General features: G+C 43.7%; 2 protein-coding genes and 1 long non-coding RNA gene across 4 annotated transcripts; 2 read left to right on the forward strand and 1 right to left on the reverse strand.

Moving 5' to 3' along the window:
- The first annotated feature begins 570 nt into the window (after nt 1–570).
- On the forward strand, nt 571–61,981 carry IYD (iodotyrosine deiodinase). 2 transcript variants are annotated; one of them, XM_061428301.1, is made up of 5 exons: nt 571–836; nt 18,135–18,326; nt 21,434–21,593; nt 27,302–27,458; nt 61,525–61,981. In XM_061428301.1, the coding sequence occupies exons 1-5, from the start codon at nt 665–667 to the stop codon at nt 61,858–61,860; spliced, it is 1,017 nt and encodes a 338-aa protein (XP_061284285.1). In that variant the 5' UTR covers nt 571–664; the 3' UTR covers nt 61,861–61,981. The 2 variants fall into 2 exon arrangements, with proteins under 2 accessions (XP_061284285.1, XP_061284286.1); XM_061428302.1 differs by lacking the exon at nt 61,525–61,981 and adding an exon at nt 29,970–30,425 and having other exon boundaries at nt 581–836.
- Nucleotides 40,640–57,396, reverse strand: LOC133254179 (uncharacterized). Its single transcript, XR_009738589.1, has 2 exons — nt 57,309–57,396; nt 40,640–41,383 (listed from the first exon to the last, which is right to left on the reverse strand). It is a non-coding gene; the product is annotated as an uncharacterized LOC133254179 (long non-coding RNA).
- Nucleotides 56,272–59,066, forward strand: LOC133254178 (retinoic acid early transcript 1E-like). The gene is made up of 4 exons (XM_061428303.1): nt 56,272–56,548; nt 57,328–57,591; nt 57,832–58,113; nt 58,957–59,066. Exons 1-4 carry the CDS (start codon nt 56,476–56,478, stop codon nt 59,064–59,066), a joined length of 729 nt encoding a protein of 242 aa, XP_061284287.1. The 5' UTR covers nt 56,272–56,475.
- Nucleotides 61,982–144,179: the final 82,198 nt, after the last annotated feature.

Raw genomic sequence — 144,179 nt, forward strand, 5'->3', positions numbered from 1 at the left:
TTAATGTCATTGAACTGGAGCCTTAAAAAGAGCTAGGATAGTAAATTTTATATTATTATATCTTATCACACAAAAAAAGTAGAAATAGTAAAAACTAGTACATGCTGGTTGAAAAGAATTGAAATAATATAGATATATATAAGGCAAAATGTGCACGAGAGGCCTGAGATAGCCAATCCTTTGCCCAGTCTCTAAAACTGCAGGAAAACATCCCAGATTTGGGAACCGCTCAAAACAGGCATGGAGGTTGGTTCGAAGGGGCCAACACTAAGTGACTCCTAGCATCAGGCCAGTCGAGGACACACTGCTCTCAGAGAAAATCTACAGGAGAAAGATGAAATACCACCATGGCTGGCAAGATCTAGTGCTTTAAAGTATATCCTCAAATCCTGGCAATGACTGTCTAAGAATATATTGATTGAGCACACAGTTTAAGAAAGTGCACTCACCCATGCATTGCCAGACCCGAAACACACCCTGACGCACACAGCTGCGATCTTTGCTCCTTGGCAAAGTCCTCGTGGAGTCAGCAGGTTCACTGTCCCTTCCCCGAGCAAACCCCTCCCTCTCTTCACTCATCTCCCAGCATTCCCCACACCTGTCCCTGTTTGTTTAAACCCCAGCCTGGGAAGTATGGACACCCTTCAGGATCAGTCTCACCACCATGTTTCTTCTGACTCCAGTCTTGGTAGCTGTCATCTGCATTTTGATGTTGTGGATCTTTAAAAATGCTGATGGAAGCACTGAGAGAAGGAAGGGGGAGCCTGGGGCTGAGGCTCGTCCCTGGGTGGATGAAGACTTGAAAGACAGCACCGATGTCCACCAGGAGGAAGCAGGTAAAGACACTGGCTCTGCTGCTCGGTTCCCACCTTCTGTATTTTTACGATGAGGGCAAGTGGCTGGGGGGACTCATGGAGAGAAATAAGTGCAGGCAGGTCAGTTTCATCATCAACTTCTATCATGCAAACAAATTAGTGTGTGACAGAGACATCATTTATCTTGGGTGTCAGCTTGTCATTTACTGTGACCAAGTAAAAAGCTGGATCATCAGTAAAAAACTGTTGAAGGGCTGGCTTTCCCCAGCTCCTGTCCTGACTGGCTGCTAAAATCTTTCTGCAGGGGGCACATCACAGGCTGGTGCGGCCATGAATTAAGTAGTCAGGTTTTGATCAAAATTTTGAAATAAAAAAGGGCAGCTGTGTAGGAGCTCACTACTACTCATTATAGCAGCCCTGTGGGTTACAGACAGGAGTGGCTGTGGCCCTCAAAGCCGAGTGTCTGATTCAATAGACAAGGCAATGAATGGACAACTGAAAGACAGTAAAAAAAGAGACAGGCGGAACTGATTATAAGGTGTTTTGAGAAGGCTCAGGATCTTGGCAAGGCAGTTACAGAAGGCTGAACCAGGCCTGGTGGATTACTAGGATATGAATAGTAAGGGTGAGGAGGTTAAGAGGAACAGAAGGAGCCTGAATACAGAACCGCTAGGAAAGATGCTAAGAAGATGGAAGGACTATTGCTGACCAGGGAAGGGGCAAAGATGAAGTTGAGGATGGGCGGGGGCATGGTTGACCTGAGAAAGACAAGGTGATGAAGGAGGCAGGCAGGCAGGGAGAGGTTTTTGGGAGCTCTGAGTGATCTGTGTTTGGGGTGGGTCTGAGGAGGTTCTGTGGGCTGGATTTGACTTGGAAGAGGCTCAGTGACTCTCAGCTGGGGTACTAATGGCCCCAGTTCAGTTCAGTCGCTCAGTCGTGTCTGACTCTTTGTGACCCCATGGACTGCAGCAGGCCAGGCCTCCCTGTCCATCACCTACTCCCAGAGTTTACTCAAACTCATGTCCCTTGAGTCGGTGATGCCATCCAACCATCTCATCCTCTGTTGTCCCCTTCTCCTCCTGCCTTCAATCTTTCCCAGCATCTGAGTCTTTTCAAATGAGTCAGTTCTTCGCATCAGGTGGCCAAAGTATTGGCATTTCAGCTTCAACATCAATCCTTCCAATGAATATTCAGGACTGATTTCCTTTAGGATGGACTGGTTGGATCTCCTTGCTGTCCAAGGGACTCTCAAGAGTCTTCTCTAACACCACAGTTCAAAAGCATCAATTCTTCAGCGCTCAGCTTTCTTTATAGTCCAACTCTCACATCCATACATGACTACTGGAAAAACCAAAGCTTTGACTAGATGGACCTTTGTTGGCAAAGTAAAGTCTCTGCTTTTTAATATGCTGTCTAGGTTGGTCATAACTTTTCTTCCAAGGAGCAAGTATCTTTTCATTTCCTGGCTGCAGTTACCATCTGCAGTGATTTTGGAGGCCCCCCCCCCCCGCAAAAATAAAGCTCCACCTTCCCTCCAAAAGAGGCCACCTGGAAGTATATGTGTGCATGTGTGTGGAAGGGTGTGTGTATGTTCTGAGTTGTCCTAACCTTAGGATTTGGGAGTGGGGTACACAGCTGGCACTCCATGCTGGAAGCCATGTATCACTGGCTATGCCATGTACACTGAATATACCACACAGGGTCCAAGCCCAGGCAGCCTCCTAGCCGGGCTGTCTCTTACTCTCCTCCCTGGATGCCAACTATGCCAGCTGAGAAGCACTTCCATGAATGAGGGGAGATCCACTCTGAAGCTGGGTAAGGATCTGCTCCGGTAACAATGGGCGGGGCAGTGGGGATAGCACAATGCAAGAGAAGAGGTGGATCCAAGGGACAGACAAGGAAGAACAATGGGCTCTGGCAATAAGTTAGATGTTGGGAGAGGAAGAAGAGGGCAACAATTTGCAGACTGGAAGAATCAGAACAACACTGTCATACGAAGGTGAGGGGAGGGGACCCGGTTTAAAAGGGATGCTGTTGAGTGTAGTGCAGGGCGTCTACGGCTTGAATGAACAGTGGCACATTGAAGCAGAAAGATAGGGAGCTTTCTAGGTGAGAGATCCAGGCCACAGACACTGACTGGAGAGTCACCAGCTTAAGGTGATGCTTGGAACTTGGGAAACAAATGAACTCACTAGGGGTATTGCTAAAGAGAAGGCTGAGGAGAGAACCTGGTGGGGAGCACATTCAGATGAGAGGAACTGCCTGGGAGGAATGGACTTGGAAGAACAGGTATAGGGAAGAAGGGCAGGTTAGTAACAAGCCCTTCCAGGTATTTTCTATATCCAAGGTCATTTTTACGTAGGGTGAATCATAACAATACAGGGAGCAGGCACTATTACCATCCCTATATTACAGATAAGGAAGCTGAGCTCAGATCATCTAAATCATCTGTCCAAGCAGCTAGTGGTGGAGCCAGGACCCAGCGGGGGCTGGTTCCTGAGTTCCAGGTCTACAAAGAAGGCTTTTCCAGGCTTTTCCAAAGAATGACCCATAACAGAGAGGGCAGGAGATGGCCCACAGAGTTAAACATTTCCTGAGAGATCAGAAGTAGTGTGTGCATTGAGAAAAGCCCACTGGCTTTGAAGACCCAAGGGTTGAAAGGATACAGAGGGATCAATGTGGCTGGTGGGGAACCAGGGACCTGGGATCAGGGACCTGTGCCTGATGGTTGGGACCAGATACGAGAGCTATGTGGCCCCGTTCTGCTTCTCTGCCTGTTGATTCACTTCTCATTCTCTATTCTTTACAAGGAGGAATAAAGTGAACATGTAGCCCCCCCTTCCCAGCAACCATGAGCAAATTTTCCCCGAGTGTAGAGTTCACAGTCTCTTGTTGGGATTTTCCTTGTCTACATAAGAGATACTTGCTGAGGTCACACGGGCATACAGGTGGTAGGTAGGGCTAATGTTTAAACTCTGGCACCCAAGTCCCTGCTCTTAACCACTGGGTGGGTGGACACAGTCTAAGAGAGGATACACTGCCAGTACTGCGGCTCCGATGGAGGTATAATTGGAGAGGAGAAAGCGACCATTGCCAAGCAAACACGAGATGGCTTTGATAACAGCCAATAGAGACCAGGGGCAAGCCATTTTGAAAATTAACAGAGACAAAACAGTAAAATAAGTATTGTAGGCCATTCTAGTGTGAGTTGAGGGAAATATGAGCACCGATCCAACCTCTGCCAGCTCTGACTCACAAGATTCCTGTTCCACATTCACAGGTCGGGGAATCAGCCTGTGTGGGATGGAGGGCGAGGGGAGGAGAGGTGGGGGCAGGACATAGACAGGACATGCTGACTAGATGTCAGACACAGACTTTGTCTGGGGACCAGTCACACATGGTGTCTGATGAGGATTTCCTGTTCCCTCTTTATCTGTGGCAGAGGTCTAAGGAAGAGAAATGACCCATATTTAATCTCAAACAGGAAACTTCAGATTGTTTCCCCAAAATGAACTGAAAATACCGCACAAAAGTCCTCTAGTCAGTCCCAGATTCATGAAAGCTCATGGAACTGGAAATAGGAGAAAAAGACAGGAAACACATTAAGATGTGTCCATTTTAACATTAGTGGGGATTTTCTTTATTTGGCTTTGCCAGCCATCCAAAAGCTAGTATTCTAACTGAATTTTCATTGTCCCAGTCACTGCTAATACAAGCTTTGCCAAAATTTGTATCTAATGTGCTCAACACCTGAGAATAAAAATGTTCCTCAGACTTAGGAACAGATAGATTTTTATGTACCCATATGCAGCTGTTTCAAACCTGTTCATTGGATCAATGACAGCTCATTTCAGTAAAAGCTTAACAAGTCAGCCAATTAGAGATGGATTCATTCCAGTTCCAGCTCCTCTGCATGCCAACTAATCAACAACAGTCTCAACCAAGTAACACTGTTCCTACAGATGATATTAACCCTCTTACATGCCTGGAAGCCAACCAATGCCTCAACTCCATGTTTTCCAACCAAGTGGTGTGCAAGAACTAGCCTGAGGAGGTCTTAGAGGTTCTGAAATTTTATGGGCCATTTGTTCACTTGCTAGTAGCTTGAAGTCAGGCCATGATAGGAGTGCTGACTCTATATTATAGCACTGGAAATTGGCCAGGGCTATAATTCAGTGCTCTTTTTCTCCCTACTCTCAGAGGGCTGGTTTGCCAGCACACCACTGACAAAAACGCTATATAAGAGCAGCACTCAAGACCTGCCTAGCTTTCCTCTGCTATAAGAAGCAAGGAATTCAGCTTCATCTTTGCATTTCATCATCTTTTGACACCCATGCATACTTCTGCATGACTAATTTTAAAAGGCTGGTTTACCAGGACTCCTGTAAGACATTATGGTCCTAGGACAAAGGAGAGGTAAGTTTGAATTCAGATGAGAGAAGATTGGGGACAGGAAAGGATTTGATGGAGATGTCATCCTTGGGATCAAATCTGGGTGGGTACTGCTGGGGAGAGTAAAGGTCAGCACAGGACACTGGGGACCCCAGAAGAGGTGGAGGGGCTCAGAAAACAAGTTCTGTCCACTTCACCTGGGATAGCATTGCTCTATTCCAGATCTTTCCAGCTGAACACCCCCAGACTCCCCAACCCCCACCCACCCTTGTTGCTAGTGAGTCAGTTTACACTGCAACAAATGGCTGAGAGGCCCACACAGAAAGGAAAGCGATGGCTGAGGAAGTGGGAAGGAAAAGTTCTCTGTGCCAATGTTGAGCCCCAGAGTTGTTCCCATTGTCAACTGCAAGAGCTGTGTCACCCAGAGCCTAATTAACATGGTTGCTCAAGGCTCCTCCAAAATTGCAGGGAGGGAACAAGGATGATACGACACAAATTGGCCTTAGCGGTTTCATAGCCGGAAAACATTTGGCCCGTTTGCCAAGATTTGGAAGTGGAACTGCAAAAACACAAAAGCAGTTCACATAGAGATGCAGCCAGAAAAATGCCTCCAAGTTAAACATTAAAGGATAGACATGACCTAGAATTACTTGGCCATTAAACCTAATTAGGGAGCAATTTGGCTCCTTGGCATTCAAGCCACGATACAAGGCAAGTTGGTTTTGGTGTCAATAGCAAACTCCATGTGTGATAGCACAGGACTTCTGTTAAACGCAGACCACAGTGGTGTGCATTTATTTTTGAATATGTGGGCTCTACCACTTAAATGAATCTGCCAGAGTGGTTTGGCTGGTCTGGGCTGGTGGCAGAAAAGCCACAGAACAGAGGCTCTTCCCTCTCCTTTGGTAAGCCCACATTCCCTGGAGGGGATGGTTAGGAGTTCAAGAGGAAGGAGAGAGCCGTGCCTTTTGTGTCGGTTCACTGCCCTGCAGTCCCTCAGAGCTTCTCTCCATCTGGCTCAGCTGATCCCTTTCCCCAGGTCGAGTGTAGACTTTCTGTCCTGGGAGAGGCTCCAGGAACAGCAGCTCCCCCTGTGCTCTGCTCAGAAAGCCCTTCAGGACAATCCAACCCAGCGGTGGTTGGGGCCGAGTGTCTGCCCCACTCAGAGACAAGGCTGCCCTGATAAGGCTTGAGAGGCAGCCCCTTCATTCTGCCAGAGTAGGAATGCCTACCCTGGACTTCAGTGGCTGCAGAAACTGCTGAGTCATGCCCCTCTACTGCCTTTAGTTTCTGCAAATGGTGGACGGACCTAAAGTTAAGGAGGCCTTTCATGCATTCTCTCATTTACCACTGACTGACTAAACAGGTTGCTGGACTTTGTGACACATGAGTGGGGAGTAGCATGGTGTCGAAAGTCTTTGCTGATGCATTTGATAAAGTTGACCTGATGACATCTGGGTTTGGTTCAGGGTGGAATGCTGGAAAGCTGGTAGGTGTTAGTGGCCACTCCCCCATCACATCTAGTGCCTTTTGATTTAGTAACTGGGCCATCTCATTAAATGTGTACCATGTGGGCTCCCACTGCCCCTGGCTAGTGAAGTGTAAGAAGTTGCTCATTACTAGCAATGAGCTACCATGATCCCTACTAGTACTGTAGGTGAGTTCTCAGTCTCCCCCAAATCCCCTGTTCTCCCTCTTGCCTTCTTCTCCCAATCCTCACATATCCAGGAGTGAAATGTGTGGGTGCTCCCAGGGGCAGAGGACTCTCTCCTACCTGAATTCCACCTGGAATGCCCCAGATCCTCAGGGCCAGGCCCTGGATCTTCTTGCTCTCTTCCCTCTGTTTCGATTGTCATTCTTATCTTTATCTGAGGGCTCCCTAAGTGACATCTCACCTCCTGGACATTGACTGCAGTCCCCCCTAATCCTGAGGGGAAACCATCCAAGACCCCAAGTGGATACCTGAAACCACAGATAGTACTGAACCCTACATATCCTAAGCTTTTCCTATACATACATGCTTATGGTAAAGTTTAAATTAGACACAGTAAGAGAATATCTGAATTGCCAGCATCATTACTCATGTGCTTTGAGGTCATTATTAAGTAAAATCAGGGTTACCTGAGGACAAGCAATACCTCATCAGTTGACCTGATAACTGTGCTGTGCTTAGTCGCTCAGTAGTGTCCATCTCTTTGCAACTCCACGGACTGGGGTGCACCAGGCTCCTCTCTCAGGGGCCCACCAGGCTCCTCTTTCAGGGGTCCATCAGGCTCCTCTGTCCATGGGGATCCTCCAGGCAAAAATGCTGGAGTGGGTTTCCACACCTTCCTCCAGGGGATCTTCCCAACCTAGGGATCAAACTCAGGTCTCCCGCACTGCAGGTAGATTCTTTACCAATTGAGCCACCAAGCCCTAAAAGGCTACTAAGTGTCTAATTAGGTGGATACGTGGACAAAAGGATGATTCATGTAGGTAGGGGGACGGAGCAGAACAGGCATGAAATTTCATCATCTTGCTCAGAATGGTGCATAATTTAAAACTTCAGTTCAGTTCAGCCGCTCAGTCGTCTCCGACTCTTTGCGACCCCATGGACTACAGCATGCCAGGCTTCCCTGTCCAACACCAACTCCCAGAGATTACTCAAACTCATGTCCATTGAGTTGGTGATGCCATCCAACCATCTCATTCTCTGTCATCCCCTTCTCCTCCCGCCTTCAATCTTTCCCAGCATCAAGGTCTTTTCCAATGAGTCAATTCTTTGTATCAGGTGGCCAAAGTATTGGAGTTTCAGGGTCAGCATCAGTCCTTGCAGTGAATATTCAGGACTGATTTCCTTTAGGATGGACTGGGTGGATCTCCTTGCAGTCCAAAGGACTCTCAAGAGTCTTCTCCAACACCACAGTTCAAAAGCATAAATTCTTTGACATTCAGCCTTCTTTATAGTTAAACTCTCACATCCATACATGACTACTGGTATAAATTGCTTATTTCTTGAATTTTCCACTTAATATATTCAGAACACAGTTGACCCTGGGTAACTGAAACCTGCCTCAGAAAGCAAAACCTCTGTACTTGGGGGGCAGGAAGGGAGGAACACTGATTTAGGAGTTAAGAAACCTAAGCTATAGTTCTGGCTCCATGAAGGATTACTGCATGTTTAGGACAAATTAACTATATCCATTCATTCCATCTCCTACTTTTGCCCCACCTTCCCCAGATGGTTCATCTCTCATCCTTCTGTCTCACTTAAGAGACTGTGAAATGTCTTAACAGTTGTGTTCAGTTGATCTACCCTTGGGGTTTTTTTCACAATTCATTTCTATGGCTTTCTTATTAAAACAAAACACACACACAAATCCCTTAATTGTGAAACATAAGGTAGCGGTTGGTTTAGTCACTAAGTCATGTTGAACTCTTTGCAACCTCATGGACACAGGGTTCGAACCTGCATCTGCTGCATTGCAGGTGGATTCTTTATACTGAGCCACCAGAGAAGTCTGTGATATGTAATATGATGGCTGGGAAAGCGTATAAAACATAGATGAATGGCTTAACAAATAATTTGAAAGCAAAAATCCATATAATTATCACTTAGATCAAGAAGTATAAATTTCCAGTACTCCATAAATCCATATATTCCTAGTCACACCTCTTCATCCCACAGACATAACTACTATTTTTAATTTTATGGGAATTACTTCTGTGCTTTTCTTTATAGATGTATCACCTCAATATGCATTCCTAAACACTTTCATGCATTGGAGAAGGAAATGGCAACCCACTCCAGTGTTCTTGCTTGGAGAATCCCAGGGACAGAGGAGCCTAGTGGGCTGCCGTCTATGGGGTCACACGGAGTCGGACACAACTGAAGCGACTTAGCAGCAGCAGCAGCAGCAAACAGTAGAGTTCTATTGCATATATTCTTTTGACTTTGCTCTTTAGCTTAACATTTTATTTGTAAAATTCATTCAGGTTAGGCATGTGACTGCAGTTCATTCATTTTTGCTGCTGTATAGTATTCTGTTTCATGAGTATATCAATATTTATTTTACTGTTGATGAAGATCTGGGCTATTTCCAGTTCAGGACTATGATCAACTATGCCTCTAATAACATTTTAATACTTATTTCTAGGATACACATGCATGACTGTCTCTGAGGTATGCATGCGATTGCTGAGTTAGAGTGTGATGGGCATGGAAATGTATCATCTGGATCACCCTTCAAGGAAAGACTTGTTGCTCCTTCTGTTGGGAGTGTTGTAAACAAAGAGCCTTCAACTGTCTGCATATTCCAGGGTTTACCTTTGCTTTGCCCAAGATTCTGCCTTTCCCAGGGTGGTTTATATGCAATGACTGATTGGCTTAGGAGTATAAAGGCCCAGTCATTTGGGCCTAGTTGGGGACAACTCTGACGGGCTATTTTTCTTCCAAAGAAGCCCTATTGTTGGCTAAGCCATCATACAAGGCTTACACTGAAATATGATGTCTTTTGTCCAATCGTGTTTCTTCCCTCTCCTTTCCACAAGTTTTGTTCCCAAAGGTACTTCCTGTAAACATCCTACACACTAGTCTCAGTTTGAAGCTGCTTCATGATCTGATAACTCCAATATCTCAAATCTTTGTAGGTCTATTTCTGATGCCTGCAGTTTCTAGTTATTATTCATGACTTCTTATTTTCTTGAACACACTGTTATTTTTTATTGTACACTGGTTATTCTTTTGGAAAATTACTCATAATTTTTTTTGAGGCCTAAGATATGGTTAGGGCTTCCCAGGTGATATAGTTAGGCTTTCCTCAGTGGTAAAGAATCCACCTGCCAAGCAGGAGACAGTGGTTCTAATCCTGGATCAGGAAGATCCCTTAGAGAAAGAAATGGCAACCCACTTCATGGCCTGCAAAATCCCATGGACAGAGGAGCCTGATGGGCTACAGTTTATGGGGTCCCAAAAGAGTCAGACAAGACTTAGCAACTAGCCACCAACAACAAGATGTTACTTACTCCAGGGAATAGTCACATCTGCACCTACAAGTTGAGCAACTTTGTAACGCTGGGACAACTTTAATATGAGATCAAGTCCTATGGTTCCTTGGATTGCTCACAGGATATTATCCTAGGCTCTAAGACACCAGGGCTGGATTAATTACATTTTAGTCTTACTGTTGGAACATAAACCTTCAAGCCCTGGATGGCCCTGGGGTTTTGACTTTTGTCACCATCTCTTTGTCTGAACTCAGCCTCATGGCTGTTTCTTGGCAACTGGAAAATATTTTCTGGACATTTGATTGCTGGTCTACCTCTACTGGTACTAACCTTCACCTAGATTTTTAACTATGATGTCCTATAGTCACAGATTGGTGGTGGTGGTTTAGTCGCTTAGTGGTGTCCACCTTTTGCAACACCATGGACCATAGCCCGCCAGGCTTCTCTGTCCATGGGATTTCCCAGGCAAGAATACTGGAGTGGGTTGCCATTTCTTTCTCCAGGGGATCTTCCCAACCTAGGGATCGAACCCAAGTCTCCTGCATTGCAGGCGGAATCTTTACCACTGAGCCACCAGGGAAATTACAGATTAGCTCATTAATATGTAGAAGAAAATGTTCTAAATTATATTTTACTAAGCATTTTGCCTTTTTTTTACTTTAGAGAGTTGGTTTAAATTATGTAAATAACCATTACTGGAAATGAGAACCCTTTAGTAAATGTCACAACAACCACAATATAATCATAACTCCAACATCAGTTAATCCTTGGCATCAAAATGGATTTGTATCTACTCAAGGAAGAAAGTCACAACTGTTTTCTGTCACACAGCTGAAGGCAGGGGATATAATATGTCTTATCAGGTAAATATTCATTGGATTTTGTGTTGTGAATGAGGAAAATATATGATAACATTATATTCAGTTTTCTAAAGACACAGTTTAGGTAGTACAGTAATAATTCAGGTAAGCCATGCACACGCACACAGATAAATTTTATGGTTTAAAACAATCTAAATCTGTTACCTTAATGAAAGTAAGTGCTGAGCATTTTTGGGAATTTGATCATAGTGGATTCTGATTACCTGATGTTATCTAATTAGGAGTTGCCTTCTACTGGTTATGTGGCTTCTCTGTACCATCCCCATCAGGCTGAAAAATATCAGATCAAGTTTAGGAAAGACTTCAGCCTTTGTATAAAAGAACTATTTACTCATTAGATTCCACTGATATTTTCAGTGTCTATTTCTTTGGGAGCCTTCTTGGTGAAGCCTTGTCTATCTGATTTAAATTTCCCTGAAAAGTCCAACTCACATCAGTTTATTCTGATTTGATGTACTGAAGTCTACTTTCTGTACTCATCTCTTTTTGGCATCTTCTGCCTCCAAGATTCTAGCAGTTGGTGAGGCCCAACAATAACCAGAAGTCCAAGACTAATTCAAGTTAAGCATATGTATACATGTAGAATATATATATATTATATGGTAGAACATGATAGAAGCAGGCAGGTGTAAAGATAAATTTAGTGTAGGTAAGCAGAACAGATTTTTTCCTTACAGATAATCACGATGGTGTGATCACTCACACTCACCTAGAGCCAGACATCCTGGAATGTGAAGTCAAGTGGGCCTTAGGAAGCATCACTATGAACAAAGCTAGTAGAGGTGATGGAATTCCAGTTGAGCTATTTCAAATCCTAAAAGATGATGCTGTGAAAGTGCTGCACTCAACATGTCAGCAAATTTGGAAAACTCAGCAATGGCCACAGGACTGGAAAAGGTCAGTTTTCATTCCAATCCTTAATAAAGGCAATACCAAAGAATGCTCAAACTACCACACAATTGCACTCACCTCACACGCTGGTAAAGTAATGCTCAAAATTCTCCAAGCCAGGCTTCAGCAATACGTGAACCTCGAACTTCCAGATGTTCAAGCTGGTTTTAGAAAAGGCAGAGGAACCAGAGATCAAATTGCCAACATCCACTGCATCATTGAAAAAGCAAGAGAGTTCCAGAAAAAACATCTATTTCTGATTTATTGACTATGCCAAAGCCTTTGACTGTGTGGATCACAATAAACTGTGGAAAATTCTTCAAGAGATGGGAATACCAGACCACCTGACCTGCCTCTTGAGAAACCTGCATGCAGGTCAGGAAGCAACAGTTAGAACTGGACATGAAACAACAGACTGGTTCCAAATAGGAAAAGGAGTCTGTCAAGGCTATATATTACCTTGCTTATTTAAAATCACCCTGCTTATTTAACTTCTATGCAGAGTACATCATGAGAAATGCTGGTCTGGAAGAAGCACAAACTGGAATCAGGATTGCCGGGAGAAATATCAATAACCTCAGATATGCAGATGACACCACCCTTATGGCAGACAGTGAAGAGGAACTCAAAAGCCTCTTGATGAAAGTGAAAGAGGAGAGTGAAAAAGTTGGCCTAAAGCTCAACATTCAGAAAACGAAGATCATGGCATTTGGTCCCATCACTTCATGGCAAATAGATGGGGAAACAGTGGAAACAGTGGCTGACTATTTTTCTGGGCTCCAAAATCACTGTAGATGGTAATTGCATCCATGAAATTAAAAGACACTCCTTGGAAGGAAAGTTATGACCAACCTAGACAGCATATTAAAAAGCAGAGACATTACTTTGCCAACAAAAGTCCATCTAGTCAAATCTTTGGTTTTTACAGTAGTCATGTATGGATGTGAGAGTTGGACTGTGAAGAAAGCTGAGTGCCGAAGAATTGATGCTTTTGAACTGTGGTGTTGGAGAACACTCTTGAGAGTCCCTTGGACTGCAAGGAGATCCAACCAGTCCATCCTAAAGGAGATCAGTCCTGGGTGTTCTTTGGAAGGACTGATTCTAAAGCTGAAACTCCAATGCTTTGGCCACCTCATGCGAAGAGTTGACTCATTGGAAAAGACTCTGATGCTGGGAGGGATTGGGGGCAGGAGGAGAAGGGGACGACAGAGGATGAGATGGCTGGATGGCATCACTGACTCGATGGACGTGAGTCTGAGTGAAGTCCGGGAGTTGGTGATGGACAGGGAGGCCTGGCGTGCTGTGATTCATGGTGTCGCAAAGAGTCAGACATGACTGAGCGACTGAACTGAACTGAACTGAATATTTTTGTGTCTTATTTAAGAAATTCTTCTTGTCTACAAAGTCATTAAGATAGTCTCTTACATTCTTTTCTATAAAGCTTCAAAAATTAGTCTTTCATAATTAAAGCTCTGGTGAGAACAGGCAATATTCATTCAGTTTCAATATCTGATGAAAGAGTTTAAATGTTTCACCATTAACTATGTAGCTGGTTCTGGGGTGTTTTGATTTTGTTTGTTCCCAATAGTTAGACTTATCAGGTTAAGAAAGTTCCTTTCTACTCCCAATTTACTAAGAGATGAATGCCTAATTATGTATATATATAAATTATATGAATATATATATATATACACTCTACATTCAAAGCATTCCTATTTTTTATAATCTTTAATTTTTGAAGACTGTATCTTAGAATTTGTTTCAGTTGGCATCTTCGTAGTTCACATGTGAATCTTTGTAATTCAGACTGAAAATACTGTCTAGTTATGGTGAAAGGAATGAAGAAACACACATGTTCAGAGGTAGAACTGTGATATTTTGGATCTATAATGAACAATTTCAAGAATGTTGGAATGAAGCATCTGGGAATTCAGCAATAAGGTCTTCTGAACTCTTTTGTTTGAAAGCCTACCAGGAACTTCACAGTGTTATTGACTGGAAAACCTTCTAAAATGAGGTGGTTGGGTCTGCCCTTGGTGAGGCTTCTAGTTCACCAGATATATCTTCCTTTTTATCTTCTACCGTATCTGTGAGTTCGTTTTCTTCGTTTTACCATTTTCAGCTCCACCTATTGAATCCTCCATTGCATCTTCATCTTCTGTGGATTTTCACAGCTCTCTGAACAGGACGGAAGCAGAGGAAACCAGAAAAACATGATAGAAGCAGGCAGGTGTAAAGATAAATTTAGTGTAGGTAAGCAGAACAGATTTTTTCCTTATGATTAGTATTTTTGTCTCTTGTTTAAGAAATTCTTCTTCTCTACAAAGTCATGAAGATAGTCTCCTACATTCTTTCCTAAAAGCTTCAAAAATTAGTTTTTCATAATTAAAACTCTGGTGAGAATAGGCAATATTAATTCATTTTCAATATCTGATGGAGAGTTTAAATGTTTCACCATTAACTATGTAGTTGGTTCTGGGTGTTTTTCCCCATAGCTAGACTTTATCAGGATAAGAAAGTTCCTTTATACTTCCAATTTACTAAGAGATGAATGCCTAATTTTATCAAACACTTTTTCCGTATTACAATGATTACTAGCTTGTAAATGTAACAAACATGGTTTTGCTAACGTTGTTAACTTGCATTCCTGGGATAATTCCAACTTGAACAAAGTGCACTGTTTTTTACATATTGTTGAATTCTGTTTACTAATATTTTGGTCAGGACTCTTTGCATCTATATTTATGAGGAAGTTGAATCTGTAACCTTTCTTTCTTTTAACGTCCTAGTCAGACTTGGTAACAAGGTTGTGGGTGTCATAAAATGAGTTGGGGATGATGTTTCCTCTATTTCTATTCTTGGTAAGAGTTTGAGAAAATATAGCAATAATTGCTCTTTGTGATAAGGAACCTGCTTGCCAATGCAGGAAACTAAGAAATGAGGGTTCAGTCCCCTGGAGGGGGGCATGGTAACCCACTCCAGTATTACTCAGGCTTCCCAGCTGGTGCCAGTGGTAAAAAAATCCTGCCTGCCAATGCAGGAGACATAAGAGACAAGGGTTCGATCCCTGGGTTGGAAAGATCTCCTGGAGGACAGCATGGCAACCCACTCCAGTAGTCTTGTCTGCAGAATCCCATGGACAGAGGCGCCTGGAGAGTTGGACACGACTGAAGGGACTCAGTATGCATGCATGCATGCATGTTCTTTGAGTGTTTGATAGAACTAACTCCCTTATGAAGCCCTCTGGGCCTCTTCCTAAAGGAATCTTTTTTTTCCCTCTGGCTGATTTTGAGATTTTATACTTGATTATAAAAGATGTGGGCTTCTTTTCTCTTTTACTGCTGCTGCTGCTGCTAAGTCGCTTCAGTCATGTCCGGCTCTGTGAGATCCCATAGATGGCAGCCCACCAGGCTCCTCTGTCCCTCGGATTCTCCAGGCAAGAACACTGGAGTGGGTTGCCATTTCCTTCTCTTTTACTACCTGGGATTGACTGGGCCTCTCGAATCTGTAGATATGGCATTTTGCATCATTTTTTTTTTTTTTTTTTAATCAGATGCATGCATCTGTCCATGGGATTCTCCAGGCCAGAACACGAGTGGGTTGCCATGCCCTCCTCCAGAGGATCTTCCACACCCAAGGACTGAACCTGAGTCTCTTGTGTCTCCTGCACTGCAGGTGGCTTTTTTTCTGCTGAGCCACCCTGGAAGCCCTTTTAACAAATAGTCTCCTTCAAATAGGGCCTCTGCCACATCCTCTTTCCCATCTCCTGCTGTGACTATCATCAGACATATAATAGACATTCTCATTCTGCTTTATTTTTCTTGATCTTTTATGTTTTCCATCTTTTGGTCTTTCCTTGTTCTGTTCAAGATATTTCTTCTGAGTTATCTTCAGTTCATTAACTCTTTCTTTAGGTATGTCTAACCTGCTGTTAAACTCATCCACCAAGTTCTTAGTTCTATTGTTTTATTTTTCAGTTCTAATCTCTATCTTAGACTATTTTCCATGTAACTTTTCATTTTTTCCTGTACCCTACAGATTTATAAATGCTTGTCTTTCTTTTCCCCTCTAAACCTAGCCATCAAAGTTTTTCTATCTTTTGAGTCTGACGATTCCATATTTGGAGACTTCAGGTGTCTGATTCTATTTTTAAAAATCTGCTCTGCTATATTTTGCTCAAGGTGTTTTGGTTTTGTGTATGTCTGGTTGTCTTTGATGGGTTGCTGACTATTGCACTTAAAATTATCTGTATGTTGGCATTTGCTTCTGTTGGGTGATGGGGCTATTTTCAGGCAGGACCACATTGTTCCAAGTTCAGGTTTGAGGCATGACTCACAAAAATGCTGTAACCCCTTGGGGGCTGACTTATTTACATTTCTTACTTTTTCTAAGGATGTAGTCTTGGGGTCCATGCTTGTCAGACTTCCCATTGTATATGGGTCTGGGCTTTGATTTCTGTCTCTCTTGATCCCTGAAAACATAAAAATAAACATGTAAATATATAGGGATTGGCAGATACTAAGAGGGCAAATGTAGCTTTTGCACTTATTTACCTTCTCAGGTTCCTAATTTCCCTTAAGTTTTGGCCTGGGGATGTCTTACTATGCTGTTAGCAATTTAATGATTTTATGATAGGTTTTAAGGTAATACTTTTTTTTTTTTTCAAGATCTTAGTGATTTTAGATGATTCCTAGTGGCTCAGATGGTAAAGAAACTGCCTGCAATGCAGGAGACCCAGGTTTGATCCCTGGGCCAGGAAGATTCCCTGGAGAAGGAAATGGCTACCCACTCCAGTATTCATGCCTGGAGAACTCCATGAACAGATAGCCTGGTGGGCTACAGTTGATAAGGTCACAAAAGGGTTGGACACGGCTGAGGGCCTAACACTTTGGACTTCACTGGTGGCTCAGACGGTAAAGTGTCTGCCTACAATGTGGGAGACTCGGGTTCAATCCCGGGGTCGGGAAGATCTCTGGGAGAAGGAAATGGCAACCTACGCCAGTATTCTTGCCTGGAAAATCCCATGGACGGAGAAGCCTGGTAGGCTATAGTCCATGGGGTCGCAAAGAGTGGGACATGACTGAGCGACTTCACTTTCACTTTAGTGATTTTCAGCTGGTGGGAGATAGCTTCAATAAGCTAGTTCACTGTTAACAGGAATTTATATTTCTCATCTTTGGGGAAGCAAAAATTTTCTTTTCCTTGATTTGTAACCAGTCTGGGGTTTGAAGGACAGTCAAGATCAGATCAGAATTCTCAGACCCTTTTCATTTTTTTATGATGTTTTTGAGCTCATATCCTTTAGATATTTTTGAGAACTTGATTTCCCTTTCTCTAGTGGTCACCTTGTGACTCTAAAGAAGGAAAAAGAATTTTCCCTCTATTCTTCTAGGTTTTTGGCTGAGACATCTCTTCTTCGTAATATATACAGGTTAACAAGAGAAAAACAAACAGAAATTTAACAATATGTATATTTCTTGTGTACATGGGAGAGACCCAGGAAGACTGAGTAACCCCCTTGAAATGGCTCTAGAAAGACAGTGAAAGTCGCTCAGTCATGTCCAACTCTTTGTGACCCCATGGACTGTAGCCTGCCAGGCTCCTCTGTCTGTGGAATTCTCCAGGCAAGAATACTGAAGAGTCTTGCCCTTCCCTTCTCCAGGTAATCTTCCCGAGCCAGTAATCAAACACAGGTCTCCTACATTGCAGGCAGATTCTTTACCAGCTGAGCTGCCAGGGAAATGGCCCCAGCCACCACCTTAAATATCATTTCCAGATAAAGACAAAAGAAAGGTGTTGGGGGCTCAGCAGAGTCAGTTATGGGAGGTTATCAGAAAAAGCAGAGTAAACAAGGGTAAAGTTGTTACAGAGATTTACAGCCACACCTTCTCTATTGACAAGAGTTTATTGTGATTTAGAATCATCCCTCTCTTCCTGGTGCAGAGAGGAAGATACTTCCAAATGGAGAATTCCTTTATAAATGTAAACATCCGCTTACCAAAGGGTGACTTCTACTCTGGTTTTCAGAGTTTCTCCTGTGTCTGCTGTTTCCTAAAAATAGTCAATGCAAAAGAATTCTTATGCTAATGAGGCTTATGGGGCCGGGGAGGGGGCATTCCCTTTCAAAACCAAGAGATCATTTAATTTGCTGTCTTGTTCCTATTTGCAGAGGCTGATGAATGGCAAGAGTCAGAGGAAGAGGTGGAACACATCCCATTCTCCCACAGTCGCTACCCAGAGAAGGAAATGGTTAAGAGATCCCAGGAGTTTTATGAACTTCTCAATAAGAGACGGTCTGTTAGATTCATAAGTAACGAGCAAGTCCCAATGGAGGTCATTGACAACGTCATCAAAGCAGCAGGTCTGTATATGCGCAGTGGGTCTTTGGGAATGCCCACGGCAAGTGACAGTAGGAGAGCAATGTTGAAGTTCAAACACAGCAGATAAAGCCTGGAGTGATAGGTTTACCTGCCAAGTCTTGTTAGTGCAAGTTGCTATGCCCAATGCACAGTGAGGCCAAACACACCAACATGTAGGAGTTTGGAGCACAGAAGGGTTTATTGAAGAGCTTTGCAAGGAGAGGGGTGGTTCATTCCCTAAAAGCCCCCTGAGTTCAAAGCATTTTTAAACAGCAGGTGAGGGAGAGCAGTCGCAGGGTGTGTGATCCGCTCAGGTACAAGTCTCTGACTGGCTGATGGTGAGGTCACAGGGTGGTGTCATAGGAGTTAACTTCATCAGACATTAGGCTCCAGGAAGCCTGGGGCTATGAGCTCATGGGGTCAAATGGTTAACATCTTCCATTTGGTGGGGGGTTTCACATCAGAGAGTAACATGGAAACTTACATTACCATATGTAAAATACATAGCCAACGGGAATTTGCTCTATGCCTCAGGGAACCCAAACGGGGGCTCTGTTTCAACCTAGAGGGGTGCGATGGGGAGGGAGATGGAGGGAGGTTCAGGAGGGAGGGGACATATGTATATCTATGGCGGATTCACGCTGATGTTTTGACAGAAAACAACAAAAGTCTGTAAAGCAATTATCCTTCAATTAAAAAATAAACTTAAAAAAATTAAGTGATGTCGGGGGAAAAAAAACAACTCTGGAAATGTGCATCAGATACTGTTATCCAGGTACTTCAAGAGGAGCTAAAGCAGAGGATATGGGAAAAGCCCATCCTAGGGTCCTTCTCGGTCACAGTCTTACCCAGATGTTGACTGACTGCTGGGGACATAACGACTTCCATTTTCTACAAACTTTTAACTATTACAGACTTCTTGGGAGCAGATGTGACAACAGTTCAAAACGTCTACAATTATTCAACATTATAAACTTTTATGAAAAATGAAAATTTCTGAATATAGTATTACACCTTGGAAGAGAAAAAACATCCTCTTACTTTCCCCTCCCCTTAAAACACATGCATACGTGCATGAGTGCGCACACACACAGACACACACTCACACAGACACACACTCACACAGACACACACTCACACAGACACACACTCACACAGACACACACTCACACAGACACACACTCACACAGACACACACTCACACAGACACACACTCATACAGACACACACTCATACAGACACACACTCACATTTATATATTTCTCTTTTGGGGACTAAATTTCTTGTATTACACACCATGATGCTCTGTTCCAATGAACTAACAAACTTCATGTGAATTCGCAAAGTAAATCGAGGCAAGGTAAACCCATTTTTAATGTAAATCTCCTTAGAAGAAGAGAAGAGAATTACAGACAAGGGGAAGGAGATAGAAAGGCCCCTATTTGAGAGCCTCCTCTGATTGGGTTCTTATTCCTATACAAAATCACATTTAAGTTACTTTTCAGAAATTATTGCATGACTATTATAAATCCATTGCCCGAATTTAAAGGAAGAAAGAATAAAACATTTTATTTCAGTTAACACAAATGAACTAAATTGTTGAGTCCTTCATCTAACTAATAGAGGTTACTAAATATCTTCTGTGTGTAATCTGTATTTAAATATGTGTACACATGACATTCAGAGACGTTTGGCATAGCTGAAAACATTAGGGGGCAATTTATTTCTTGTGTTCAATGGCACCAATATTTAGTGAACAGACAACATGTACAAAGTGAACTGGAATCTCTCTGTTCAGAAATTTGGGCTTTATGTTTGATTTGACTTGCATTTTACAATTCAGTATGCCCTCTCTACCACAGGGACTGGTGGATGGTGAACTCATGAAGGCTGGCAAGCTTGAGACCCCTTCTATAGAGTTTATGCCATTGAATTACTTACTAGGAAGAAAAAAAAAATACTTCTGAAATATCCCACACTGTGGTCTGCTTCTAGAAACAGTGAGTGATTTCTAGGAGAGAGTGGTGACATCCAGACCAGAACCTGGCTCGCTCCTTAGCTGAAATCTTAAGGAGAACTGAAGCTCCTTGAGTCCACGATGCACTGTGAAGCTTTGTCAGGGATAGCGGGACTGATCCAAGTGTGGTCTGAGGTTTCCCAAAGCCTGTGAGAGCTGAAAGACACACTGTTGTGTGTCTGAGCGCCCTGGGCCAAGAAGTTCTCATGTATCCACACAGGACCACAACCCCACACTGCCATCCTCAGAACTGTGATATAGGCACTAAACGATTTATAGTTCAGTTGCCTTTCGGAGAGTGCTCTTTTAAAAATCTGTTAATTGATTTAGTGTCTGTGCTGGGTCTTCGTTGCTGTGTGTGCTTTTCTCTAGTTGCGATGCCCAGCGTTCTTGTTGAGGTGGCTTCTCTTGTGGTGCACAGGCTCCAGGCACAGGGGCTTCGGTACTTGTGGCACATGTGCTCAGTTGTTGCGGTTCCTGGGCTCTCGAGCACGGGCTCAATAGTTGTGGCACATGGGTTTAGTCGCTTCTTCATATGTGGGATCTTCCCGGATCAGGGATCAAACCCATGTCCTCTGCAATGCCAGGAGGATTCTTATCCACTGAGCCACCAGGGAAGCCCTGGAGAGTGCTTTTTACCATTTAAAAATTTTAAATGCTTTTTACCATTTACATTTTTCGAGTTCCAATAACCTTCATGACTTGACACTTTTTCAAGAATACCAAAACAAATATTTACCAAAACAAATAATGGATTTTGGGGGATTTTGACTGACAGAGCTTTCCCTCTGAGTTTCCTTACTGGTCACGGTGCAGTTTTCAAGGGATGTCTTCTCCCACATAATTAGAGAAGCAGTGATAAACTCTCATGGCCCAGGAACTACTGGCCTTGATCTCAATTGGTTCAAAGACCCTGACAGTGAGGTGGAACAAAACAGGATGTCAGCAAAACCCCAGAGGCTACCTCTGGGGACTTTGTGTACTAGGTGATCTAACATTATCTTGAGCAAATATGAGTTATAGGAATTCTTAGCTGACAGTCTCACATTTCCCTGCAGTTTTAATTTCTGATGTTAATTGAATGTGCGACAGGAACAGCCCCAAGTGGGGCCCACACAGAGCCCTGGACATTTGTGGTTGTGAAGGACCCAGACGTGAAGCATAAGATTCGGGAGATCATTGAGGAGGAAGAGGAAATAAACTACCTGAAGAGGATGGGACCTCGATGGGTCACAGACTTGAAGAAATTCAGGTACAAAAGTGGGGAGCATCAGGCATGTTTGGTTTGGCTTCTTAAAATGAGATAACTAAGATTCAATTTCCTGGTTTGTTTTAGGTGTTAAAAAGTTTCATTTTAACTGTGGGAGAAATAATGGAAGTGCAGTCAGGCCTCACGTCTGTGTTGCTTTGAGCACACATATTGGCTAGGTGTTAGAGATGCCAGCTGGGATCGCATCCCAGTTCATGTCTCAGCTCTGGTTTTTCCAAGTGCAAGACCTTGGGCATTTGCTTTCAGTCTCTAAATGCATGAGTCTGGGTTCTCCAGAGAAACAGAATCAATGGAGAGAGAGAAACAAAGACAGAGAGAAATAGAAACACAGAGAGAAAGAAATTTATTATATTAATATATATAATAGATAATATTACTATTATAGAGCTTCCCTGGTAGCTCAGCTGGTAAAGAATCCATCTGCAATGCAGGAGACCCTGGTTCCATTCCTGGGTCAGGAAGTTCCCTTGGAGAAAGGATGGGCTACCCACTCCAGTGTTCTTGGGTTTCCCTGGTGGCTCAGCTGGTAAAGAATCCATCTCCAATGCAGGAAACCTAGGTTTGATCCCTGGGTTGGGAAGATCCCCTGGAGGAGGGCATGGGAACCTACTCCAGTATTCTTGCCTAGAGAATCCCCATGGACAGAGGAGCCTGGCAGACTACAGTCCATGAGGTTACAAAGAGTTGGACACGACTGAGAGACTAAGCACATTTTAGCACATTGTTTATTATAATAGACAATTTATTTATTATTTATAATTGGCTCATAATTACTTGAGCCAACTTACTCTAACTGGCTTAAGTGATTATGAAGGCTGAGAAATACCAAGACCTGCACTCAGCAAGCGGGAGGCCCAGCAGAGCTGATGCTGCTGTTCTAGTTTGAGTCCAAAGGCCTGGGAATCAGGGGAACTGGTGATGTATGTTCCAGTCCGAGGCCAAGGACAGGAGAAGACTGATGTCCTCAAAGACAGGCAGAAGGAGAAAATTATCCCTTACTCCATCTGTGTTTTTTCTACTCAGGGCTTCAACAGATTAGACCAGGCCACCCACATTGGGAAGGTTAATTGGCTTTACTCAGTCTGCCAATTCACATGTTAACCTTATCCAGAAACATCCTTTTGACACACCCAGAATAATGCTTAACCAACTATCTGGGTTCCTTGTGTCCCAGTCAAGTTGGCACCTTAACTTAACCATCACATTAAGCTTCTATTTTTTTCACCCCAAATAATGTTTAAAAACTTGGTATCAGGATTAAATAAGATAGAGGCTAAGAGTAGGGCCTTAGAAGCCAGAGTGCTTGAGTTCAAATATGAGATCTACTATTTATTAACTTCTCAGTGCCTCAGTTTCCTCATCTGCAAAATGGGAATAAGTCTAGTATCTATTTCATTATGAAATTTGGATGTGTTTGTAAGCATGCAGAACGGCGATGACACATAGTAAGTCTGGTAAACAAACAGGCTCTGACCCAAATAATTATTGGCAAACAAAACTTTGAGGATGTACTTTTCTACTATCTGGAACATAAGACTGTGAAATCCTCAGGATCTTGAATGAAGTAAATGACATCTTGCTATAATGATCACATCTGAGCAGACTTTAGTTTTAATACATGCTCAATAAAAGTACAAATTTAGTGCAGGTTTAATATCCATTAGGCATTAGTAACTGCGGGCTTTCTTAACTCCAGGGTGGATTGGAATTCAGTGTAACTGGCTTTACCATGAGGCTTCAATGTACTAGAGTAGACACATGTGAAGTTTCATTTTTTTCTAAAACCTGCAACTAACTATGCCTTGTTGAGCCCATTTTCCCTGTTGAGGACCAGTCACCCTACATTATATCTAGGATGAATTCAGTAATTTCTCAGTCATTTTCATAGTTAAAAACACTCCATTTTTTTCAGACTAGGCCTTGTTATTTTATTTTTTAATTGAAAAAAAATTTTTAGTTTGTTTTTTATCTTTCCAGCTGCACTGGGTCTTTGTTGCAGCACATGAGCTTTCTCTGGTTGAGGCACATGGCTTTGCTTGTTGCAGAGAAAGTGAAAGTGAAAGTCGCTCAGTTGTGTCCGACTCTTTGTGATCCCATGGACTATACAATCCATGGAATTCTCCAGACCAGAATACTGGAGTGGGTAGCCTTTCCCTTCTCCAGGGGATCTTCCCAACCCAGGGATTGAACCCAGGTCTCCCACATTGCAGACATGTACTTTACCAGCTGAGCCACAGAGGAAGCCCCTCTCAGCCTTGTCATTTAGAACACCGGTCGCAGGGTCCCCTTTACAAACACTGCACTCCTCACAGGCAGTTCGTTTCCCCTCTGAACTCTTCTCAGGTTGAGCATGAGGAGGGGTGGGGTGCCAACTCTAGTCCTTGGCATGTAGAAGGTAGAGGTTCTTATGCCCCAGGCCGTCATCTGTGGGCCTTTTGTGGCCACTTCCGGCACCAGCCATCCAACACCCAGTGTGACAGAAGCCTGGGGAAAGGCACTGGGCTGGCCATCTTGCGGGGCAAAGCAGGTTTCTCCTCTGGTAGACAAGGCTGGGTGATGAGAAGGCGGGCCTCTCAGTCCTGCTCTTTTCATTTCTTTGGCCTCAGAGGACACTTTTTTTTCCCCTGAGATATTATTTAAACCCTATCAAAATGGATGTCTATTGGCATTGTAACTTACGGTTGTGTTCTGGAATAAGTGCAGGGTATTAATAATAAATACATAAATCTTATGGCACATTCATGAGAAAACATAGACAGGGAAAGTCCAGTTGAGCCCGTCCCTCGTAGAGAGACATTTTGCTCTGTGTGTGTAGTACCTACAACACACTGCCAGCCCCATCTCTCCCCAGTGAAGGCAGAATCGGCTGCTCTCTTGACTCTATGCGCAAAGGACTTAATACACACCTTCCATGCATCTGAAATAGCCATTACCACACAGGATTTTGGGCTTCCCTAGTAGCTCAGCTGGTAAAGAATCCGCCTGCAATGCAGGAAACCCTGGTTCGATTCTTGGGTTGGGAAGATCCCCTGGAGAAGGGATAGGCTACCCATTCCAGTATTCTTAGGCTTCCTTGGTGGCTCAGCTGGTAAAGAATCCACCTGCAATGCAGGGAGACCTGGGCTTGATCCCTGGATTGAGAAGATTCCCTGGAGGAGGGCATGGTAACCCACTTCAGCATTTTTGCCTGGAGAATCCTCATGGGCAGAGGAACCTGGTGGACTACAGTTCATGGGGTCACAGAGTTGGACGTGACTGAGTGTCTAAGCACAGCACACAGTACTTTAATTGCTGGCTTACTTTTCTTCTCATTTTCTAGTCCATATTTTAGAAACCTCTGTTGTACACCAAGATACTCATGATAATCCAATGAGCATTAGAGACTTTCTCTGCAGACAATATGTACACACAGATATGTTTAGAAAAACTCCAGGGCCCAGCCTTGTATCACTTAGCACAGTGCTAATGCATAGTAGGTAACTGAATAAATATTTGCTAAATTGCATTGCAAATGAACACTCACCTCACTCACCTCCTGATATCCAATTTAGGTCAGCTCTGAAACTCAGAGCTGTCATTAAAGCCTCTAATATACAATCTGGTCCAACTTATCTGTTAAGCTTTGTTCTCCTCTGGTGGCATGAGGCCCTCCACCCCAGGCAGAAGGTGTTACTTGTCCTTTCTTAACAGCCCTCAGCATGTCTCAATCTGTATTAGTTCTAATACAATGTCATAATACATTCCTGTAAAATTGAATAAATCAAAATACTAGCCAACAATGTATGCCCTGACAAATAAGTACAAAAATTGTAAAAAATTACTACCCTGCCTCCGAAACTAGTAAGTTACTTATTCTTCACCTTATATTTTAAAATTGTTTTGAATTATTCACTGTAAAATAAAATATAGTTGTGATAATAACACTAGCTAGCACATGCATGGCACCATGCCCTGGGTACTATTCTAAGCACCTGATCTATTTGGACTGATTTTACCATCACAAAACCTTTTGAGGTGAATACATTTTACACATGAGGAAGATGAGCTGTGAGAAAGAGAGAGGCTTACCTAACATGGCAAAGCTAGTTGACTCCAGAGTGTTCTGGTAAACTATTAACATTCTCCCTCCTTCTGAAGAGGAAAAGAACTGATCCTAGTCAAATGTGAGTAAGCTGGCTGAGGTATGGTGAAGTAGCTTTGAACAAGTAATCTACAGAAGTAAGTAGGGTAAAAGAAACCATAGAAAAATATACATGTGAGTTTAGTGTATTTTAAACAAGGAAATATTGTACTTCCTAGGTTAAAAATGAAATGAACAATTACTGTCTCTTGTTTATTGATGACATTATATACCCTAAGGGAAAATTCTAATACATAGCATTGTATGGGGTCTTTCCTTTGAATACCTGTGCTAGAATGAAGCATTTGTCAAAATGTGTGGGCAGGATACAGAGAAGGCGATGGCACCCCACTCCAGTACTCTTGCCTGGAAAATCCCATAGACGGAGGAGCCTGGTGCGCTGCAGTCCATGGGGTGGCTAAAAGTCGGACACGACTGAGCGACTTCACTTTCACTTTTCACTTTCATGCATTGGAGAAGGAAATGGCAACCCACTCCAGCGTTCTTGCCTGGAGAATCCCAGGGATGGCAGAGCCTGGTGGGCTGCCATCTATGGGGTGACACAGAGTTGGACACGACTGAAGCGACTTAGCAGCAGCAGTAGCATGGGCAGGATAATGAAAGACATGCTCTTAGCTGGAAAACAAAAATGGAAACTCAGCATTTATACCTCCCATGGGTTATGTCCCTCTCCCACAAAGGTTTCCTTCCTTTTCTCCATAACTAGGCTAAGAGCATCACCATCTGGAGACTTGCTTCAACCTCACTGTCACCTTTTCCTTCTCCCTTTGCACTCTTGTATCATATCTGTCAGCTCCAGCCTTCATAGTTCCCCAGATTCTCCTGGGCCATGGCCATCATCTCCTCTCTGGTCTCCCCGGAGAGCTGGTCTTCACCAACCTGGCTCTTTCTGAAGCAGATCTGATCACATTTTGCTTCTTCTCAGAAACATGGTAACTTTTTATGCCCCTTTGAACAAAGCCCTGTGCAAAATCTGTATGAAAACTGCCAGCCCTCCAACACATGCTCCACCACGCACAGCATCCCCCAGCCTATCAGACTTCTGAAATACCTGGCCGGCCAAGGATTTTCCATCTGACTCTGCCCTTCGCTCATCTCTTCACTAGGGTGCCCTCCCCAGTGCCCTTTCTCCACTTGGTCTTCAGCATCCCTCTTCAAGAGAAATTTTGCATACATTCTGACAACTTTCTTATTTAAAATTAGCATTTCATTTTTGAGCTCCTAAGGCATTTGGCTTATTTTTCTTTCATAAAATTTACCAAGTTTTTATTTTGCTAAATGTGACTTATTACCCTCTGGGTTATAAGATCCATATTTGTGTCTTTTCAGCATTTCACATGTCTTGCCATATGATTTTTATGAATATCTGTTTATTGACTTTGGCTAGAAAATGATGAATATGACAAAAGAATAATCCTGGTCTTTTTCAATTTAACCATAAAAGATGAGTAAATGTTTTTTATTTTTCATGTCAGTAAGGTGGTAAAAGGGGAACAAAAAAAACCATTAAGAGAAAATATTCTTCTAAATATCTTTTTCTCGCCTTTAGGACCAATTGGATTAAAGAGTACTTGGACACTGCCCCTGTTTTGATTCTCATTTTCAAGCAAGTCCACGGATTTTCTGCAAATGGCAAGAAAAAGATTCACTACTACAATGAGATCAGCGTCTCCATCTCTTGTGGCATTCTCCTGGCTGCCCTACAGGTCTGCCGCCCTCCTTCTCTGTCCAGGAGAGAGACGTGATCCATGGGGCCGACTGCGGTTTTATTTGCAAATTTCAGCTGAGTTTCTAGTTCAGGGACTAGTAGAGTTTTATCTAAAGTTGAATTCCTAAGGCAAGTTACTCTGATGTATAAACTACCTCTGGAAAGCTGGGCTGGTGAGGATGATGGTTCAAACAATCCGGAATCCTTCCTGGAAGTTTACTTATAATATCAGTTAAGGGTCAACAAAATGGTCATTGTGTTTGCCTTCTTCTGTAAGGACATGAAACTTTAAGGGTTATGGTGAACACACATGAGGAGCTTTGGAATCTGAAAGTTGCAGGGCCTGGCTTCTCAGCTGTGTTCACTGTTGTCTGAGCCAGTGGGATGATTAAAAAGCCATAAGGGGGACTCTATTACAGAGCTCCTACCCTGAGAAGTTATTTGCATATTGCATTAGAAACATGTCCATGACGAAAAAAAAAAAAAGAAATATGTTCATGTGCTTAAAAAAAAAATCCATCTATACAGTAGCTACAGTAACACAAAGCATGAAGTAGAGCAGGATTTCACAAGATTCAAGTCATTCATATACCAGATATTTTCTGAGCTCCTTTTATGTGGCAGATTCCAGGAGGCACCAGGAACAGTTGCATCCCTGTGTGAACTGTATACTCTAGTGGGGACTGTGGTCCTGGGAAGGGGTGGACAGCGATGGTCAACAAGCGAAATAAACAAAGCAAACAGTATTAGAAGAACGAATGAGCCAACCTTCAAGGGATCAAGGGACAGTCAATTGCAAAAACCTATGTTCTTCTTCATTATCTCAAAGGAAAACGTGCTTGCTGAAAACCTGCAAAATAGTCACTGTGGCATAAAAGAGGGAAAAAACATAAAAAATAAAACATTGAAAAAAAAACCCATAAAAAACACTTTAGATGACTTGAAAAATGGTTACAAAGTAGCTGGCGTCCGGTCTCCTTTCTGATTCTGAAACAGATAAGTAAAGGAGGTGCTGTACAAAGGCCACGAAGGTCAAACCGCAGGGCACCGCCGCTAAAGCGGTTTCGCCTTGCGCTGGCTTCAAGCGCGGCGTCTGCGCGTTTGACTAGGCAAACTTCTCCACTTTACCGTGGAGTTTGCTGCCCTCTAGCGTTCTTTAAAGGGCTTCCCTGGTGGCTCAGGTGGTACAGCGTCTGCCTGCAATGCAGGAGACCCGGGCTCTCCTTTAGCGTTCTTTAAAGAGTAATTGAGTGTAGGTTTTGTGTGGGTTTTGTGATTTGTAGACTTGTGCGAGAGGAAAGAATCTGCCAGGAGCCCCTGTCTGGACAGATTGCTCAGAGACTGTAGGTATGCTTGATTCCCAAATACAATTCCAGAACTTCCTTCTGGCCCAGGCTTACCGTTGACCGTCTATCAGGAAAATCAGGGGGAGGATAGAGAGAGCCAACTGGAAAAGTGTCTTGAAGCTACATGATTTTTATTGAATGTTTATTATTTAAGGGGACTGGGCAGAGATTGGTGGAATATTTCCTCGACCCCTTAATGTACTTCTTGGCCACTGGGTCCTCCATCACTGGACGTCAAGTATTCTCAGCTGGGGTGATGCTCTGCTTCCACTGGTTGGTTGTATAATCACAGGAAGTGCCTTCTGTTATTCCATTTCTTTGGTATGAGTCAGTTCAGTCACTGCTCAGTCATGTCCTACTCTTTGCGACCCCATGGACTGCAGCACGCCAGGCTTCCCTGTCCATCACCAACTTCCAGAGCTTACTCAAACTCATGTCCATCACGTCGGTGATGCCATCCAATCATCTCATCCTTTGTTGTCCGCTTTTCCTCCCACCTTTAATCTTTCCCAACATTAGGGTCTATTCAAATGAGTCAGCTCTTCGTATCAGGTGGCCAAAGTATTGAAATTTCAGCTTCAACATCAGTCCTTCCATTGAATATTTAGGACTGATTTCCTTTAGGATGGACTGATTGGATCTCCCTGCAGTCCAAGGGACTCTCAAGAGTCTTCTCCAACACCACAGTTCAAATCAGTTCTTCGGTGCTCGGCTTTCTTTATACTTCAACTCTCACATCCATATATGACTACTGGAAAAAAACAGAGCTTTGACTAGACAGATCTTTGTTGGCAAAGTAATGCCTCTGCTTTTTAATACGCTGTCTAGGTATGCTGACTTATAATATGCTGTCTTGGTATGATTAAATACTTCAAATTTCTTTCCATGAAACAACCATTCCCATTTTTTAAGCACCAGTGAAAAATAAGACTGGTACTTTCTTCTCTGAGAAGCTTCACACTGTTTGGTTCAGAGATGGGGTCTGGGGAGGTCGAGGAGGGTAGGAAAGATTCAAGACATCATTGCCCACGTTGGTAGCTTCTTTTCTGCCCAACTATGGGAGAAACAGTGTTACAGGGACTAGAACGTGCCCATGCTACAAGCAGAGCTGGGGTTTTGCCTGCTGACTTTAAAGTGTATTTTCTTTTTCTCTCCTGTTGTAGAATGCTGGACTGGTGACTGTCACCACCACGCCTCTCAACTGTGGCCCCCATCTGAGAGTGCTTCTGAACCGCCCCACCAATGAAAAGCTCCTGATGCTGCTCCCTGTGGGGTACCCCAGTGAAGACGCCACGGTGCCCAACCTCACACGGAAAACTCTGGATCAGATCATGGTGACTGTGTAGGAAGGACACAGGCAGGCAGATGCTGGAAGGTGATGCCCTGCTCCCCTCTCCGGTTCCTCTTTCCCTGGGTGTCCCATCTCCCTGGCAGTCCACTCTGCAGGGGTGGCCACTCTGTGTATCAAGAAACCTTTCCACTTTCTCCAGCACTTTGAGTCTGAGAAGGCCTGGTTCCACTAGTGAGATTAGCTGAACATACAGAATAAGGGACGAACAAGTATGTTCCTTTCCATTTCTTATCCACTTTGGAAATGCATTAAATATTTATTAAGAATATGCCCTGGTTTTTATGTTTTTCTAAATTGTTCCAGAAAAATCATGGGGGATTTTTTTTTAACTCTTTAAAAATTCATAGAGGAAAGAGTTATCAGAAAATTTAGTGTGCTGCTGCTGCTGCTGCTGCTGTTGCTAAGTCACTTCAGTTGTGTCTGACTCTGTGCGACCCCATAGACCGCAGCCCACCAGGCCCCGCCGTCCCTGGGATTCTCTAGGCAAGAACACTGGAGTGGGTTGCCATTTCCTCCTCCAATGCATGAAAGTGAAAAGTGAAAGTGAAGTCACTCAGTCGTGTCTGACTCTTAGCGACCCCAGCCCCAAGAATTCAGCTATGTGATGATTTCTGAATTTAAATTTAGACTGATCAAATGGCTTTCCACCCCATGCTTTCTGTAAAAAGGGACCAGAGAGCAATAAGGAAGGGACCTGCTGGTCCTTCAAGGGCCGAGAGCAGCAGGGAAGGGGCCTACTTCCCTTCAGCAGTAGTAAGAAGGGACTAGAGAGCAGTTCAGAAGGGACCTGCTGATCCTTCATGGCTGAGAACAGTAGGGAAATTACCTACTTCCCTTTAGCCCCAGTAAGAAGGGACCAAAGAGTCATAAGGAAGGACCTGCCACTCCTTCTTTTGCCAAGAACAGTATGTAAGGGGGCTACTTCCCTTCAGCAGTAGTAAGACGGGACCAGAGAGCAGTAGGGAAGGGACCTGCTGGTCCTTCAAGGGCCGAGAGCTGTAGGGAGGGACCTACTTCAGTTCATCAGTAGTACGAAGGGACCAGAAGGGGCTCTGTGGACAGATCATCAAGAACTGAGTTCAGTTGCTCAGTCCTGTCCGACTCTTTGTGACTCCACGAACCACAGCATGCCAGGCCTCCCTGTTCATCACCAACTCCCAGAGTCCACCCAAACCCTTGTCCATTGAGTCGGTAATGCCATCCAACCATCTCATCCTCTGTCGTCCCCTTCTCCTCCTGCCCTCAATCTTTCTCCGCATCAGGGTCTTCTCAAATGATTCAGCTCTTCACATCAGGTGGCCAAAATATTGGAGTTTCAGCTTCAACATCAGTCTTTCCAATGAACACCCAGGGCTGATCTCCTTTAGGATGGACTGGTTGGATCTCCTTGCAGTCCAAGGGACTCTCAAGAGTGTTCTCCAACACCACAGTTCAAAAGCATCAATTCTTCGGCACTCAGCTTTCTTTATAGTCCAACTCTCACATCCATACATGACCATAGGAAAAACCATAGCCTTGACTAGACGGACCTTTGTTGACAAAGTAATGTCTCTGCTTTTTAATATGTTGTCTCATTTGGTCATAACTTTTCTTCCAAGGAGTAAGTGTCTTTTAATTTCATAGCCGCAATCACCATCTGCAGTGATTTTGTAGCCCCCCAAAAATAAAGTCAGCCACTGTTCCCACTGTTTCCCCATCTATTTGCCATGAAGTGATGGGACCAAATGCCATGATCTTCATTTTCTGAATGTTGAGCTTTAAGCCAACTTTTTCACTCTCCTCTTTCACTTTCATCAAGAGGCTCTTTAGTTCTTCTTCACTGTCTGCCATAAGGGTGGTGTCATCTGCATATCTGAGGTTATTGATATTTCTCCCGGCCATCTTGATTCCAGCTTGTGCTTCTTCCAGCCCAGTATTTCTCATGATGTACTCTGCATAGAAGTTAAATAAGCAGGGTGACAATATACAGCCTTGACAGACTCCTTTTCCTATTTGGAACCAGTCTGTTGTTCCATGTCCAGTTCTAACTGTTGCTTCCTGACCTGCATACAGGTTTCTTAAGAGGCAGGTCAGGTGGTCTGGTATTTCCATCTCTTTCAGAATTTTCCACAGTTTATTGTGATCCACACAGTCAAAGGCTTTGGCATAGTCAATAAAGCAGAAATAGATGTTTTTCTGAAACTCTCTTGCTTTTAGGATGATGCAGCGGATGTTGGCAATTTGATCTCTGGTTCCTCTGCCTTTTCTAAAACCAGCTTGAACATCTGGAAGTTCAAGGTTCAGTATTGCTGGAGCCTGGCGCAGGAGAGCAGAGCAGAGGCTGCAACGGCGCAGAAGGGCAGATCATGGGCTTGTGGTTTTCAGGGCGGCTCTGGGTCCCTTCCCTGGGCTCCAGGACTCCCACTTCCCAGGGCCAGGCTGAGCCCTGGCGGGCCTCAACAGCATTTCCTGTACGGGCCTCAACAGCATTTCCTGTACATTCTGGCCCCGTTTTCTCCCAAAGTCCCCGCATTACTGCTTCACCAAGGCACCCCTGTTCTGGCCTGGAGAGCCCGCAAGTAGCCCGGGGGAGCCACCGAGGTGTAAAGGACCCAGGGGAGGGAAAAGAGGAGAGGGCGGTGGCGCCACCCCCCAAGAAGTTTCGCGAAGCCCCACGCACCCAACTTCCCAGCGCCGCGCCCCCCACACCCCCGCCCCTGCAAGTTCATCCCGGAACTCACCGCCGGGCGTCCCGCTGAACCAGACAATGAGAAGCAAGTCCAGGAAGCCAAGACGGGTCTCAGGGCCACCCATCTCTCCCTTTGCCACCTGGATCTCGATTTTGCAGGAGTGGCGGATGGCGGGTCAGAGGATCCGATCCTTTCTGGGGCGCTGCCAGCGTTGCTCCGCCCGGACGCCCCGCCCCAGGGCCAGGCCGGTGAAGTCATTAACCTTAGGCTTTCCCAGACTGCTAGCTCTGGAGCAGGGTGTTGCCACTTCCTGTCTTCCCACTTGTTGGAGGCCTTTCGTGGTCTGATAGCAAGCATATTCCTAGTTAGGTCATCTTGTCATTTTGGTCTCCCTAATTAGTAGAAATTGATCAGAGGTCGTCAGGGAAGAATTTCTGGCAAGAAGGTCATGGAGGGGAGAGCTCAGGGCTTCGTACTTCCCCATCTTGAGCTTGCCTTGGATGATCACTGACCTTTTCACTGTATTGAGTTTCCTTACGGTTTTCCATACCATCTTATAAAAACTTAAAGAAACTTTTCAGCCAACCCAGTTACTGTTTCCAGTGCCAGTTCAGGTGGCAAACTTAATTGATAAACGTCGTCTGTGTCCTGACCGTTCCACTGATCTGCCCTTCTCTTATCTCTCTCCCTCTCCTCCAGCTTCCTGAGTCCCATAGACACAACAGTATTGAAATTAGGCCAGTTCATCACTCTGCAAGTTTGCTTCGGTCCCATTTGTTTATTTTTTCCTTCAAAATTTCAGTGCCAATGCATTTTGAAGAGGATTCTGTGTAATTCTACAGGTTGTTTGCCCCCCTTTTTTTTTTTTTGTATAATTGTACAACTTTGGAAATTACTGAAGTTATAATGATCCAGTATTATTTGTCATTCAAAAAAAAAAAAAGCCAATTTTCTCTTCTTCCCAGCAACCATCCAAGGGGAATTAAAGTTCCTGAAAGAAGGCTGGTTCAAGATGGCTTCTACTCTGGTAGAAACAGAAAACAAAAAGATGAGGAAAAGCAATAAAGAAATGGGTCCTCATCAAACTTACATACTTTTGCACAGCAAAGGAAACCATAAAATAAAAAAGGCTAACTACAGACTGGGAGAAAAGATTTGCAAATGATGCAGCTGACAAGGGCTTAACTTCCAAAATATATGAAAAACTGTTACAACTCAGTAATAAAAACAGGGAACCCAATCAAAGAATGGGCAGAAGATCTAAATAGACATTTCTCCAAAGAAGGCATGTGGCATTTCATGCAAAGAAGGCCTATTGGCATTTCACATGGCCAATAGGCATGTGAAAAGATGCTCAATATCAATATTTATTATTTTTAATTAATTAATTAAAATTTTTATTTTCTATTGATTGGAGTATATAGTTGATTAAAAATGTGTGTTAGTTTCAGGTGTATAGCAAAGTGATTCAATTAAACATATACATGTATCAATTTTTTTACAAATTCTTTTCCCATTTGTGTTATAGAATATTGAGCAGAGTTCCCTATGCCACACAGTAAGTCCTTGTTGGTGATCTATTTTAAGTATAGTAGTGTGTATATATTAATCCTAAACTCCCAGTTTATCTCTCTCCATCACCTATCACCTCTGGATATATGCCTAGGAGTGGGATTGCTATATCATATGGTAGCTCTGAACCTGCCTGCAATGCAGGAGACCTGGGTTTAATCCCTGGGTCAGGTCCTGACCCTGACAGTAGGAGCCATTTGGCTTTTTAACAAGTAGGATAGGCGTTTTATAAGGAGAGTGAGTAGGGCACAAGAGACCCTGATGCAGTAGCTTAGAGATGTTGGGTTTTAATCCCTGTTGATGTATTTGGGAAATAGGATATTGAGGTTGATTGGGAAACTTTGTTGGATCTTTTAGACAAATATAAATGGGAGTATGGTGGGAGGCGATGGAAGGGTTATCAGTATCCCAGACTATAGGGTTTACAGACGAGGAGGGTAATGGAGGAGGTAAAGAAATAGTGGGTTCGAGAAGCAGTAGCCAGGCCAGGTCAGGAGAAAGATTTGGAACAGTGAGGAAAGCCTTGAATTTGGAGAGTAGATCCCTTCCAAGGATTGGAGTGGGGCATTTTGGGAGTACGAGGAAAGAATGAGAGAAAGGGGTATTTTGAAGTGTGCAAGGCAGAGGCTTGGTAATCTGTGGTGTAGGCGCTAAACCGTGAACCCCCATGACAGAGATCTGAAAGACTTTAGTTTTTCTGGAATAAGCAGGCGTGGCAGAACAGGTGGCCCCTGTGTTGATAAGAAAAGAGATGGGCTTCCTTGCCACTGTGAGATACCTGGACTCCATAAAGGTGATGAGAGTTGGGGCCTGGGCCTCTGGGCATCTTCAGTCTTCAGTGGCCAGTCCAAGGAGCCTGGGCAGAGCTGGGTCTGAGGACTCCTGCTCGGGACCGGGAGGAGATGTCCGGATCCCTAGAGAGGGATTAGGGCAGTCCACCTTCCAATGTCCCTTTATGCCACAATTAGGACATGGACCCGGAGGGGGCCTGGGCTTTGGGCATGAGAGTGCCTTTCTTTACCGCACTTGTAACAGGGCCTAGATGATTTCTTTTCTCTGTCAGAGGATTAAGGTTTGGAGCTGTGTAGAGCAGAGGTTAAGAGATGATATTTAGCCTGATCTCTTTGAGCATTTACTAGTTTTGCCTGTTCTTCCCCTTTATTGAAAAATTTTAAAGCCAAATTTAAAAGATCTCATTGAGAGGTTTGAGAGCCTTCCTCTCTGCCTTTTTTAACTTTTTTTTGAATGTCTGGGGACGATTGGGAAATAAAATGGGTATTCAGGACAATAGTACCTTCTTTTGAAGTTGGATCTAATTTTGTTTATTTTTGTAGGGACAGAATTCTAGCTAGGTTAACAGAACAATGCCTTCTGTTAAACTAGCTAGAATTTGTGCTGCATTTTCATCTGGTCTTTGAGTTATTTCTCTGAGTTTATCAAAGTTAACAGCCTTATGTCCTGCTTTTTGCAAGTCACCATGTGATTATGGGCTGTTTACCCCAGATGCCCTGCCTGGTAGGCCCAATTAGGGTTGTCTCTGGGAATGGCAGCTAGGTCTACAGGTTTAGTACCATCAGTTTGATGTATTTCATGGGCATGAGCCTGAGAAGCTTGACAGACTTGTTCTTCCTCTTCTAGGAGGAGGGTAGAAGACAGTCTAGTGTAAATATCATGCCAGGTCAAGTCATAAGACTGGATGAGGTATTTAAATTATTTTAAATAAAAGTGTCCCTTGAGAGTCCCTTGGACAGCAAGGAGATCTAACCGGTCCCTCCTAAAGGAAATCAATCCTGAACATTCATTGGAAGGACTGACGCTGAAGCTGAAACTCCAATACTTTGGCCACCTAAACAGAAGAACTGACTCATTGGAAAAGACCCTGATGCTGGGAAAGATTGAAGGCAGGAGGAGAAGGGGATGCCAGAGGATGAGATGGTTGGATAGCATCACTGACCCGATGGACATGCATCTGAGTAAGCTCCAGGAGTTGGTGATGAAGAGGGAAACCCAGCGTGCTGCAGTCCATGGGGTCTCAAAGAGTCAGACATGACTGAGCAACTAAACTGAACTGAAACAAGTGTCAGGGTCAGAGGAAAAAGAGCCAAGACGTTTCTTGATTTGAGATAAATCAGAGAGGGAGACTGAGATGTGTACCCGAACAATGCCTTCTGTACCAGCCACCTCTACTAAGGGAAGGAGGGGAGCAGGAGGGATTCAGGGTCCTGTTTCTTTAAGGCCCTTTGCAGCCAGGTGTGAGGAGGGGATTTAGGGAGGTCAGGATGGGACTTGAGACTCTGGTAGCAGGGATGGATCAAAGCCCCAGAGCCCCTTCCAAACAGGCCTGGAGGGAGGGTGAGAAGTGGTGGCAGCCTGCACCTGAGAGCAAGAGGAGAGGGGGAACCTAAGGTGGAGGTTGGGGAACCAGGTCTGCTATGGTGGGATTAGAGGCGATTGGAGGTGCACTGTGGTCAGAAGGGTCAAAAGAAGAGGAGGAAAAATCCGAACAGGGATCAGGAGATATAGCACTGGGGAGAAGTGGCCCAGGTTGGGCTAAAAGTATTTGAGAAGTAGAACAGGAAGTACAGAGAGAGGGCCAAGGGTGGAAAGCGAAGAAAGCCTGAACATAAGGGATCTCTGACCACTTGCCATTGCAGCGGCTGAAGTTATAGAGGTCCCATAAAGTACTGGAATGGAGAGTTCCATTTTCTGGCCATTGGAACCTAATGTCCAGTCGAGATTGTGGCCAGACAGTGTTGGAGTGATAAGTGAGTCGCGTTGGCCTTATCTCTTCTTGAAAACCCAAGGTTTTTAGGTTTTGGAGAAGGCAGCCTAAAGGGATAGATTTTGTAGGTTGGGACTGAGAATTTCCCATTATAGACAAATAGGGAGGGAGGGCAAACTAGGGCGAGAGAAAAACGAGGAGAAAGGTCTCAGAGAAAAGGCACACCCACTCTCATGGGTGCCGGGGTCCAGCCCCGGCTGATCCAGGGTATTCGAAGGAGAGACGGCGTAGGCGACATATTTATTTAAATATTTATCAAAGATACAAAGAGTAATAGAATGAGGATAGCTCAGTAGGAAAATTCAGTGGAGAAAAGAGGCTGAGTATCTTGGTTTATGCAGGAGACCAATAAAACTTCAAGACAAGAAGTTTGTACCACTTACGTGGGCCGTAGGCGTCCTTCCGTTCTCCCGAAGGAGAGGAGACACTGAGGCCTCCCCGGTCGGATCTTAGAGGCCCAGGCATAATTAGTAAGCATGGTGGGTTCTGCGCTCCAGATGGAGACTCAGCCAGAATTTGAGAGAGAGAGCGACATGGGGAGACCAAGTTTCGGTGAACAAGGCCCACACTTTATTTTCCAAAGTAGTTTTTATACCTTAAGTTGTGCGTAGAGGATAATGAGGGAAGGGGTGGAGTTATGCAAGGACAGCAGTTCCTGGTCCTAATTGAAGCCAGGCTTTCAAACTTATCATATGCAAAAGTTCAGGTGAATTACATCATCTTCTGGCCAGGAGGCCTGTTAACATTTTAAGAAACTTATTTTTCTCTAAAGGTGATTATTCTAAAGTCAGGCACCAGCCTCCAAAAAATCACTGGACAAAGCTGCATTCCTATAGGACAAAGGTGAGGTGGGCTCAATCAAGAAAAGAATTAACTCAAGGGTCCAAGGTTACAAACATTGAGGCTACTACTTACATTTCTATACACCCATTATATGAATCAATACACTGCCAAGGACACAGTAGGTAAGGGATATGGAGACTTAGCAGCAAACATTGGCCCAACAAGTGAAAAACCCTTCACCAATACAATTACTGATCAATCTTTTAACTACTCAAAGGAATCTGTGTTTAGACAGTTTAGAACATCTCCTGCCTCTCACATTTGGGAGGCTCTGAACAATCACATGTGGCCGGAAAAACCTATTCAGGCAGGCTAGAGGATTTCCAAAGGAGTTTGTAGGTTGAAACACTGTCACACCCAGGAATTATTAACTGGAGCTGTAAGCTAACTCTTTATTTCAGAGAGAGGTAGTGGGGGACAGCCCCCTGTAAAGTCAGAGGTATAGGTGAAAGCACAAAGCAGAAAGTAGGCAGACTCTGATTTTGGGGGTAGATGCTCGAGAATTTCCAGGGGGACTCCTGAGGCTGGATCCCGCCTTTGTGTATGCTGAGCCTCCTTCCTCGTGACCTTTGCCATGGGCGGAGTGCCTCACGCTGGCTCCCGGCAGTGATAGAATTCTAGTTGAGCTATTCCAGATCCTGAAAGATGATGCTGTGGAAAGTGCTGCACTCAATATGCAATATGCACTCAATATGCACTATGCCAGCTCCCAGCACATGGGCTTCTCAGACAGCCAGACAGCAGCAGGGTCTACCTGGAAATCAGTTCAGTTCAGTCACTCAGTGGTATCCAACTCTTTGCGACCCCATGGACTGCAGCACGCCAGGCTTCCCTGTCCATCGAATCCGTGATGCCATCCAACCACCTCCTCCTCTGTCATCCCCTTCTCCTCCTGCCTTTAATCTTTCCCAGCATCAGGGTATTTTCAAATGAGTCAGTTCTTCGCATCAGGTGGCCAAAGGATTGGAGTTTCAGCTTCAACATCAGTCCTTCCAATGAATATTCAGGACTTATTTCCCTTAGGATGGACTGGTTAGATCTCCTTGCTGTCCAAGGGACTCTTAAGAGTATTCTCCAACACCACACGACAGTTCAAAAGTACCAATTCTTCAGTGCTCAGAATTTTATTTTTTTGAAATGGGCATCCCCTATTTCAAAGTGAGACCAGGGCCCAAGGACCAAGGGGATCCTCTGCCTAGCTCTAGGGCATCAAAAACCAGACCAGAGAAAGAGGATCCCAGAGAGCAGGAATTCACTCACCCCTGTAGCTGATGAAATTAGAGCCTGCGTGTGGATGTCAATCCAGGAAGGCAAGTGGAGAGTCCCATCCTGGGGACTCCCTTCAGTTTCTTAGCAAGGTCCAAGGGAGGGAACCACCAAAGGTGGGCTCAGGAGAGGAGCCCACCTGGCCGCAGTGGGTCTTCCCTCCCATGTTTCAGCACCAGAAATGTAAGGCGAGCACGATGAAAAAGAGAGTGAGCCAGGCATTCAAACAGAGAAAGATTTATTATAGAAAGAAAGAAAGAGTGAATGGCTATAGAGAGAAACCAGTGCTCTTTTTATAGCCAACCCTTCTTATACCCTATCGATGGGAAATTGTGCCCTGGAGGAAGGGGGCCTCAGTTTATCTTTAGCCCGCAGCTGGGGTCTTATGGTCACTTAGTCGAAGGGGTCTCACAGTCGGGTGGTCACGTAGTCTTGAGAAACTGGCACCAGCAGGGAAAACAAGATATGGCCTTAAGGAAGGTACAGTCTGCTCCCAGGGCAATGTGGCCACTGTGACTTCATCCCTTGTTTGTCAGGGCACCATAATGGGCCATACTTTAACAATATGCTATGAGCCCCTTGCGAACTGTAGCATGTGCAATGTTCTTCTAAGTTGGATCCCATCACAAAGGCCTATACATACATGTTCACACTTATTATGGGGGGCCTCCCTTTTTGACCTCCAAGAAGCCTTCCTGCACATGTGCACACAGGGAAGTCTTCCTTAACCTCAGGAGTGGGCACCTTATCTCTGCTTCAGCAGAGCTCGACTTTTGCCACTAACTTTGTCCTTGGAGTGAGAACAAAGCTTGAATTTTATCCCACCTGACAAATACCAGGTGTCCAGCCCAGAGGCCCACTGTTGCCTACCTCACCAGAACCCGGGTCGGTACCACTTCTGGGGACCCACCCCTAACAGCAGCACAGGACCTGGAAAGGCAGGAGGGGCTGCAGCTTCAGGCCTGGCCTCCCATCCCTGTGGCCTTAGGTGAAGCTGAGGCTCCTGCCACTGCCTTGTCTGTGCAGCACGGCTGCACGATGCCTTTTCTCTCTCCTGGAACTGGTCATCGTTCTGCAGAGCTGGGTCCCCTCAGCCAAGGAGGAGGGAACTCTGCCTTGGTGGAGGAAGAAGATGAGTCTTTCTCATCCTTCCCTCAATCTTCTGAGCCAGGTGCTTGGGGCTTTGCCTGTTTCTTTCTTCAGATGTGTGTGTGTGTGTGTGTCTGTCTGATTTCCAGGTGTGTTTAGAGGGGCCTGTAGATTAGCCAGGAGGTACCAGGGAAGTTGTCCCCTCCCAGTGTTTGAGAGAGAGCATGGCTCTCTGTCAAAACAGAAATAACAAAAAAACAATTTATAATAAGAATAGAAAAGAGTTCTATTGGAGCCAAACGAACAGCTAGCCCAGTAGCCAGCTTTCAGATTACTCTGAGAACATGCTCCAGAGAAGCAGAGTTTTCTGCACAGTCTTATGTCTTGTCAGAACAAAGAACATTAAAGAAGTGAGGCTTATATTTCTCCAATGATTCAAAAAAGAACAGACCAGCATGTACACATCCAGTCAGTACAGCCTTGGCCCCTGGGAAGGGCGTCTTACCATCAAAGAAGGACCAGCATTGGAATCCCAGGAGGAAGGGCATTTAAGTCTTCATTTTTAGCATGGACATTCTTTACTTCTGGTCAGGGTGTCCTTTTCCTTAGTAATTAAAGTAGACGTACAAAGTATGTTTGATAGGCCACAACCAGGCTATCTTAACTAACAAAACTCAAGTGAACTCATGTATAAGCCAGAATGACTTCCCTATATCCCAATATGTGAAAATCTCTTTCATCTCTACTCTGGAATCTTGCCTCTTTGACCCCAAGGTAGATCCCTCCTTGCACTGCGCCTCTCTCTGGATCTTCTGGAAAGCAGACCCTTGGTTTATAACTCCTCCCTCTAGTCTTCCTCTTCACTCTGCCTGTTGCTGTGTCCTACCTTCTTCCCCAGTAGGCTTCTGGCCACCCTGTGCCCTGTGTTCACTTACCACGTTTTCCAGGATGTTCCGCCTCTTCACTATCCGCTGAACGTCCTGTGTGTCCAGACAGACTGTGAGCCTTTGGAGGATACGTGTGTTAGTAGCTCAGGCATGTCTGATTCTTTGCAACCCCACTGACTGTAGCCCACCAGGGATTTTCCAGGTAAGAATACTGGCATGGGTTGCCATTTCCTTCTCCAGGGGATCTTCCCAACACAGGGATCCAACTCGTGCCTCCTACATTGAAGGCAGATTCCTTATTGCTGAGCCACCTGGGAAGCCCTGGTGGAGGACAGACTCTGTCTTGTACTGTCATAATTTGTCCCATACCCTGCCTCACGCTCTGCGTATAGTAGCTGCTCCCCCAACGTCTGACCATGGGAATGCACCTGGAAACAGAGAACATGCTCTCAGTGATCTGCAGAACTTGCCATTTTTTCTGAACCTCAGAGAGTCAGAGGAGTTAGGGCTGAGGATTTGGGGGCTGAGACCGCTGGGACCCAGAATGGAGGCCCCTCCCACTGGTGGCCCAGCCCTTCAGAGGTTTCCTTGTGGTCCCAGGGTCACTGGGGACATAAAGCATCCTTTTCTCCCCACCCAGCGCTCACCTGAGTGTTCCTCTCTCAGCTCCTCACTCTCTGGACTAACTTTTCACTCTGTGTACTCGTTCTAAACCTGGACAATGCCGGGAGCCAGCGTGAGGAACTCCACCCATGGCAAAGGTCATGAGGAAGGAGGCTCGGCATACACAAAGGTGGGCTCGAGGCTCAGGAGTCCCCCTGGAAATTCTCAAGCATCTACCCCCAAAACCAGAGTCTGCCTACTTTACTGCTTTGTGCTCTCACCTACACCTCTGACTTTATGGGGGGTTGTCCCCCACGACCTCTCTCTGAAAAAGAGTTAAATTACAGCTCCAGTTAATACAGTTCCTGGGCGTGACAAGTGTGTTTTAGTTCACAACCGTGAGAGGCATGAGATGTTCTAAACTGTCTGAATACAGATTCCTTTGAGCAGTTAAAAGATTGATTAGAAATTGTATTGGTGAAGGGCTTTTCACTTATTGGGCCAATGTTTGCTGCTAAGTTTCCATATCCCTTACCTACTGTGTCCCTGGCAGTGTATTGATTCATATAATTGGTGTATAGGAATGTAAGTAGTAGCTTTAATGTTTGTAACCTTGGACCCTTGAGCTAATTCTTTTTCTTGTTATAGCCCACCACACCTTTGCCCTGTAGGAATGCAACTTTATCTAATGCTTTTGGAGAGTGGTGCCTGACTAATCACCTTTAGAGAAAAATAAGTTTTCTGAAGAAAGGGTCTTAAAATGTTAACAGGCCTCTGGGCCAGAAGATGATGTAAATCACCTAAACTTTTGCATATGAATAAAGCCTGGCTTCCTGCTGACTCTACCCCTTCCCCCATTATCCCCTATGCACAACTTAAGGTATAAAAACTACTTTGGAAAATAAAGTGGGGGCCTTGTTCACCAAAACTTGGTCTCCCCATGTTGTTCTTTCTCTTACCTTCTGGCTGAATTATTCAGCCTCTTTTCTCCACTGAATTTCCTCACTGAGCTATCCTTATTTAATCACTCTTTATATCCTTAATTAAGGTTTAATTAAGCAATTGTTTCCTGATCCTCGCAGATGCTGTCCCCGCTTCAAATTCCCTGGATCTACCGGGGCTGGACCCTGGCAGGACAGCCCTGCTTAATTTACGTGTTCCTCCTTCTCTTACTTTTCTCCTGATATTCAATAAATAAGATGCATTCAGTTCATAAATCCAGACGGTAGTCCAGGTTTGAGAAGAAAATTTCAAGATGGGATTAACCTACAGGGATTTCATTGAAGAAAACCCCTGTGAGAGAGAAGGAGGAAGTCTGAGGAGGCTGGAGAACCATTCAGATGGACGCAGTTCTGACCCAAAGTGAAGGAGAGAGGGGTGGGAGGCAGGGTGGTGGCATCCCACACTGCCATGTCATCTGGCGAAAGTCCCATTAGGCTCTCGAGGAATCCATGTCCCCCAGGAAGGGGCCTGCCTCAGCCCCCAAGACTATCAGGCTTACTTCTTGGCTGGGAGCAGACATGGGGAGAATGACCTTGACACAAACACAGTGATGACTTCAGAGCTCAGCTTGGGGCTTGCAGTCAAGGAAGCACACTGTAGTTCAAGACCTAAGGTACACCTTCTCAAGCCCAACAAGCAAAAGCCAGACAAAGCACTCAGCTTGAGAAAGAATGAGTTTTTTGTAAATACTGGGATGTTTCCCTGCTGGCTCAGTGGTAAAAATCTGCCTGTCAATGCAGCAGACAGGGGTTAGTTGCCTGATCCAGGAAGGTTCCAATGGCACAGAGCAACTAAGCCTTTGTGCCATGACTATTGCTCTAGAGCCCGGGAACCACAACTCCTGAGACCATGTGGTTCAGCTACTGACGCCCTCGCACCCTAGAGCGGTGCGCCACAGCAAGAGAAGCCACTGCAAGGAAAAGTCTGCGCACCACAACTAGAGAGGAACCCCGGCTCTCCATGACTAGAGGAAAGCTCTCCGTAACTAGAGAAAAGCCTTCACAGCAACAAAGACCCAGCACAGCCACGACCACATAGATAGATACATAAAATTATTTTCTAAAATATTCGTATTGTAGGGGAGGAAAAATAATTTCTCCTTCACCCCTCTGAGTTCTAGGCTCTAATAAAAGACAGATTAACAAGAGAAAAAGAAACAAAAGTTTCAGTTCAGTTCAGTGGCTTGTGTCTGACTCTTTGCAACCCCATGGACTGCAGCATGACAGGCTTCCCTGTCTATCACCAGCTCCCAGAGTTTATTCAAACTCATGTCCATCGAGTCAGTGATGCCACCCAACCACCTCATCCTCTGTTGTCCCCTTCTCCTGCCTTCAATCTTTCCCAGCATCAGGGTCTTTTCCAATGAGTCAGTTCTTTGCCTCAGGTGGCTAAGTTTATTAACATGTATACCTCATGTATATATGGGAGATACCCAGGGAAAAATGAGTATCTCCTTAGAATTCAGACTTAAATACTACCTTTAATTATACAGCACAGGGAATACAGTCAATATTTTATAACTATAAGTGGAGAATAACATTTTAACATTGTGAATCACTGCACTGTACACCTGAAACTTATATAATAGATATCTCAATACCACAATACAAAAAAAATTAATAAATAATAAGTTTATATCACACACACAAAATATCATATTAATAAGGAAATGAGAGAGGAGAGGGATGTAGGCTTAGGGGAGACAAAAGATGTTTAAGAAAGTGAGAAATGGAATATCTTCTGCCATACCAGCAAACGAGGATGCTATAGTCACCAGTGATTGCAGCCTTCCTACGAGAGCTGGTGAGCCCTAAGGGCACTCAGGAAGGAGAACACCTATGATCTAGCGGCCATCAGGCTGCAGCCATTATTTAAGGGGCTAGAAAAATTCACGTTTCGATATCTGACCAACAGTTATTTGGGGCAAGAGTTAGGCCAAGGGGCCTGACCATCTTGGCTCAACCCCACTGTGGGGATCCCAGAACTTTTTATATAAAACTAGATAAAATGGACAGGGAACGAAAGGAAAAAAAAAACTTCCAATGTGCTTCCCCTGTGGCTCAGTGGTAAAGAATCCGCCTGTAATGCAGGTGACATAGGTTAGAACGCTGGGTCAGGACGATCCTCTGGAGAAGGAAATGGCAACCATCCCAGTATTCTTGCCTGGGAAATCCATGGACAGAGGAGCCTGGTGGGCTACAGTCCACAGAGTCACAAAAAGTCGGATGCGACTGAGCTACTGAACAACAACAATGACGATAGAAACTAAAGTTAAAAGGTATACAAGTTAATGGAATTTAGATAAAAGTATGTAAAATTGGTATATTTAAATGGATTTATAGAAAATGTTTAAATTTCTTGTTTAATTATACTATGGGATAGACATGTTTCACTGGAGAATAGTTCTCCTGCATGGTATTATAAGATAAGAGATATAGATTGCCACCCAGGAGATAATAACTAAACGTACTAACCAATAACGTTACCTGAGCCATACAAGTAAGAAAAGAAAAAAACAAAAAAAAAAAACTGGGAACATACAAGGACTAATAAAAACAGTGATTTTGCTTTGGGTTTAATTTGTAAACTCAAAAGTATCTTTGCTAAATACTTTATGTATAAACCTTTGAAGGCATGGTAAATTAAACTCTAAAGTTCTAAAACAGACAATTAGTAAAAGAAATTTCAGTTTTGTTACAGATCTTATCTGACTGGCGTGAAATGGTACCTCATTGTGGTTTTGATTTGCATTTCTCTGATAATGAGTGATGCTGAGCATCAGCAGATGAATGGATAAGAAAGCTGTGGTACATATACACAATGGAGTATTATTCAGCCATTAAAAAGAATACATTTGAATCAGTTCTAATGAGGTGGATGAAACTGGAGCTGATTATACAGAGTGAAGTAAGCCAGAAAGAAAAACACCAATACAGTATACTAACGCATATATATGGAATTTAGAAAGATGGTAACGATAAGCCTGTATGCGAGACAGCAAAAGAGACACAGATGTATAGAACAGTCTTTGGACTCTGTGGGAGAGGGAGGGGGGATGATTTGGGAGAATGGCATTGAAACATGTATAATATCATATAAGAAATGAATCGCCAGTTCAGGTTCGATGCAGGATACAGGAAGCTTGGGGCTGGTGCACTGGGATGACCCAGAGGGATGGTATGGGGAGGGAGGTGGGAGAGGGGTTCAGGATGGGGAACACGTGTACACCCATGGTGGATTCATGTTGATGTATGGCAAAACCAATACAATATTGTAAAGTAAAAATAAAATAAAATAAAATTTAATTTAATTTAATTTAATTTAAAAATAAAGATCTTATCACTGATTTTAATATCTTTAGTTGACAGAACTGTTCTTTAGAAAAATATAAAAGCAACTGGCTTTCTCTTAGAAATCTCTTACAAAGCAAAATGTAAATACAAGCCACAAGGACTGAGACTGAGCCTAATTAGCTCCATCAGACAAGACCTGAAACCAAGGGGAAAAAGTGGCAGCTTTAAAATTAAAAGCCCTGGGAATGTTCTGTTAACCAAACCTTACAGATAGCAAAGCTTTAGTCATCTGAGCAAACAATGTTAATGTATTTCAGCTGTTCTTTGTAAACTGCTGCTGCTGCTGCTCCTGCTAAGTCACGTTAGTCATGCCCGACTCTGTGTGACCCCATAGATAGCGGTCCACCAAGCTCCCATCCCTGGGATTTTCCAGGCAAGCATACTGGAGTGGGTTGCCATTTCCTTCTCTGGTGCAGGAAAGTAAAAAGTGAAAGTGAAGTCGCTCAGTCAAGTCCGACTCTTCGAGACCCCATGGACTGTAGCCCACCAGGCTCCTCCATCCATGGGATTTCCCAGGCAGGAGTATTGGAGTGGGGTGCCATTGAATTTTATATTTTAATACCCGATTCATGGTTAAGCTTTTAAGTGAAGCTATGAGATCTATGGTTTTGCCTGTATATTTCTGTGTACACTTTGTACATATGAGATATCTCTACTTCTAAGAAGTTTTATCAACATTAAATTTATAAATCAGATCAGATCAGATCAGTCACTCAGTCATGTCCGACTCTTTGCGACCCCATGAATCGCAGCATGCCAGGCCTCCCTGTCCATCACCAACTCCTGGAGTTCACTCAGACTCACGTCCATCGAGTCAGTGATGCCATCCAGCCATCTCATCCTCTGTCATCCCCTTCTCCTCCTGCCCCCAATCCCTCCCAGCATCAGAGTCTTTTCCAATGAGTCAACTCTTCGAAGGAGGTGGCCAAAGTACTGGAGTTTCAGCTTTAGCATCATTCCTTCCAAAGAAATCCCAGGGCTGATCTCCTTTAGAATGGACTGGTTGGATCTCCTTGCAGTCCAAGGGACTCTCAAGAGTCTTCTCCAACACCACAGTTCAAAAGCATCAATTCTTCAGTGCTCAGCCTTCTTCACAGTCCAACTCTCACATCCATACATGACCACTGGAAAAACCATAGCCTTGACTAGACAAACCTTTGTTGGCAAAGTAATGTCTCTGCTTTTGAATATGCTATCTAGGTCGGTCATAACTTTCCTTCCAAGGAGTAAGCATCCTTTAATTTCATGGCTGCAGTCACCATCTGCAGTGATTTTGGAGCCCAGAAAAATAAAGTCTGACACTGATTCCACTGTTTCCTCATCTATTTCCCATGAAGTGATGGGACCGGATGCCATGATCTTCGTTTTCTGAATGTTGAGCTTTAAGCCAACTTTTTCACTCTCCTCTTTCACTCTCCTCAAGAGGCTTTTTAGTTCCTCTTCACTTTCTGCCATAAGGGTGCTGTCATCTGCATATCTGAGGTGATTGATATTTCTCCCAGCAATCTTGATTCCAGCTTGTGTTTCCTTCAGTCCAGCGTTTCTCATGATGTACTCTGCATATAAGTTAAATAAACAGGGTGACAATATACAGGCTTGACGGACTCCTTTTCCTATTTGGAACCAGTCTGTTGTTCCATGTCCAGTTCTAACTGTTGCTTCCTGACCTGCATACAAATTTCTCAAGAGGCAGGTCAGGTGGTCTGGTCTTCCCATCTCTTTCAGAATTTTCCACAGTTGATTGTGATCCACACAGTCAAAGGCTTTGGCATAGTCAATAAAGCAGAAATAGGTGCTTTTCTGGAACTCTCTTGCTTTTTCCATGATCCAGTGGATGTTGGCAATTTGATCTCTGATTCCTCTGCCTTTTCTAAAACCTGCTTGAACATCAGGAAGTTCATGGTTCACATATTGCTGAAGCCTGGCTTGGAGAATTTTGAGCATTACTTTACTAGCGTGTGAGATGAGTGCAATTGTGCAGTAGTTTGAGCATTCTTTGGCATTGCCTTTCTTTGGGATTGGAATGAAGACTGACCTTTTCCAGTCCTGTGGCCACTGCTGAGTTTTCCAAATTTGCTGGCATATTGAGTGCAGCACTTTCACAGCATCATCTTTCAGGATTTGAAATAGCTCAACTGGAATTCCATCACCTCCACTAGCTTTGTTCGTAGTGATGCTTTCTAAGGCCCACTTGACTTCACATTCCAGGATGTCTGGCTCTAGGTGAGTGATCACACCATCGTGATTATCTGGGTCGTGAAGACCTTTTTTGTACAGTTCTTCTGTATTCTTGCCATCTCTTCTTAATATCTTCTGCTTCTGTTAGGTCCATACCATTTCTGTCCTTTATCGAGCCCATCTTTGCATGAAATGTTCCTTTGGTATCTCTAATTTTCTTGAAGAGATCTCTAGTCTTTCCCATTCTGTTGTTTTCCTCTATTTCTTTGCATTGATCACTGAAGAAGGCTTTCTTATCTCTTCTTGCTATTCTTTGGAACTCTGCATTCAGATGTTTATATCTTTCCTTGTCTCCTTTGCTTTTCACTTCTCTTCTTTTCACAGCTATTTGTAAGGCCTCCCCAGACAGCCATTTTGCTTTTTTGAATTTCTCTTCCATGGGGATGGTCTTGATCCCTGTCTCCTGTACAATGTCATGAACTTCCATCCATAGTTCATCAGGCACTCTATCTATCAGATCTAGTCCCTTAAATCTATTTCTCACTTCCACTGTATAATCATAAGGGATTTGATTTAGGTCATACCTGAATGGTCTAGTGGTTTTCCCTACTTTCTTCAATTTAAGTCTGAATTTGGCAATAAGGTGTTCATGGTCGAGCCACAGTCAGCTCCTGGTCTTGTTTTTGCTGACTGTATAGAGCTTCTCCATCTTTGTCTGCAAAGAATATAATCAATCTGATTTCGGTGTTGACCATCTGTGATGTCCATGTATAGAGTCTTCTCTTGTGTTGTTGGAAGAGGGTGTTTGTTACGACAAGTGCATTTTCTTGGCAAAACTCTATTACCCTGCTTCATTGTGTACTCCAAGGCCAAATTTGCCTGTTACTCCAGGTGTTTCTTGACTTCCTACTTTTGCATTCCAGTCCCCTATAATGAAAAGGACATCTTTTTTGGGTGTTAGTTCTAAAAGGTCTTGTAGGTTATAAATAACTCTTTAATTTTAATAAAAAGCACTTACATTTAAAGACATTGGGTAAAGTAACTTTCAGGTTCACATGAACTGGCAAATATTCAATATTAAGTTGATATCTGGTATTAATGTTTGTTTGTTTATCTAATTAATATAGACATGTTGAGTCATAAAAATTATGTAACTCCTTATTTTACCTAGATTTAATATGTAAGACCTTACTAGATCTGTTACAAGAAAAATAACTTGATATTATGAAATCTGAAAGTAAATGTAAATGAGATAAAAACATTGGGATAAATTCTTTAAAATAATTATATTTTAGAAATGTCTACCTAAAATAATCTTTCTAAATATTTGATAACTGAGTTTGAGCAAGCTCCAGGAATTGGTGATGGACAGGAAAGCCTGGCATTCTGCAGTCCAGGGGGTCGCAAAGAGTCGGACATGACTGAGCAACTGAAATGACTGACTGAAAGTCCTAGAACTGTGTTAATTTGTGATAAAAGTTTATTAAATAAAATATACTGAAACATCAATTACTAAATAAAAAACTAAAGACATTTAGAAATATCAAAAAATGTTGCTATCACATCGAGATGTTCTCTATAAGAGAACAAAAGTTTTAAAATCTTATCACTGGTGTTTATGATAACCAGTCTATAAAATGCTAGTGTAAAAGACAGTTCATTGCTTAATTCTTAGCTTTTACTAAAAACTAAGGTTTTAAGTGTTGAGGATTCTAATTTAAACATGTCAGTAAAGCTGTAAGGAATAATACAGTAACATTTCAGTATATAGTAAGAAGTAAAATAAATGTTTTCAGTTAAAAAAGATATGAGAAATGAGATTATATTTTATGGAGGAAAAAAATTAGCTGGTTGATCATATTTAGATGGAAAAATGAGAGACAGGATGAATATAGAAAGTGATGAGAGATTATGCAAAGGAAGCCTGAGGAAGAAAAAATTTTATTCATAGTTAGGATGAACAACGCTTAAGTGCTAAGTAAGTTGCTCAGTCGTGTCCTACTCTTTGCGACCCCGTGGACTATAACCTACCAGGATTTTCCATCAATGGGATTTTCTAGGCAAGAATATTGGAGTGGGTTGCCATTTCCTTCTCCAGGAGATCTTCCCAACCCAGGGACTGAACCCAGGTCTCCTGCACTGTAGGCAGATGCTTTACCATCTGAGCCTTGAAGCTAACTAAATGGATTTTGTTAAGTAAGCTAATGCAAGACTGGAATCTGATTTCTCTTTCTGTTAAAAGTGCTCCTGTTTGAAAACAAATTGCATGAGTTTCTGTGCCCTTAGGGGAGCCATATTTATTTTAACTGTTTTTGTGACTTTGGTGAAGTGAATAAGTACTGTTTCAGTGACCTATGATCCTGTTGTGTTTTAAAACTTTTTTAAAATATTTCTAACAAACTTCCCAAATAGTAAAATCTAACTAAAGCTCCTTTAGCCTCCAGCTGACTCAGGGATGCTTCAAAAAAACATCTCTGAGACATCTCAGAGAGAATTAAGTTTATTTTTAATTCGAAAACATTGTCAAGTTATTGAAGGTAAACTTTAGGTTGTAATGTATAGATGCTGCTGCTGCTAAGTCGCTTCAGTCGTGTCCAACTCTGTGCGACCCCACAGACGGCAGCCCACCAGGGTCCCCCGTCCCTGGGATTCTCCAGGCAAGAACACTGGAGTGGGCTACCATTTCCTTCTCCAATGCATGAAAGTGAAAAGTGAAAGTGAAGTCGCTTCAGTCATGTCCGACCCTTAGCGACCCCATGGACTGCAGCCTACCAGGCTCCTGCGTCCATGGGATTTTCCAGGCAAGAGTACTGGAGTGGGGTGCCATTGCCTTCTCCAATGTATAGATAAATGTCATTAATATAGATATTCCAAAATTTATCCCTAACATCTGATATGTCCTGATATAATGTTATCAGTCATAATTCTAATTATTATCCTAAAAGGTTATATGTTACAGAAATACCCAAGTTTCCTGCTAATTACATTGTATTCAAAGTTTTAACTATACTATTTTAAATTTGTCCTTCATAGAGTATTATAATTTTATATTGCTTGTACAAAATAAAGATTTTCAAAAAGACTCATAAAAAGAACCCATTTAAACAAATGTAAGTTTCTGATAGCCTTTAGCTAATGCCACGAAATTGGGTAATAAATGACACACTCTAATAGAAAACCTGACTAATTCCTGCAGATCAATAAGAATTAAGTACATGAGACTAAATAGATAAATATAATTTATAACTTTTATAAAAGTTTTAAGAAAACTTTTAAAGTTTTAAAAAACTTAAAAGTTTTTTAGAAAACATACTAACTTGAATCTGTCTTCCAGTAAACCTTTTTCTCTGATACTGTCACAAGTTGATATATTAAGCCTTTGTAAATAAAGATGAAACATTTAACTTTTCCTCTCTACCTGATACTGGCAAAATTTGGATTCTCTAGCTGGCTCTCCTATGGATTTGATGGTTTATTACAACTAGTGATACTAATCTTTGTTTTAATTTATTTTTCATTTCCAAATTGTTTATGCCTGTTTCTCTACTACACTATGACTCTGTCCATGTTTCTATTAATAGCTACATTACTTATATTCTATTTTATAAGATTGTTGTCTCAGAGTGTATAACCAGGCTTCCAACAAACGTAACTGTGACTTAAAACAATTAATCAAATATTTAGTTCTGTGTGTGATCAATAATTATAATAGTGTGACTCTAGGTATGGGAAAAGAAAAGAAGGGAACTATCTCCTGGATCACAATAGGTTAAAAGACAGAGGACCCAGAAAATCTTTCATTGTCTATCAATGGGTCTAATCCAGAAACTAACACCTAGAGCGGTATATCAACGAAAACCTTCACCTGACCTGGGATGAGCCTCCCAGCACCGCGGGACCAAAACTGGTCATGAAGTGTCTCCCAAATATCGGTCGAATTTCTGACCAAGGGAAAGGACCGGAAAATGGAATATTTCCTGTTATGTCAGTAAACAAGGACATCGCAGTCATCAGTGATTCCAGCCCTCCAGAGAACTCAGGACGGAAAAGAACACCTGTGTGATATGGCAGGAATCAGGCTGCAGCCACTTGCTACTGGGAGCCCTGAGGAACTCGGAAGGTGAAAACACAGACATTGGCCTCAGAGAGCTGAGATGCATATGAAAGGAATGAATTCAGTGAGCCCAAACTCTTGCGTCTTCCCATATATAGGAAAGCACTAAATTCCCTAACTTGAGATATCTGGTTTTCTTTAATTCACAAAAATACTTTTGATGTTCAGACTACCTGCCCTTTGTTGAAAACTTCTCCCCCTGCCTTCTTGGAAGAGTTCTATCAAGGCTACTTGAGATGCTACCTCCGGGATTCATGTCTTAAAAATTTCCACCAAATAAAACACAGCTCTCAACTTTTAGGTTGTGACTATTTTTAAGTCGACAATGGTCAATTGATTTTCAAGTCAAGGGCAAAGAAGAGTGTTTTCAGCAAAAGGTGCTGGGGCAACTGGAGAGTCACATGCAAAAGAATGAGGTTGACCTGCCCCCTTACACCATATACAAAATTAACTCAGATTGGATCATAGACATACATTGAAGAGCTAAAACTATGAAAGTCTTAGAAGAAAAGATGAGTGAATCTTTGCCTTTGCCTTTGACAAAACTCTTCTTAAATACAATACTAGCCACAAATGACAACAGAAAAAAAAAAAGACTTTTTCAAATTTTTTTTAAAAAATTGCTTTTTAAAGGATACCATGAAGAAAGTGAAAAAATGAGAGAAGATACTTGCAAGTCATGTGTCTGGTAGGGCTTCCAGGTGGCTCATTGGTAAAGAATCCGCCTGCCAACGCAGGAGACACAAGTTCGATCCCGGATCAGGAAGATTCCCTGGAGGAGGACACAGCAACTCACTCCAGTCTTCTTGCCTGGCAAACCCCATGGACAGGGGAGCCTGACGGTCTACAGTCCATAGGGTCGCAAAGAGTCAAACACAACCGAGCGACTGAACACAAGAACGAGCACGTATATATCTGGTAAGTGACTGACATCTAGAATAGATAAATAACTCACACTCCATAATGGGTGTGTTCTCTGGACAAGCTCCCAGGGAGGACCCATGGCAGATGATCTAAAAAGTGCTTATGAACCACAATGGATGAAATGACACTCGGTCACATCTTACATCATTCTAGTCTCAAAACAACTTTACCATGCAAAACTAACTTTTTTGTTTTTGTTATAAACAAGTGGACTAGAACATTTCACTAAGGTCATAAACAACTAGTACAACTTCATTTAAGTAAAAAGCAAGTGGATTTGAAATCAGATCAAACCAAGATACAACAGACCTTCCCTGTGGGAGGCAGTGTGAAGTGAGGGGTGCTGGGGAAGACTGTCTCCCTCGGACCTTGGAGGTTCAAGATGAACGTGAAACCACTGTGGGGGAGGAGCAGAGAGGGACTGTTCCTAGAGGTGGGGTGGTGCCCTGCGCCCTCTAACTTGTCCGAGACTTGATCACAGACCGCCTAGAAGGGTGGTGGGAGTAATAAAACAGTCGGAGGAATAAACGGCCTGCTGCCATGTATTTTATTTAGCTCATCAATTTAGTTCAGTTCAGTCACTCAGTTGTGTTCGACTCTTTGTGACCCCATGAACCGCAGCACGCCAGGCCTCCCTATCCATCACCAACTCCCGGAGTCCACCCAAGCCATGTCCATTGAGTCGGTGATGCCATCCAGACATCTCATCCTCTGTTGTCCCCTTCTCCTCCTGCCCTCAATCTTTCCCAGCATCAGGGTCTTTTCAAATGAGTCAGCTCTTCACATCAGGTGGCCAAAGGATTGGAGTTTCAGCTTCAACATCAGTCCTACCAATGAACACTCAGGAGATAGCTAGGATGGACTGGTTGGATCTCCTTGCAGTCCAAGGGACTCTCAAGAGTCTTCTCCAACACCACAGTTCAAAAGCATCAATTCTTCAGCGCTCAGCTTTCTTCACAGTCCAACTCTCACATCTGGAAAAACCATAGCCTTGACTAGACGGAGCTCTGTTGACAAAGTAATGTCTCTGCTTTTTAATATGCTGTCTAGGTTGGTCATAACTTTCCTTCCAAGGAGTAAGCATCTTTGAATTTCATGGCTGCAATCACCATCTGCAGTGATTCTGAAGCACAGAAAAATAAAGTCAGCCATTGTTTCCCCATCTATTTGCCATGAAGTGATGGGACCGGATGCCACGATCTTAGTTTTCTGAATGTTGAGCCAACTTTTTCCCTCTCCTCTTTCACTTTCATCAAGAGGCTCTTGAGTTCTTCTTCACTTTCTGCCATAAGGGTAGGTGTCATCTGCGTATGTGAGGTTATTGATATTTCTCCCGGCAATCTTGATTCCAGCTTGTGCTTCTTCCAGCCCAGCGTTTCTCATGATGTACTCTGCATATAAATTAAATAAGCAGGGTGATAATATACAGCCTTGACGTACTCCTTTTCCCATTTGGAACCAGTCTGTTGTTCCATGTCCAACAGTTCTAACTGAGCTGCCCTTATAAGGAATGCCATCCATGAAGCTGGTCAGGTGGCCAGGGAAACACAGGATAGGGTAGAGAAGAGAGGGGCGGAGCCTGAGCTCCAGGAAACTGGCCCGGGCAGGACCGAGAAGTCGCCCGTGGCTCCTTGGCCGGGCCTCGTCCCAGCTCGTGGGTCCCGGAAGTCACCGCGGCGGCGCCCAGACTGACAACCTGAAAGAGCCTCGTCATCACCCCCCAACCCTGGGCACTTCCTTACAAAGACTCACTCACCGGCCGGGCGGGCCTCCAGGGGCGCCGTCCCCCGAGCGCAGCACCTCGGCCCGGGGTCTCTCTTCGGCGCCCGCCCGGGGTCCCCGCTCCAGCGACGCCTCTCCGAACGCCGCCGGCCGAGCTTCCCCCGAGCCGGGGCCACGGGGCGTCGGGCCGAGATTCGAAAGAGCGATTCAAACTGAAAACCCCGAGGAGAGTTTCGGAACTTCTCTTGTGGTTGCGAACTCGACAGTGTCAAATGCGCGAAAGCGACCTTGGCTGGACCGGGCAGGCGAGGACCGCGCCCCGCCGATCGCAGGAGCCGGATGCGGAGAAGGAGTGGGCGGTGAGTGCGATCCCAGGACGGGCCCCCGCAAATGTTCTGTCTTCTCTCGCCACCCCGAAGCCACCAGCCTGGAGACCGCGGGGCTGAGCCACCTGCGCGGCTGATGTCGTGCTGGAGACGGGTAGCGCAGGGGAGGGGGCTGGGAAAGGCGGGAGGGGGCCGCTGCTGCTTGACTCGGGAAAATCCGTCAATGTTTTGCGGTGAGCTTGCTCCTCCGGGACCCTAGAAGGACTTTGCCACTTGCCGGTGAGCAAATGATAATAAATTCCCGGCTGTTCTGGAGCTCGGCTCCAACAGGCCTATTGGATTCTGTTGTACACCCTCCTCCGATATGACAGACCTGGTGGGTTTGGCCGCTGCTGGTTTGATTAACAGAAGGGAATGACAACCCACTCCAGTACTCTTGCCTGGAGAATCCCATGCAGAGAGTAGCCTGGCGGGCTACAGCCCATGGGGTCGCAAAGAGTCGGACACGACTGAGTGACTAACATGTAGTGAATCGTAATCATTACAGAGAAGGTTTGAGAGGTTAGGATGGAAAGTGGATGTAGAAGAAAAGAAGGGATAACTGAGCAGGAGGTGGCCTCGGCGGTGGGGTGGGGGTGAGGGAGGAAGTGAGTTCAAAGAAAGATTAGAGCAGGAAGTGGTTCAAGGAATGAGCAGAAGAGCCAACAAAACGTGGGCTTTTCTTGCTCACACCAGAAAAGGGATTTTTTGAGGGAGGATAGTTATTCAAAGTGAATTTGGCTTTGTGATGTCATGACTATTTTTTTTTAATGAGTAATTACATTTGAAACTTAAGAAATACTTCCTGGGTATAAGAGTTATTTTTCTTGTTTTTCAACGGGGCTTCCTCAGTCTAGGACTGAAGACTTTGGGCGGTGCCAGGAGACAGAGGTATAGACACACCCCAGGCTACCTTTTGCTAGTCACTCTCCTAAAACTGCAGGGAGGAATGTCACTGGCTCGCACCGCAGATCATCTTTTGCTGATACTGCTGCTGATAGAAGCCAGGAAGACTCTGGGCAGTGAGTGTCCTGGATCTGGGACTCTGGTGGGGTAGGGGGACATGAGAAAATGGGGAGGGAGGGGCCTCCACCCAGGTGGGCACCTGTCCACCTGCTCTTAGGATGGTGAGGGTGTGGTTTAGTTGGACTAGCTGCCCAGGAGGTGACACCCTGCCTTCCGGAACCCCACCCAAGGCATGGTGCCTGGGCTTGTGCTCCTGTAGCAGCTTTCGCTCTTCTGGCAAGTCCCACCTCCTACTCCAGTAAAACTTTCCTGATGACTAGGGACCCATAGTGAATGTGGCATGTGTCCTATGGCATCCTTCTCCCCATTCTGTTGAAAGTCTTGTCTGTTCAGACAGATTCTAAGTCTCTAGAAACCAGACACTGTCTTCTGTTTTTCCTGCCTCACAAGCTGGCATGTGCATATTTAGTCACTTATGGGTGTCCAACTCTTTGCCACCCTACGGACTCTGTAGGCTCCTCTGTCCATTCTCCAGGCAAGAATACTGGAGTGGATTGCCATTTCCTTCTCCAGGGATCGAACCTGGGTCTCCTGCATCGCAGGCAGATTCTTTACTGCCTGAGCCACCATATATCGAATAAATCTTCCTGCTAATAGTATATGGACGGAAAAGATCCACGGTGGCATCAAAGTGTTTAACTAAAGCTCAGACAGTTAAAGGTGGGGCAGGACTGAGGATACAGCAGAGGAGGGGGTCTGGGAGAGAGACCCCTCCCTCTGCAACCAGGCCCTGGAGGAGGAAATTCCCAGCCATACCTGTGGTTTTCTCTCACAGATGCCCACTCTCTGTGCCTTGACCTCACTGTCAAATCTCAGTCCAGACCTGGCCAGCCCTGGTGTCAAGTCCAGGGCTCCGTGGACACAAAGCCTTTCCTCCAGTATGATAGTGCCAGCAACAAAGTCAAACCTTTGGGTTTCCTGGGAAAGGAGGTAAACGACACGAAAGCGTGGACTGAAATAAGCCAAACGCTTGTAGAAGCAGGAAAAGAGCTCAGGATGGTCCTGCCTGTCATCAAACTGGACGAAAATGAGACGAGGGGTAAGTATGGGAAGGGGGTGGGAGCTGGAGACAGCAAGAGAAAAAGTGCATGCAGGGAGGGGATTCCTGTGAAAGGACTGAACAGGATCCAGCCTTAGAGACCCAGTGGACCTGATGGGTAAAATGGGGCAGGTCATGGTCAGAAGATCACGAGCCCCTAGATGTGCAGACACACTTGAGTGACTGGGGAGGATGGACTGTGGAGAGTCCAGAAAGATTCATTGTGTGTGAGGGGCACAGGTCCTCCCACCCTGCAGGTAAAGCTGTGTTGTCAACGTGAAGCCGAGCAATGCTCTGGTGCATCCTTGCACTTCAGCCTCAATGGACGGACAGCTCTTCTCCTTGACACCATGAGCATAACCTGGACAGTCATCGATCCTGGAGCCACAGGCATCAAGGAGGAGTGGGAGAACAACCAGGAACTGGCAGAGTATTTCAGGACCATTTCAACAGGAGACTGCAGTTACTGGCTTAGGGAATTCCTGAAACACTGGAAGAAGATGCTGGTCCCAGAGCCCACAGGTAACAGACTGGGACGTGGGGGAGGTGGCAGCTCTCTTCAAAGGTCTAGTGCCTTCATGTGTGGATATGAGCACATATGTTAGTGTAATTGAAAATGTGATGATGGAGTGACTGATCTCTTGGTGGGCTTCCTGTCTGGAGAGTCAGTGATGGGCATAGCACAGAACTGGCCAGCATCCTCCTTTCCCAGCCCACCTCCCTCAGCACAGGAGCCCCCTTCCTCATTAACCAATGACCCAGACCCCAGGCACTGCTCGATGGGCCCCAAACCTATATATGCATTATGTTTCCAGGCTTTCTTTCCCTTTTGTCGTACTGATCCTTTAACCAGCTCAAATGTCACTTAATGAAGCCCTTATCCCTTCCCAGACAGAATTAAGTGCCCCCAATTGTGTCCTCCTCAAAAAGGACTCCTCACAGTAAACATGTCCACCTGAAAGATAATCAGATGGACATTTGCTGTCTCAGTGACTCAGACGGTAAAGAATCTGCCTGCAAGGCAGGAGACCTGGGTTCGATCCCTGGGTTGGGAAGATCCCCTGGAGTAGGAAATGGCAACCCACTCCAGTATTCTTGCCTGGAGAATCCCATCGACAGAGGAGCCTGGTTGGCTATAGTCCACGAGCTCGCAAAAGAGTCGGACATGACTGAGCGACTAACACAACTCAGGAGAAATATTAGCTCCACGAAGACAGAGCGCAAGCCCATTAATCTTTCCATACCCGGACCTGAAGAGTGGCTTCACATGAGGCAGTAACTATATGGGGAACATGTGCTACGGACAGCAGGTACTGAGGAAGGTGTATTCTTAGATTTGACAAGGCTTTTGCTTTTTCGTTTTAGAATCACTAATAATGGCCGCAGATATCAGCCAGTCTGCATCCATCCGATTGGACTCTTGCATTATCCTATTGATCATCACCCAGTTAGTTCTAATTGCTTCATCGTCATGAATATTATGAAGAAATCAGGGACCACAGCAGGTGAGAAGCCAGCCGGCCTCTGGCTCCTAGGCAGGTTTGTTCTGGTCAGGACTTGGGAGAGGTGAGCCATGGGTTTCACCAAGCCCCTGTCCACTGGACCCATCTTTACCAAGATGATGTTCTGTCTCTGTCTTGGGCCCCCACACTTCCCTGTAGGGTTGGGAACCACTCTGTTGTTGGGGCAGAAGAGGCTGGTGTGGGCAGCAGGACAGTGCAGTGGGAGTGGGGATGAAGACAAGTGTCTTCTCCTTTGGGGGCCCCGGGTACAAGATGTAGACATGGTAGGGTGGGGTGTTGTCCTGAGATCTTACTCAGGCTTTCCCAGCCCTTTGATGAAAAAAACCTTTTGTTCTCTGATGATAGCATTCTCTAGCTCAACATTTTCTCCAGTGTTCTAACAGCTATTCCATCATCTGGATGTTTCTCCCTGGACTATGAGAAGGTACAATGTTAAACCAACTCTGGGTGGCAAAAACCGACCCTTGATGACAGTCTGGCTGTTGATCTAATATACTACCTTCTACTCAGAGTGGGGTTTAACAAGAAGCTAAAGAAGCTTATGCTTAAGAATTCCTTCACTCTCCATGACTGTTGATGGGCCCTTAAGATGTATTGACTTGGTCATTTTTGAGGATTTGCAAAAGTCAAATATTTGCTCACAATCAGTTAAGACTTCAATTCTGTTCTTTCCATCAGACTTGCCTTCATGTGGGGTGGAATTGGGGTGGGGGGCGGGGGTTGGCATTTTTAAAATTCTGTTAAGAAGATAATGCATTAGGGATATACTATGTGATTTAATCAGAGAAGGCAATGGCACCCCACTCCAGTACTCTTGCCTGGAAAATCCATGGATAGAGGAGCCTGGTAGGCTGCAGTCCATGGGGTCGCTGAGAGTCGGACACGACTGAGCAACTTCACTTTCACTTTTCTCTTTCATGCATTGGAGAAGGAAATGGCAACCCACTCCAGTGTTCTTGCCTGGAGAATCCCAGGGACGGCGGAGCCCGGTAGGCTGCCATCTATGGGGTCGCACAGAGTTGGACACGACTGAAGCGACTTGGCAGCAGCAGCATTCTTTAAAGGGCTTCCCTGGTGGCTCAGGTGGTAAAGCATCTGCCTGTAATGCAGGAGACCCGGGATCTCCTTTAGCGTTCTTTAAAGTGTAATTGAGTGTAGGTTTTGTGTGGGTTTTGTGATTTGTAGACTTGTGCGAGAGGAAAGAATCTTCCAGGAGCCCCTGTCTGGACAGATTGCTCAGAGACTGTAGGTATGCTTGATTCCCAAAGACAATTCCAGAACTTCCTTCTGTCCCAGGCTTACCGTTGACCGTCTATCAGGAAAATCAGGGGGAGGATAGAGAGAGCCAACTGGAAAAGTGTCTTGAAGCTACATGATTTTTATTGAATGTTCATTATTCAAGGGGACTGGGCAGAGGTTGGTGGAATATTTCCTCGACCCCTTAATGTACTTCTTGGCCACTGGGTCCTCCATCACTGGACGTCAAGTATTCTCAGCTGGGGTGATGCTCTGCTTCCATTGGTTGGTTGTATAATCACAGGAAGTGCCTTTTGTTATTCCATTTCTTTGGTATGAGTCAGTTCAGTCACTCAGTCATGTCCTACTCTTGCGACCCCATGGACTGCAGCACACCAGGCTTCCCTGTCCATCACCAAGTTCCAGAGCTTACTCAAACTCATGTCCATCACGTCGGTGATGCCATCCAATCATTTCATCCATTGTCGTCCCTTTCTCCTCCCGCCTTCAATCTTTCAAAACATTAGGGTCTTTTCAAATGAGTCAGCTCTTCGCATCAGGTGGCCAAAGTATTGGAATTTCAGCTTCAACATCAGTCCTTCCAATGAATATTCAGGACTGATTTCCTTTAGGATGGACTGGTTGGATCTCCCTGCAGTCCAAGGGACTCTCAAGAGTCTTCTCCAACACCACAGTTCAAAAGCATCAATTCTTCGGTGCTCAGCTTTCTTTATACTTCAACTCTCACATCCATATATGACTACTGGAAAAAACAGAGCTTTGACTAGACAGATCTTTGTTGGCAAAGTAATGCCTCTGCTTTTTAATATGCTGTCTAGATATGCTGACTTATAATATGCTGTCTTGGTACAATTAGATACCTCAAATTTCTTTCCATGAAACAACCATTCCCATTTTTTAAGCACCAGTGAAAAATAAGACTGGTACTTTCTTCTCTGAGAAGCTTCACACTGTTTGGTTCAGAGATGGGGTCTGGGGAGGCCGAGGAGGGTAGGAAAGATTCAAGACATCATTGCCCACGTTGGTAGCTTCTTTTCTGCCCAACTATGGGAGAAACAGTGTTACAGGGACTAGAACGTGCCCATGCTACAAGCAGAGCTGGGGTTTTGCCTGCTGACTTTAAAGTGTATTTTCTTTTTCTCTCCTGTTGTAGAATGCTGGACTGGTGACTGTCACCACCACGCCTCTCAACTGTGGCCCCCGTCTGAGAGTGCTTCTGAACCGCCCCACCAATGAAAAGCTCCTGATGCTGCTCCCTGTGGGTTTACCCCGGCGAAGACGCCACGGTGCCCAACCTCACACGGAAAACTCTGGATCAGATCATGGTGACTATGTAGGAAGGACACAGGCAGGCAGATGCTGGAAGGTGATGCCCTGCTCCCCTCTCCGGTTCCTCTTTCCCTGGGTATCCCATCTCCCTGGCACTCCACTCTGCAGGGGTGGCCACTCTGTGTGTCAAGAAACCTTTCCACTTTCTCCAGCACTTTGAGTCTGAGAAGGCCTGGTTCCACTAGTGAGATTAGCTGAACATACAGAATAAGGGACGAACGGGTATGTTCCTTTCCATTTCTTATCCACTTTGGAAATGCATTAAATATTTATTAAGAATATGCCCTGGTTCTATGTTTTTCTAAATTGTTCCAGAAAAATCATGGGGGATTTTTTTTAACTCTTTAAAAATTCATAGAGGAAAGAGTTATCAGAAAATTTAGTGTAGTCCCAAGAATTCAGCTGTGTGATGATTTCTGAATTTAAATTTAGACTGATCAAATGGCTTTCCACCCCACGCTTTCTGGTGGCTTTTAAGCAAGGATTATTTTTAAGAGGAACTCTTTCTAAGATTCATGGAGACTCTGCTAGTTTTCAGTAAGTAACCTTCAATATATTTAAAACATCACAAGCACAGAACAGAACAGTGTGTGCTTGTGCTGGTGAGTTGAACAGGCCGCCATCTGGGCATATAAATGGTTAGTCGCACCGTCCAGCCCAGTGTGTGTTGGAGCTGGCTCGCACCAGCTCATGGAAGCTGATGGTTAAATACTCATGAATTTTTCATGCCAGTTATTAAACCATTTGCAGCTTGTAATTGCCGATGGTGGGAGTACACCACGGCAATTGGCAGACACGCAAATCAGGACTTGCTTTCTTTTTCTTAAAGAGCGCTGTTTTGAACCTAGGTACAAAACAGAAATGGGCCTATAGAGATCAGACTTGTGGTTGCCAAGGTGAGATGGGGAGGGAGAGGGATGGACTGGGAGTTTGGGGTTGGTAGATGCAAACTATTACATTTAGAATGAATAAACAACAAACTCCTACTGTACAACGTGAGGAACTATATCCAGTCTCCTGGGATAAACCATAATGGAAACGAATATTAAAAAATGAAATGTATATATGTGTAAAACTGAGTCACTTTGCTGTATAGCAGAGACTGTCACAACATTGGAAATCACTTATACATCAATAAAAACATGAGATTTTGAAGAAAAAAAAAGAGCACTGTTTTCCCGACACTAGGGGGCACTAGCTGTGTCCCTCTTCTCCACTCTCCTCCATGAAACGCACTTACCCTTTTTCTCCAGATGGCAGTCACACTGTTTGGAACCCATGGGGTCAGAAGGTGCTGGCGGAGGAACCCTGCCAGCTCCAGCCCTTAACCCGTCACTGCTGTCTCCCTCCCGGGGTGCGGCTCACACAGGCACAGGGGTAGCTCAGATAATTGCTCAGCAAGCAGCTGTGCTCAAACTCTCCTGCCTCATGTCACTTTGTATGTGAGTCACACAGTGCATTGATAAGATCATCACTAGTGTCACCGATAAGAGTCAGGGCTGGTGACAAATCTGTATCAGGGAAAAGGAAGACTTTTTTTCCTCTTTAAAACATAGAGGGAATTCCCTGGCAGTCCAGTGGTTAGGGCCCCATGCTTTCACTGCCAAGGGTGTGGGTTCCATCCCTGGTTGGGAAACTAAGATCCTGCAAGCTTTGTGGCTTGGCCAAGAGAAAGAAAGAAAGAAAACTTTATGCACATATATATATATAGAGAGAGAGAGAGAGAGAGAATTAGTTATTATAAGAACCTGTGCTTTTGACCTTTGAAATCCTTTGAAGTAGCCAGATGTCTCTTTACTAGTCCAAAATCTTCCATCTAAATCTTTTTTTTTTTCTCTAGACATTCTTTTCCCCAAATCTACACATTTTACTAAATGCATCCTTTCCTATATTTTGCTTATATTCTTTTCCAAACAATTATTAGTACTGTGATAGGTGCTTGTCCTGAACTCTTTACTGTAAACGAGCATTGTTTTAACTACATTGTGGCTTTATTAGACATAATCACAGTACTTCCAGTTGTTTTTAAAAGGACAAAGATACTCTTGAGTTCCAATAGGAGAACAATTGGTATCACAATGCAAAGAAACTAAAGTTGTATTTCTGAGCTTATGTTTCTTCGGTTTTGAAGCTGTTTGAACCCAGGGCGTTCTTTGCTAGTTTCAGTGCTTCCTGCTGAAGAGGTGATTGTACGGCGGAAACTTGCCTCCTGGATGCGGGGTGGAGAAGGAAGCCACACCAGTGGTGGGGGTCTGGGTACAGTTGTTCAAGTGAGAAGTCCCCTGAGAGGGAAGGGGAAGTCCAGTCACGTGAGTTAGAGCACCTGAGCAAAGTGCTGATTGGTTGCCTTCTAATCACACCGTCCAGAAGCACAGCCCTGATCTGTCATGGATGCTGCATTGAGTTGCCAAGGTGCAACTCTGGGAACTGCTCCCGCCAGCTTTCTCTTTGAGGGATAGGATTATTCATAATCCTTAATCTGGATAGCTCACCATAGACAGGCCCAGATTCAAGTTTCCCTTCGAATGCTCCCCAGCTGGGTGGCTGTGCGAAACTGAATCTTTCTCAGCCTCATTTTCTTCATCTGTAAAATGAGGACAAGTGTAGTGCTTACCTAGGACTATTTTGATCGAGCGTGATGATTCACATTATAGTTCCTGGCATAGGGTATGTGACACCTGGTGCTAGCTTTTACTGAGGGCTCTTGATATTATTTCCCTGGTGGCTCAGACGATAAAGTGTCTGTCCACAATGTGGGAGATTTGGGTTCGATCCCTGAGTCGAGAAGATTCCCTGGAGAAGGAAACGGCAACCCACTCCAGTACTCTTGCCTAGAAAATCCCATGGACGGAGGAGCTTGGTGCATGCTACTGTCCGTGGGGTCACAGAGTCGGGCACGACTGAGCGACTTCACTTTCTTTCTTGATATTATTTAGTTAGGATTAACCTAGACAGCATATTAAAAAGCAGAGACATTACTTTGCCAACAAAGGTCTGTCTAGTCGAGGTTATGGTTTTTCCAGTAGTCATGTATGGATGTGAGAGTTGGACTATAAAGAAAGCTAAGTGCTGAAGAATTGATGCTTTTGAACTGTGGTGTTGGAGAAGACTCTTGAGAGTCCCTTGGACTGCAAGGAGATCCAACCAGTCCATCCTAAAGGAGATCAGTCCTGAGTGTTCATTGGAAGGACTGATGTTGAAGCTGAAACTCCAATACCTTGGTCATCTGATGCAAAGAACTGACTCATTTGAAAAGACCCTGATGCTGGGAAAGATTGAAGGTGGGAGTAGAAAGGGATGACAAAGGATGAGATGGTTGGATGGCATCACTGACTCAATGGACATGAGTTTGAGTAAACTCTGGGAGTTGGTAATGGACAGGGAAGCCTGGCATGCTGCAGTCCATGGGGTTGCAAAGAGTCAGACATGACTGAATGACTGAACTGAACTGAACTTGATATTATTATGAATGTTATTACCACTCTGATTAATACTATGTGCTATGCACATTTGACCATGAAAATTAAAACCATAAAATGACACCCTTCAAGAGTCTTGTCCTTAATGCATTGCTAAGTCGCTGCAGTCGTGTCCGACTCTGTGTGACCCCATGGACGGCAGCCCACTGGGGTTACCCCTGTCCCTGGGATTCTCCAGGCAAGAACACTGGAGTGGGTTGCCATTTCCTTCTCCAATGCATGGAAGTGAAAAGTGAAAGTGAAGTCGCTCAGTTGTGTCCGACTCTTAATGACCCCATGGACTGCAGCCTACCAGGCTCCTCCATCCATGGGATTTTCCAGGCAAGAATACTGGAGTGGGCTGCCATTGCTTTAATGCATTAAATCATCTTAAAACGTGAAAGAACGCTGTCTGCTGTCTCAGCTTGAGCCTGTTTTGAGGATGAAGGTTGGCTTGACTATATCTGATGGGTTCTGGGAGCCTCTGGATAGGACTTCCTGCATGCATGCATGCTAAGTCGCTTCAGTCGTGTCCAACTCTGTGTAACCCCATGGACAGCAGCCCACCAGGCTCCTCTGTCTCTGGGATTCTCCAGGCAAGAATACTGGAGTGGGTTGCCATTTCCTTCTCCAGGATAGGACTTTGGAATCTCTTTAATAGTAAGATCTATAAACAGAGGTCTTTTTTTGTTTGTTTGTTTGTTTAACTTTTAATTTTATATTGGCATGTAACCGATTAACAATGTTGTGATAGTATCAAATGCACAGCAAAGGGACTTAGCCATAGATACACATGTATCCATTCTCTCCCAAACTCCCTACCCATCCAGGCTGCCACATAACTTTGAGCAGAGTTTCCTATGCTATATGTAGGACCCAGGTGATTATCTGTTTTAAATATAGCAGTGTGTACATGTCGATCCCAAACTCCATATCTTTTCCCCACATCCTCCTCCCCCACTAGCCCAGTAACCATAAATTTGTTCAACAGAAGTCTATTTAATAGTAGGGAAAAGCATCCTTGGAAAACTTTTTTCAGGGAAGAGACAATGAAGACACATAGTAAGATACCATGGTGACAATCAGTGTCAGAAAAAAGAAGCAAATCTAAATGTGGTGAAGACAGCTGCTCCCAAGGAATATGTTGTCCCCATTTGTTAAAGAATCTGCTTGCAATTCGAGAGACCCAGGTTCGATCCCTGGTTGAAAAGATACCCCTGGAGAAGGGAATGGCAACCCCCTCCAGTATTCTTGCCTGGAGAATCCCATGGGCAGAGGAGCCTGGGAGGCTACAGTCTATGGGGTCGAAAGAGTCAGACACCACTGAGCAATTAACCCATTTGTTAATCATCTCAACATTTCATCACAGACGCACCCTACGCAGACTTGTATTCCTTGCTCTTTTCTGTTCGCTGTGACTATTTTTTTCCTCTCACTTTTCACCATTATAAATCCAACTGGCCTTTCTGGTTTCTTCTGTCCTCGCTGCGCCCTCTCCCCCATACATTATTCTGATCCTGGTAATAAAGGGCTAACAATGAAAGGTGAGGGAAGATCTTTCTTAGTTAGCTGGGGAGAGAGGAGGAGATGCTGCAGTCTCATATGTCAATATCACCATAGAGGTCATGTCCGAGAGTCAGTGGTGGCAATGGGTTCAATGGTTGAGCACAAGAGCTTAAGAATCACTCATCTTGGGTTTATTATATCCCTGCTCTGCCAGCCATCTAAAGGGAAAAGTCCTTGGTAGTCTTAGGCTAATTGCTTAATCAAGGCTCTTAAGTGATGTGTAAAATGGGGTGAGTCATACTTTCCCTTGTGGGGTTTGGCATAGTCTCTGGTACACAGCATTTAAAAGTGATAGCGTCTTAATGTGATGGTGATGGTTGACATCACTGTAGTCTTCAGGCAGCCCTACTTTGGGTTCCAGGTGGGCAAAGATATGAAGGGTGGGTGAGGGACCCCTTCCCCTCAGATGAGAGGCCTGGCTGGGGTTCAGGTGGCAGCTGCAGACCAGGTGAAGGTGGCCCAGGGTGTCAGCTACACCGGGTCAGAGAGCTTCTCAGCAGATGTCACCATTGGGAACTTGAAATGTTTTTTTTTTTTTTTTCCCTCTGTTGTAGTTAATGCTATCAATTTGATATGCAGTTGGGTAATTACTCTTTACATGCATTTTTAACATTTTTAATTAAAAATTACAGTGGAGAAAGAGAAAATTGGAGACGTTCACCCTAGAGATTACATACCTTGGCCCAGGAGTGACTTTCTCACCCCCATAGCCCACTGGCCGGAACTAAGTCATGTGGCCTCGTCGGAAAGTCAGGAAAGGTCACCCTCCTGTGTTCAGAAGGAGAGGGAACTGAGACAGGGCTATGCAAGCATTAAAGTCTTTCTCCTCAAACAAGTGACTTCAATCAGTTCAGTTCAGTCGCCCAGTCATGTCTGACTCTTTGTGACCCCAAGAATTGCAGCACGCCAAGCCTCCCTGTCCATCACCAACTCCCGGAGTTCACCCAAACTCATGTCCATCGAGTCGGTGATGCCATCCAGCCATCTCATCCTCTGCCGTTCCCTTCTCCTCCTGCCCCCAATCCCTCCCAGCATTAGAGTCTTTTCCAATGAGTCAACTCTTTGCATGAGGTGGCCAAAGTACTGGAGTTTCAGCTTTAGCATCATTCCTTCCAATGAACACCCAGGACTGATCTCCTTTAGAATGGACTGGTTGGATCTCCTTGCAGTCCAAGGGACTCTCAAGAGTCTTCTTCAACACCACAGTTCAAAAGCATCAATTCTTCAGCGCTCAGCTTTCTTCACAGTCCAACTCTCAGATCCATACATGACCACTGGAAAAACCATAGCCTCGACTAGATGGACCTTTGTTGGCAAAGTAATGTCTCTGCTTTTGAATATGCTATCTAGGTTATTTAAGACTTAAGAAATAAAGTTGGATACAAAAAAAAAAAAAAACATGTGGGGAGAGAAAGGAAGGTTGAAGAAATGGACAAAATTAGAATTAGGATGGTGAAAGACGTAAAAGTTCTCTTCCAAAAGGTAAACGTTAAAATTGGTTGATACTTTTCTGATGCAGCTTTTAAATACAGCATAAATTTAGGCCAAGAAAATTAATATAAATGTATTGAGAAGGAAGCTCATATTCCCTTCTTCCTAAACATTCCTCCCTCTGCCCACAAAATAGAAACTTCTATCTCAGAAGTGGGCTCCCCTGGTGGCTCAGACAGTAAAGAATCCAGTTTTCCCTGTTCTTCACTGTCTCCCGGAGCTTACTCAAACTCATGTCCATTGAGTCGGTGATACCATCCAACCATCTCATCCTCTGTTGCCCCCTTCTCCTGCTCCCAGTCTTTCCCAGCATCAGGGTCTTTCCCAATGAGTCGGCTCCTCCCATCAGGTGGCCAAAGTGTGAATTTCATGAAATGGAAACAACTGTAATGTTTCAAACCCCACGGATCTATAAATAATGAAAAGTCTAAAACAAATGTTGCCGCAGCTCTGCTGTGGTGGCCTCACTTTCACAGACACTCACACGCACTAACACTCACACACACTAACACTCACACACACACACACAAAAGGCCAGACATTCAAAAAAGGAGGAACTTCTCTGCCTTTTAGAGAGAAATGAATGAAGAGAACAGGAGGTGGGGATGGTAAGGAGATCACACCCCCTGGGCTGGAGTGGACTGAACAGCTGATGCATCTGAGGTTGGACCTGATCAGCGCCCCCTTCAGGTGACTGAGATATCATCCAGGACGCACAGTCTGCAGGGAGAACAGTGCCCGAGGCAGACAGCCTGTGGGTTAACTGGTAGTTCTGATGAAAAGTGAGATGCTATAATCCCATGTGGGGAATTCCTGAAAAGTCACAAGGAAGGGGAATGGTTCATGTTATTCTTATGACTTTAGAATCATGGTGCAGAACCAAATGTTCAGGATTCAATTCAAGACCATTAAAATGTCCTTAGAGCAATCTGGAAGTATGTTAGCAGTGTCTGCAGAGAGCCAAGCAAACCTAGAAGCCAATGATGTAATAGAGGAAGTCAGCTAACTTGGGTGGAGGTGGAGTCGACAACTTTCTTCTACTCTAATAATTAAGAATAAAGAATAATAACTAAGAGGTAACTGGAATGAAGCTTCTAAAATCAAACCCCTCTGAAGATGTCCCCTGTTGTCATGGTAACCACAGAAAGGGTTGGGAGCTGGCTTTCCTTCTGATTTTGGCTCCTCAGTGCCCTTGGTTTATCTGAGATTCCACCATATTTTGGTCATGAGTCCTTGATGAAGTAACTTTGACTCCCTTGAGGTCAAAAATCTGTTCCTTTGTTGAATAAGTGACTTTCCAAGTCTGATAATGTTTAAAATCAATATGGAGATGATGACATAAACCCATAATATTGATACTCTCACACTTACTTATGTTTCTTATCAAGTAATTAATTTTTTTTAAACTTATGATTCCAATTTAAAATGTGAAATTGATTTAGGCTTATGATTTTATGTTGAAAAGTGTAAGAAAGTTTACAGTGTAGCTCATTAACAGTATTAAAATAGATTCATTGTATTTATCAATTTAATTTATCAGGTTTAGAAGAGCTGTTTAAATGTATGAGAACATTTTGGCTTAATTGGTGATAAACTTGCCAGGTCAATTATATGAAATGCTAAAACAGAAAATCAACTATGATTAAGTCTATAGAAGGAGTTTAAAATGTTTAAGAGATTTTAATAAATGATTCTGGTAAATGAGACAGATGCTTTAAGGGAGTTTTATTTATTCAACTCGAGTTTTAATCAAGCATTAATCAAAGCCTTTCTTCCCAAAAGTAATTAGTTTTAAATTATTTAAATGCACTGTGCTGTGCTTAGTCACTTAGTCATGTCTGATTCTTTGTAACCCTGTGGACTGTGTCCGCCAGGTTCCTCTGTCCATGGGGATTCTCCAGGCAAGAATATTGGAGTGGATTGCTGTGCCCTCCTCCAGGGAATCTTCCCAACCCAAGTATCAAACCCAGGTCTCCCACATTGTGGGTGGATTCTTTACTCTGAGCCACCAGAGAAACCCAAGAATACTGGGGTGGGTAGCCTATCCCTTCTCCAGGGGCTCTTCGCCGACCCCTGTTATGTTTGTTATGTGTAACAAATAAACAACAAAAAAAAAACAACCATAGTGGCTTAAATAAGTAGAGGGGGATCGGTTCCTCATAATGATAAGTTTGGATACAGGTCCAGGGTTCAATGAAATCCATGACAAAATCATTCAGGACTACATCTGGCAATTTTTAATCTTGTGAAAGTAAAAGTCGTTCAGTCATGTCCAACTCTTTGTGACCCCATGGACTATACAATCCATGGAATTCTCCAGGCCAGAATACTGGAGTGGGTTTCCTTTCCCTTCTCCAGATATCTTCCCAATTGAGGAATTGAATCCAGGTCTTCCACATTGCAGGCAGATTCTTTACCAGCTGAGCCACAAGGGAAGCCCAAGAATACTAGAGTGGGTAGCCTATCCCATTTCCAGGGAATCTTCCCCACCCAGGAATTGAACCAGACCAGGAATTGAATCTCTTGTGAGCTGGCATTTAAATTCTTTTCTGTTCATTCTTTCTCCTTGTGTAAATGTGAATTTCTCTAGGGTATATACATCAGCATAGACTTGCTGGGTCAAAGAACATTCATATTTCAATTAGATATTTCAACTAAATTGTTCTCCCAAGGTTCCCCTGTCCCAGATTTTGAAAACTCACTTATTGAGCATCTCCCATGAGCAGACTTGAATTCTAAGACATCTTATCCCTCATGTGTGCTCCACTCTGTCTCCAAAGTGCCCAGAGCAGTGGCTGCGACATGAAATATTTGTTGAATGGCTGAAGATATGATGGCCCAAGGGGGTACAGTGACTTGTCCAGGGTTACGGACTATCTTGAGGACAGCGCTGGAATTCAAGCCCAGGCTGCTGACTCCCTGAAGTCTGAGAGGAAGCAATTATTGTAAACACAGTCCCTTGAGCTATGGGTCCAAAGTTCTGTCCCCAGGCAGAAAGTCTGGAGTGACAGCTTGAGGGCTCTCCCACGTGGCTGAGCTGGTACAAGCCAAACACACATGCCATTGGAGGTGGGAGGTACAGTTCCTGAAGATTCTTCAGAAGGCGAGCCTCTGATCCAAGAGTGTAGGAACAGAACTGCCAGGGACTGTGAGGGCTATGGTGATGGGGGGGATCTTGGTCGAGGGGACAGAGCAGAGAGGGGGACAGGCCACTATACTGGCAGAGGGAATGCTAACCCAGCGGAGGCTCCCTGTGGAAGCCCTGATGTCACATCAATCTTTAAAAGATGAAGAAGAAACACCCAGAGTTCTTCCGTCCAGCTCCCTGCAAGCCCTCGTAAGGCAGCCATGGGGGCTGCTTCGGGCTGAGCCGCAGAGCCCTGGGGGATGGCTCAGACCCAGGCTCAGCCTTGGAAGCTATTCATTTGAGGTCTTGAAGTTTGTGTTTATTCTGGCCTTTCTTCCTAGTTGGATTTGCATTTGGTTTTCATCCCATATTGTCTTGGATCCAACCTGGAATGTATACATCACTTAGCAAATGAGCTGAGAGCAGGGCTACCAAAGGGATGGGAAGTGAAATCCCCAAAGTGGGGGTAAAGGGGAGCAATTGGAGAGAGGGAGTGATCATGGGCTGGGGGCAGAGAGGGTTGGGGATGTGAGTCCCAGAGGCAGTAACAGGGTCTTCTAGTCCTTGAGGACCAGCTCTGCCAGACTGGGATACCTGGAGAGAGAGAGAGAGAGACAAAGCGAGCTAGACTGAGCATTTGGTCAGAATACATGCAAGAGAACTAGCCCAAGAATCCAGCATCGCAGTGCCCACTGTCACTCAGACTCCTGCTTAGTCCAATTGGACCATTTTCTGTGCCCCCCAATTCCCCATGGTTGCCCTTCCTGATCAGACCCAGATAACCTTTCTGTATACTTCTCACAGCTTTATCTTCCATCCTTTAAGGCCCAACTTGCTGCCACTTTGCTGGAGAAGTCCCCCAGATTCTCCAATGAGATTTCCAGAGGCAGAAACCAAGGTCAGACCTTCTCCTTCGAGCATCGATAGTGTCCCTTCCTATGGCACTTGCCACCCTCCTTCTTGACCCAAGCTCTCTACTAGACCCTCAGCTCTTAGAGAGAAGGAACCAAGCTTGGTGTCCCCTGGGCACCTGGCACATGGCCTGGCCCACAGTAGGTGCTTGGTGATTATTGTCTGATACGATTCACATTGCAGGGAAGCCCTGCAATTTGATGCTATCACTCGATGATCGGGAGACCTCACCGAAACCTTTCCTGCATTTTCGGTGGGAAATTCTTGGGGGTAAAAAAAAGGAAAGCTCGGTCTCTCAGATTTGCTGGTGAGATAAACCAGTTACAACAAACCCCACATAATTATGGGCAGAGTAGAGGTAGGTATTTGGAGAGTGGGGTGGTGGGATGGGATTAAACTAAGTGCTGTCTCTTCACTTTTGGCAATCTGAGTTTACAATTTAATTTCTGGTTGCAAACTGGAGCATTGGGCTTACTAAACACCATGTTTAACAAAGAGTTTTGGTCTGAAAAAGGAAGCGAAACCCCATTTTCTGCCCTTGGAAAGGGTGCATGCCACCCATGTAGCTGCCTTCCAAGAAAGGTATTATGGGGTGTATCAGTCAGGTCTGGCCTAAACGGAGATCATTTATTTGCATGAGGATTTAAAAAAAGAAATTGGTTGCAAAGTTGATGGGAGCCCTGCCAAACCAAAGTAGATGTTGAGGCAACGACTGATGAGCCGTTACCCTCCCCTTCCCAGGGGTGATGGTGAAGGTCTCCCCCGACGGGCCACCTGGAGGAAGCTGGGAACATGGATGGCCTGCCTGGGAGAGACCCCAGAGCTGTGCAGCTCAGGACCCGGTCGGAGACACACACAGAGAAGTAGTCTGACTTCACCCTTCCTCTGATGCTCCAAACTCCCACCAGTGCTTCTCATTGACTGAGACTTCCTTCTTTTCTCCCTTCCTCCTCCTTCCTTTCTTCCCTATTTTAAAAAAAAAATTTTTAGAACAGGGAAATTTTTTTTTCTGGTGCTTACTAATATATCTAGAAAAGAAAAGAACATATTTAAAATTAAATGTAAAAAACTTGATATATGGTCTTCTTTCTTTACCTCTATAGTATTAGTTTCTGAAAGAATAAATATCGAGCTAGTGATCCCAGGAGGCTCCATGATCGTAGGCTCAGCCTATCAACTATTGAAACAAAAAAGGACTGTATCAAGCATGTGAGTTTCAATAATTCAGTTCGTAACATTGAAATGGAGAAACTTTCATCGCAAACTCTTCATGTACCTAGAAGCTAGTGGACTTCTCAATTAGGTATTTAAATGTAATTAAATAAACACTTCTGCAATTTCCTTAATTAAGGTCTAAGGGAGTGAAGTGATTTAACTTATGCCAGTTTTCATCCACTGTGTGAATTTTTTTTTTAATGTTGAAGGTCAAACTCAGAGTTTCCTAGCTTAGAGGCAGAAACTAAACCAGAGACAGCGTGAACTCTAGTAGTGACCTATAAAGGCATAAAGGTAAAAATTGTGGGGGAGAAGCTGGAGGGAAAATAAAGCTTAAAAGAGGCAGATGTCCACTAATTAAAACTAATACGGGCACAAATATCAAAGCTAATGGATGGTAGCTTTAATTCTTTATGACTTTGTATCCAAACCCTAGTTTTCATGGTTACATCCATATTTGAGGCATGTGGTTATTTGTTAAGTGCATGAATCTCTTACTTATTGTTTCCCAGGTGGCTCAGTGGTTAAAGAATCCACCTGCCATTGAAGGAGATACAGGAGACACTGGTTTGACCCCTGGGTCAGGGAGATCCCCTGGAGTAGGAGATGGCAACCCACTCAAGTATTCTTGCCTGGAAAATTCCGTGGACAGAGGAGCCTGGTGGGCTACAGTCTATGGACTTGCAGAGAGTCAGACATGACTGAGCAACTGAGCACACATGCACACACGGGTGTTTGTTAAATGCATGAATCTCTCTTCCTTATTTTTTAATGTATCTACTTTCAATAAAGATTGAAGGCAGCTGACACTACTGCAACTTCTTTTTTCAAAAAAGCAAACAGAAAATGGGAGGAATAGAGGCAATAAGAAAGGCAATTTCTGCAATATTTTGCTTTTCCCACCATTCTTGGGGGCAAATGACCACATTACATTGTTATCTAAATATAAGACCTTTTGACAATAATCTGGATATGGAAAGGCTTTTCTAAAGAATATTTCAGTGTTCGCTCTTCATCACAGAAAAGTGCAGTCTTTGACAATTTTAATACGATATATGGCATATTAGTCATAGAAGAAGCTATAGACCACAGTCATTGAGAAAAATGGTTCACTTCAAAATGATGAATTATATTGAAGTATTAAACCAACTCTAAGCCTTACATACAATAGGTATGATTTAAAATTCCATTTCCCTTTTTCTAAGCAATATTTCTATGGTTGATCATAAAAAGTAAACTCAAATACGTGCCAGCCAATTACCAGAAGATCTGTCCTTCTCAAAGTCAAGGTTAGAAGCAGAGATTCTAAGAAGCTCGCTGACATTCTTCTAAAACATATGTGTGAGATTCACTCTTTCTCATTTGGAATTATTAACTTATAAGATGAAGACTTAACAGTGAGGATTCTTTGTCATAGCTGATAATTAAGAAGCAAATACAGATAAAACTGTTGAGCCAACACAGGCCAGCCAGGATCGTTGGACTACAGGAAACCAGCCATCTCAAGAGCAGACATTCTCTGCTACCCTGAGCGGTCAGAAGCCACCTATACCAAGAATCAGGAGACAAGGGGCTCAAGAGCCACTGGGCTCTTCCTCTTTAGGAGGTGGGTAATCACGCCTACTGTTTGGTGTTAGAATCAACTGAGATGATTTATATTTTGAGGCTATAAAGTATCATGTATATATTGGATGCGGTAGTCACAGTGAAGACAGAAATGATGGAGATTCATTGCAAACTAGTCCTACTCCTAAAGAATAACCCAAAGTATATCCCTATGAAACGGATCCATTTATCATTGGTCTCTATTTTGAAGGACAGCAAGTCAAATAAACACTTTATAGTGGAGTCAAAACAGTTCCCTAATCTCTGAAAATCAAAACTTTCCCCAATGATCTGCAGTCTTAAAACACAATAGATCCAATCATGGGCTTCTTGGGGGAAGTATAAACAAATGCATAAAATGTATTTTAAACATTCAACAACTACAATGATAATATATTAAAATGGTACTTTTCAAAACTCAATCTATAATGTCTAATCTCATAGCTTAATCCCAGGGCATAAACTGTTAAGTGGACTCGCTCCAAATAAAACGTACTAGATTTTAAAAAATCAAAAGGTTGACATTCTTCATCTAATAAAGAATAAAAATAGAAAAAAGTTTGCAATGTCTTCATAAAGCTCATGTGTCTTTGCTTTGATTTCTTTTTTTTTTATTTCTCCTCCACTTTATTTTATTTTATTTTATTTTATTTTTAAAACTTTACATAATTGTATTAGTTTTGCCAAATATCAAAATGAATCCATCACAGGTATACATGTGTTCCCCATCCTGAACCCTCCTCCCTCCTCCCTCCCCATACCATCCCTCTGGGTCATCCCAGTGCACTAGCCCCAAGCATACATGTAAAATATCATGTATGAAACGAGATGCCAGTCCAGGTTCGATGCACGATACTGGATGCTTTGATTTCAAAACTCTATTTTCAGCAGCAAGCAGATAACTTCTTCCACACACTCTAAAGGTAAAAAGGAGACGTGTGTAGAGTTTATACATCTTTCCTGGTGGCTCAGTGGTAAAGAATCTGCCTGCCGATGGAAGAGACTCCAGTTCAATCCCCGGGTTGGAAGCTCCCCTGGAGAAGGTAATGGCAACCCACTCCAGTATGCTTGCCTGGAGAATCCCATGGACAGAGGAGCCCCGAGGGTTACAGTCCATGGGTCTCTAAGAGTAGGATAGCGACTAAACGACAACAAAAAAATAGAGTTTATATCAGGAAATGACTCACTTGACAGATGCTTGGATTTATAAAAAGTCTCAATCCTCTGGTTCACAAGTTGCAATCCAGAGGGCAACATTTCCCACCTCCAAAGGCCTTCATCCACTGTCACAAACCCACCTTACAGATCCAGAGCAGTCCTCCACAACAAAGGTCTTCAGACCTTTACTCAGGTCTATTTACTAATGGACTGGAATGGGTGAATTTAACTCAGATGACCATTATATCTACTACTGCAGGCAGGAATCCCTCAGAAGAAACGGAGTGGCCATCATGGTCAACAAAAGAGTCCAAAATGCAGTACTTGGATGCAATTTCAAAAACGACAGAATGATCTCTGTTCGTTTCCAAGGCAAACCATTCAATATCACAGTAATCTAAGTCTATGCCCCAACCAGTAACGCTGAAGAAGCTGAAGTTGAACGGTTCTATGAAGACCTACAAGACCTTTTAGAACTAACACCCAAAAAAGATGTCCTTTTCATTATAGGGGACTCGAATGCAAAAGTTGGAAGTCAAGAAACACCTGGAGTAACAGGCAAATTTGGCCTTGGAATATGAAATGAAGCAGGGCAAAGACTAATAGAGTTTTGCCAAGAAAATGCACTGGTCATAGCAAACACCCTCTTCCAACAACACGAGAGAAGACTCTATACATGGACATCACCAGATGGTCAACACCAAAATCAGATTGATTATATTTTTAGCAGCCAAAGATGGAGAAGCTCTATACAGTCATCAAAAACAAGACCAGGAGCTGACTGTGGCTCAGACCATGAACTCCTTATTGCCAAATTCAGACTTAAATTGAAGAAAGTAGGGAAAACCACTAGACCATTCAGGTATGACCTAAATCAAATCCCTTATGATTATACAGTGGAAATGAGAAATAGATTTAAGGGCCTAGATCTGATAGATAGAGTGCCTGATGAACTATGGAATGACGTTTGTGACATTGTACAGGAGACAGGGTTCGAGACCATCCCCATGGAAAAGAAATGCAAAAAAGCAAAATGTCTGTCTGGGGAGGCCTTACAAATAGCTGTGAAAAGAAGAGAGGCAAAAAGCAAAGGAGAAAAGGAAAGATATAAACATCTGAATGCAAAGTTCCAAAGAATAGCAAGAAGAGATAAGAAAGCCTTCTTCAGCTATCAATGCAAAGAAACAGAGGAAAACAATAGAATGGGAAAGACTAGAGATCTCTTCAAGAAAATCAGAGATACCAAAGGAACATTTCATGCAAAGATGGGCTCGATAAAGGACAGAAATGGTATGGACCTAGCAGAAGCAGAAGATATTAAGAAGAGATGGCAAGAATACACAGAAGAACTGTACAAAAAAGATCTTCTCAACCCAGATAATCACGATGGTGTGATCACTCACCTAGAGTCAGACATTCTGGAATGTGAAGTCAAGTGGGCCTTAGAAAGCATCACTACGAACAAAGCTAGTGGAGGTGATGGAATTCCAGTTGAGCCATTTCAAATTCTGAAAGATGATGCTGTGAAAGTGCTGCACTCAATATGCCAGCAAATTTGGAAAACTCAGCAGTGGCCACAGGACTGGAAAAGGCCAGTTTTCATTCCAATCCCAAAGAAAGGCAATGCCAAAGAATGCTCAAACTACTGCACAATTGCACTCATCTCACACGCTAGTAAAGTAATGCTCAAAATTCTCCAAGCCAGGCCTCAGCAATATGTGAACCGTGAACTTCCTGATGTTCAAGCTCGTTTTAGAAAAGGCAGAGGAACCAGAGATCCAATTGCCAACATCCACTGGATCATGGAAAAAGCAAGAGAGTTCCAGAAAAGCACCTATTTCTGCTTTATTGACTATGCCAAAGCCTTTGACTGTGTGGATCACAATAAACTGTGGAAAATTCTGAAAGAGATGGGAATACCAGACCACCTGACCTGCCTCTTGAGAAACCTGTATGCAGGTCAGGAAGCAACAGTTAGAACTGGACATGGAACAACAGACTGGTTCCAAATAGGAAAAGGAGTTCGTCAAGGCTTTATATTGTCACCCTGTTTATTTAACTTATATGCAGAGTACATCATGAGAAACGCTGGACTGGAAGAAACACAAGCTGGAATCAAGATTGCTGGGAGAAATATCAATAACCTCAGATATGCAGATGACACCACCCTTATGGCAGAAAGTGAAGAGGAACTCAAAAGCCTCTTGATGAAAGTGAAAGTGGAGAGTGAAAAAGTTGGCTTAAAGCTCAACATTCAGAAAATGAAGATCATGGCATCTGGTCCCATCACTTCATGGGAAATAGATGGGGAAACAGTGGAAACAGTGTCAGACTTTATTTTTCTGGGCTCCAAAATCACTGCAGATGGTGACTGCAGCCATGAAATTAAAAGACGCTTACTCCTTGGAAGGAAAGTTATGACCAACCTAGATAGCATATTCAAAAGCAGAGACATTACTTTGCCAACAAAGGTTTGTCTAGTCAAGGCTATGGTTTTTCCTGTGGTCATGTATGGATGTGAGAGTTGAACTGTGAAGGCTGAGTACTGAAGAATTGATGCTTTTGAACTGTGGTGTTGGAGAAGACTCTTGAGAGTCCCTTGGACTGCAAGGAGATCCAACCAGTCCATTCTGAAGGAGATCAGCCCTGGGATTTCTTTGGAAGGAATGATGCTAAAGCTGAAACTCCAGTACTTTGGCCACCTCCTTCGAAGAGTTGACTCATTGGAAAAGACTGTGATGCTGGGAGGGATTGGGGGCAAGAGGAGAAGGGGAGGACAGAGGATGAGATGGCTAGATGGCATCACTGACTTGATGGACATGAGTCTGGGTGAACTCCGGGAGTTGGTGATGGACAGGGAGGCCTGGCGTGCTGCGATTCATGGGGTTGCAAAGAGTCAGACATGACTGAGCGACTGATCTGATCTGATTTACTCTACAAACAGGTCTAAAAAGCATATCCCTAGAATACAGTGAATGAAATAGGAACTTGGAAAGTGACCAAAAACCAAAGAAGCAACATTAAGAAAGATGTGACAGTTTACCAGGGAAGCAACAGACAGATAGAAGCCTCAATGCACTAAGCTCCTAGCAATCTGGGGACAGTTAATTATCTAAAATGCTTGCAACTTCAGTAGTGTTTAACAGTATCACTGTTTCAGAGCATATAAACCTATAGATGAAAATTAAAACATTTGAGGACGAAAGAGAATACATTAAAGTTTTGTTTTTTCCTGTGGAAAATTTAGAATGTGTATAAAGAATATGAAAAAAAAATCTTTCATTGATCTTATGACTTAGAAATAATCTTTGGGAACTTTTTATTTCTTCCTAGTTGCCAACGCGTGCAATAAATTTGCAGCACTAAGAATGCGTATTAGTTCATTTTCTAATGGCCTAGCCTAGCTCTTCAAACAGAAGCTTAATTTTGGGGGCTCCAGCAAGGAGTCCACAGAGCCAAGAGGATTCTGGGTATTCCCTCTCTCCTCTAGTGCTGGGAGGTGAATTGCTCTTCTAGAAGAAATTAAAAAAAAAAAAAAAAGAAATTATATACATTCAGCCAAACAGCCTGAAGTGATTTTTAAATTATGATTTTACTGATGTACGTTAAACTTGTTGTGGCATCAGCAGTTTCACATGTATCAAAATTTCCACGTATCTATAGATTTTTGTTTTGAAATATTATTTCGGTAATTCGAAAAATGCAGGCAAGTATTGAGAACATAAAAACGCACATGAATCCAGCACTTTGTATTAGTGAGTATTTGCATTGTGTAATTTTGTATTCTTTGTTTGAAAATGCAAGAAACAAAGCATTAGAAATGCATGTTAAGATCGCATTAGACCCTCTATGGTCTCAAGATCTCATGTTTTTCCTTCCTTTTTCCAAGGCAACCATTCTCTGTGGGTCACTTTGAATGGAAGGTATTAATCACCAGCAGGAATCTGTGGATACCGATAAGGAAATGGATGTTCTCAGTGACACATTATAATAGCATGTCATCTCTTTTCTGGGTGAAAGTCATGACTTCATAAAAGGTGACAGGGTGAGTACCGATTGGCTTTCTGGCTCCATATTAGACTTGAGTTTCGATGCTTGCTTGGTTAGTTATTAGACACGTGACCCTGAATGATTTACTTAAATTACCCCTGTGCTGCAGCTGCCTCATCTCTAGACTGGGAAATAATTGTACCTGATAGGTTTGCTTTAAGGATGAGATGAGATAACATATGCAAAATGCTTAGTACAGATCCTATCACATATCATTACAAGAACTTAGCAGATGAAGGATGATGTATTAGGAAATGGGTTACTAACTAAGCAGAAGGTATAAATGAACAGCTTTTTCCTCCCCCTTGACCACAGTTTAACATAACTAATTAGTGAGATTTTAGCAAGACAGGAGATGTTCTCACATGTTTGGCAAGTAATCTTACCAAAAAAACTCTAAGCTGGCATTTGAAAAGGAGATTCAGTCCAACTCAATTCAGCAAAACTTACTGAGTGACTAGTACTTGAAAGAACAACGAGAGTCCAATCTAATAGAGAGACAGACATGGGAACAGGTGTTTGAACTGCATAGTGGTGCTGCCTGTGAGAACAGATGCCATCCAGGACAGCAGGCTGGATATGTGGTTCATAACCATGAATTGATCGAAGACCAATAAAATGTCTTTCTAACTTGTGATGGGCACAAAGCCTGAGAGAAGTAGTTAGTGAAGTGGAAACAGACTCAGGAGTCCAAAAGATTGTCACAATCTTTGGAATTAGATACTAAAATTTAAAAGATGAAATTTAAAAAGAATAAGAGTCTTACAAGCTTTGAAAACCAACTGCCCCAGAACAGGGGAATGAGAGCAGGTCATTCGAAAAAGTTTGGGGGGGTTTAGCTGATTGGCTCAAGCACAATTTGAGCAAACAAATTGCAACTATAACACAGTTGCAGAAAGGCATGCAGTCTCAGACAACATCGTCAGAGGAAGCACAGCATCACAGCCAAATAACGCTCTCACTGTATTCCCTGCTGTCCAGAGCAAGCTGGGCTCACACCCCAGTGACTCATGTTTAGAGGGATATAGACCCATTTTAATATCTAGAGGAAGACATTGGAAGTGGTGAAGAAGTGGAATCCATGACTTTATAGGATGGGTAACATTCTGAAGATAGTTAGCTTGATGAAGAGAAATATTGAGGACAAGGACATGACCTTAATGGAGTTCAAGATTTTTTCATGTGGTCTCAAAATTTACATGATGTTATAAGAAGGCAAGCTTTAAATGTAAGGAAGGCTAGTCTAGAAATTATAAATAAAATGGGAAGCCTTGTGAAGAAAAGAGTTCCCTGTCATTGCACGAGTGGAATGAAATGATTAACCATCAGGTAAATTGTAGAGAAATTTCTGCAATGTAGAAAATGTAGCACCAGTTGAGGAAACTTCTCTATGGCAGTTTTCACTCCAGGACTGTGATTCTATAAATGCCCTGGTAGCAGAATACTTAGGTAAACAAGCTGGGTAATTATTCTTGTCTGGGTTAGATGAGGGCCAAGTATGTAGTTGACCTTAATACATAAACATAAAGTTCGAGGGGAATACCAGACCACCTGACCTGCCTCTTGAGAAACCTGTATGCAGGTCAGGAAGCAACAGTTAGAACTGGACATGGAACAACAGACTGGTTCCAAATAGGAAAAGGAGTATGTCAAGGCTGTATATTGTCACCCTGTTTATTTAACTTATATGCAGAGTACATGATGAGAAACGCTGGGCTGGAAGAAGCACAAGCTGGAATCAAGATTGCCAGGAGAAATATCAATAACCTCAGATATGCAGATGACACCACCTTTATGGCAGAAAGTGAAGAAGAACTAATTAGCCTCTTGATGAAAGTGAAAGAGGAAAGTGAAAAAGTTGGCTTAAAGCTCAACATTCAGAAAACTAAGATCATGGCATCCAGTCCCATTACTTCATGGCAAATAGATGGGGAAACAGTGGAAAAAGTGGCTGACTTTATTTTTCTGGGCTCCAAAATCACTGCAGCTAGTGATTGCAGCCATGAAAGTAAAAGAAGCTTACTCCTTGGAAGGAAAGTTATGACCAACCTAGACAGCACATTAAAAAGCAGAGGCATGACTTTGCCAACAAAGGTCTATCTAGTCAAGGCTATGGTTTTTCCAGTGGTCATGTATGGATGTGAGAGTTGGACTATAAAGAAAGCGGAGCGCTGAAGAATTGATGCTTTTGACCTGTGGTGTTGGAGAATACTCTTGAGAGTCCCTTGGACTGCAGGGAGATCCAACCAGTCCATCCTAAAGGAGATCAGTCCTAGGTGTTCATTGGAAGGAATGATGCTAAAGCTGAAACTCCAATACTTTGGCCACCTGATGCGAAGAGCTGACTCATTTGAAAAGACCCTGATGCTGGGAAAGATTGAGGGCAGGAGGGGAAGGGGACAACAGAGGATGAGATGGTTGGATTGCATCACCGACTTAATGGACATGGGTTTGGGTGAACTCCCGGAGTTGGTGATGGACAGGGAGGCCTGGCGTGCTGCGGTTCATGGGATCGCAAAAAGTCGGACACGACTGAGTGACTGAACTGAACTGAACTGAACGGAAAGTTCTTTTCTATGCCCAAGATCATCTCCTTTGTTTTCTAGTCTGTATTTGCATTAATGTATGTTGAGTGTGTGCTCAGTCGCTTAGCATTGCCTGACTCTTTGCGACCCCATGGACTGTAGCCTGCCAGGCTCCTCTGTCCTTGGAGTTCTCCAGGCAAGAATACTGGAGAATATATTTCCTTTTCTAGGGTTAGGGTTAGGGTTAGGGTTAGGGTTAGGATTGAAACTGTGTCTCTTGCACCTCCTGCATTGGCAGGCAGATTCCTTACCATTGCACCACCTGAAATACTCACTCTTAAAAATCAATAACCACTTCACACCAAGTAGGATGGCAATAATAATAATGGTAATTTTTAAACAGAAAATTACTAGTCTTAGTGAGGATACAGAGAAATTAGAACACTCATACATTGTTGGGACTATAAAATGGTACAGCCACAGTGAAAAGTAGCTTGGCAGTTCTTCAAAGAGTTAAACACACAATTACCATGTGACCCATCAATCCCACTCATATATATAAATATACACTCAAGGGCACTGAAAATGTATATTTACATAAAAACTTGTATATGAATGTTCATAGCAGCATTATTCACAATAAAGCCAACAGTAGAAATAATCCAGATGTCCATTAACTACTGAATGTATGAAAAATGATGTGCTATATACTCATACAATGGACTATAATGCTACAAGATGGATGAACTTTGAACGTGCTAAGCACAGGAAGTAAACACCAAAGACCTCTTACTATGTGCTACCATTTACACAGAGTATATAGAATAGGCAAATCTGTAGAGATAAAAAGTAGATTATTGGTTGCCGGAGCCTGGTTAGGGAAGAGGGAACAGGGAGTGAGGTATGGGGTATAGGGTTTTTCTGGGGAGTAATGGAAATGTTCTAAGATTGGTTTGATGTGACAGTTGCACAACTTTGTGAATGAAAAATAAAACTTTGAACTATATGCTTTGAATTCCATGTTACGTGAATTATGTCTCAACAACAACAAAACAGTAAATAAACCGACAAACATCATCAACTATTTGAAATATTCTAGTTTTGTGTTTTAAAAATCCATGTTTTAAAAATTCGGCACATTTCCACTTTTCCAATGTTTCCAAAAGTTGCTGAGATGTTTTTCCTGGTCTTGCTTCCTTCTCACGTCAGCTATTTTACGATTTTGTACGTTTCTATGTTTTTGTAGATTCCATATAAAATGTGCAGTCATTTCAAAGCAACTTGCAAAAAAAAAAATTTGGGTATTTTCTATTCTTTCTTCCCTGAGTTCCTTCTGACTCTTTCCTTGTGGGTGGTACAGTTGAGAGTGTAAGTGGCTGATCGGAGAATTGAGCATAAAGTAGGGAAATTTGAGAGCTGGGGACAGCTTTAGGTGGATGTTGATGACCTTCAGAACACAAGTCAGAGAGAACAGGAGACTCCAAGTAAATAGCGAATCAGATACAGAATGAAGTAAGTCAGAAAGAGAAAAACAAATACCGTATATTAATACATACATGCAGAATCTAGAAATCCTATCTGCAAAGCAGAGGTAGAGACATGGACACAGAGGAAAAAAATAATGGACACCAGGGGAGAATGTAGGGGGTGGGATGAATTGGGAGATTGGGATTGACATATATATGCTAGTATGTATAAAAGTATAAAATAGATAACTAGTAAGAACCTACTGTACAGCACAGGGAATGCTATCCGGTACTCTGTGGTGACCTAAATCGGAAGGCAATCCAGAAAAGAGATATATATACACATAAAACTGATTCACTTTGCTGTACAGTAGAAACTAACATAGCTTTGTAACATAGCATTGTAAAGCAACTATATGCCAATAAAAATTTAATTTAAAAAATGGTTTAAAGAAAGACAGAGTCAGAGTTGGTGTGGGAAGTCTTCACATTTAGAGCAAATATTTGCAAAAAAGCCCTCCACAATTTCAGAGCAAGAGATTCGGCAGGTCAATGTTATTGCTTTATGGCAAACATCAGCTGTTGGTTATTTGAAGGATGGCTACTGAGTTTAGGGATTCTTCTTCTCTATCTTTATTAGCTGCCACAAGTACTCTTGCCTGGAGAAGGCAATGGCACCCCACTCCAGCACTCTTGCCTGGAAAATCCCATGGACGGAGGAGCCTGGTGGGCTGCAGTCCATGGGGTCGCTAAGAGTTGGAAAAGACTCAGCGACTTCACTTTCACTTTTCAGTTTCATGCAATGGAGAAGGAAATGGCAACCCACTCCAGTGTTCTTGCCTGGAGAATCCCAGGGACGGGGGAGCCTCATGGGCTGCCGTCTATGGGGTCGCACAGAGTCGGACACGACTGAAGCAACTTGGTGGCAGCACCAGCAGCAGCAGTACTCTTGCCTGTAAAATCCCATGGATGGGGGAGCCTGGAAGGCTGCAGTCCGTGGGGTCGCTAAGAGTCGGACACAACTGAGCGACTTCCCTTTCACTTTTCACTTTCATGCATTGGAGAAGGAAATGGCAACCCACTCCAGTGTTCTTGCCTGGAGAATCCCAGGGACCGGGGAGCCTGGTGGGCTGCCGTCTATGGGGTCGCACAGAGTCAGACACTAATGAAGCGACTTAGCAGCAGCAGCAGCAGCAGCAGCAGTATCATCACTACCTCTTAGTACCATGAAAACAGAAGGGAGACGTCTGTAACTGCTTTGGAAGGCAGGAGCCATGTGCAGAGCTGGTGGGTGTCTTTGGTGTCCAGACACAATACACACTTTGACATTGAATGGATGCCTTTAGATGATGAAATCAGGCATTTGTGTGAAGTTCGTGTTTTCACTCATCATTGGCTTACATAATTTGGAAATACCCTACATGTGGTTGCCACAGAAATACTTTTTCAATCCCCTTTCATTGCAGTTGATGGGAAATTCAAAGCACCTTGCTAAACTGAATCCATTTCCAAGTGAAGGTAGGTATTCTGACTCCACCAGATGGCGCACGCATGCTAAATCAGGACTTCATATAGATAAGGACAAAGACACCAATGTAATCAGATACTATCTTTTCTCTCTCCCCGGGCAACCCCCGAATTTTCCTGTGTGTTCGTAATTTACGTTTCTAGATCATGTAAATACAGATGTGCTAGAGTTAGTCACCCGAATCAACTGTTCAGTGTCTAAGGCTAGGCTGTAAAAATGATCGTTCTCCTTTGTTTTCAGTTCAAGTATTCTGACTATTCCTTTGCCACACATGCCTTTATTTTTCATCCACTTACATCAGTGGACTGAGTCTCTTTTCTTTCTTACACATACTGATGGAGAGGAAAAATATGCTCTTGAACGTTCTGGAAATTTCCTTGTATAATACATCAATTCTCCAACCCTCTTCAAGATGCCATTCACTTTATTTTGCATATAAGGGGCTCAGCTTTTGGAAAGATGTTAGAGAAATGTCCCAAGATACAAAGCAAATGATTGTTCTCTTTATTCAGCTTTATTTGTCTTTGCCTTTTGAAAGAAGAGGAAGTGGGGGGAAGAGGAAATATTCACAGTCTGAAGCTGAACCAGCGAGACCAGCCATGTTACGAGCCTATCCTGTGGTCCCTGACATTTGCCATCTTCCAGTCTAACCCCCGCCCCAGCCAGCACTCCCTCTAGAGCGAGACACAGGCCCCCAGAGGAAAAGTTTGGTAGGACATCATGTGGAGCAAGTCCAGAGCCAATAAAGGGAACTATGAGACCTAGAGGCCGGAAGAGAGAAATGAGATTTAGCTAGTCTGACATCACCAAGCCACAAACGTGGCCACAAAGAGGCTCCCTGTGTGGAAAGCAGGGCAGGCTGGGGGCTGGCAGGCCCACCTCCTGGCTGGGGCCCTGCTGCTGAGCCAAGAAATGGAAGGAGAGGCCCCCTGAGGCATTGGTGGCCCCTGGAGTGGCTGGTGAGAAGGGACAGTAGATCCAAGAAGGTGAAAGATGGATGGAATAAAGGGAACACACTGACCATGCTTTCCTCAGTTTCCTTGTGGTGCTCCGTTTCCACAGGAGAAGACAAAAAAATCACAGTCTAATCACAAAACAAGGGTGTGATCTAGTTTTTTATAGAGCAGGATTGAGAAATAGTCCTTGATTATTCAGACAGCATTGTAGGAACTGTTAGTATTTATAAGTCTGTTATTGAAGTTTTCAGAGCTGACCTTTAATTCTAGAAGTATATGGTTAAAGTTTTTTTTTTTTTTTTAATTGGTTCAGTCCTTGGGATATAAAAAGACCCTTGTGGTCCTCTGACATTCATGAAGAAGTAGAGTTATTTTAATTTTTGAATATACTGGATCAATTTGTATACAGGATATCATTTTTAATAACTCTTATTTACTTTTATTTTTAATCCCTACTTTCCTTTTTTTTTTTTTGATCCAGGTGTCATGTCATATGTTGTGACATCATATAATACATTTGTACCTCATAAGCTACAACCCAGAAGGCAACACTTTTCCCCCCAAAGGCCTTCAACAGCTGTCACAAACCCATTATAAAGATCCAGAACAGTCTGGGGCTTTGTTGTTGTTACTAGTTTAAAAATTAAATATCTTATGAGAAAGCACAAATATGAAAGAAAGTAGGCAGGGATTCAGTTTTGGAAAAATTAAATTCAATTCTAGGACGGCAAAGATTTACGTAAGATTTATACTTTGCATGAGTCATAACAAGCAGTGCTGGCCACAGGAACAAAGACCTGAAAGTTTCAGTGGTTTAACAAAGCAGAGGTTTATTTCTCACTTTCTTCACAACTTAACATGGGTCTCTCCGGAGAAAGGCAGGGAGCCCTGCTCCAGGCATTCAGGGATCCAGGGATCCAGTTGGTGGCTCTGCCATTTTTGGTGCCTTGGTTTCCTCTATCAGTGCTTTGCATTCGACCAGCAGCCGGGAGAGGAGGAGGATGGGTAAATCCTATTTCATTTAACTGCCTTGGTCTGGAGGTAATGCACACCAGTTCCGCTTCCTTCCATCAGTAAGAACTAGTTTCAGGAATCGGAAGAAGAGAACTTGGATATTGATGTAAAATAGTCCAATGTTTATTATACAAGCGTGTGTGTGTGCCAAGTTGCTTCAGTCGTGTCTACCTCTTTGCGACGCCATGGACTGTAGCCCACCAGGCTCCTCTGTCCAGGGGATTATCCAGGCAAGAGTACTGAAGTGGGTAGCCATTCCCTTATCCAGGGAATCTTCCCAACCCAAGGATTGAACTCAAATCTCCCACATTGCAGGAGGATTCTTTACCACCTGAGCCACCAGGGAAGCCCATTTACTATACACACATACCAGCAATAGAGAGTTTGGTAAGATACAAAACTATTGTTAAAACTATTTGTCTCAGGGTGAGAAATGTCATGTTCCACTCCCCCAAACCCAGCCCACTCATAGCAGACCCAGTCAGGCACAAGCAAAATCTAGCCTTGGAAAACAGCTTCCTGTTTTTAGCGTTTGTCTAGATTAAGGGATCTTGATGAAGTTTGGATCAAGGAATTTTTTCTATAAAATAGCATACATAATTTTTTTTAAGTTGTTTTAATCTAGCCCTTAAGAAAACAGGCTCTAAGTCCTTTGTTACTATGTCCAGTCTACAAGATGGCACCAGTGATTCCTGCCTCCTGATAGTTACACCCTGGTACCATTTCTTGCCATGCTGGAATAGGGCTGACTTGGGTAACCACAGACGTGGTGAAAATGAAAGAATGTGACATTGAGGTCCATTGCAGCTTCCACCTTGTTATCTCTTGGTGCAATCCAGCTGCCATGTTGTAAGGACATCCAGGAAGCCCTGGTGGAGGAAGCTACCAGACATGGAGCTGAGTGCTTGTGGTGAATGGGTGAAAAAAATCCCTTGTCAAGAAGAAAGATCCTAAGCAACATATGGATTCAGAAACTCATGAAAAGAGGTCACCAATCCTAACATCTTCAAAATGAGGCCTATCACGCCATATTACAAATACTGGTGAAATGAAGCATTAAAACACACACACACACACACACACGGAGAGATCCATCTGAGGAAGAAAGGAGGTTGGCTGCTAACCCCCGGCACCAACTTGTGAACCACTGGGTATGCCATTTTGAATCAAATCCTCCAACTTCAGTTGGGCCTTCAGGTGACCATAGCCTTGGTTGGCCTCTTGACCATCATCTTCTGAGAGAGCCACAGACAGGACCATTCAGCTAAGTGAAGTGAAAGTGAAAGTCACTCAGTTGTGTCTGACTCTTTGTGACCCCATGGACTGTAGCCTACCAGGCTCCTCTGTCCATGGAATTCTCCAGGCCAGAATACTGGAGTGGGTTGCCATTCCCTTCTCCAGGAGATCTTCCCAACCCAGGAATCGAACCCAGGTCTCCCCATTGAAGGCGGATTCTTTACCAGCTGAGCCACTAGGGAAGCCCAAGAATCCTGGAATGGGTAGACTATCTCATCCCCAGTGGGTGTTCCCAACCTAGGAATTGAATTGGGGTCTCCTGCATTGCAAGCAGATTCTTCACCAGCTGAGCTATGAGTTAAGCCACTCTCCAATTCCTGATCTATAGCAATGGAGTGAAATGATAAATGGTTATTTTTATTTTGAACCACTAAATTAAGAAGCAATTTGTTCTGTACCAATAGCTAACTAAAATGCAGATCCCCAAGCTCCCCTGGCCATTCTGAGCTGTAGGCTTGAGATGAGGCTGGTGATTCTGAGGCAGAAGGACACCTCTGGCTCTCAAGAGAGTTCTGTGGCAGGGAAATGCCCTCCCCTTCACAGGCCCCATGTTTTGAGAGTCGCTCTCCTTTCTAGAGCTCTCATATGTTCCAAGTACATGATGCTTCTTTTTTCCCCGTAATCTCTGCTTCCTTCTCTCTAGATCAGGTAACTGTCTGGTTCACAGTGTAGTCTATACACTGCTTTCTTATTTACAGTGGCCTGTCTCCCTGCATGTGTGTGTCGTAAGTCACTTCAGGCACGTCCAACTCTTTGCAACCACGTGGACTGTAGCCCACTGAGCTCCTCTGTCCATGGGATTCTCCAGGGATGGTTACTGGAGTGGGTTGCCATGCCCTCCTCAAGGGTATCTTCCCAACCCAGGAATCAAACCCTTCTCTTAGGTCTCCTGCATTGGCCGATGAGTTCTTTACCCCACTGGCACCACCTGGGAAGCCCATTTCCCGGCAAGACCCAGGCAAACCAGGGGAGATGGCTCGGATACCACCCCAGAACACCCAGCTCCACCCAGGGGCCACTCAGAGCCTGAGCCCTCACCCAGCTGGGAGTACAGGGCCGGCCCGGAGCCCAGGATCAGGGAACCTCCAGCTCTGCCCTGGGGGGCTGAGCTGTTAGTAGGAAGTCAGGCACAAAAGCAGGTCATTGCCAAATGCTTTGGGGATGGAGCTGCATCTCAGTGGCAGGGCACTAGGAAAATCCTGTGGGAAGAGATGAAAAAAATGTGAACTGGTCCCACGGGAACACAGACAAAGGATTTTTTTTTTTTTTTTTTTGCCAAATGTGCCTAACATTCAGAGAAGTTTCCTGAGGATACCACCTGACATGGCTGTGAAGAGCTAATACTAGTCTAGATCAAGGAATTGTCTAACTACGTCAGTTCAATTCAGTTCAGTCGCTCAGTCGTGTCTGACTCTTTCCACCCCATGAATTGCAGCACACCAGGCCTCCCTGTCCATCACCAACTCCTGGAGTTCACTGAGACTCATGTCCATTGAGTCAGTGATGCCATCCAGCCATCTCATCCTCTGTCATCCCCTTCTCCTCCTGCCCCCAATCCCTCCCAGTATCCGAATCTTTTCCAATGAGTCAACTCTTCACATGAGGTGGCCAAAGTACTGGAGTTTCAGCTTTAGCATCATTCCTTCCAAAGAACACCCAGGGCTGATCTCCTTTAGAATGGACTGGTTGGATCTCCTTGCAGTCCAAGGGACTCTCAAGAGTCTTCTCCAACACCACAGTTCAAAAGCATCAATTCTTCGGCACTGAGCTTTCTTCACAGTCCAACTCTCATGTCCATACATGACTACTGGAAAAACTATAGCCTTGACTAGACGGACCTTTATTGGCAAAGTAATGTCCCTGCTTTTGAATATGTTATCTTGGTCATAACTTTCCTTCCAAGGAGCATGTGTCTTTTAATTTCATGGCTGCAGTCACCATCTGCAGTGATTTTGGTGCTCCCAAAAATAAAGTCTGACACTGTTTCCACTGTTTCCCCATCTATTTCCCATGAAGTGATGGGACCAGATGCCATGATCTTCGTTTTCCGAATGTTAAGCTTTAAGCCAATTTTTTCATGCTCCTCTTTCACTTTCATCAAGAGGCTTTTTAGTTCCTCTTCACTTTCTGCCATAAGGGTGGTGTCATCTGTATATCTGAGGTGACTGATATTTCTCCCGGCAGTCCTGATTCCAGCTTGTGCTTCTTCCAGCCTAGCGTTTCTCATGATATACTCTGCATATAATTTAAATAAGCAGGGTGACAATATACAATCTTGATGTACTCCTTTTCCTATTTGGAACCAGTCTGTTATTCCACCTTCAGTTCTAACTGTTGCCTCCTGACCTGTATGTAGGTTTCTCAAGAGGCAGGTCAGGTGGTCTGGTATTCTCGTCTCTTGAAGAATTTTCCGTAGTTTATTGTGATCCACACAGTCAAAGGCTTTGGCATAGTCAATAAAGCAGAAATAGATGTTTTTCTGGAACTCTCTTGCTTTTTCGATGATCCAGCAGATGTTGGCAATTGGATCTCTGGTTCCTCTGCCTTTTCTAAAACCAGTTTGAACATCTGGAAGTTTGCGGTTCACGTATTGCTGAAGCCTGACCTGGAGAATTTTGAGCATTACTTTACTAGCGTGTGAGATGAGTGCAATTGTGCGGTAGTTTGAGCATTTTTTGGCATTGCCTTTCTTTGGGATTGGAATGAAGACTGACCTTTTCCAGTCCTGTGGCCACTGCTGTTTTCCAAATGTGCTGGCATATTGAGTGCAGCACTTTCACAGCATCATCTTTCAGGATTTGAAATAGCTCAACTGGAATTCCATCACCTCCACTACATACTGTGAGCCAAATTCAGATAGTGCCTGGTTTTCATACAACCCAAGACCTGAGAACAATTTTTACATTTTCAAATGATTGGGGAAAAAGATCAAGAGTAGAAGACTATCTTACAACATGTGAACATGATATGAATTTCCAGTTCTTCATATCTCAAAATCAAGTTTTGGTGGAACCCAGAATGCTTAATTATGTATTGTCTATGACTGCTTCCATGTTGTGTTGCCCCCACAGAGACCCTGTGGCAGGCAAATCCTCAAATGTTTACTCTCAAGCCCTTGAGAGAGACTGTCTATCTGCACGGAAAGTGACGACTTCCTTCCCACATAGAAGGGACACTGCAGGAGAGGCTCCAGGTGGGAAAGTCCATGGTGTACGTGGAGAGCTGCCCGCTGTGGGTAGCGTGAGATGGCCATGGAGGTGAGGCAGAGAGAGGAGGAAATGAGGCCAGGGCCACATCATGGAGTGGTCAAGGCTTCCACTTGGACAGTGCCCTGCATGGAATGGGGAGGAAGCTGTGGAACCAGGAAGACGCGGCAATGAGAACCAAGGTCCAGGTGGGGATGGGTGCAAGTCAGCCATGGAACAGACTGAGATTGGAGCCTAAAGGTGGAAGAACAGTACAGAAAGCAGGAAAAAGGAGCCAAGAAAAATGGAGGAAACCCACCCATAGGTAATTTTGCAGAAGAACAGCAACCACAATAACCCAGGCATTACTGTCAAGTCATCACTGCCACTTCAGATGCTTGAAAGTGAAAGTGAAAGTCACTCAGTTATGTCCGTATCTTTTCGACCCCAATGACTATACAGTCCATGGAATTCTCTAGGCCAGAACACTGGAGTGGGCAGCCATCCCCTTCTCCAGGGGATCTTCCCAATCCAGGGATCGAACCCAGGTCTCCCACATTGCAGGTGGATTCTTTACCAGCTGAGCCACCAGGGAAGCCCAAGAATACTGAAGTGGATAGCCTATCTATTCTCCAGTGGATCTTCCTGACCCAGGATCGATCCAGGGTCTCCTGCATTGCAGACAGATTCTTTACTAGCTGAGCTACCCCTCAGACGCTTAGTTGATATGAATAAAGAGCTTATCTTCATTATTTATTTTCCAAGTCTGTAATGAATCTCTCCAGTGGGAAGTTACCCTTTTGTATATTCTCAGATCAGGGACTTGAAGATAGGATAATGCACCCAAAGGCACTTTATAATCAGTAGGAACCTACATCAATGTCAGCAGCTATTGATCGGTTGAGCCTAGATTAGGGCCAGGTCACGGTGGGACAGTTTAGATGGTTAAATATTGTCTTTTCTTCAATATTTCTCACCACTGGCTGTTTAGCCTAAAGGTGCTTATTCTCCATTCATCTTGTGTTGCTCTTTGAGTGACTCTCAGGAGGTAGTCATGTCCACGAGTTATCAGTTTGGCAAACAGGTTAATCACCTCTTGCCATTTGTCTCTGTTGGAGAAGAACCAGCATAACCGTCATCCACAAGACCAACTGTCTCGATAATTATACTGAATATCTGGGGTGGGAGAGGTTAAAGATCCAGGACTAGTCTAATCTCTCTTTGGTAATTTGTCATTTAGATGGTCTTCCTGTGAAAGATGAGGGACAGGAACTGTGGGGGAGGGCAAGAAAAGATGGTGTGCTTCAGAGAATCCTTTTAACCTCAAGGACACCCGAGGAGCATTGAGTCTCGGGCATTAAAACAAGCAAAATTACTCGGAAGCCATTGGAGATGCTTTCTCAGCGCTATTTTGCCTTTATTTACCTTTTGGGGAGCGGGGGAAATGAAGTCAGAATTATTTTTAAATAAGAAAGATGCTAAAAACAAACCCATTAAAAGGCACAAATTAAATATTCATACGCACAATCCCACATCCTTAACGGGCACTCTTCCAGGAGGAGGTGGGCTGCCTGCCTTTTCTTTAAGGGACATTCATCTCCCTCAGAGCTGCCCACTGGTGGCCACCTCCTGTCTTCCCTGAATACCCGCATTGCAAGTCGACAGTCCGTTGAATCTCTGCACTGCCTACCATGTTCTTTTTGGGGGGGATTTCCTTTTTAAACCATTACCACAAGCACAAACAAACTTAAGATGGCTGAACTTGCCACTTTTCCCTAAAGAGCAAATTCTCACTGTTTATTTATGGGAAGAAGGCAGGCATCAGAAAAGCAGGCTTGGGGACAGTGAACATAAAGCAAAGGGTGTGTTTTGAATTGATGATGGAATGTGATATTTCCACTGGCCATTAAACCAGTGACATCAGACCCACTCCCGTGACCTTTCCAGCCATGATTAAAAGAGGTGAAAGTTGGTTTCTAAAAGTTCAGTCTACTGTGGAAGAGGGTTTCAGTCACCAAAGTAGATGCCAAGAATACATGTGGATTAACAAACAGAGAACAAAAAATACCAAAGGACTATTTAGAACTTCTCTCTTTCTTATAGGGACCTGAAAGTAGGGTCAGTTACATGATTTGTGGGGCCTAGTACAAACTGAAAAATGCAGGCCTCTGTTCAATGACTATTAAGAATTCCAAGACTCCTAGGGCAGGAGCAGGCTCTTTCAAAGTGCAGGCCCTGGGCAACCGAACAGGCGGCATGCCCGTGAGGGTTTAAGGCAGTTTCCAAAATGTGTCTAATTTACTCCAAGAGAGTTATTTCACTCACTAAGAATTTGTCTTATAGAGCAAGATTAAACAGTCGTGGAATACTTTTTCTATAATCCTGCAAAGGAATGAATTTTCCTCTGACATATATATTGAATTGGCACAAGCAGACTTTTGCGTGTGAGATGCTCATGCTGGGGAAGAGCTGCCCAGGCCTGCCTGACTACCACACACGTGTCTGCAAACGTCCCCATGCTGGCAGGATTTAACACACTTTGGAACTGTGTCACTTTTGTATTAAAAAAAAAATTAAAAATCTTTGATATAATGGGTTTTGGAAATACACTTAAATATTTGGAAATCCCATATCCTTTGTTGCTTTCTCCTTTAATAGAAATGTGTTCACTGCCCTCTGCTATTAGACTCAAAAGTGTGGTCTCTTTAAGTGCTTTATTGGAAAACTGTCTCACTGATGTTATTTGACAAGTTAGCAGGAGGCTCAATTAGTGATTTGAGCTATAAGACAAAGGGTCAGTTGATGACACAAATCGTCCCAAGTTTTGAGAGCCAACGTGAATGTGGGATCACGTTAAAGAATGTAGCAGCCCTAGAAGTGGTGGAGGATCCTGCAGGGGCATCTTCCACAAAAGAGAAAAACCAAGGAGGTCTTGGTAAAGGCCGGAGGATCCTGGAGCACCGGAACACAGGTTAAGCGGAGGTTACAAGGTGGGCAAAGAGGATGATCACTCCTCTTCACTCTCCGGGTTCCCACATCTAGCTCTACTCCTGGGCCAGGTAATGAGAACACTGATAGGCGCCCAGCAATGACCACACTGATTGGTGCCAGGCAAAAGCAGCCCTCAGGATGGAGAGACAGAGATCTACGACAAGAGAATGAGCCAAAGCTCGCGAGAACATCGAAGTAAGTTCCTCGAGTGGGTGGTGCCTGCTTACATTTCATTGGCTGAAGTAGTTCGCGTGGCCACGCCCAAAGCCGCGGGGGAAGGACACTTTGCCCCAGCTCGTACTCTACGTGGTCATGTAGCAAAAGGGGAAAAGAATCGAGAACGATGCGTCTTGATGATGAGGGAGCCAGGAAAATGCCTGCCCTCCTCAAGGAACGTTCCCATCAGAGAGCCCCCTTCTTTCCCCAACTTACTTTCACAAACTTGGACATGAATGTGGCCCATATAAGCCCGGCAGTGAGAAAGGGCAGGAGGGCCTCTGGTTGGGGTGCGAATCTCTGGGCTTGGAAGAGATGAAGCCATGTGATGAAGCTGCAAGGGGCCATTTTGGTGGGTTCTCATCTCCAGCCGCGGTTCCTGCAGCTGCAGTGAGACTCTGAACACTGCGCCCAAAAGACCTGTTCTACTGCTCAGAACAGTGAAGGGCAAGAGAAGAGTCTCCTTCCTGACACACTGCATCCTGGTAGGGCACCAGAGGCAGCCGCAGCACCAGCCCCTAGGGCACACAGAGTGAGAATGTCTGGGGATAGGCTGGAGCCTCCGGGAGTCTGGAGTGTGAGGCGTTCATGGTCATCCAACCCGCAGACCCGTGAAGGTGGCTCTGGACTTTGACCTGGCTCCTGGAGTCAGAGTGGAAATAGGCCTGGGTGAAGAAGGGCCTTTTTTGCTCATAAAGCTGAGGCGCCGGGTGGATTTTAAGGGGAAGTTTGGCCACAGAGAAGATGCAAGGGAGCTGGAGAGGTGGAGCTTGTGAATACCCAGAGAGAAGAGCCCTGGGGCAGGAAGGTGCTTTTGGAACTTCTGTGCCAAGCCCGGGGGTGAAGAGGCAGCTGTATGGGGGGCCCAACCCATTGGGACAATGACTCCATTTACCCATGAGAATCATAGGGTTTGTTAAGAATCAATAAAAGGGCAACTTCTGCAATGCTGTTACGATTATGAAATCCATTCATTTGGATTATTTTTAACTAGGTGACCAGTTTATGTCCTGGCCCCATAATCAATAATGTTTGGATAAAAGAGTTTCTACCTTATGAATAAAGAACCAGGATCTATGGCTCTAAAATTTATTTTTACAAAGAACAAATAACCAATTTATGTATGTGCCTGGTGCCTTTCAATATTTGCATTAAGCTGTGCAGAGTTAGGGGATTCCTGCAGTCCTGTCCTTGTGGACTGTCTTGAAGGAAGAGGTCACGGCTTCAACAGTGACGAGAAGAATGGTTGCTGCTCCAGCCTTGCGCTATTGCCGTGTTGCTCAGTCAGCTGCAAGGGGTGCAAGGTTGGGTGAGGGGACTGGCCCTGCCCAGATTCCTGCCCCACATTGGCCCCACCAGCCACGATGCAGAGAGAGATAACGCAGAGGGAGTCAGGGGTTATCAAGCTACCCAGACCTACCCGGTAGATCGATGCTAATATATGCATGACATCTGGCTCTCCCACCTCGGTCATCCCCACTCCCTTCTGAGCACTGATGTGCAAAAGGCTAGTTCTTTCATCCTGGATTTGTTTTTTCCTACAAAAAAATATAGAAAAGAAGGAGGAGGGAACAGTACGTAGATGATATGTAGGTTCTTTGGAATATGTGATAGAGTTGACAGTTTTGAAAATGTTTAAAGAGAGGTGAGGGTCGTGGGATTTTTACAACGATCCCCTAGAGCAGGTTTCTCATCTTCCTCCCCAAGGCTGCCTTCTGGGGAGGCTTCAGCCTCAGTCCTGTGGAAGGAGGGTCTCTGCTGGATAATTTGTGAGGGTGGCCCCCCGCCCAGCTCTAGACTCCTGCCGGTCTACACTCCTGGCCCTCTTTCCATAATGGAACACTTTTTTTTTTCTTTTTGGTTCAGTTTTCAATCTATTCTTGAATCAGTTCAGTTTAGTTTAGTTCAGTGGCTCAGTCGTGTCTGACTCTTTGCAACCCTATGGACTGCAGCACGCCAGGCTTCTGTGTCTATCACCAACTCTCAGAGTTTACTCAAACTCATGTCCGTTGAGTCAGTGATGCCATCCAACCATCTCATCCTCTGTCGTTCCCTTCTCCTCCCGCCTTCAATCTTTCCCAACATCAGGGTGTTTTCCATTGAGTCAGTTCTTCGCATCAGGTGGCCAAAGTATTGGAGTTTCAGCTTCAGCATCAGTCCTTCCAATGAATATTCAAGACTGATTTCCTTTTGGATGGACTGGTTGGATCTCCTTGCAGTCCAAGGGACTCTCAAGAGTCTTCACTAACATCAAAGTTCAAAACCATCAATTCTTTGGCACTCAACTTTCTTTATAGTCCAACTCTCACATCCATACATGACTACTGGAAAAACCAGAGCTCTGACTAGACCGACCTTTGTTGGCAAAGTAATGTCTCTGGTTTTTAATATGCTGTCTAGGTTGGTCATAACTGTTCTTCCAAGGAGCAGTGTCTTTTAATTTCATGGCTGCAGTCACGATCTGCAGTGATTTTGGAGCCCCCCAAAATAAAGTCTGTCACTGTTTCCCCATCTATTTCCCATGAAGTGATGGGACCAGATGCCATGATCTTAGTTTTCTGAATGTTGAGCTTTAGGCCAGCTTTTTCACTCTCCTCTTTTACATCATCAAGAGGCTCTTTAGTTTTTCTTCGCTTTCTGCCATTATAAGACTTAGGTTTATTCTAACGGAACTAAAAGTGAGAAGGGCATTTCACTTGTCTTTCATTCAACCATGTTCATACGAAATGTATGGGGCTGGTGGGTTTGGGGGGCATGCAGACCCCATGGTGGCCCTTTGGTGGAGGTTACTGTCACGTGTCCAAGAGCCTTGTCCCTCCAAACCTGCTCGTGTCACTAGGGCTTGCTTCCTTATCCACAGGAGGACAGCACTTCCTAAAGCCATAACTTACCTGCGATGCAATTGCAGGGTCTTTAGGGCTCTACTTTCCTATCCTGAAGTGTGATGCACAGCTAGAATTTTTCCTTTTAGAAGAAGATAAAGTCTATAGCCTAACTTTATGTTTCCGCACTGTATTTAACTCAGATGTCTACCTCAAACTGAATTTAGAAAAGAACATATTCAAACCACATAAAATCTGGTTTGTTGACAACAACAATGTTGAAATGAACTCAACTCTGTTTCACCTGAGGCCTTGTTCCAAGAAACATGAAGTGGTTCAAAATCAAAACCTTCAGCCAGGAAGGGTGATGAGCAAATAGCTTTATTCAGGGAAACCACAGTGTTCAGATTTCTGTCTCCAGTGGGATTCATTTAGTTGGCACCCAACCTGGAAGATACCCACCAACAGGAAAGGCATTTAAGAGTGCCTTACCCTGGACTGCGGTACAAACAGAACAAGAGGAAGCTGGTTCAAGAAAGCAGCTCCTCAATGTGGATGGCCCTAGAGATTGTCATACTGAATGAAGTAAGTCAAACAGAGAAGGATAAATATCATATGGCATCCCTTATATGTGGAATCTAAAAATAAATTATATAAATGAACTTACAAAATGGAAAGAGACTCAGACTCAGAGAACGAACTTATGGTTGCTGGGGTGAAGGATGGGAGAAAGGGATAGTTAGGGAGGTTGGGATGGACATGTACATACTGCTGTGTTTAGAATGGATGGCCAACAAAGACTTAATGTATAGCACAGGGAACCCTGCTTAATGTTATGTGGCAGCCTGGATGAGAGGAGAGTTTGGGGGAGAATGGATACATGTATATATATGGCTGAATCCCTTTGCTGTTCACTTGAAGCTATCACAATATTGTTAATCACCATTACCCCAATACAAAATAAAAAGTAAAAAAAAAAAAAAAACAGAAAAGCAGCTGTTCAAATTAGAGGGGACAAGTGAAGGACCATCCCCTTGTAAAAGACACCATTTCTTAGAGGTAGTTTCTGCTCACTTTACAGCAGAATTTCTTAAAAGAATCATCCATACTTGGTGTTTCCAGCTCTCTGTCTCTCATTCTCTTCTCAACCCTGTCAGGTTTCACCTGCAGCTCTCCATGGACATCACCCTTGACAGTCTTCTGTACCATTTTTATCTGACCAGGTTCAGTGGTCAGTTCTTAGTTGACATTCGTTTGATCTCTTAGCAGCATCAAACCAGGTAAGTACTTCTCCTTAAACACTTGACTTCCAGGCCACCACACTTACCTTATTTTTTCCTTTGACCTCTTTGGTCTCTTCTTCCTAGTTTTTGTTGGAGTGCTCTCGAACTCAGTCCTAAGCCTTCCCAAGGCTGTTCAACCATTGCCATGGGTTTACATGTCACATATGTACTAGTGGTTCTCAAGCTTGTATCTGTAATTCTGCCCTCTTCCTTGACCTTAGGTAACTGCCAACCTGACCTCACTTGGATGTCTAACAGGCATCTTGAGTTGAACATGGCAGAACCAGAACTCTTGATTCCCTTCCGCATATCCATCCTTACCCCAGCCTCCTCCATGCCCCTGAAGCACAGACATTACTCTCAAAAGGGATTAAGAGGGATGTGAAACCCTTCATGGAGCTTTGTGTGTAGATGTCCTGAAATTTCCATTTCATTGCTAGTAAAAGAGTCAAAAGGTAGTCTATTTCAGAGAAAAGAGTTATTCTTAATTTTAGGGAACTCTGAAATATAGATGCCTGATTAGCATATAATGAATGAATGAGAAGTAGGGAACTTAAATAGCCACTGAGGGGCTTCAGAGCCTTGTATATCTGGGTGGAGATTTGCCAAAATGTCAGTTTTCAGAGATTTAAGAACCGCTCTGTCTGGTCTGGCGCTCTGGATACTTCTCTGCCTAAAGTCCTCTCCATGAACACACACATTGACAACTGGTCTGTTAAAGTATGATATTGAATAGCAGCTTAAGTTTAATATTACAGGTAGATTGCCTTAGGCCTAGCATACACCAGTTTTCCCTGTATCGATTCAAAACCCTTAAAATTGACCACTTGGTTCTGCTGCTTTTCACATGGCTTGAAAGTGACCTCTGATGAATGTTTGGGAAAGAGTGGAGATTGCATGCTGTCAGTTTCCCCCTCCCCATAAAACTGCATGAGAGGGGCAAGGCCATGTGTGGAAAGATCAATTTATGTCACCTCTAAATAAGACTGAGCGACTTCACTTTGACTTTTCATTTTCATGCATTGGAGAAGGAAATGGCACCCCACTCCAGTATTCTTGCCTGGAGAATCCCAGGGACAGGGGAGCCTGGTGGGCTGCACAGAGTCGGACATGACTGAAGTGACTTAGCAGCAAATAAGCTTAAGAAATAACATGGACAGTATCAATGTCAGACAGATATTCTCTTTTTGCTTCTAACGTTTCAGTTACTTATGTCCTTGATGTCATCTTCCTTCAGGTCATAATCCTTTTGTTGTTGTTGTTCAGCCGCCCAGTCATATCTGACTCTTTGAGACCCCATGGACTGCAGCATGCCAGGCTTCCCTGTCCCTCATCATCTCCCAGAGTTTGCCCAAGTTCATGGGCAATCTTTCATAGTCCTTTTGAACAATCCAAAAACAGATCTTAGTGATAAAAATATTGGTGATCATGGAATGAGGCAGAGAAACCAATAATGAAGGGGAAGTGTGAAGTCATTAAAGCATGAAGTCATTGCCTTAAATGAAACTCTCATTGTATACTAGGGAGCTATAGGTTCCTTTCTGAAACATATAAAAGGGCTGGTGATCCATGAGTCAGGCTCTGTTGATGATCCATGAGGGAGGAAGTCAATTGCTCTCCTTTCTTGGGCCCACTTGGGACCAGTGAGAGGCCAGAACATGCCAGGAAGTGATGAAGAAAAGCCAAGGACACACACAGGCAGTGCCTCCAATCTCTACTTACATACATAGTATGTGTGTATACTTTTATACTACGCGAATAGTGTGTGTACATGTGTGCATATACACGTTCACATTTGTATACCTAGTATATATATATATACACATGCACACATACATATATGTATGTACACACACCATAGTTTTAAATTTCAGACACAGTGCAGGATTTCTGAGGACTGTTTACAAGCAAATCATCATTTTTTCCAAGAAGTGCCACACGTACAGGAGACAACTCAATACATGGTTAAGTATCTGCATTATTTAATATTTGCACTTAATTCCATTTGATTGGCATTTGATTCCAAAGCCACATTTGATTCCCGTTTGAGTGGAGTCACATTGAAGTCACATTTGATTCCCTTTGATTGGCATTTGATTCCTTTGCTGTTACTGTGTTCTGTTTTTCCTGAGAATTTGATTTCATTCGATTTGCACTTGTTCCTCTGCTCTTACTGTGTTTTGTGTTTCCTGAGAATGTACATTACGTTGGAGGAACTGTACATGCAGGTGCCCTCCTAAACTTGGGAAAAGAGAAGAATTAAACAGAAGGTCAGTCAAGGAGGAAAATGAGTGGGTGGCATTGGCAAGTGTGGCGTGGACTGCTTGCAAGGTCCAGCTGAATTCTGACCATTTCATTTTTGAGAACAGATTCTATTTTAGGGAGTTCTCACTGCAGGATGTCTGGGCCACAGGAGACTGCAGTCTGATCAATACTTTTTCCTCTTACTGTCTTCTGTATTACCTCATTTTAATCATGAGACATCAAGGCAATGGTCGTTTCTCTTTTTTTTCCATTTTTTTTTGAAGCATCGTTGATTTACAGTGTTATTTTAATCTCACTGTACAGCAAAGTGATTCACTTACACATATATGTGTGTATGTATATATACACTCTTTTTTACTATTCTTTTCCATTATGGTTTATCACAGGATATTGAATACAGTTCCCTTGCTGTACAGTAGGACTTTGTTGTTTAACCATTCTGTATATAAACGCTTACATCTGCTAACCCCAACCTACCACTCCATCTCTCCCTCAAATCCCCTCCCCATTGGCACTCACCAGTCTGTTCTTTATGTCCTTGGTTTTGCTTCTGTTTCATTTGGACACAGAGACAGGCATGCTACAGGAGAAAGACAGTGAGAAGAGATGGAGGAAGAAGATGGCTGTGGACAATCCAAGAAGAGAGGCCTGGGATGGAGGCTCCCTCTCAGCCCTCAGAAAGAACCAACCTACTGACACCTGGATTTCAGACGGCCAGCCTCCAGAACTGTGAGAATCCAGTGCTGTTGCTTGAGCCACTCAGTCTGTGGTCCTTTGTCATGGCAGCCCTGGGACCTGAACGTAGTGTGTTCTGGTCCATGTGCTCAATGAGGACATTGTCCCCCTAATAATGAAAAGAGAGGGCTGTGAGGTGGCCTTCCCTTCTTGCTGCCTTGCACTTGGTGTGTGAAACCTTGGGAGCTAGAGCTCTGGAGCCATCCTGTGATGTGCGAGACACGCCCTGGACAAAGGCGTCTCATGAGGGTGTCAGAGTAGAGCAAAAGAGCCTGGGGCCTGTAGGACACCAAGCTAACCCGAGTCATCAACTTGCAGACTTGGGCTTTATGATATAATTACACATCTTTATTGCATGAGCCCATCTTAGATATTGAGAAACAGTCATTTAATTGCCAACACAATATGATTCTAATTGTTTATCCCTGGATGCCCCTAAAGCTGATCTTTGTATCTTAGTAAGTTATATGACTAAAAGGAAAAAAGAAGTTATTGGTTTTAATTGTATGTTTCCTGTAAATGGAGATCTTTTTTTTTTTTTTGGTGTGGTGAAGAGGCTACACACAAAAGATATTAAAGTCAGAGTGGCATATACTTCATTTCCATTTGAATTTTTAAATGAGTCATAGCTAGCTAATCATCGTTCAGTCATGTCCGACTCTTTGCGACCCCATGAACTATACAGTCCATGGAATCCTCCAGTCCAGAATACTGGAGTGGGTAGCCTATCCCTTCTCCAGGGGATCTTCCCAACCCAGGGACCAAACTCAGGTCTCCCACATTGCAGGCGGATTCTTTACCAGCTGAGCCACCAGGGAAGCCCAAGAATACTGGAGTGGGTAGCCTATCCCTTCTCCAGTGGATCTTCCCAACACAGGAATCAAACTGGGGTCTCCTGCATTGCAGGTGGATTCTTTACCAGCTGAACTATCAGTGAAACACTTAAATAAGTCACACAAGATGATAAATGTAAGAAATTGAAACTTGCATTTTCCAGTAGCATTTAAAATGCCATTGACCCTAGAAACAGATCATTTGACAGTGAAGAGAGGTTGTGGGGATTGAGTTAACTTTCACTTTGAATTTGAGTAGAAGATTCTACTGCAAAGGGCTATGAAGCCTTCACGGACCATCTAGCTGCTGCTCAAGGCTCTGATAATCTCAGCCGCAGGCCATCCTCCAAGGGGGCTCACCCAGGCGGGCAGCCCTGGGGCAGGTGGGGCCAGAAAGCATGAGGGGCACAGAGCCGGGAGAGGGCCAAAACAACACGGAAAAGAGTGCTAAATGCCAAGAGGACCACATTTAAAGAAGCCGGGGAAGGGAGAGGGGGAATGAGTCTGGAGAGGTGAGATGAGAACAGTGCTAGTGGTGGTGCCAGAGGCGATGGAGAGAGCATCACGGTCGCATTTTCCTATGGTTCTGGCTACACAGACTGGGGAAAGTGGTGGTGAATCAAAGGAAAGTAAAGAACGGACTCATCACCTGGCAGGTTATTCAGATGCTGTTCCCTGAAAGATACTGCTTTGGCATGGGATTTCTCTTGCCACCACCCAGCACAAAGGGTAGACACCATCATCCTCTGAGGAGACATGAGTAAGCTTTTCTTATTCCTAAAGATGTTTCCTGAATCTCCTTCCACGTTCCTGAAATCCCCCCATACCAAATCCTTTCTTTAGCTGTTACTCCATACAGGTACTCAACTTCTGCTTCTGGTAGCATGGTGGACTATGTTATTTGGATCTGTCTTTCTTTGGACAACTAAAAATTCTGCATGAAAAGATTTTAAACTATCTTCTTAAAACTATTAAAGCATCAATAAGATAGTAACGAATAATCAGGTTAGAGAATTATCAAAAGCTGAAACCTAGAAAGGTCAAGGAGAAGCATCAAAATTCCTTTTGCTCTGAGAGCATTTGCCCACCTAGGTGAACTTGAACTTCTGATTTGACATCTTTTGGGGGTATAGAGGATAGAAAAGATTAATCCACATTGCCTCTGTTTCAGCCCTTTATTCCTTTTTATTGCTGAATAGTATTCCAATGTATGGATGTAAAACAGACTGATTACGTACTCACCAATTCATGAGCATTTGAGTTGTTTCCAGTTTTTGGAAATTAAAAATCAGGTCACCATAGACAATCATGTAGAGATTTTTGTGTGGATATAAGTTTTTATTTCTCTTGGATGTAGATGTAAGAGTGGGATTCCTGGGTTGTATGGGAAGTGTATGTTTAATTTTACAAGAAACTGTTAAGAGTTGTGCCATTTTGCACCAGCAGTGTGAGAATTCCAGTTGCTCCATATACTCACTTATGTCAGTTCTGTTTTGGTTTGGTTTGGTTTTTTGCCATTCTAATACGGTGATGTCTAATTGTGGTTTGAATTTGCATTTCCCTGATGACTGAAGATATTGAGCATCTTTTCATATACTTGTCATTTGTATATCTTCTTGGATGAAGTGTCTACTCAAAGCTTTTGCTAATTTTTAAATTGGGTTTTTTGCTTAGTATTGAGCCTTAAGATTCTTTATCTATTCTGGATACAGTTCTTTGGCAGATCTGTGATTTTGCAAATATTTTTCCCCGTCTTTGGCTTGTTTTTTTTTTTTTTAATTTTTAATCTTTTTAAAGTAGCGTCTTCTTAAAGATCCTAACATTTTAATTTTGATGAAGATCAGTTTATCAGTTTATGAGACATGCATGTTGTATTAGATTGAGTCTGTTCTGAATTGGTTTTATGTTTCAGTGGCTGGCAGCTCTCAGGCTTTCATGTGGTTTCAGTCTTCTCTTCCCACTTATAGCACTTACTCAAATGCATGAAAAGTAGATCATCTAATAAATTACACTGAGTAACTCAGAATCTATTGCGTGTGTAGCATCTTCATCTGTCAATCTTGACAAAGACTTGGGAAGGGTAGAACAAGAAGCAGCAAAGCCACAATAGACCCTTTGTAAAGAATAAATCTTCTTTTTCTATTACTTCACTCATTCTAATGTTGGTAATAAAAATGAGATAGCATGCACAATTTAGGGGACAAAAGTGAACTGTAATCTAAAATAAGGAGAGTTAAGAACAGAAGTGCTTTGTCACTCACAAAGACAAAAATCAGTCTGTAATACCGATTTTTGAAAATTTGCTTTAGCATCTCAATCTCTCCATGTATTGAGAAGGGCATGGGTTTTTAAAGACATGAAAACTGGTGCAGAGGAAAGCAATTAGTAAACTGTTCCTTTGAATATCTGCTCATTTTGTTGGTCTTCTTCTTTTCAAGTTCAACCATTATGTTTTAAAGGGTAACAGCTTAGTCAACAAAGAGTATTCAACATTATCACCTAAGAGTGTATCATTCTATTAAATTTTAACATCATTTTTAATAATAAAAACTCTAATAATTTATATTGAGCTATTTATTATTTTGTTTTATAGTTAGCTGTGATCATTAAATGTGGTCTTGATTGTATAAAGTATAATTTTTGTTATCCTCTTAAAAGGTCATCCCAGTATTTTGGTTAAAATTTTTTAGTTTGGGAATATCTTTTATCTCCTTTTCATATATACTAATAACCAAATACATGCCAAAATAACACTAGATCTATAATCTAATAAAAAAATTCCATCTGATTTAGAGCCCAATGAAACACAGATACATTATATACATAATTCTAAAAATATATACACATTATATACATAATCAGTATATAAAAAGCAGGATTTATTTCATTCATTAATCATTTCAGAAATATTCCCAAGCACCTACAGAGGTCAAATTCTGCCCTAGATGCTAGAAGTGTAATAATGAACTATAACTGATATTTCTGCTGCAATCTTGAGCTTGTGGCCTGGTGTATAATACAAGCATTAAACAGTAATCTTGTCAGTAAATGTATAATTACAAAATGTGATATGAGCTGTAAATGATAGTTAAATCATGACATGAGAGATATCCTGGGAGTAGGTGAGGTTTTTCTAAGAAAGTAATGTTGGGTTGAGATCTGAGTAAGAGTAAAGATTAACAGAGAAGGGTAAGGCAGGTGAGGTAAGACAGGTGAACATTCCAGACAGAAGTAACAGCATAAGCAAAGGCTCTGTGTCATGTTCAAAGGCTCAAGATTCTGGAGCAAAGAAAGTGTAGAAGAAACTTAGGTATATTGATACAGTGCAGGGCCTTTAAGATTTTGCTGTTAGAGCAGTAAGAAGCCATGTGTTAATCCAGGAAGAGAATGTTAGTGAATGGGTATGATGAGATTTTTTTCACTTTGACTGAAGCACGAAGAACGATACCGAAGATGGGTAAGCGTAGATTAAGGAAGACCAGTTAAGATGCCATTAAAATAACTCCAGTAAGAGAAGTTATTGAAGTGGTGGCTGTGGAGGCAAAGGGGTGTAGAGAGATTTGTGAGAACCATGTAGATGGGCAAAAATTGGGAGTTGGAGGGACAAGGAAGTATTCAGCTTCAGCTTGTAGGACCAGATGGAAGAGTGTCAGTCAGGTAATAAACCCTACACGAAGAACAGAGTGATGCAGAAGACCATGAGGTCATTCTTAGTGTAGCCTTGGTCCTATTGGGTGTGAAGTCACCTCAATGGAGATCTTGAATAAGCCTGTAGGTCTGCAGTAAGAAGGAGGATTGGGGATGGAAATACAAGTTTGGGAGAACCTGGGATATTGTCATTGAGAACACAGGCAGGCATGGGATCATCAGAGGACTTGAGCCAGGTAAGAAGAGTGGGCAGAGGCAGTGCCTTGCAGAATTCATGATCTTAATGGCTATGAGGAGCTGATAAGTTCACAGAGGGGTTTCCCTGGTGGTTCCGATGGTAAACAATCTGCCTGCAATGCGGGAGACTGGGGTTCGATCCCTGGGTCAGGAAGATCCCCTAGAGAAGGGAATGGCAACCCATTCCAGTATTCTTGCCTACTGGACAGAGGAGCCTGGTGGGCTACAATCCATGGGTTGCAAAGAGTCAGACACGACTGAGCAGCTAACACCAGCAAGCTCACAGAGGAAGGGAGCCAGCCAAGACTCTCCAGAAATAGTCAAAATTGTGATGGCGGTACACAGTCCACTGCATTAGTGCTGCCGAGAAGTCCAAAAGCTGAAAAATGTTCATGGGACTTAATTACCTTGAGGCTTTTGAGGCTGGTTTTAATAGAATGATGAGGAAAACAAAGAGCCAGACAGTTGGGTGGTGAGCAAGGGGTGGGCAAAGGAAGACTGTGGGTAAAGACAGGTCTTGAGAAATTTGGCTTTGAACCAGAGAAAGAAGTTGGACTTGGCAGAAGGGATATATGTAGTCAAGGTCAAAATAACCAGTAAATCGTGTGTGTGTGTGTGTGTGTGTGTGTGTGTGTGTGTGTGTATTTATATATAAAATGACAGGTGAAGATATTGAAAGAATATTGTGTGCAACTCAATACTTGAAATGTGTTTCATAAAACAATTCAAGTTCATGCCTTAAAATGCATACAACTTGGATTCTATTTCAGGGTTTTATTTTAAACCTATTTTTCAGGAAGCTGAATTCTTTTATTAACTGAAGTTCCAATATAATCCCAGTCTGTAGAACAGATAAAAGCAGATGTGATCCTTATGACACCTGCATGAAACACAAGGTTCCTCTCCATTCAGATGGATGTCCTTTACAAAAGTGTGTGTTTGCAAAAGTAATGCCTGTTACTAGCAGAGTATTCCACAGTGACTTACTCTGTAAACAGGTTCCTTGATGTAACCTGTGAACATACAGAAAATACAAAAGAACCAAAGAAAGAAAAAAATCAGAGCCAAGTTGGCTGGCAAACGAGCATACTCAGATCTGTGCCAGCTGCTGGACAGGTGAGAATTTTGTCTCTAAGCTTCCCAGTAGCTGAAGCAAAGAGCTATGCAAGATGCCTTACCAGAGTCACAGCATCCTTAGGGTAAGGTGCCCAGCTGTTGAGGAAAGTAGTGTTTCATGAAAATGAGACCCGAGAAAAATGTCTCCTATAAATTCTCACATGAAAAGAACCAAGATGTAATGGACACCATTCTCAACAACATTTTCTTCGATAGATATAATGACAAATTTTGTGCACCTGTTTCTTATGTTCCTCCAGAGGCCCACGTGTGTACATGTGCTCCATTGCTTCAGTCGTGTCCAACTCTTTGCAACCCTATAAACTGTAGCCCCCCAGGTTCCTCTGTCCATAGGATTGGCCAGGCAAGAATACTGGACTGGGTTGGCTGCCATTTCCTCCTCCAGGGGATCTTCCAGACCCAGGGATCAAACCTGCATCTCCTGCATTTCTTGCATTGCAGGCAGATTCTTTACAGCTGAACCACGGGGGAGAGGCCCATGGGATAACATCAAAGTGCAGTCGAATAAAAGCATTGTTTGTGGGGTTAGAAGTGGATGTGGGAGAGAGAGCAGAGTGATTTCTGAATTTCCCTTTATTAATGTTGCAAATCTCTCCCTTCCCCTTTTCTCCCCCTTAGAACACAGTGCTTACCATCTCTAGAAAAAAAGACCCATTTCTTTATGATTTTTGTTCTTGTGAAAGTAACACATATTCTTTACAAAAGTGCAAATAATTCTGAAATATAAAGCACAAAATGTACAATTTGCAGAAATCTGATCCCTCAAAGATAATCACTGATTTAAGTCTATTCTCCTGAGATTTTTCATACATTCACAGCACTAATTTATGTACATATTTACCAAATAGGATCATACCTGATTTAATGTATAGAATCTCATCTTTCAGTGGTTATGGATCAGCTCATCACATGCATATAAATGAATCAATCCCCTGTTGATGGATTCTTGCATGTTTCTATTTTTCTATTAAAAATAAAGCTTCCATGAGTTTATATGGGCCGAATTTCTCAAAGTTCTTTTCAGGCTTCTCAGGAGTCTGCATCCAGACCTCCTCCTGTTAGCAGGACTTGATATGAGCTCATTTGTCTTCTCTCTTTACCTTCAAAGTGATCTTGTGCTTTATTTTTGAAAGCCTTGACCTCTTTCTGATGACTCATATATTAGAAGAAAACAGTTTCCTTTGAATGTCACTGAGTATGGCTTGGAATTTTCTTTCCCAGTTAATATATTGCCATTGCAGTAGTGTCCTTCTAGAAACCATACATCATCCATAGAACGTTTTGAAAGTTACAGTCAGGTGGGCAGGGGAGGTATAGGTCAGCTGCGCAGACACTGAGTCAGTTTTGTAAGTGTTCACACACACACACACACACACACACACACACACAGCTGACATATCTGGAAGGCTGCCTAGCACAGTGGTGAAGGTGAAAACTCTGGAACCAAGATGCCTGGGTTTGAATCCTGGCTCCAGCACTAGCTCTGTGTGACTTTGGGCAACTTGTTCAGCCTCTCCCTGCCTCAGTTTTCTTATCTCTAAATTAGCTAATTGAGTCCTATGAACACTAGGTGCACCAATGACTATAATGAACTCCGAAAAGCACAACACAGAGTAAATTAAGATTTTGAAAAATAAATAAATTCTCCTCTCCATCTGCCCCACAATTTTTCAGACACTTTCAAACACTTCCTAACCTCATGCTGCCATTCATCTGGGCCCAGATTGAGGCTGGCTGTAATAAAGCCAAAGTTTTCTATGGCTAATTTCTATGACTCGGTGGTAAAGAATCTGCCTGCAATGCAAGAGATATGAGTTTGACCCCTGGGTTGGGAAGATCCCTTGGACAAGGAAATGACAACCCACTCCAGTATTCTTGCTTGGGAAATCCCATGAATAGTGGTGCCTGGTGGGCTACAGTCCATGGGGTCACAAAGAGTCAGACACAAATTAGAAACTAAACAAGTCAACTCATAGGTTGCTAATTTGGTTCTTCATCTGTTTATACACTTTCTGTCACACCCAAAGTTTTATTTTGGTTAAATACAGGTTCATAAAAGCAATTAAAAAAAAAAACTTTATTCTAGTCTTGTTAAAATTACTTTTTATTTGGATGATGTCATAACAGATTAGACATTGACTTAAGAGATGGTTACTATAGGTAAGCTTGTAATAGATCAAATACATTGGATATTAGAAAACATGGACATTATTGAATTATATTTTATTAAACTTAATGATTATATGAAGTTTTTAATGTCCAGTTTTACTTCAGAACAGATTTGGACCAGATTGACAAATATCACCTAAGGAAAGAAAATACTCCATCAGCCTACTTCTAAAAACAGAAAATTTTTTCAAAGTATATCTTAACTCTGCAACAGATTTTACTGGGCTCTTTTCCAAAACAGCCTACTTAGTCAGCGTTGTTATTTTTTGGTGAAGAAAGGCTCCACAATAACCAGCTTTATTCACCTACAGAAGCAGATTCAAGAAACATCCTTTGAGGACTAACAAACAATGATCTGTTTATACTCTGTGTTTTTTCCCACAGAGGTCCCAGGTGCTCCAGGAGACTTAAAACACCAAAAATGTTCATAAACAGACACGTTTAGCAATTTCTTCTGGGGAACTTCTTCTGGGCCACAGAGGCTGCTTACTGTGTAACCTGAAATACGAAGCAATTTCACTCACATAATTAACTCTTGTTCCAGAATTCCTGTCTGGCAATTGCCACTATGCACATGAAATTATAAGTTTTTAGAAACCATACTCCAACTCTGTTACATAGAAAACCTGGGGCTAAGGCTTAGTTTTGCTTTTTTCAATTGTCTTATATCTGGCAGTCTCTAGTTGTAATCTGAAGCAAATATTATTACTATAAGATGTTTACTTGTCTTTATGGTGTGGCAAGAAAGACATTTCCATTTCCTTCTTTAGAAGAAATAATATTAAAGTTTTTCATTAGTTGGAGGGTTAAATGAACAACCAAACACAGAATGCTTAATTGTGTGGGAGTTGTCATTTTGAAACTATTACTAATTCAGTTGGTTGGTTAAGAAAAATTGAGTGAAGGGTCAATTTAGTACCTCAAGCTCAATTAGGAAAATTTTCTGAAAGTGTTCATTCTGAAAGATTCCCTAAAGGCGTTTTTTGCTCAACTGAAGGCTGTAACATGAATTTCTGTCCTCCTTATCACAACCAAGGCTTGGTCGGTGCTCCGTAACTACTGAATTAGATTGACTGTTAAGATTTAGTAAACATTTTGCTTTGACTTCTTTTCATAAAAGCACCAACATGGATTTTGGCATCGAGAATGCCTCAGTTGAAAATGTCTGTCCTGCTTTCTTGCCAAAAGACCAGGCAGTTTGACAGGTGATCTCCAGTCTTTCCGTGGATAAAGGAGAATAAGAAGCTCCATGCCTCTGGGCTGCTGGGAAGAATGGTGTCATGGATGTCAGAAACCTTGCGTACTGATAAGCGGGCTATGTTTATGACCATTATGAGGATAGGTGGCTTCCCAGATGGTGCTAGTGTTAAAGAACCTGCCTGCCAATGCAGGAGACAAAAGAGATGCAGCTTTGATCCCTGGGTTGGGGGGATCCCCTAGAGGAGGGCATGACAATCCAATCCAGTATTCTTGCCTAGAGAATCCCATGGACAGAGGAGCCTGGTGGGCTACAGTCCATAGGGTCACACAGAGCGGACACAGCTGAGTGACTGAGCACGCTATTATACTCATCAGGATCCTTATACTCTAAGGATGTGTCAGTCCTTCTTTTTCTTTTCTAGTCACTCTGTTAGTTGATATTTATTTCTAAAAATTTAGCATGATTTCCTGCTTTCAGGTAAAATTTTGAATTTATTAGTGCTTTCTGATGTTTGATGAGGGGTCTTAGAATAACTGCTTTTTCTAAACATCAGGTAGGGTTATTGAGTTAATAAAGCAAGTGTAAGAAACCAGGTTAAACCTGTGTTGAAATCAACTCATTCTGGAAGATGTTTTGTTGTTTATTTCTTCAAAAGTCATGAGATGTTTGTTTCCTTGGATTGCCTGTCTCCTTTACCCTTAAAGTAGAGTGCAGAAAATACTTACATGGCTGATCTTTTTTTTTGGCTGCACTGAGTAGCTTGTGGGATCTTTGTTCCCCGACCAGGGATTGAACCCAGGCTCTAGACAGTGAAAGCATGGAGTACTAACTACTGGACCATCAGGGAATTCCCTTAAATGGATGATCATATTGGCTACTTCCAATGAGCATTTTCTTTTTAAGAGTATTTTTTTTCATTATTTTTAAATTAATTTTTATTGGAGTATAGTTTTTTACAACATTGTGTTAGTTTCTGCTATACAGCAATCTAATGACTATCTTAACAAGCAGGGCAGACATACATCCTTGACACACAGAACTCAGGAAAGAGCTGGTGCTTTAAGAGGAGAGAAAAAGGGCTTCACCCTGCCCAGGGGTCTAAGAGGCAGAATCTCAGATGGCGGGGGTGGGGGGACAGGCCAACAGGTTCTACCCATGCACCTCACAGGATAAGCTCAAAGATTTGAAGTGTGAAAAGAACTGCTCGTCACCCATGGACTGTATCAGTGACAGCCATGTGTTCACACACAGGACTGTTCATGGGCCACCTATAGGGGCATCTTTGAATGACCAAGGCACTGGCAGAAGGAACCTGCAGTTTCTGCATCCATGCAACCAGGTTAGAGGATAAGAGAGTCAGAGACAGGGGAGGGGATGAGGTGTCCAGTGAGAGAGGAGCTAGGAAGGTTTCATCACCTCACTACTTAATAGAAAGACTTGTCAGATGTGAACAAGGGATATTTGCTCACAGAACCGAGTTCCTTGCTGCTTGACATAAAGTTGAGCTACACCTGTCATCAGAGAGCTAATGAAGTGGAACAACTGGTCCCCAGGTGGCAGCTTGAACGAATCAAGGGCAATGGGCACCGTTTTGCCTCTGAAGCCTGTTTTTCCAGTGGAGGCGTTTGATGTGTTTCTTACAGAGTGGAACATTTGGAATGTTTTGAAAGCCAAAATAGGAGACGTTTCTTCAGCTCAGGACCTGATATTGGTTTCAAGGGCATTTCCTATGATCCTCAGTGGGCAGGCACATTGACTTCCGGGAATTTCCTCCTCGTTTTTTTTTTGGCGGTGGTGGGGGGGGAGCGATGGACAGAGTGGGGGTTTAGTTGCTTTAAGGGGCTTCCCAGGTGCCTCACTGGTAAAGAATCTGCCTACCAGTGCAGAAGACATGTGCTTGATCCCTGGGTTGGGAAGATCTCCTGGAGGAGGGCATGGCAACCCACTCCAATATTCTTGCCTGGAGAATCCCATGGACAGAGGAGCCTGGCAGGCTACAGTCCATAGGGTCACAAACAGTCAGACACAACTGAAGTGACTTAGAACAGGCACACACACATTGTTGCTTTACAATGTTGTGTTAGTTTCTGTCGTACAAGGAAGTGAATCAGGTACATGTATACATACATCCCTTCCCTGTTGAGCTCCCTTCCTTCCACCCCCGATCCCACTCCTCTAGGTCACCACAGAGCACCGAGCTGAGTTCCCTGTGGTTCCCACTAGCTCTCTTTTCCACGCATGGTAGTTCCACCTCCTGGCAATTAGATGGCTATGGTGGCCTGCTGTCTTCCTGCTGAAAAAGTGGTCCTCAGACCAGCAACTTCAAATGAGAAGCAATGCTCCAAGTAAAGGAGCTGGAGGAGAAAATCCTGAAACCCCTATGGAACATTTCTGCATCTTCACCTAGACAGGCCCGCAAGGAAGGCTGGTCTCCAGGTCATATGCTTGTTTGGTACCTGAGCCTCGGAAGACCTCTTTCTGATGCTATGTTCCTTCCTTTAAGCCATCCTGTGTCCGCACCTATGACCCGGTGCTAAACTCGGGGCCATGTGTTACCATGCGGGCCATGGAAAACAAAGTAGCCACCCAGCTTTTTTGGATGGTTTCCCAGTGTTCCTGATTCCTGGCAACTGAAAAGTGCTTCCAGGGACAGGACTTAAGGTGGGGCGGAAGAGGGAGGAGAGGAAAGTGAGGTGAATAATGCTGACAGCGTGGAAAAGGCAGCCTGGGAGGGCCCCTGAATCAGCGGGAGTTCACCTTCCTTCCCATCCTGCTCTCTCAGCCCCAGCACCAGGGTCAGTAGTTCATGCATAAGAAATCAGGATTCTTTGGAGCAACTCATGCTGCCAAATCTACACTGACAGTCCAGACCAACACCCCCACCTCCCCACCTAGCATTTGAAGGTCACTTGCTCTGCGTCAAGCACGCTTGACAATTGCTCAAAGGGAAATGAGAGAATTGTTGTGTATAAATGAATCAACTTGCCTTCAATTAACACACTTGAAATGAACCTTTCAGTGATAGACAGGTTTGCATGGCTTTACCTGAATGTTGTCCTGAAATAGAACACATATTACAAACTTCCCAGCTTCATGGTTCCACATCAGGTTTTAGGAAGAAATTAATTTGGACATAGTATATAATCCACGTAACTTCAGTAAAGTTCAAGAAGTTAGGGGGCTTCCCTGATAGCTCAGCTAGTAAAGAATCTGCCTTCCATGCAAGACACCCCAGTTCGATCCCTGGGTCGGGAAGATCCCCTGGAGAAGGGATAGTCTACCCACTCCAGTATTCTTTTCCGGAAGTTAGTGATGGACAGGGAGGCCTGGTGTGCTGCGGTGCATGGGGTCACAAAGAGTCGGACATGACTGAGTGACTGAACTGAACTGAACTGAACTTCAGTAAGACTGGAGGTAACATGTTAAGCATGTGTGTTAACATTTTAATAATTGACAACGAGGAAGGAGAAATAATGAAAGTAGTCGAGGTGGTAGCAACCCCCCACTTCTTCCTCCGTCCACATCCTAATGCTTTCTATCACCCTCTCTGTAAGGGTGGCTGGCTCTTTGGGGAGCTCTGCAGATCCAGCATCCAACACATGGTGCTTTGAAGACTAGAAGGAGGCTTTGGACCAGCCAAGGATACCTGCAGAGCCCAGGTAACCTGCACCATGGATAACGGGGAGTTGGCTCTGCAGATACCTGGATAAATATTGGAAAATACATTAGTGGATGCAATATTTATAGTTGACATTGGTAAAAGGCAGAGTCCAGGCTGCAGGTGGTAAATAAAGGCTCATACGTACTGTATGTTTAGATAAGACAGGAGTAGAGCCAATCTTTTTTTTTTTATTGAAGAGAAAATTGGAGTTTCTCCATCTTTTTTAACTTCTGCTAAGTGATGCTTCTGAGTCATGTCCCACTCTTTGTGACCCCATGGACTGTAGCCCAGCAGGCTCCTCTGACCGTGGGATTCTCCAGGCAAGAACACTGGAGTGGGTTGCCATACCCTCCTCCAGAGTATCTTCCCAACCCAGGGATTGAACCTGAGTCTCTTACATCTCCTGCATTGGCAGCTGGGTTCTTTACCACTACTGCCACCTGGCAAGCTGCTGGGAGAAAAAGTTAGTTCATGGTGGCATTGACTGCTCTGTTTGCAGGCATGAAGCAAAGTTCATCACAGGAATTCTTCCAACACCTTTCATGTTAAGAACTTCATTGCTGAAATTGTTGCTTGTGCAGGGGGATTAGCTGTGCTCACTGGGGTTCTCAAAAACTTTAGCCATTTGGACACAAAATTTCAGTTACAGCCGCATGACACAGGCATATGTTCAAAAGAAGGAAAAGATATTTACAGCCAGTATCTTCCTTATCCCGCACTTGTATTTGGTAGGAGGGCAGGAAGAACATTTGCAGAGAAGCCCCAAGTGCTGCCAGACACCGTCCAGGTTGGCTGGTGCATCACTCATGTGCTCAGTCTCAGGGCCACCACTGGAGTCAGAAAAGGATGTTGCCAGCATCTCCTTGGCCTCCTCCTTCTTGCTTGCTATGCTCAGCACTTTAGGGAAAAGTATGTTCTCACCTCACAGTGGTTGAGGATTCACTGCATAGGTCACATCTCATCTGAAAACCAGGAGAGAGAGTCATGGGGCATTTCCATTTCTCTTGACTTCTACCGTTTAGCCATCCTGCCCAGTGCTTCTGCTTTGGAAATCATTCCTTGGGTTATGCAAGGTCCTCACAAGTTGTGTGCACTACATATGTGCCCGCATGCGCGTATGATGGAGGAAGTGATACTTGCCTTAGAGATGCTGAGAAAAGAGATTCTGCCTCCTTTCTGGTGTCACTCTGTTGTAAGCTAGTCGGAGTCATTGGTCCGCCAAGACTAAGTGTTACCAGGAAAACTGAAAGAGACCCTGCAATGCTAACTTGATTGTAGGAGATGAGTTTCCTTCTAAAAGATTGAACTTCTGCAGAAAGGAGGGGAGGGTAGAGACACAGGCCTGGCTTTCAAGAGGGTCTGTAGAGTAATTCAGTCAGTCACTCAGTCGTGTCCAACTCTTTGTGAGCCCGTGGACTGTAGCCCGCCAGACTCCCCTGTCCATGGGATTCTCCAGGAAAGAATACTGGAGTGGGTAGCCATTTCCTCCTCCAGGAGAGCTTCCTGACCCAGGAACTGAACTTGAGTCTCTGGCATCTCCTGCATTGGCAGGCAGATTCTTTACCACGAGCACCACCTGGGAAGCACAATAGAATGGAGTAATTGCTCAAAGTCTATTTAAGTGGAGAACAAGGCTCACAGCTCTTTCCCCTCAAACCAACCTGGAAGAAAACCATGGAAATTAGAGATTATCGATCTGAAGAATTCACACTCAAAACTGAGAGAAACTCTGGGGTGAAGTAAAAGCTGCCGCGTCCAAATATGTGTGTGGAGGGGTCATGGCCGCCTTTCAGGGCACAGCCGTACAGATCCAGTGAGAACAGGTTGGGAGCAACTTGTTTCAGTTCCAGTTCAGTCGCTCAGTCATGTCCGACTCTTTGCAACCCCGTGGACTGCAGCACGCCAGGCCTCCCTGTCCATCACCAACTCCCGGAGGTTACTCAAACTCACGTCCATCGGGTCAGTGATGCCATCCAGCCATCTCATCCTCTGTGTTTTACCCTCAACTCCTCATTTCTTTGCTGAAGTCTCAAAAAACAAGCAAAAACAAATTTAAAAAGCAAACGTATAGAATATCTAAACATTTAGTTATTAGGCTTCCGAGAGTCGGGCCTCTGACCGTCGGTGGTCTGCCTCTCTCCTCGCCAGCCTCCCACTTTTGACCCTGACACAACGATCACCTCATCACTTCTGTAGCCTCTGTTCTGGGTGCCCCGCCATCTGCCCAACACTTCCCATTGTCACAGCCTATGACCACTCCACTGACAATTGGAACTTCACCAGGGTCTACAATCCATTATTCTCACTCCCTTTCCTAGGTCAGCCCTCCAATGTTGTCATTTCCTTCTATATCCATCAAAGGTCCTTCATCATCATAACCACCCCCCTTCATCTGCCCCAACACCCTTCAACTTCTCTCCCTCTGGCCTGAAAAGTGAAAGTGTTAGTCGCTCCATTGTGCCCAACTGTGACTCCATGGACTGTCGCCCACCAGTCTCCTCTGTCTGTGGGGACTCCCCAGGTAAGAATACTGGAGTGGGTTGTCATTCCCGCTTCCAGGGGTTCTTCCCGACCCAGGGGTTGAACCCAGGTCTCTTGCATTGCAGGCAGATTCTTTACTATCTAAGCCACCAGGAAAGCTCCCTCCACCCTTCAGCCTACTCTCCTAAAATAACCACAATCTTGGTTAATCCAACCCCCCACCTTCTCAAGCCGGCACTGAGAAGCCCACGTGGCTGGAGAACAGCAATGCACACTGCCTAGAAGTCTCACCAGATTTCCTTACAACAGTCATGCTCTGACTCTTGCAGCCAAATATTTCACACCCCTCTTACTCCCTAGCAACTGAGACTTTGTATTTTTTTTTAATAGAGTATGTTTATTTACTCAGCTATTAGAAACCATCGGAACTGCCTTACCTCTATTAATCAAGAAATTCTCCTCTCTCTTTTTAAAATTTTTAATTGGAGGATAATTTCTTTATAATATTGTGTTGATTTCTGCCATACAACAATGTGATTCAGCCCCAGATATACATATGTCCCTTCTCTCTTCAACCTCCCTCCCTTCTCCCACCCCAACCCACTCCTTTCGGGGGTCATAACGCACGGGGTTGCACGCCCTGTGTTACACGGCAGCCTCCCAGCCGCTATCTATTTCATATATGGTAAGGTGCATGTTTCACTGTTACTCTCAATACATGCCACCCTCTCCTTCCTCTGCTGTGTCCACAAGTCTGTTTTCTACGTCTGTGGGAGCAGTACTTTTAATGACTGAGATCATAGAAATGCCCAGAAAGATCCTTTTCCTCCCACACCCAAGTTCTCCAGTCTCCCCAGACACCCTGCCTTCCCTCCCATTCAGGGACACCACTCTGCTCTCCACTTAGGCCTGCACCTTCCTGCTCCTTGGGTTCCTCCGAAGCAGACCCTGAGGTGGGGATTTGGGTGAAGACTTTTGTTACAACTTGGGCTTCCCTGGTGGCTCAGCTGGTAAAGAATCTGTCTGCAATGTGAGAGAGCTAGGTTCGATCCCTCGGTTGGGAAGATCCCCTGGAGAAGGGAAAGGCTACCCACTCCAGTATTCTGGCCTGGAGAATTCCATGGACTGTATAGTCCCTGGGGTCACGAAGAGTCAGACAAAACTGAGTGATCTTCACATTTCACTTTTGTTAAGATACCCCCAGGAGAAACCAGGAGTGCAGTGGGGAAGGCGAAACAAGGAAGAGGAGAAGTCAGCCGGGGTGCAATTTGGGATGAAGCTCCAGGGAGCGTCGCGGTACAGTACTCCAGAGTGTCTCTTACGCCTTTGTCCTGCCTGAAAGCCTAGGAGCTGATCTCTCACATCTCTGACTTACCAGCCATTGGCCAAGCCCCCCAGGGCTGTGCAAGCTCTGTTGGTGTTCATGGAGGGGCCCAGCAGCCTGTGGCAGGCTCTGCAGAAGGCCCGTAGGTGCAGGCTTTTGAAAGCAAAAGTGTTAGCCACTCAGTCATGTCCTGTTCTTTGTGACCCCGTGCACTGTAGCCCACCAGGCTTCTCTGTCCAGGGAACTCTCCAGGCAAGCATACTGGAGTGGGTTGCCATTTCCTTTTCCAGGGGATTTTCCCAACCCAGGGATTGAACCTGGGTCTTCTGCATTGCAGGCAGACTCTTTACCATCTGAGCCACCAGGAAAGCTAAGAATAATGGAGTGCACTGTCATTTCCTTCTCCGGGGGACCTTCCCAACCCGGGTATAGAGCCCCTGTTTCCCGCAAGTCTCCTACATGGCAGGCAGATTCTTCATTTCAGAGGCACCAGAGAGGATGTAAAGTATGCTGATATATACACAAAATACATTCACCATGGGATACACTGGACCACGATCAGTTATGGATAACTTGGCGTTTGTCTGCACCCACCAGAAGAGCAGAGATAAGGGGGGCAAAATTCAACAACAAACAAAAGGAAAAAGCAGAACAAACAATGATCCAGGAGATCCCCTGAGTTTCTCCAGAACAGCACAGCTCCTTCACTCTGCTGGCTTCCTGAGTCAGTGAGGGGCCACCTTCTCCACGCGGCTGCATTTGCATCGCACCCCAAAAGCCCAGCATCCCACTTCCAGAGCAAGAGGAGAGCCAACACCAGGGGAAGAGCAGAGCTGGCACCCACAACCCTGGCAGCAGCAAGCAGAGTGCCACACCTGAAAGCCCGGTTCACTGCGGGAGGACACTGCAACCTCTGTTGGGTGGTGCTGAGAGCATGGGGTCCCAAGTCAGGCCTCCAGGTTCGAGTCCCAACTCTGCCACTTGGGAGCGGTGTGACCTGAAGTGAGTTACTGAACCTCTCTGTGCCTTGGTTTTATCATCTATCAAAGGGGGATAAAAATAGTCTCTACCTCCTGGGGTGGTTGTGGGATAAAATGAGTTAAAGCACCAAGTATAGTGCCTGGGCTTTACCAAGCATTATTTTTTTATATATGTACACATGAATTTTGGGGCTTCCCCAGTGGTTCAGCAATAAAGAATCTGCCTGCAGTGCAGGAGATGAGGCTTCAGTCCCTGGGTTGGGAAGATTCCCTGGAGGAAGTGAAAGTCACCCAATCATGTCCAACTCTTTGTGACCCCATGGACTATAGAGTCCATGGAATTCTCCAGGCCAGAATACTAGAATGGGCAGCCTTTCCCTTCTCCAGGGGATCTTCCCAACCCAGGATCGAAAGCAGGTCTCCCACATTGCAGGCAGATTCTTTACCAGCTGAGCCACCAGGCAAGACCAAGAAACCTAGAGTGGGTAGCCTATCCCTTCTCCAGCGGATCTTCCGGATCCAGGAATCAAACCGGGGTCTCCTGCATAGCAGGCGGATTCTTTACCAACCGAGCTATGAGGGAAGCCCAAGGGCATGGCAGCCTAATCCAGTATTCTTGCCTGGAGAATCTCATGGACAAAGGAGCCTGGCAGGCTACAGTCCATGAGGTCACAAGAGTCAGACATGACTTAAGTAATGTACCATGCACGCATGTGCACATGAATTTTACCAAATTATAAAAAATTAGAATTCATCACTTCTCTTTGATATTCTCTACCTAGGTTTATCACAGGATTCTAGTTTAATATGATGTCAGGCCTTATATACATCTTTTGCCAACTTCCATGGACACACTATTGCTTCACCCTTACACCCCAAAATAATACAAGCTTGCAAATTTCCTGAATATTAAATATAAGAAAAGGTCACATGCCAAAAGCACATGGAAATACAAATAACATCGTCAGTACCAACGAGCTGAGAAACACCTTCCTGATGCTTCCATCCTGGGGCTGTGGCCAGTGGAGACTGAGTTGGAGGACACAAATAAAACCTGTGAAGCATGTGCATGCGGAGAAGGCAATGGCACCCCACCCCAGTACTCTTGCCTGGAAAATCCCATGGATGGAGGAGCCTGGAAGGCTTCAGTCCATGGGGTCGCTAAGAGTCGGACACAGCTGATCGACTTCACTTTCACTTTTCACTTTCATGCACTGGAGAAGGAAATGGCAACCCACTCCAGTGTTCTTGCCTGGAGAATCCCAGGGACGGGGGAGCCTGGTGGGCTGCTGTCTATGGGGTCGCACAGAGTCGGACACGACTGACGTGACTCAGCAGCCCCATGTGCGTGTGCTAGTTATAAAATCAGAAAAATTACTATCAGAAAATTAATAGTGAAACCAGGCTACTAAGCCAGGATAATACTTGGAAGTAATTAATATTTGAACACGGACAAATTTTAGCGAAGAAGTAAAGATACATTTGGGAGTAAGATTGAGCAATAATACAATCATCCCCTGTTCTCCTCAGTGTATCTGCTGTGGAATCACAGAGAGGTGATGTAAATAAAGTGTCCTCGAAGTACTCTTGATGGAGCAAAGTACTGTTTTTAATGCTCAAATGCAGTATCTTTGATAAATATCTAGTGTCTTGGCTACTGAAGTGTTGAAAGAACTGTGGCTAGAAATACATACTTTCTGTTCACTTTGGGAACAGAAATATTCTTTTAGAGGTTTAGACCAATGACATAATATATCTGAACATTAATCTTTGTTCAATTTTGAAATTCTTGTATTTTCCTCCTACATACGTTTTGAAAGAGTCGGTATACTGCTAGGAGCTTCACGAATGACCCTCATATGCAATGTTTCCGACCACTTTTGTGATTTCGATGTTTCTTTGGGAACATCATGTTCAACTAGAATCCCATGATAAATCTGGTGCGAGAATATCGAAGAGATGCAGAGAATTCTAATCTTTTTAATTAGGTAAAAATTTTAGTTTTAAAAATTAGGTAAAAAAATTCTAATCTGTAAAATTAGGTAAAAAGTGGCTTAGTAAAACCCAAGGCACTATTCTTAGAGCTTTATTTTAACTTGTTTTACCCCACAGCCACCCCAGGAGGTAGAGACTATTTTTCTCCCCCTTTGATAGATGATAAAACCGAGGCACAGAGAGGTTCAGTAACTCACTTCAGGTCACACTGCTCCCAAGTGGCAGAGATGGGACTCGAACCTGGAGGTCTGACTTGGGACCCCATGCTCTCAACACCACCCAGCAGAGGTTGCGGTGTCCTCCTGCAGTGAGTTGGGCTTTCAGGTGTGGCACTCTGCTTGCTGCTGCCAGGGTTGTGGGTGCCAGCTCTGCTCTTCCCCTGGTGTTGGCTCTCCTCTTGCTCTGGAAGTGGGATGCTGGGCTTTGTGGGTGTGATGCAGATGCAGCCGCGTGGAGGAGGCGGCCCCTCACTGACTCAGGAAGCCAGCAGAGTGAAGGAGCTGTGCTGTTCTGCAGAAACTCAGGGGATCTCCTGAATCATTCATTCTGCTTTTTCCTTTTGTTTGTTGTTGAATTTTGCCCCCCTTATCTCTGCTCTTCTGGTGGGTGCAGACAAACCCCAGGTTTTCCTCTATTTAAAAAAATCTGGATGTGAAGTTAGTAAACAATTTACGTGAGGGAACATGTGTTACGGAAGTGGAAACAGCTGGTGCTGGGGAGGTTGGTGGTCATGGGTTGTTTTTATGCGGGGAGTCATTGGAACAGCTCCCAGACCTAGCCTGGGCCTGGAGTGTCCCTCTCGTGTGGGCTCCCCTCTGCTTCCCGCCCCTCCTCTGCCCTTCCCGCCCTCCCTTCCTCTCTTCCAGCTCCCCTTCTGCCCTCATGCCCTCCCTTCTCCTCTCGTATTTCCCCACCTCCCCTCTCCTTCTGTCCCTCTTCGAGCCTTGTCTCCTCTCTCCACCCCTTTTCTCCCTCCCCTCTGTCTCCTCTCTCCTTTTCCCCTCTCTCTTTTATCTCCATTCCATTCCTTTCTGTTTATGATTTAATGTTGAAAAGCACAAAGGCTCCCTTCCCAAACTCCCCTCCCTCTTTTGGAGGAGGTGGCTAGGACCTTTATTTTTGCCCCCAGTCCCACAGGACACACAGTGGTGGAAAGGAGGGAGGGGGCCCTGTGGCCCAAGAAGCCTGCATCCCAAACAGCTGCGACCTGCGACCTCCACCAGCCCTGATGGAACCGAGTCTGCAGACAAGCACCTGGGTGGGGGAGGCTCAGCAAGGTCAGGTCAGGGCCATGAGAGCCCTTGTAGAGTGGTGCACTGGGGGGATTGATTGGAATGATAAGGACAGAGTGTGTGTGCTCAGTGTCTCAGTCGTGTCTGACTCTTCACCATCCCATGGACTGTAGCCCACCAGGCTCCTCTGTCCATGGGATTTTACAGCCCAGAATGCTGGAGCAGGTTGCTATTTCCTTCTCCAGGGGATCTTCCCGACCCAGGGATTGAACCTGCATCTCTTCTGTCTCCTGCATTGTCAGGCAGATTCTTTACCAGTGAGCCACCTGGGTCAGAGCTTTTTACGTATATTAACTCTTTTCTTCCTCATGACAGCCGCCTTGTGGAGTAGGTCGGAGTAGGTGTACTTATTATTATCTCTGTTTTACACACCAAACTGAGACTCACAGAAGTTCAGTAATTTGCCCAAGGGTACAGAGCTAGTAAGTGGGAGAGCTGGGATTCAAACCCAGGCAGCTGGGGTCCAGGGCTTGAACAGCAGAGTTTTCAGATAGCCCGTCCTCATGCCTGACATCATGGAAAGACAAAGAAATACCCCAACAAGTTGGCACGTTAGCTCCACATGAGTGCTTGTGTATAACACATTTAAGAAGCGGTGCAATATGGGATTTTGATGTTCTCTAATTCTTCTGACAGTTTCACACATGATCATGTGGCTGGATGTAGGACTCTGTTAGTGAACACATCTTGTCTACATGTGTCTATTCTCTGGGTGGTCTACCAGCCTAAGCTGAGAAAGAATACAGGAAAAGCAAATTACCTATTCATTTATTCAATTACTTATTGTCTGTGCATGTATGCTAAGTCACTTCAGTCGCATCTGACTCTGCAACCCTATGGACTGTATTCTACCAGGCTCCTCTGTCCATGGGATTCTCCAGGCAAGAATACTGGAGTGGGTTGCCATGCCCTCCTCCAGGGGATCTTCCCAACCCAGGAATTGAACCCATGTTTCCTGCTTTGGCAGGCAGGTTTTTTTTTTTTTTTACCACTAGTGCCAGCTGGGAAGCCTGATTTTCATGTATTCAACTAATCATTTATTGTCTACCAAATCATTTAGGTAGGCTGGGTTTTGGGCGTACATGAAGAAAAGACTTGGTCTAGTTGAGAAATAAATAGTATTCATTTATTATAAATATAAAGTACATATAAAGCATAGTAACATGGTGTGATAACAACTATCAGAAGAGATAAGCACTGCATGAGAGATGCTGGAAGGACTTTTCCATCTCTCTGGCAGATGTGACTAAGGCTGGAGAAGCGGGGCCCATTGGGTTTGTCTTTCAGGAAGAGATGGTGTTTGTGCCTCACCTGGGAATGTGGGCAAGTGTTGAGTTAGTGAACATAGGAGCATTTCCTCTCCCAGGATGGAGCCCCAGGGAATGCTGTGGTCCTTGTAGGACACCTTTGATTGGTCATGCTTCCTGGCTTGTCATCTGTACAGTGGGTGAGTTGGTACATTTTCCTCTTGTTTGACACAACCTCTTACCACCTTCCAAGCTGGCAAGTAAGCAGTATACTGGATAGTGTTGTGCTGCTGCTGCTAAGTCGTTTAAGTTGTGTCTGACTCTGTGTGACCCCATAGACGGCAGCCCACCAGGCTCCCCCGTCCCTGGGATTCTCCAGGCAAGAACACTGGAGTGGGTTGCCATTTCCTTCTCCAATGCGTGAAAGTGAAAAGTGAAAGTGAAGTGGCTCAGTCGTGTCTGACCCTTCTCGACCCCATGGACTGCAGCCAACCAGGCTCCTCTGCCCATGGGATTTTCCAGGCAAGGGTACTGGAGTGGGGTGCCATTGCCTTCTCCTAGTGTTGTGCTGCTGCTGCTGCTAAGTTGCTTCAGTCGTGTCCAACTCTCTGCGACCCCATAGACGGCAGCCCACGAGGCTCCCCCATTCCTGGGATTCTCCAGGCAAGAACACTGGAGTGGGTTGCCGTTTCCTTCTCCAATGCATGAAAGTGAAAAGTGAAAGTGAAGTCGCTGAGTCTTTTCCGACTCTTAGCGACCCCAGGGACTGCGGCCCACCAGGCTCTTCCATCCATGGGATTTTCCAGGCAACAATACTGGAGTGGGGTGCCATTGCCTTCTCCATAGTGTTGTGCAGTGCTTTTAAAATCAGTGAATGAAAAAGTCCTGGTTACTGCCTGTTAGGGACTAAGCTATGTTCCCCTCAAATTCAAACATTGAACCCCTAACCCCGAGTCCCAAGCAATGTACTTGGAGATTGGATCTTTAAAGAGATAATAAAAAATTAGCAGAGGGAACTGGACTGCTTATTAGCTAGAAATCCCATGTAATTACAGTGGTAATATAATCTTTCTTTTAAAATAGGACATTTTTCAGAGTGAAAGAAGACATTATTAAAAATTATGCCAGGGTAAAGTCAGAATCCAGGGTTGTTCTAAGCAAATATACATGATTGAACCAGACAAACAAATATTTTTCCCTAGTTATAGCTGTCACTGAGGAATTTTCCAGGGCGTTAGCTCATTTTTTGTTGTTGTTGTTGCTAAATCTTAAAAATCCCAGCACACTTATTTCTTTAGATAAAGCCATATGTATCAGCTCCTTATATCATGGACTGTCCATATTTCCAAAGCTTTGCCATGTGAGGAGCTGCACATTTGGACACCCACCTCTGAATGCCTCACGTGAGCTACAGTTCTGCTGACCAATGAGGCAGTGAATGGATAGAAATAGCAGAGTCTGGGAGTCTGAAATTCTAATTCCAAGACTGCCACTACCAGATGCTTGATGACAGTTGTTTTTAACTTGTAAAATGTGCAGGTTGGAGCACATGATTTCTAAGATCTACCATGGCTGTAGCATTTCCACATAGGAGAAGCTTAGGGACAGTAATCAGGTTGGGAGGGTCTTGTCCTGAAGCTGCAGTCATATAACTTTTCATAAAATTGAGGAAACAGCAATTGTTCATATCAAAAATTGAGTGAGGGAGGGTGCTGAGAGAAAGTACTTGGATTAAAGTGACTCTGCTCCTTCTGTTTCCACTTTAAAGTTCTGCCATCTTTACGCGAATCTAAGACTTGGGAAGAATAAGCAAGGTGGACAAAACATAAAAAGCAAACATTGACAGTAAGGCTGGAATGAACCTGAACTGTTGAAATTCTTAGAGAGCGGTGGAATATTAGGGTAGTTATTTAGGAATGAATATATGAGGAAGTGTAACTGATCACCCTGGTGACGCAAAGGCAATAGTTTCATTTGTGATGACTCGAAGGATAGAATTCTCCAGTGTGGTATTTGTTCCTAGATATTAATACCTATTGCATGATCCACAGATGTTTACCTCAAAAGTTGGAAATTGCCCTTCTTACCCACCAGAATGGTATAAATTTAAAGACGCAATTTAACATGATCGTAACATTGCTATCAAGGAATAGACATCTATATGTTGTTGGTAGGAGTATAAATTGTCTCTGGTTGAGTCCACATTTTAAAAAATAAACTTTGAAATCGAGGGTATGGTTTACTTAAGAAAAAAAAAAACATCCATTTGAAGTGTACACTTTGATGAGTTTTGAATAATACATTCACACATCACCACCAAAATCACTTAGAGCATTTCTATTACTCCAAAAATGTTACCCGTGTGGCCCATTCTATTTAATTCCCCCAATTCCCCACCCCTGGTAACCACTGCTCCATTTTCTGTCCCCATAGACAAAATTTATCTTTTCTGGAATTTCATATAAATGGAGTCATATTTCATGCCTTGCTTCCTTCACTATCTCAGTCTAATGTTTTTAAAATTCATCTCTTACTGTATGTACCATTGCTTTCCGTTGATGAGTAATGGGCTACTGAGCAGATGAGTCGCAGTTTGCTTATCCATTTATCTGATGATAGACATTTGGGTTGCTTCTAGTCTTTGCATATCATGATCAAAGCTGCTACGAACATCTGTGTACAAGTCTTTGCATGGAATGAACTCTTCGTTTCTCTTCAGTAAACACATGAGAAGGTTAATGGTTTGTGATAGTTAATTTTATGTGTCTACTTGACTGGCTACAAGATGCCTAGATTAAATATTATTTCTGGATTGTCTGTGAGGGTGTTTCTGGGTAAGATTGGCATTTGAATTGGTGAATTCATAAAACAGATTGTCCTCCACAATGGGAGTGGGCATCATCCAAAATGTTGAGGGCATAAATAGAATAAAAGGCAGAGGAAGGAAGAATTTGTATCATTTTTCTGCCTCACTGAGTTGTGACGTTTCATCTTCTCCTGCCCTTGGATTGCTATTGGGTTTCCCGCCTGCAATGCAGGAGATGAGAGTTCGATATCTGGGTCAGGAAGATCCCCTGAAGAAGGGAATGGCTACCTACTCCAGTATTCTTGCCTAGAAATTGCCATGGACAGAGGAAACTGGTGCGGTACAGTCTATGAGGTCGCAAAGAGTCAGACATGACTGAGCAGCTAACACTTTCCCTTTTCCTAGTTTACAGACCTTTGGACCTCTTGCTCATCTGGTTAACATAATATCATTGATGTGATGGACTAGGGAGTTATTCTAAGGAATGTCCAGGTAGTTCAGGTCCCAATGAACATATTATGACAGATGGCAGGAAACAAGGAAACTCTTGTCTGTCCCATATGAATAAGAACAGTTTCTAATCCTCTTGTTTAATAGGAGTGGAAAAGAAACCATTCACCAAGTCATGGACTGCACACGATAGACCCAAAAGAAAGCAAAGTCGCTCAGTCATGTCCAACTCTTTGTGACCCCATGGACTGTAGTCTACCAGGCTCCTCTGTCCATGGGATTTTTCCAGGCAAGACTACTGCAGTGGGTTGCCATTTCCTTCTCCAGGAGATCTTCCCAACCCAGGGATTAGAAGCTGGGCCTCCTGCATTATAGGCAGATGCTTTACCATCTGAGCCACGAGGGAAGTCCATTGACAGGTCGGTATAAGCCCCCGACAGGGTTTATGCCATAAGCCTTATGAGGTCACTGCGGAACCACAGAGCAGGGCTCCTCACTTGCTTCGCACAGGGCGTGTCATTCATTCACACAAGCACACTGTAGAGTTAGCAAAGTACAGCAGAAAACATGTTTACTAGGAGAACAAAGAACTAGAGTTCCAGGAATCCTTACCTTGTTCTGAAGAATCCCAGACGAGCCCCCAAGATGAATGGTTGTTGCTGAACCACAAAAGATGCCGGGATTCTTGGCCTCTAGAGGAGAAGAATTCAATCCGGGGCCAGTGACCAGGCTTGATCGCTCAGAGCTTTTGTGTAATAAAGTTTTATTAAAGTATAAAAGAGATAGAGAAAGCTCTGACACAGACATCAGACCCGAGGCTGTGTTAATTTGCTCTAGCGAAGACACTGCATCTGGCCCTGCAGCTGCAGTTAGGGCATGGAGAGAGAGTATGTGGCAGAAGATGAGACTGGAAACGAAAACCTGGTGCCAGACTGCAAACGGCCCTGAAGGGCTCACGATGGACTTGACCTTGAGCCTGAATGAACTGAGAAGCTTTTCAGGTTTGCAAGCAATGTATTCTCTCCACCTGTTCTTTTCAACCAGAAAACTGTGTTTTCTAACATTCAGTAGTGTCCCAGTGATCATTGGTAGCACAGGTGCCGTTCCTGTGATCAGGCTGCCTCTCAGCATGGAAATAGCCATTCTCTCGGCTGCCAGCAGAGCCTCACAGCTGTGTCCTGGCCACCATCATTTCTGGAATATAACGTGCACTTTCAACCCTTGATTCCTTCTCATTTGCTATTCTTTCTCCTGAATCTCTGCCCCTCCCCCTCCAACTTCCTAAGCCTGGAGAAATTCTATTTATTTCACAAGACTTCCTTAGATGTCTCCTCTCACCCCAGATAGGATTAACTGCTTCCTTCTCTTTCTAAAGTGTTTTGTTCATTGTGTGAGTTTAGGACTTGGAGCGATTCTGGGTATCATGAATGGCGATTCATGTCCTTAGCTCCCCTATGAACTGGGCTCTCAGGACAGCAGTCCAGGCCATGTCTTGTTATCTTCATGTCGCCAGAGGTTTGCATAGAGCCTGACACGTGTAGACATTCAAGGAATGGTTACTGAATTCAATTTGTTATTTAATTGAACATTTTTCTGGTGTTAAAGGAGATCAAACCAGTCAGTTCTAAAGGAAATGAATCCTGAATATTCATTGGAAGGACTGTTGCTATAGCTAAAGCTCCAGTACTTTGTCCACCTGATGGGAAGAACAGACTTACGGAAATAAGACCCTAATGCTGGGAAAGACTGAAGGAAAAAGAGAAGGGGACGGCAGAGGATGTGATGGTTAGATAGCATCACCAACTCAATGCACATGAATTTGAGCCAACTCCGGGAGATAGTGAAGGACAGGGGAGCCGGGCATGCTGCCGTCCAATGGTCACAAAGAGTCAGACACGACTTAGCAACACAGCAACAACCGGTGTTAAAAAAGGGGAAAAAATCCAGATTTATATGCACACATTTATTCTTTCATCAAATATGTATTAGTTGTCATGTAACAGTGGGCCCAAAGTAGACTTTTTGTGCTAATATCACTTATCATTCTGAATTTGTAAAGTAAAACTGTCATAAACCTGAAGTTTTTTCCCCCTTCCATTTGAATTGGAACTATTTAACTAAGAATGCATATGACTCTAATACCTTTAAAAACTACTTAATTTTTTGTGTATATGTGAGAGAGAGAGAGTTTATATTGTGTTCAAAAACTCCCAGACATTCTGATTTATCTTTTATCTTCAAGCATTGAACTCATAAGAAAGCAACAAAATAGTGCTAAGAGCAAAGATACTTTTGTTTATAGTTTCAAAGTTACAACATGATTGTCAGTTTAACACAAACTCTAATTTTTTTTTTTTTTAATTTTGGTTGAGGCATGAACTATTTACTGCCTGGAGACTATGTCTGATACATGTTCACATTTTTTCAGGTGCAAATATTCAGGGGAAGGATTTCCATAATAAATTTCCCAGCACCCGAACACTTAAAAAAAAACATGAACCACAGATTGACTTACATGTATCATCTGCCTTCTATGGTCTGCATTATGGAGGAAGTGTGTGCATTTTAGACAATAAATAAGACAATTAACTAAGCTAGAAAATTGCTCACTGTATTAGACCAACTCACCACTATCTTTAAGGTTCCTAATCACAGTGGCTTATACATGAAAAGTGAAAGTTAGTAGCACAGTCAAGTCCTTCTCTTTGCGATTCTATAGCCTGCCTGGCTCCACTGTCCATGGAATTCTCCAGGCAAGAATACTAGAGTGGTTTGCCATTTCCTCCTCTAGGGGATCTTCCTGACCCAGGGATTGAACCCAGGTCTCCTGCATTGCAGGCAGATTCTTTACCAATGAGCCACTAGGGAAGGCTTAAACATACTAGGAGGTATGGAGTACATTGGGCTTCAAAGTTCCATCTAGTCAAAGCTATGGTTTTTCCAGTGGTCATGTATGGATGTGAGAGTTGGACTGAAAAGAAAGCTGGGCGCTGAAGAATTGATGCTTTTGAACTGTGGTGTTGGAGAAAACTCTTGAGAGTCCCTTGGACTGCAAGGAGATCCAACCAGTCCATCCTAAAGGAAATCAGTTCTGAATATTCGTTGGAAGGACTGATACTGATGCTGAAGCTGAAACTCTAATACTTTGGCCACCTGATGTGAAGAACTGACTCACTGAAAAGATCCTGATGCTGGGAATGATTGAAGGTGGGAGGAGAAGGGGATGACAGAGGATAAGATGGTTGGATGGCATCACTGACTCGATGGGCATGAGTTTGAGTAGGCTCCAGGAGTTGGTGATGAACAGGGAGGCCTGGCGTGCTGCAGTCCATGGGGTCACAAACAGTCAGAGACAACTGAGCTACTGAGCTGAACTGAATAGAGTACATTATCTCCCTCATGCAAAAGTTTGAGTGTAGGCAGTTCAGAGCTTTTATGGCAGCTCTCAGATCATCTGACCCCAGGTACCACCAACTCAAGAGTCTGGACCTCATGCTTATGGTCCAAGATGCTTATGGTCACCATATCTCCATCAGAAAGCTGAGTGGATAACAAAGAGAAGAAGCATCCCCTATCCTTTTTAGGGACATTTCCTGGAACTTGTAGCTATCACCTTTGTCAGATCCCATGAGACGGATATGACTGGAACTTAGTTCTATGGCTACAAACAGCTGCCAAATGAGATTGGGAAATACCATCTATATTTAGTAAGGCCACATGCCCAGCTAAGTATTGGTGTTCCTATTACTGAAGCAAAAGTGGGAAATATACATTGGGGACCACTGTAGAGAAAACACAATGCTGAGATGATATTTTGCAAAATAATAAATTGGAGGATTCCAGCTTTGGGGGCGCTGTCTTTGTCTTCGTTTCTTCCACTTGCCCAAACATAAGTCTCCTGCTTCCATTTCCTGCTTTCGTGTGTGAGGCCATGTGTTCATCAGGGCCTCTACGGCCTGGCAGGCTTGTTTCACAGAGTGCCTCGGAACTGGCTTTGGTTATTCAGGAATGTATCTCATTTGTCCTACATGAGCTCAACTCAACATCAGAGTCATTTGGCAACAATCATTTATTTATAAACAATCATTAACCTTTCCTTAAGTGCTCTGTTTTGCATTTGGTTTGCTAAAACCAAAGCGCTGGCTTTCTGAAGGTTTAGAAAAATAACACTAGCAAGCTGAGAAAAAGAATTGGGCTCATAAGGTGGGAGTAGGAAATTGAAGTTAAAAATTACTTAAATGGTGCTCTTGGAGCTGTTTTCCTTGTCAAGAGGAGTGAGTTTTTCCATCTCTTTCTCTACAACCTGGAATTTACATCACTCTCATAAGCCACAGCGATGCCAAAAAGATTTTCTGGGGTGGAATAGAGGGGAGTGGAAATTGCTACAAGCTTACCATTATTCTTAATGCTTCAGGAAATACAGGAGAAATTTATGTCCTGGACTCTGGGAGGTAGAGTACTGTCTTGGAAGGACAAGGGTGTGGATTTAGTCAGGAGAGAACAGGCTACGCTGCAGTAACAAGTGTATAAATGGTGAAATGTCAGTGCCCGGCTGCAGTGAACGTTCATCTCTCACTCAGCTCTCAGTCTCGGGCACTACTGGCAGCCGCTCTCCATTTCACAGGACTGCTGTCTGGAGCTCACATCCTTCAAACTTGCCAAGGAAGGAGAAGAAGGCACTGGGCGCCTTAAGCAGGATGTTTTTAAGGGCCAGGCCCGGACACTTCTTTCATTTAGGTCAGAGGTGCCTAGGCCAGAGTTCAGGCATGGGGCAGGAACTGAACTGCAAGGTCAACTGAGGCTAAAAGCTTAGTCTCCCCGTGTGCCCAGGAACAGGAAATGGTATGGCGAACACACCACAATGTCTCTGGCACACCGATTTAATCCCCAGCTTTTCTACTTGATATCTTTATGATCATGGCTAAGTCATACACTTTGGGTGAGTGCCTGACATCAAAGTTTTGATATAATGCTAATTCTCATTCTCTTTCTCAGAGGCATTTACAGTCACAGGCAATATTTTACATACATGCAAAAACTAGAAGCATCTCTAAATTTGTCCTGAAGACTACCTGCCTCCAAACCCCTGGGAGAGATAATTAAGATAATGTTTCTCCTCCCTTCCACTCAGGTGAAAACATCAAAAATATAAATCTGGACACTGAGCTGATAGACTGTCATTTTATATTCTCTTCTCAAATTTTTAAAAAATTGTGGTAAAATATATGTTTCATAGCATAATGTAACAGTACCATCTTAGCCAGTTTTAAGCATATAGTTCAGTGGTGTTAAGTACATTCACATTGTTCTCCAGTCACCCTCCAGATGTCTCTTTGTCTTGTAATCCAAATTCTGTCCCTATTCAGCAGCACCTTATTCTTCCTCCCTGGTTGCCCCTGGCAACCATTCTTCTAGTTTCTATGAATACAACTACATAGGTTCTTCATGTAAGTGGAATTGTACAGTATTTTTTGTGACTAGCTGATTTCTTTTTTTCTTTTTTTTTTTCCTAATTTTATTTTATTTTTAAACTTGACATAATTGTATTAGTTTTGCCAAATATCAAAATGAATCCGCCACAGGTATACATGTGTTCCCCATCCTGAACCCTCCTCCCTCCTCCCTCCCCATACCATCCCTCTGGGTCGTCCCAGTGCACTAGCCCCAAGCATCCAGTATCGTGCATCGAACCTGGACTGGCAACTCGTTTCTTACATGATATTTTACATGTTTCAATGCCATTCTCCCAAATCTTCCCACCCTCTCCCTCTCCCACAGAGTCCATAAGACTGTTCTATACATCAGTGTCTCTTTTGCTGTCTCGTACAAGAAAGCTGTGGTACATATACACAATGGAGTATTACTCAGCCATTAAAAAGAATACATTTGAATCAGTTCTAATGAGGTGGATGAAACTGGAGCCTATTATACAGAGTGAAGTAAGCCAAAAGGAAAAACATAAATACAGTATACTAACGCATATATATGGAATTTAGAAAGATGGTAACAATAACCCGGTGTACGAGATAGCTGATTTCACTTAGAATCATATCCTTAAGTTTCATCCATGTGGTATGTGTTGAAATTTCCTTTGTTTTTAAAGCTGAATAATATTCCTTTGTGTGTGTATGTAGATAGAGATACAAATACAGATATACCACATTTTGCTTATCTATTCATTCATCTATGTACACTTGGGTTGTTTCCACCTTTTGGCTATTGTGAATAATGCCTCTATGAAGATGGGTGTACAAAAATCTCTTTGAGACACTGCTTTCAATTCTTTTGGGTACACATCCAGAAGTGGAATAGCTAGGGAAAGTCGCTCAGTCATGTCCAACTCTTTGCTACTTCATGTACTATACAGTCCATGGAATTCTCCAGGCCAGAATACTAGAGTGGGTAGCTGTTTCCTTCTCCAAAGGATCTTCCCAACCCAGGGATCGAACCCAAGTCTCTTGCATAGCAGGCAGATTCTTTACCATCTGAGCCACCAATAGCTAGATCATATGGTAATTTTTATTTTTAATATTTTGAAGAACCTGATGATTCCTTTCCCCATTGACATTTGAATAGCACTAGATTAGAGTCCAAGAAAGGATATAATCAAGGGCTCAATTTGTGCCATCAGATAATACATGCTCTGGGAGGTTAGGAAGGAAGTAGAAGGGGTTGAGAAGACTAATGTGGGAAGGGAGTCCACAGAGCAAGGAAGAGGAGGGTGAGCAGCCTCCAAGCAGAGGATAAATAAATGAAATAAATAAATAAATAAATAAAATGAAATGCAAGGAGAAGGCAGTCTAGGTGGGAACCCACAGAAGTGGGTCAAGGAGACCATGAGTGCAGCAGGTAGCAGGAGGGAAAAGTCACATTGGAATCTCCCTGGGAGGTAAGGTTGTTGGGAAGGGTGGTTAGATTATTGCAAACCTTGCAAACCAGGCAAATGGGTTCTGATTTAATACAATAGACAATAGGCAACTCCCAGAGGCTCTGAAAGAGAAAGTCAGATGATAACTGCCATGCCATCATTCAGGAAAATTAATATCACCAACAAAATAGTATTAAAAGTGCACTTCTATATAAATTCCATTGTAGTGAGGATTCTAATAAAATTGTATAAACGGTTCATGTGGTGTTATAAATGAATGTAACTATATAATTATACAGTCCTCTTCTACCCACCAGAAATTTCTAACAAGCGTCATCCACAATACCTAGCAAATTTTTATAAACAATACAAAAATGCAAAAAACAAAACAAAGGCCTAGCAAAATGCTAAAAAAATATTTCTGTCTGAATGGGCTAAATAATATTTTAAAATGTGTAAGAAAGTGCCATGTCTTTGGGGTTTTATGCAAAAGCTAGTTAGAGTTGTGGTGTCTGATAAGTTTTGAGTTTATAAATCTACCCTCTGTTAGGCGCAACTTTACTTAACCTCCTTATGCTTCTTATGTTGTAGGTTCTAATCTCTGAAGTGAGGATAATAGCGAGAACTAACTCATAGAGTTTTTGAGATAATCTAATGAGTTAATGTGTGTCAAACACAACATGGGGTCTGGTGTTGGAGAGTGAATAAATACTATATTCCTATTATTCTCTATACTCTTTAAATAAATAAATGAAAGTCAATTAAATTTCCTGTTCTCACAAGAAATCATCGAATCTCAGAACCTTTCAAACTCGTACTTTTACCCTAGTGCTTGTGCGAAGTTGTTTCAGTCTTGTCTGACTCTTTGTGACCCCTTGGACTGTAGCCCACCAGGCTCTTCTGTCCATGGGATTCTCCAGGCAAGAATACTGGAGTGGGTTGCCATTTCCTACTCCAGGGGATCTTCCTGACCTAGGGATCCAATTCACATCTCATAGGTTTCCTGCACTGGCAGGCGGGTTCTTTACCACTAGTGCCATCTGGGAAGCCTCCACTTTTCCCCTACTGATCTAGAAGATATTCTTTTTAAAATTTAATTCATTGAATTTTTGGCTGCACTGGGTCTTCATTTTTGCACATGGGCTTTCTCCAGTGGTGGTGGTGGGGCAGGGGGACTACTCTTTGTGTGGTGTGTGACTTCTTATTTCAGAGCACGGGTTCTAGGAGCTGGGCTCAGTAGTTGGGGTTCACAGGCTCTAGGGCGGGCAGGCTTCAGTAGCTGTGGCCTATGGGCTTTAGGTTCTCTGTGGCCTGTAGGATCTTCCCAGACCAGGGATGGAACCCATGTCCCCTGTGTGAGCAGGCAGATTCTGATTCACTGTACCACCAGGGAGTCCAGATCTAGAAGATACTCTCCACGTGGACTTCTAATTTAGAGTAAAACAAACTAAGGCACTGTTTATAAATACTTACCTAATAGTCCTCAATGATGAAAATGAAAGAGGAGAGTGGAAAAGCTGGCTTAAAACTCAGCATTCAAAAAGCTAAGATCATGTCATCCAGTTCCATCACTTCATGGCAAATAGATAGGAAAAAATGGAAACAGTGACAGACTTTATTTACTTGGGCTTCAAAGTCACAGCAGATAGTGACTGCAGCTGTGAAATTAAAAGACGCTTGCTCCTTGGAAGAAAAGCTATGACAAACCTAGACAGTGTATTAAAAAGCAGAGACATTATTTTGCCAACAAAAGTCTGTACAATGAAAGCTACATTTTTTCCAGTAGTCATGTATGGATGGACATGAGAGTTGGACCATAAAGAAAGATGAGTGCTGAAGAATTGATGCTTTTGAACTGTGGTGTTGGAGAAGACTCTTGAGAGTCCCTTGGACAGCAAGGAGATCAAACCAGTCCATCCTAAAGGAAATCAACCCTGAATATTCATTGGAAGGACTGATGCTGAAGATGAAGCTCCAATATTTGGCCACCTAATGTGAAGGGCTGACTCATAGAAAAAAACCCTCATGCTGGGAAAGATTGAAGGAGGGAAGAGAAGGGGACAACAGAGGATGAGATGGTTGGATGGCATCACTGACTTAAAGGACGTGAGTTTGAGCAAACTCTGGGAGATGGTGATGGACAGGGAAGCCAGGAGTGTTGCAGTCCATGGAGTTGCAGAGTTGGATACTACTGAGCGACTGAATTGAACTGAACTGAATAGTCCTCAATAGGTCTCACTAACAGTGATGACATTAGGAAAACATTTTTAGGGAAAAATCTGAATTGAAAAAATATTTTTGCACCTCCAGTAACTACAGAGTTGAATCACTGATGAATCAAACCATGCCTGGGAAAGCAATGCGGAGATAAAAAGAAAGGGAACAAGAAAGAAAAGGAAAAAAAGAAACAAAAACAGAAAATAAAAATGATAAACTATTTTTTGCCTCATGAATATACTTGTAGGCAAACACACACTTAGAATGGCAGTAATTTGTCAACAAGAACTGCCTGCTAAGTACTGGTCATAGATGTTTCTCAGAAGTAGCCATCATTAGGAAATATTTTGAAAGTTTATTATCAGGCGTTGACTAGACAAGGTGGCCTGGACGTGACCAGTTTTCTCAGGGCCATATGTTCAGTGTATTAAACCGCTGACCCGCTTCAACCCCTGCTGAGCTCCTAAACGTCATCAGAGCATGAGGCTCCATGAAATCAGGACTCTCTGAATCGGGTTCATTAATGAGTGTTTACGGAAGAGAAGCACTGTGGAAGGAGCTTGGTGACCTTCAGAACCAATTAATGCTTGGGGCTATAATTGTCAAGGTTCCCATACGGGTCAATGAGAGAAGACTTGAAGAGTTGTGGATTCATTTATGAACTCCTGAAACCCCTGAAAAGGTAGTGAGAATATAATACTAAGAGACCGACCAGCAAACTCTAAAAAAAACCTCAAGATAAGGAGCTAGGACTTGGTTGGGCCCCAGGTCACCAAGGCATAGCCAAGCCACAACTAGGGATCATTGCTCACATTGAATGGCGAGGAGCCAAACTTCTTTCCTGACCCTGAAGAGAACCCTGCGTATCATAAAAGAGCTCTGTTTTCTTTGATTTCCCAGCCAGGATTATCCTTGTATTATAAAACAGAGTTACACAAGTTTGGGAGTTAGGTCGGTTAGTTTTATAGGTCAAGCTGGCTAGGCTATAGTACCTAGTTATTCAATCAATCACCAATCTAAGTGTTTCTCTGAAGGCATTCTGCAGATCTGGTTAACAGATACAAACTTTTAGTAGAGGAGAGTATCCTTTAGAATATGGTGGGTCTCATGTAATCAGTTGAAGGCCTTAAGACCAAAACTGTTTTTCCAAGGAAGAAGAAATTTCACTTGTGGACAACATCATCAGCTCCAAAACAAAATCATGTAACCCTGACATGATTCATGGAGAGTTACACTCTGTCTGGCTCAAACTACACTGAGTTGTAGCTCCTTTGTAAATTTTTTTTAAATTAAATAAATGACTATTAGATGAAATAATCTGTTTAACATGTTGTAAAGAAAGTAGCATAGGTGTTATTAATATAAATTTCTTCCTCTTCTCCCTCTGAATTATTTCTCCCCCCGCAAAAGATCTTAAAACTGTTTTGCTCCTTTCAAATGGCCTCATGTAGAAACTGAGCCAATAGGCACCCTGGATGTCTCTGATATTCTTTTGATTTGCTTGCTTTGCTTACTTGAGATCTTCCTTTGATATACACTTGATATGAATAAATCAAGAAAATTCAAATGATGGACCCACACTCATGCATTTCCTTTCATAATTAAAAATAAAGATCAGGCCCTCAGATGTTCATAGAAATACATACATGAGCACTGAAGTCCAGCTACAGTATTTTGTTCAGTTACTAAGTCCTGTCTAACTCTTTGTGACCCCATGGACTGCAGCGTGCCAGGCTTCTTGTAACTGTAAATATTCACTTAGCCCACCTTGCTGGTTTGAACACATTTCTTTTGGAAAATAGAGTTCTTGTTAAACATACCGTTTCAGCATAATAACACAAACGAAGTAGAGGTATTTTTAACCTGCCAGCTTTGCCAGTCTCTCCCTAATCTTCCCATGCTCTGTTGTGAGACCCAGCCGTGCCTTCAGGCCCATCCTACAAATTCTATCTAGTTTTTCTCCACACACATGTTCTGTTCTGGTTGGTTCTACCTCCTACCTCATGAACCAGACTTAGATCCCAGGGGAAAGCGAGTGGCATGAAGTCCATCTATGGCCCCAAAACACCCATCTTGTGTGGCTTTTGCATCAAGCCCACACAGATACCAACCTTCGATATAATAGCAGCAGCCTGACCAGCTTCCTGCTGACTCATCGGCTTCCCGCAGCTTTGAGTTTTGCATCTTTGCTGTCTACCTGTATTCTGATTTTTCATTTGCTTGGTCTACCCTTCTCCCCTGTATTCTAAGAGTCCTTCAGAACCGTGTGGTGCTCCCCTGTTTTCTTTGTCCACCCTGTTCCTTGTCCACCCTCTGTGTCTTTGGTGCCATTCAGGTCACTTTGATGGAAATGGCTACTTTGGCTTAGATCTGGAATTTTTTTTACTTCTTCTTATCACAGATCATCCTTGGTTTTTAGCAATTCTGGCTTCCTTACAAAGATGGCCAGTCTTTACAAAGTTTGACATAAATAGCCACACAAATGCAAAAAGCTCCTTCAATTCTTTGAACTCACAAGATGAGTGCGAATAACTATAATTACAAATGTAAGATTATTATCATTGTTTTTCTAACAGCAGGAATGGGTTATGTGGGTCCATCTACCCATCTAGTCCAGTTCTTGGGTAAGCCAAGGTGCACACTTGAGTTTGTAGCCAAAGAATTGAATTTTGAATCAAGTTGCTAAATGAGAAGCAAGTAAATCACAGAGTGGCTTTTCCTGTCTACTCAGTGACTCAACCGGAACAGAAGGATATGTTCAGATGCACTGCCCAAGTCCATTCCAGACTCGACGACACTTTCTTTTGTTCAGTGTCAGGAATTTGCTCCAGTTGTGAGCTGGTTGCTCACCTCCTTGACAGAATGCAGGATGATTCCCGTTTCCCTGTTGTTTCCTGAAGGGTAAACACTGACCTAAAACCCCCTTTGTCAATAAGTCTGGAAGGAACCCAGCTTCACGTGAGCACCTTTTCCGGTCCTGCTGCAGTTGTTTGTAGCCTCAAAGGCCACGCAGGATGTTTCTCTCCTAAATTCCCCAGGGCTCCTCATCCCTCCAGTGTCTTTGAACAACTAAACAGGAACGAGGTAATGCTCTGGAGGTCTCCTAACCTACATTCATCAAAATAAAACGCCTCTCTGGGCTGGACCGCATGGCTTTGTCTTAGTAAATGGAGAGCTATACAGTACATGTGTTATTGTTGTTGTTTAGTCACTAAGTTGTGTCCAACTCTTTGTGACCCCATGGACTATAGCCCACCAGGCTCCTTGGTTCATGGGATTCTCCTGGCAAGAATACTAGAGTGGATTGCCATTTCCTTCTCCAGGGGATCTTCCCAGGCCAGCGATTGAACCTGTATCTCCTTCATTGTCAGTGGCAGGCACTTCTTTACCACTGAGCCATCTGAGAAGCCCACATGTGTGTATAGCTGCATGTATATTTATATGTGTTTGTATTCAGACATGTGTGTATATAATATATAGGTATATCCATATATGCCTATACACATGTATGTATATGAATGTGTGTGTTTGGAGCTTTATCTACCACTACAGCCCTACACAAACATTTCAACAAGACTATTCAGCTCATTGCTGAGGGCAACTTCACATTTTTTAACCTAACATTTTTTATTGTCTTTTGTTATTTTTTTGTTGCTAAGTCACGACTCTGTGACCCCATGAACTGCAGCGCACCAGGCTTCCCTGCCCTTTACTCTCTCTCAGAGTTTGCTTAAACTCATGTCCATTGAGTCAGTGATGCCATCCAACCATCTCATCGTCTGTCACCTTCTTCTCCTCTTGCCCTCAATCTTTCCCAGCATCAGGGTCTTTTCCAATGCGTCGACTCTTCGAATCAAGTGGCTGAGTGTTGGAGCTTTAGCTTCAGCATCAGTGAATATTCAGGGTTGATTTCCTTTAGGATTGACTGATTTGATCTCCTTGCTGTCCAACGGACTCTAAAGAGTCTTCTACTATGTACCAACTAACATGCCTGTGTCATATATATATATATACATATATATGCAACCTTTTGAATTTTCTAAATTTGAAACCATATCCTAAAGATCTCTTCATATTTGGCATGTGTGGATAGGTATTCCCATTATTCTTTTCTATAGTACCTAATATTCCATTATGTGGATCAACCATACTTTAATAACGAATCTTTTATTGCTTTCTACTTGTGTTATTTCCAGTCTTTTGCTATTGCAAACAATGCCAAAATAAATGATTTGTCTGTGTACATCTTTTATTATGTGTGCAGGTGTCTCTGTGGGACATATTATCAGAAGTGGAGTTTCTGTCAAAGGGTAAAGGTGCCTATAGTTCTGTTAGCTATGGCCAGATATCTCTGCATCTCAGACCCTCCCAACAACGTGTGAGGGTCTGTTTCTCCTACAGTGTTACCAACAGTTTCGGATGTTTGCCATTTTGATGGATTAGAAATGGTATCTTGTTGTAGTTTCGATCTGTACTTCTCTTATTATAAATGTGAAATGGAGTTGAGCATCTTTTCTTGTTTACGGGAAGTTCATCTACATTTGTAATGAAGTTAAGCATCTTTTGATGTTTAAGGGAGGTTCATCTAAATTCATAACAGAATCCTTAGGTGATCCTTAGGCACATGGCTTTCTTAAAGCTTCTGGCCCAAGGCCAAGAAACTTGAAGAAAAAAAAAAATGGTGAAGTGGAGAAGCTGGAAGGGCCAAGGATCCCAACAGAAAGGTGAACAACCAAATGCCAGGTTTGCGTGGGAACCACAAGCAGCCGGACTGAGAGCCTTGTCAGTGCAAAGAACTGCAAGGAGGGCTTCCAGGGGGCATCTTCAAGGAAACCCAAAGGCACCCACCACGAAGGAGCTCACACTGCATGTCTGCCAGGGGTGCCAATCCTCTCCCAGCTAAGGGCTTTGCTCTTTTCCCCCGGCCCTACACCTGGGATGCCCGGACCCAAGACAGAAAACTTAGTCCCAGCTCCTGGAATGCTACTGACCAACTCCCTCAGCTCTCAGCAGCCCAGAGGGCTGGACCCTGCAGACAGCCACCGGCTCAAGGCCACACCTGCTTCCTGAGGAGACCAGCATCCAATGGCTGATAGATGTGGGAGAACAAAACCCTGATCCCTGGCCTCAACTGGACAACTTGGAAGAGTGATCCCAGCTTCAAAATTCTGGGGTCAGCTAAGGCCCCATCAAGACAGCATCACAGCTCAGCTTTATCTTCTGCCTGCTCCTCCCTTCCTTTTCTCTTCCACCTCCCCCTCATCTCCTCTTCCCTTCCTCTTCTGAAGGTAATGATGGCATGGTTTTGTCCAGAGGCAGGTAGAGCAACTGGTCCAGGGTGAGTTGACTGGGTCCTATAGGGTTTGGCTCACACCCTAAATCAGGTCACTCAATATACCATTTACATAGTAGCTTCTGGGAACTTTTTCACTATTCATAAAAATGGGTAAAATTGTGTTATATCTGCTCCTTATTTCATGAAGTTCTCAAAAAGAAAAAGAAGGTGATTCAACTCTGAGACAGAGGTAGTCAAAGGTCTAAGGCACTAGTTTAAGATGAAGCATAGCCCTGGGAACAGCACCGCCAAGATGACCACAGGTAAGATGTGGGGGTTTTATCTGAGAGAGGCCACCCCTCACTGGCCTTAACTCAGTTATTCATTAACCTAGTTTGCCAAGTGAGTTTAAACTGTCTCACTAATGGAACCGATGTGGGCCATGTGTTAGCCCTGAGCAAGTTTAAACTCTTACCTGGACCTTTTCTGAACTTTTGAAGACTGCCTAATCACATTTGGTGGGGGACATGATTTTTGAAAAAGTACTTTACATGTTGAGTTGATCTCATGTCACTACTGGCTAAGGAACGAAAACCTTGTCCTGTCTTTTCAGGGAGTGGAAGCTGAGGGACTGCTGGCTGCAGCCCCCTTCCCCCCCATTTCTCAGCAGGTCTTCCAGGCACTGGCCTGTTTGAGGGGTTTAGCCTAAGAAAACAGTGTACATCCAGTTATGCTTCACCTCCAGGGTCAAACTAAAAACACAATTTGAAAGGAACCAGGAAAAGGAAAATATACTTTATCCACAAAACGTATTTTTAAACATCTTTTTCCTGTGCAGCTGTCAGGACTGATTACTCCATTGAAGAACAAAAAGTTAAAACTTAATAATTAAAAATAGTTTCTTTTCCTTTTTTCATCTCACCTCAGGATTATAATATGTCAGGAATGGAAACGATCTTATAGTAGTTCATTTAGTCAAAATTCTTATTATATGTAGGTGAAGAAATGATACCAGAAAGGTGACCTGCTAGTTAGTGTATAACTCTGCTGATACACAGTGCCCTGTTTTAATGGTCTCCTATGTGTATATTTATTGTTTTCTATGACTGATAATCTCACTTAAGAATTTACAGGTTCTCCAACTCCAGGACTCTTGCCTGGAAAATCCCATGGATGGAGGAGCCTGGTAGGCTGCAGTCCACGGGGTCGCTGAGGGTCGGACTCGACTGAGCGACTTCACTTTCACTTTTCAGTTTCACGCGCTGGAGAAGGAAATGGCAACCCACTCCAGTGTTATTGCCTGGAGAATCCCAGGGACGGGGAGCCTGGTGGGCTGCCGTCTATGGGGTCGCACAGAATCGGACACGACTGAAGCGACTTAGCAGCAGCCAATAGGTGGAATAGCTGTCCCTTCCAGAAAACTAGAGTATTGGAAACATTAGGTGATTTGTTTCATATCTCACAGCCAGGTTTGCCACATTCCTGTTTAAAATGCTTCATTTGTTCTCCATACATGTTGAGACAAAGTGCTTCCTGGCCCCAACTCTCACTTGCTCCACCCTCTCACTGGCCCCACCCCCTCACTGGCCCCTCCCCTCACTGACTCCACCCCTCACTGGCCTCCGCCCTCTCACTGGCTCCACCTCCTTATTGGCCCCACCCTCTCACTGGTGCAACCCTCTTATTAGCCCTACCTTCTCTCTGGTCCCTCACATCCTTCCAGGCTCTGTCTCAACTTTGGCGTGTTTTCATATCTGGTGCCTTTCTCCACTTGCCAGTGACTGCGATGGAGTC

The sequence above is a fragment of the Bos javanicus genome, chromosome 9, assembly GCF_032452875.1.
Source record: "Bos javanicus breed banteng chromosome 9, ARS-OSU_banteng_1.0, whole genome shotgun sequence".
In the NCBI taxonomy this organism is placed as follows: domain Eukaryota; kingdom Metazoa; phylum Chordata; class Mammalia; order Artiodactyla; family Bovidae; genus Bos; species Bos javanicus.

Coding starts and splice junctions, on each gene's coding strand:
- IYD (XM_061428301.1), top strand. CDS start 665: ATGTTTCTTCTGACTCCAGTCTTGGTAGCTGTCATCTGCATTTTGATG. Junction 18,327..21,433: donor CAACGTCATCAAAGCAGCAG/GTCTGTATATGC, acceptor AATGTGCGACAG/GAACAGCCCCAAGTGGGGCC. Junction 27,459..61,524: donor TTCTCCTGGCTGCCCTACAG/GTCTGCCGCCCT, acceptor CTCCTGTTGTAG/AATGCTGGACTGGTGACTGT.
- LOC133254178 (XM_061428303.1), top strand. CDS start 56,476: ATGTCACTGGCTCGCACCGCAGATCATCTTTTGCTGATACTGCTGCTG. Junction 56,549..57,327: donor AGCCAGGAAGACTCTGGGCA/GTGAGTGTCCTG, acceptor TTTCTCTCACAG/ATGCCCACTCTCTGTGCCTT. Junction 58,114..58,956: donor GCTGGTCCCAGAGCCCACAG/GTAACAGACTGG, acceptor TTTTCGTTTTAG/AATCACTAATAATGGCCGCA.